This window comes from Solea senegalensis, linkage group LG9 (genome assembly GCF_019176455.1).
Source record: "Solea senegalensis isolate Sse05_10M linkage group LG9, IFAPA_SoseM_1, whole genome shotgun sequence".
NCBI classification, from domain to species: domain Eukaryota; kingdom Metazoa; phylum Chordata; class Actinopteri; order Pleuronectiformes; family Soleidae; genus Solea; species Solea senegalensis.
Window position 1 is genome coordinate 17,703,631 of NC_058029.1, and position 121,896 is coordinate 17,825,526.

Sequence of the window (121,896 nt, forward strand, 5' to 3'; positions counted from 1 at the left end):
AGGACAATTGACAGCAAACATGTATAAAATGCTTAAAATGTGTCTCACTTTGGTGATCAAATCTGCGTCATTGCAAGTGTCTTACATGTAACATGTAACATCAAAAAGCATGGGTCAAAAGTCAATGATCACCTGATACTCAGCCACTGCAAACACCCTCCCCCCCTTAATGCACATGCATCATTTGTACACATTTTGTCCACTAAACACAAGCACAAAAGAATATAGATGAAGACTCACATACAGAAAATAAAGCCCGGCCTGGGGTTTTACTGACACAGCCACACAAACTCCAAAATGTATTCAAGGTGGTGAATCACACAGTTACATTTTCACTGCAGGGTAATAACAAGAAAGGCGATAAATCTGCCACCACACAGGCAAGGGAAACTACAGAACATTATGAACAAGCTGTGGCACATTAGCTTCCTCTCTTTCTGTCCAGACACACACGTAAATAAACAAAAAAAAGTGTAAAAAGCATCACGATAACATCATCTAAAGGCGCACGATCCTGCAGTGATACAGTACATGTCCTGTGCTGTGGTTCACAGAAACATTTCTCTCTCTACACTCTCCTGTCTTTGGGCACTGGTGTGATAAGGCAGTGATGGGTTGTATTACTGCACTTGGGTTCTCCCTTGAGGGAATCCCCTGATGTGTGTGCGTGTGTGTGTATGCGCACATGCATGCGTGTTTGTCCCCACAGAAACGGAAGAATGCCACCATTGAGCACCCTGCCATTGCGCCAGCAATCCTCTCGCCCGCACGCCCTCCCCTTCACATCCTCCTGCACTCTGACGTACAGTTGGAGCAGATTCGGTGACACGATGATAAAAGCCTTCCTCTGTTTCTCTCTTTCTCTTCTTTCCTTTTTTCTCCAGTGTCACCAGAGCGCTGAGTGCTGGTGCTTTGGCCGTACACATAGAGAGCTCATTCAAACTGACACAATCACTTTTCACTTCTGGTTTGTGATAAGACAGAGTTCAGTGTCTTGGTTCATTATGTCCACCATACAGGCAGCAGCTTTGTACAGAAAGCCTACAGATGCTACACCACTGTATACATGACAACAACTGTGAGAGCCAGCAGCCACTGAAACACTTCTTCCATTCTTAAAGGACATAACTTCCTCTGACATGAATCTGACAACGCTGACAGGCCTGCAGAGGTTTAACAGTTCAAGCCAAGCGACAGCAGACATTTAACCTGTCAAAGCATTTCTTTAGAGCTGTATAATTAGTTTTAAACAGAGACCAAAAACAAGCTCAAGAACAAAGAGAAATTATTTGATTTATAGAATTAAAATTGGGTAGCAGAAAGCAGTGATACTATAATTTGCTCCTCAAATTAGCCAAGGCCTTCATGTTGCCCGGCACAAACTGAAACAATAAAATGCTTGCATACAGCTCCTTTACATTATAGGGTGTAACAACAACTATGAAATCAATAGATGTATAATTTCAATCAGTGGTAAAGTCATAGTTTTAGGCATGAATGTGTGTCCAACAAATCATGGATGTTGATGATGTGAAGAGGGGGAGTGGTCAGACATTAGTGCAAAGATGTACTATGAATATCAGCTGGTGATCAGAAACTGGAGAATCATGTAAAAATATATAGAGAAATAACCCAAACAGTATAAAAATAAAGGTTTTGCATTTTTTAATATAAAAAAACATGTCACTTGTGTTTATCCATGTTGGATGAGATTTTAGCTTTAGCTGTCCACAATGAATGGGAGTCAGTTCTGACACCTTTGTGGCGTGTGTGTGTGTCCATGTGTGTGTGTGTGAGTCACCCGACACAACTTTGGGACGCACTTGATTACCCACATGTCCAATTCTATTAAAAGGGCACCCACCGTCATAATCTCTAATCACTTCCATGTCTGGCTGAATAACAGAGTCGGTTAATCTGGATTTACACGTCACCGCGGTGAGGTCACAGTGGAGGTGGCTGATAGCCTGGCTGTCCAGAGCGAGCGGGACACAGACAGGTAAAACACAAATAAGAAGACAAATAACAGGAATGAGTTATACAGATATTTATGTTTCAGGATCATTGACAAAAGGCCAAAAAAAAGGTCTCAGTTTTAAAGATGAATGACACAAATTCACCCTATATAACTGAGGTGAGTTATATCAGAGAACATAAATCATCTAATAGCAGTTGTGCTGATAACCCTGTGATGGACTGGTGATCTGTCCAGGGTGAACCCCGCCTTTCGCCCTATGTCAGCTGGGATTGGCACCACCACCCCCTGTGACTCTCATGTGGAGGACAAAGCATTAGAAGATAAATGAATGAATGAATGAATGAATGAAACACAAATATGAAAGACAACACCCCCATAGAAAAATGATCCTTTGAGACATTACTGCATTACCCCTGATGACCCAGATGTGAGCAAGAATATAAAACTTGTGATCCATGCCTATAGGATGTTTAACCCAGGGGGCGGGGAATTAATAAAAAAAAGGGGGTTGAATTGGGTCAGTGTAATATTATGTATCCTCTTTTTTAGATTTTCTCCAAAGAGGATACATGGACATCATCAAGAAACGCTGCATAGTGGTGAAAGTAAAGTTGACTCCACTACATTTCCTCTAACTATCTTTGTTACTCCTTACAACCAAATAAAAGCAGAAGAAGAAGAGTTTTACTATACTTTAGCACAGTAAATGTCATATACTTTAAGACTTTTACTTAAGTAAGATTATAAAAAGTGACTTGAGGTTGAGGTTGAGGTTACCAGAGTTACCAGAGTTTCTGGTAAGATACTTGTACTTTTACTCAAGTATCCCTTGAATAAGGTACCTAACTAACCTAAACTCAAGTGATGGACCAGAATATGCACCATGACCTGTGCATCTAGGATTACAATTTCACCAGTGCTCACTTCAGATAAAGAACCCGTACGTCTAGCACCTGTTTAAAGAGGAATGAAGCGTGTTAAGATAAATGAAATAAAGTGGAAATGTTAAGTTAATTGTTAATGAACTTATAGGCACAGGGGTGTCCTGAGCCTCTGGCAGACTCTGCTGTCATGTGATCAGAGTGCCCTGCAGCTGATCCTGGCACAGTGAGACCACATGGTCAAAGTCCCCCAGCATTAACGCTTCAGACAAACAAATGTAATACGTAAACAAACGCAACTGGAATGTTGAGTCTGCTGCACGTTTCTCTGTGTTTGTCACCTCAAATGGCACATTAGGGATGTGTGTTCTGGTGGAGCAACAAGGCCTTTCTTTCCTTATACACACACGCTTCATTCATAGTGAGGACACTCACAGACATAATACATTCCCTAACCCCTTACCCTAACCTTAAAACCAGGTGTTAACCCCCTAAAAGTCCTTTAAAGGTGTGAGGGCCAGCGACAATTTCCTCAGTCTGTATGGTGTATATGCTTGTTGGTCCTCACAAAGGGACAAATAGAAGAACACACACACAGGCGCAGATGAGAGGCTTTCCTTATCTGAAGTTGGGTGAGTATCTGTGTCAAGGTGTAACTCAGAGGAGGGATTTCCCCGGGAGGACGTGCAGATGAGTGCGACAAGCGTGCACGCTCAGCTTTCTTAACTTGTCCTGTTTAATGATTAAATACATTGAGCTCAGGTTTGTGGCCTGACCACATTGTTATTTGTTTCTCTTGCGATCGGCTCGGTCGCCCCAGGTCTGTGCGCGCAGCTGGTGAGAGACTCCACAAACCTGTTGCATCATGTGTCTGCCCGAAGAGGCGATGTTTTTGTTTTTTAAACTCCCCCACTTCTCCAGCCTTCTCCACGGACAGAGACGGGGGTGGACGTCCGTGGCAGTGTGACAGTGAGACTGATGCTATTGTGGAACGGGCTCCTGCTGTTACGTTTCTCATCAGCTGACAATAAAAAACTATCCTCTGCTAAAGCAACATGTTGACAGTGAATGTGCTGATTGTGGAGCCGTGGCTGCTTTCACGTGTCCGCGTGTCTCGGGTTGCCTTTACGAATGAAAACGGGGACACGGTTTGCGGCTAAAAATACCTGTCTACGACTATATTTGGCTTGGCTGGCTCACAATCGCAGCGCTAAAATAGTTGGGCCGTCGCAATGAATGGGTTCTCTGCTATCTCACTCTGCCTCCGCCCGCCAGATGCTAAATTTAGTAAAGCTTACGTCAATCACGAGCCTCAGTGCGTCAAGGCTCCCCCCGCCCTCCGGAGCTCGTCATTGGCCACAATTAGGACGTTGAGTGTTAAGTACGCGCCTCGTGATTGGCTGACTTAATGTTCTCGGCGGCTCCACAGGCGTTTTTCAATGTTTTGGTTGCTGTGCACGTTTACCTGTCTTTGACTGCCTGGTTGTGTTGTTCTCAAATGTGCCTGCAGTTATTTACTTACTTAATTGAAGTTAAAACGTCGTTTTTATTCGTTTTCGTGGGGAAGGCACAGGTGTTACTGATCACATAAACGATGTTCACTTCATATAAATATGGAAAGTGTGACACTGAACCGACATGCTCCTCAAAAGCAAGGATGCTAAATGGAACTCAGCCATCATTCATGTGGTTATTTACACCTATGATTTCAACTACTGTGACCTGTTAAAATGCAGCGTTGTAATGTAACAAAGTACAAATACTTTGTTACTGTACTGTAAGTACAAAATTTACCAAAGTTTACTTTTAATCCACTACATTTCCTCTCACTATCTTTGTTACTCGTTACTACTAAATATAATCAGAAAAAGTTGAGTTGGTAATGGTCTGTATTTATATAGAACTTTTCTAGTCTTGATGAGCTGCTTTACATTACAGTCTTGACATTCACCCATCTTTCTTACCCATTCACACACTCCAACATGGGGTTAAGTGTCTTGCTCAAGGACACATATAGACTAGCAGAGCCAGGAATTAAACCAACAACCTTCCAGTAATAAGAGAACTCACACTACCAGTGAGCCACCATGGCTCTATCCTAACTCTTCATTTAGGTACTTTATGGAAGACTGTTAAAATCCATTACAGTGGACATCAACTGATTTAAAACTGCCTTTTGTTGTTAATATTATTCTGACTCTGTTTGGTCTTAATGTAAAATAATATACACAATGAAATGGTCTGTTAAGCAATACTATCAGATCAGACTGAGGGAGTTTTTGAGTGAAAACAGAGGCAGTTTAGCAATTATCCTATCATACTGCCATATGAGCAGGGTTTTTGACATCTGAAACTTTTCATGGGTGCTTTTTTTGTTTTTTCAGTCATAGCACAATGTTACTCTTACCTCGGTCTGTCTTGATATAAAATAAATTACTTCCTGTGTGCAGCGCAGGAATGTCACTGGGGAACACAAGATCTACACAGAGAGAGAGAGTCATGTGGAGCTGATTGGCATCATCAGCATTATGTGAAATCGTGTTAATATTTAGAGGTTTACAGTATTAAAGTAGCTTTATTTTCAGAGGAAAAGAATATGTAACATTCACAGTCAGCTTTAGGAAACTATTGAGTTGAGTTTGCCATTATTAGGCCTGACACATTAAAACCCTGGTCAATCTTGGGTTTTCATTGCTGTGTAGTTAGATGAAGAAAGCTGAGTCAGCTCCTAATACAGTGTATCATCATACCAGACATAATGTGGCCCAAGAACAAGAACATTACAGTTAACACACAAACTGCTTTGAATCCTCTCTCTGTGTCTGTCATGTGGATTGCTGTTTATTTTAGGTACCAATCAAATAGAATTCTGCTTTGGGCCCAAAATGATGATAACATTTTACTGGACTTTCTGGGTTAAAGAAGGTCACAAAATAAGCCTCAGAGAAGCAGCTCATATTATTGTTTCTTTTGTATTTAATGAAACAACTACTCAGCAGTCTGTGTGACAACAAAATAATATGACAAAGTCTTATAGTATATAGTAAAACAAACCTACAAGTTGAATTTTCATTTTTAAATTAATAAAAAGTTAAAATGCAAATATACACAGACACAAATACCCTCTGTTTTGATAAAAGCAGACTTTAAACTATGTGTGTCACATACAGTACAGCGTGAGTTCTGTGTCTGATAAATGGTGAGCGCTCGCCTGCTGGATTCCCCCTCAGCTTCCTCCCATACAACCATCAAACCAACCTCTCGCTCTCTCACTCACTTTCTCGGTACAGTACCGGACACATAAGCCCCGCGCGCTGTGCCAGAGAGCGAGAGAGAGAGAGAGAGGGAAAGGGGGAGGCTCTATTCGAGTGACGTCACCTCTCCCATGGCGTCACATTGACGTAGCGCATACCAGCCTCTCTATGTGGAGGCAGAGCCACATAAATGCACTATTTGACTTTCTCCGCTCAGACGGCGCGCATAAACAAACTCGCGTTACAACTCCACACTTTTACAAAGCACCGTCATCAGCACTGACACACTCAGCTGACGGGGACGGACGCAGACACACTCCTAACACTCGGGAGGTTTTCATTTTTTCTTTTTTAAATGTAATATTTTATGGTTGTTTTTCTACTTTAGTGTATTACTTTAGAAAACGTAAGAGGAAGAAAAAACTTTTTTGTTTTGTTTTTTACAATCCTGTATACGCTACCATTTATCACTAAGAGTTTTTATATGTATATATACATTTATTATATGTAATGTATATCTATATATAAAATTGTCCTCCTCACGTCGACACTGGGTGATTATTCTGGATGGACATAGGATACTTCATACGAGGTTATTACCACATGTAAAGACGGAACCGCTACAGCAAACCAGTAAGTAGTGAATGAATGAATCACTGATCTTCTGTCTTATATAGATCGCACTTGTAATATAGTGAATATTCACTCCGAACAAAGCTGTGTGTGTGCGTGTGTGCTTTAGTTTACAGTACCTGTGCCATGTTAACTGTAATAACACCACCATGTGTCTGCTCTCTTCAACTTTACCCGCGTAACCTGTTGATATGTCAAGCTCGTGTGTCTCTGTGTAAATCACATTTCATTTTTCATTTGAGCTGTGAAGATATCATATCCTGTATGGTTGTCATGGAAATTAGATGCGTCTCGCTCGCACAATGGACGGACTCAGTCTCACTATAATGGTGCGTGTGTGAGTGGAGAAAGGGATAAATTCAGAGCTAAGAAAGACGAACACTTTCTTTTTTATTTCACGCATCGTGTGGGATTTTGGGATTTTATGACACTGTGTGTTGCGTTCGAGTGCGTCTGTGTGTGTGGGACAGTGGTGTTTTGTGTTTATGATTCACATTGACTCTGCTCGAATTAAAGCAACACATGAAAGTGGTGGTTTGATTCATTTTAGTCTGAGCTGTCATCTGACTGGCGGCCAACTGTGAATCTTCGCATTCACACTGTCTTTTGTGAAACAATTTCATCTCATTGATTCACTGGAATAAAAAAAAATATATATATATCATTTTTATAAAGTTATAAAGAATTTGTATTAACTTCTATAATTCGTATTGTGCCAACAGGACATTCGCTGTCATGCCATGTATTATTTTAAAAACACCAGTGCTGAGTCAATGTCCTTCAATAATCTGCTGATTTTGCACTTCTTTCTCTGTCACACTGAAGTTTACGCATACACTCAGGCTCGTCTGACACTTTCCCTCTCAGAGCTGATTTACAGTACTCACATACTTCTTCTGTCTCTTCTTTATGTCCTCTCCTTTCTTTGCCTCTGTTTGCTGGAAGCCTCGCGCTGTCCGGCGTTATTGGAGCAAGGGGGCTACCGGGGGCTACCGGGGGCTACCAGCACTCCGGGGCGCGTGCTTTGCAGCTCTGATGTCGTTCTCTTGGTTACTGGTGCGCGTAGGGCCAGAGCCTCCATGCACCAGCCGACTCAGCCTGAGAGGAAAAACGAGAGGGAAAGCAGTTTGTTCTAATAAAACACAGACTAAATGTCTCACCCTGCACCTATGTCTCTTTTCCGTGTTCATAGCGTAAATATGACACCTACCTCGAACCCTTCACACGCGTAAGAGCACCTTTACGCACTCGTGCGCTCGTGAGGATATTTTCACTTTCAACAAAGAATCATGCCAAACGTTTGTTTGAATTATTTTCGTCATAGCTAAAGTGGCTCCACGCATGCAGAACTAAATAATAGGTTAACGTTTCCAAATCAGCCATAATCAGATAAATGAACACAGCAGTTTTCTGCTCCGGGTTCTTTATTAAATCACGAATTTGCAGCCAATGTTGTTCTGACCAAAGAATTATTGAAACATATACATTTAACACAGATGGGGCTTGTGTATACAGACAGAAATTATATCCCGGATTGACCACATCCTAGAGGGTCCGTGTGTGTGTGTGTGTGTGTGTGTTGCAAAAAAGACACTGTGTGTTTATAAGGGAGTGTGTGACAGGGAGGGGGCGCTCTGGGCCTTGAAATCCAAAGGACGCTGCGCGCCCTGCTTCAGTTGAGTGAGTTGGAGGTGCACGGCGCACAGGAGTCTGCTGGTTTGGTTTCGGGTCCGACTCTCCAAAGTTTCCACGTTTCTCTCTCCCTCTGGATGAACCCTGAGCGCGCGAACACGGCGGTGATCAGTGGGAGGAAAAGCGATGGCCTGCAGGGCGAACTGGCACAGACTGCTTTTATCAAAGTTATCACTTTTGTAGGTCTGTATTTTTTGGAGAAGCTGTGCAGTTCTTCACCTGGGTGAATATGGCTTTTGCAACACAAAATGACAAATAGAATAATAACGGAATAATGCTTTGTATTAAAGAATGAAACCAATCACCCACGTAAGTGCAAGTCTTGAAATGAGCAAAACATCCTCAGTTGTGGTTCTTAATATTCTCTTTGTAGCACGAATTCAAACCTATGTTTGATGTCAGAATTGTTATTTTAAAAGAAATGTGTCTCTTGTGACATGTATGTATTTTACTGCAGTGGTACGGGTTTTCTGTTTTTGCATCTTTACATCCGATGTACTAACTCAACAGATTTTTTTTTTCTCCGAAAAACATTTTTTGAAATTTACTTTGTTGCTTATTTACTTTGAATTGTGACAACGTTTCTCTGGGCCAAGATGGTTTTGAGGGAATTGGTGATCTGTCTTGTAAAGTGCCACCGCAAATAGAATTGTCTCAGTAAAGTCATGTAAAGATGAATTTCAGGAAAAAGAAAAAAAAAATCAGTAAGTTTCATTGGTTTTCACTCAGCCTAGTTGTGATCCAGTCATTTCTGCTCCAGACACAGGTTCGGAAGAGCGCGCCCAGCTCAGCTCTGAGACCCAGCGACAGGTCACTTCTTCTGCGACGCCTGCTGAGTCCTCCCCGCTCCAGCAGCCTTGTCCCGGCCGTAGGCACGCCGACACACAACCCCGGACACCCAGCACCATTCAGCGCGTAGCTCCTTTGCCAGGTACATTATACAGAGAGAGGCATCAGCCCTCTAGTTTCTTTCTTTCTTTCTTTCTTTCTGTCTGTCTTTCTTTCTTTCTTTCTTTCTTTCTTTCTTTCTTTCTGTCTGTCTTTCTTTCTTTTGATGTTAAGAAAAACGGGTCTCTTTTTATTTTTCGGTGTGATGGATGATTTAAAAAATCCCATCATGGTCAATTAAAAAAAATTAAAAAGGAGCTAAACTTAAAGAACTGTCTTTGTTTTACCTCTTTTTAAATATATCTTTTAAACAAACGCTTTTCGAACACACGCTGTGCTGTTCTGTTCTGTTCTGTTATGTTCCCTGTGTGAGTTGACATTTCAAAACTGTCAGAAATAAGAGGCACGCCCAAATATAGACGGTGACAGATCTTTACTCGCAGGTGTACAAGTGTGAAAACCACTGAATTAACTACAGGCTGAAAAGAAAGAAAAAAGAAGAAAAATGCAAAAATGTGTACTTGTATTTATGTCTGCAACTTGATGTTTTTATTTATTAGATCTATGGCATTGTGACAATGAACAAGCGCGCTCAGTTATTGGAACAGCTGCAGTTTGTCCAGTTGAAATGCACACCTCGAGGTTAGAGCCTGTTTCCCTTCGCCTCACTATTGCTGCTGCTGCTGCTGCTGCTGCTGCACCACCTGTGCGTCTGGCTGCTTGGGTTGTTGTCTGTCCTTTTGCTTACACACACACTCTCTCTCTGACACACACACACACACACACACCTGCTCGCATGCAAGTGTAACAAAAGGCAGCCTGGTATATGCGGTGTAGCAGTGGCCATAGCCTTCCATAAGTGGCATAACAATTAAGTTGCTCCACTGACCTTGTCAGGACCAGGAGTACTCATGGAGACCAAAACCTGGTCATAATGAGATAGAACCGCTGATATTTGAACTGGCGTTATAGGTTAAGATTAGGATTTGGCGCTAAATTGTTGTGGTTAAAGTAAGGGATAACACTTTGTTTAGTCTGTCCAAATTAATAGAAGTCTATGCAGTGTCCCGAGAAGACTAGCTACACAAACTTGTGTGTGTGTGACTGAGCGAACGCGCCATCAAGTCACCTCATGTGAAGGATCGAAAAGGATGAAGAGACACTTCAGTGGATTTACAGGTTCTTCTCGGGATAAGGGTGCGTGTTATTGGCAGAAAGAACATATGCTGGTTAGTGTTTACATCATGAAACTGATGTAAGGCGTGTGTGCGTTCTTGCGCTTGATCCAAGGCGTCTTTCCTCACCCATATACACACTCAAATATCATAATCCGGACGGTGCGCGCAAACTGCTGTTTGTAAAGTTGTTCTACAACGTTTGCCTCCCTGTGTCATCGCACACACACACACACACAGACACGCATTCATCACTGCCAGTGATCTGAGGCTCGACCTATAGTGACATGACACATGCAGAGAAATCGTCAGATGAGGTCTGATCAACAGTATATATAAAGACAGACTGTAACCCATAAAGGTCCCGTGACGCCCATAATGCCGCTCGCGTGTGTATGTGTGTGTTTTTCCACGTGGGTTGAAGAGCTGGTCACTTGTGGCAGAAACAAACTTCATGACGTCAAACAGACGTAGGCCTGCAGCTTGACTCACATCCTCGATTAAAAAAAAAAAATCAAAAAAAAAATCTAACAACTCAATATCCCTGCTGCACTTGTACTGAATTATTAGACAAGAGTTTAAAGTTGAACTTGAAATGAACCAGTAGAGTTTTTTGTTTTATTAATTATATAATTATTATTATCATTATTATTATTACTATTATTATTATTATTATTATTATTATTATAATGAGTTATTTTTGCACATACACCAGTTGGTGATAGTGAATTTGACCTCTACATAGTGAACTCACATAGGCCGGGCGCGGGAGCAGTGGGCAGCACTCATGCGCTCATGGAGCAATGTGGTGCCTTGCCCAGGGGCACAACAGCCCGGGATTTGAACCGGCGACCCTCCGGTTACAACCTCAATTAATTTCCTCTTGTCCTCCACTCTTGTCTTTGTAATGTGTCAGCTGGATGCCTCAGACCTGGAGAAACGGGGAATAAATAAAGGGCAGGGACAGTGAATGAGTGAGATTATGAAGGGGTGAAGACGCGTGTCCCACATATAGGACTGTTTTTATTTGATTTAATTACCGCTTTGATTCTTCCTTTTGTGTTTTCATCCCCCCACAGCCAAACAGACACTGCTCCTCAGGAAGCTATGATTAAATTGTGTCAGTGCGTCTCAAATTAATGTGTCACTTCCTGATTTCCGCTGTGGGTGACATGCGTGCACTTTATTGTCCAAGTATGACCACAGAGCAAAACGTGGTGAAATTCTATTCTTATTAGCGTATTAGTATGTGGGGTTTTTAATGAGGTTACAGGCCTTTATTTGGTTCAGTCTCTCTGTGTTTGGATGGAGGTATTTGTGAGTGCTTTAACAGCCTGTATTTGACTAGACAAACATGACGCGCGGGGAAACAGGGGCGATTACGGCAGCGCGCGCGCACATGCTGGGCGTCAATGGCAGCAGCGCAGTGTTGACAGTTCAGGAGCGACGAGCAAACACCAAAACCCTGACTACGCCGATAATCATGACCGATTATAGCCCCACACACTCATCCCACACGCACACACACACACAAAGCATACACACGCACGCGAATGCAGGCGGGGTGAATTACGTAAGAAGTTTGATAAGACAAGACCATATACAGAGATGATGATGATGACGATGTCTAGTCTGTTACTATGACAGAATTAAATCACAAAGGGAAATTGAAGACATGCTGACTGGTGTCTGCTCTCTCTCTCTCTCCCTCTCCCTCCCTCTCTTTCTCTCTCCGTGTGTGTGTGTGTGTGTGTGTATGATGCTGTGAGGAGCATTTTTTATTCAAAGCCATCTTTTTTGACCTTGTGCCGGTCCTCACAAAGTTGTAAGGGTTAGAACAAGTTTAGGTCAGGATTGGGTTAGTTGTGATGTTTAAGGTTAGGGTTAAGGGGGGGCAAAAAGAATGCTGTATAAACAGTGTGTGCCTGTGTGGCATCCAGCCCCCCATGGGGTTTCCATTATTATTTAATGTTATCTCATCTGCTTTGCCATCGCACTAATCAGAGTACACACACACACACACACACACACACACACACACACACACACACTTGGACTGGATCTGTGCTTTGACCGCTCTGCCACAGAATTTGCACTCATGATGAATTACAGCCTCTCTAACTAATCTAAACTAACTGCGGGAGAATCTGCCACATTTTGTGGTTGTGTGTGTTTGACTGCTCCAAAAATTTCAGCTGTTCTCAATTAAGTACAATGATTTTGGCTGTAAAGCAGCAAATGGTGTAAAGGGCAGGAAATGGGTAAAAAGCGTTTTTTTATATATCATTTGAAAGGCGCATTCAGAAATCTTTGACATAATTGTGTCAAGTCAAGTCTCTGACACCTCACGAGCTGAAAAACTGGCTGTTCCAATTGAGCTGTGCTTTGTCATTCACTGTTAAATTGTTGCCCCTGTTTAGCGTTTTTACCTTTATAGTGCATGTGCTACTACTGGAGTTTAAATCGCTTAGATTTACAGTCGGATGTTTCTGAACTGTGCATCTTCTCACTTTCAAATCATTGTTGAATTAATACTTAATTACACTTTCCTCTCTTCCTAATGGTTGTTGCTGTACAGCTATTCTCTACTAACACCAGACCAATGCTTTTTGACAGAATAATGTCTGGGATACATGTTTTCTGATGTGCCACTCTAACCTGTGCGTGTGCTCTGTTTCCCTGATAGACATGCCCTGTGTGCAGGCTCAGTACGGGCCGGCCCCTCCAGGCTCTGCCTACTCTGGCCAGTCCTTCAGTTACCAGGGCGACAGTTACAGCTCTGACCTAATGACCCCTGACTACACCAAGCTGGACCTGGGTGGGAGTGAAATCTCCGCTGCTGCCACCACTTCCCTCCCCAGCTTCAATGTCTTTGTGGAGGGAAGCTACGAGCCCAAGTCTTCTTGTCTCTACCAGATGCCTACACACAGGCCCACCATTAAAAAAGAGGAGGACAGCTACCCGACGGCTCCACCACTGGACGCCCTGTCCTCCTCTACTATGTACTTTAAACAGTCTCCCCCCTCCACTCCCACGACACCATCTCTGCCTCCCCAGCCTGGCTCCTCTTTTCTGTGGGAGGAGCACTCCCTGCCTCCACCGTCACATCCCCACTCACTGGGCTCTAGCCTGGAGACGGGGCCCCTCAAGTCTCCCCGTTTTTCTCACTTCTACCAGCATTCGCCACCACACAGTGGAGGCAGCGTCAGCGGCTATGAAAGTCTGGGAGGAGGCCTGGTGCGAACCTCCTCTTCTTCCTCCTCCTCTTCATCCTCAATCTCTCATCCTCATGGTCCACCTCTGGAGCAGCCCATGTACCAGCTGCACCGTGGGGCCGGGGGCAGCAGCCTGGCCTTCCGCTCCCTGGCTCTCGGGCCCTGTGGCCCCCTACTAGGAGACAACCTGCCCTCTCCCCCTCCACGTGGCCCTCAAGGAGAAGGCACCTGTGCAGTGTGTGGGGACAATGCTGCCTGCCAGCACTACGGTGTACGCACTTGTGAGGGCTGCAAAGGCTTCTTTAAGGTAAAAGCACTTTAAAGTCATATCACAATTTTACTCCTAACAGTCCAAACAGTGCAAACAAATATAAATATTTTATATCACTCAAATTTGTCTTGGTTCTTGTCTTGGAGTATCAAACTTCAATTATTTTGTGGTATCAAACTTCCTTTGTATCACATAATGTTAACAATATGTCATCTGATATTAAATTTTGGTACCTGAGAAGTTTATAATATCAGCTTCAGTGAGCAGCATGAGATCTAACGTGCATGGAATAAATTTGAGAGCAGAAAAGTGCTCCATGTTTGACAGAAAATTTAATTTTTGTGAAAGCAGATTTTTATAAACTTAGTAGAGAAAAAAAAACATTATTCCTGAATCGATATATATGATATGCATCCACATTTTTTTAATCAGCACCCAGTCCTACTCCAACACAATGCTCCTTTTATTTCAAAACTGACTTTCCACCCTAAAAATAGACAAGACAAGCTGTAAATTCCCTGTCGTGTGTTGATTTGAGACAGTTGCATCACTTCCACTCTAGACTCTTAATCTAAATCACCTTTAATGTCAGTACAAAAGCACAACCCAACCACAGCAGTGCATGGGCTCACGCCTGTGACTGCTCGTGTTGTGTGAGAACACACAGGATGATAAACGCGCATGTAGTCTCTCAAACAACCAAGGTTCACCTACTCAGAAATAAAGCATGATGACATTGTCGTGGAAAAGGAATCCGCCTTGAAATCAAAATTTCCTCTCAGCGTCTGTGTAGTGACTCACTGGCCGCAGAGTTGCCCACAGTTCACTGACATAATACTCAGGATGATCTGAGTCAGTTTGAGATCGGGTCAGTCAGATTCAGTCATCTTAGTGTCTCACATCACATTCTACAGCACACGTGTGCAACTCACAGTTTAACATAAACAACTATCTTAGTGAATCTTCTCTGTGTCAGTCGTATAACATGACAACACACTTCTCTGACAAATGCTGCGATGTGTCAGTCGTGTTATACGCTCACCTCCAAAACCACAGTCAAGACATTTTCCTGCATTGCTTTTGAATTATAATGTTTCCCAGCACACTTGTTAAGCCTCCTATTGCTTGCATGAGACAAGGGAGTGAAATTAAGAGACAGCAAGAAGGAGGGTGCAAGCGCAGTGGTAATTGAATAATGCCTCTGGTAGGTGGAAATGAATTATCCTTCTTTTCAATTAGTTTCACAATTTGTTTTTATTTAGTAATTAATGAAAGCAGTGTCTGGTGGCAGTAGGCCGTAGGCTGTCTGCTCGCTGCAGCTCTCCACAGCCACACAAACCTGTCAGACCTCACTATGTTTCCTTTACACACGTGCAGATGCAGCCAAACAATGACATTTTTCTCTCATTTTGGACGACATACTAACCTATGACATTTTTGTCACATTTTGGACGACATACTAAAGTATGACTTTTTGAGCAATATACTGAAGTATGAGTTTTTGACATTATACGATGCTATGATTTTTTTGTCACGTTTTGGACCATATACTAACCAATGAGTGGACTGTCCCAGAAGGGATGTGCACTCACAATCCCTGGCTTAGTAGGACACTGCCTTATCCATTAGGCCACTAGTGACAGCTAACTTGTAACTTGTTGTTTTGAGTTACATTTTGGATGCCTTACAAAACTACGACTTTTTGGACGACGTACTGAAGTATGACTTTTTTATCAGATTTTGGACGACATACCAACCTATGACTTTTTTGTCACATTTTGGTCATATTTTGGATGACATACAAACCTATGATTTTGTTAAAATTTTGGACAACCTAGTAACCTATGACTTTTTTGTACAACATACTAACTTATGACATTTTATTCCATGAATGGACTGTCCCAGAAGGGATTAGAACTCACTATTCCTGGCTTAGTAGGACACGGCTTTATCCATTAGGCCACTAGAGCTGACTGCTAACTTGTAACATGTTGTAATATTTTTGTCCCATTTTGGACAACATACTACAACCCAGCCCAGTTTGTATCCTCACAGCTTAACACAGCTTTTAAAGGGTTATTCCACCAAAATACCACTTTGTCTAACTACTTCAAGTTTTAAAGGTTCAATCCACCCAAATGTTACTCCTTTACCAGCACAAGTCCTGCACCCGAGGACATCTGCAGCAAGAACAGTAGGCACGCTCAAAATTTTGCCGCGGAATTGTCTAGTTATTATTTAATATTTATTTAGCCTGGTGGACCCATTGAAACAAAGATCTCTTTTCTCAGTGAGACCTGCCGAAAAAAGCAATTCTAGAACACAAATAACAAACAGAGAAAATAGAGACATAATATAGGGAACAGATTAGAAAAAAATACAAGATTTATGAAAAATGTCAGATAGTAAAACTTTGAAATCACCAATGGGGATATAACAATAAAGTCTGAGAACAGTTCGGAGCTCATTCCTTAGAGTTTCTGTCAGCACAAACCAACATTCTAAAGGCCACATGGGGGTGTTTGTAATAACTGTTGGATTTGTTTACTCACCTGCTAAATACGAGGCTGAAATTTGACCTGCAATTAAACTAAAATGTACCTCAAACTGCCAGTTTTACAAACTGGTGTAGCTTTTATGAATCCAGCATCTATAAGATCCGAGACAATTTTATTGATTGAGAAACTGGCAGCATCTGTCAGCACAGAATGACTCACATTAACAATGAAAAGTCAATGTGAGAGTGTGTCTGATTTAGTCTGATTTAACTGGGAGAATGAGTGATGAAATGTGAAGCAACTTATGCCTTAACATTATAAGTATGAGCCTATTCACAAGTGGCAAAGTGGTGCTGTGTGACTGCGTGAGTGTGTAGCTAATGTTAATACTAAAGGTAAGTTAACAGTGCTTTCATCATTTTTTTTTGACAGTAGAGTGTAGAGGAGCTTCAAAACAAGCAGACACACAGTGTAAAGCCTTTCTGACTAACATGCTAAAAAACAATGGTCTATACACAGTAGACATGGAGCTTCTGAAAATCATGCCTTTCTATCGATTTCAGGCTAATTTGGTCAGATTACCTGACCAAATTATCCTGTGTGAGGGATTAACAGTATTCACCAGTCATCCCAATTTCAAATCATATTGAAATATATCCTAATTATTAAAAATGTTTGATATTACGAGTAAACTGTGATTGGGTGCGTGAGCAGAACACAGCAATAAGCGATGAGAGCGTGTTGACCAAGAAACAGATGTTGTGTACTTTTGTTTAGAACCACCAAGTTGTTTCCGTCTTGTCAGCCATGACTTCAAAACATCACGGACACACAAGAGCTATTAAGTGACGATGCCGACAGTCTACCTCCAACTCTGTTTATATTCTGAAGTCACTGTTTCTGTGAGATCTCAAATCCCTGGATTCTCCTGCCTGAATTTGTTTGATTAAACACTAAGTGTGTGGTCCTGCGTCTTAACTTGATCTGTGGTCTGTGCTTTCTCAGGATTAAAAAACACTGAAAATCTGTAAAACAAACAAACAAACTAGTAACTCATTTGTAACTAATCAGTCACAAGTTTTGTTGTGTGTCCATGGTCTCCCATGTTTTTGAAATCAAGTCAGATTTGAAAATCTGTGGGGTGGTCTTTATGCAGGGTAAATAATATCTTGGTAGATGAGAGAGGGATATGAGACATAGATTTAAAAAAAAGAGTAACTTCACATTCGATTCATTGCTTTTATTTTTTCTGTTTTATGATTAATTAGAATTTTACAACAGATAATAAATCATAAACTGGCATTAAGTAAAGAAACTCAATATTTCTGGTTTTAATGGCACGGTAAAATTAATTTTTAATTAAGTAGAATTAAGTTCTACATCTTTTCATTTCCATTTTACATAAATGCAAGTGTATGGATCATACTCTTTTAAAACAAGTATTAGCAGTCTTGTTAAATTGCACATGGTGTGACTGTGTTCTCGACCAGCACTTTGTCAAAAATCTTGTACTCCAGTGCGCTCCAGTTGATCACATCACCTTGAGTGAAGTTTAGATTGTAAACATATTTCTGGATCTCACAAGGGGAAAGGACATAGTTCCACATGTGGACATCCATCATCATACCAACCAAAGACTGTCTAGCATCAAATCCTCCACCATAGGAATCCTGCTCCTGTTAAAAGGTTGAAAGAAAGTACAAGTTACATTTTTGTATAGAGATCCATACACGACACACAATAAATCCACATCGACACCGTGTTGCTTAGCATTAATTAACAACCTTACCTGTCCCAAAATAATTATAGGAGTTCCGACGATGTTGGATCCCACATCAAGGAATCTTTTGATAAAAGGCTGTCCATCAAACCAAAGCTGTACAATTCCAGACGCAGAGTCCCATGTTGTACAAATAGAGTGCCACATGTTTGGCTTATAGTCGACCCACTCGTATTGTACATTTAAATCCCTGACATGAGCCTCCATCTCCTTATTTGTATTATCCCAGAAAATCGCAAAGTCATTGGGATGACCACGTGTGGACATGGAGAACAAGCCGTGACTTCTTCTGAGGTCTGTAAAGGACCTGTAGGTATTACAAAAAACAATAAACCATTTATCCTTCATAGTTATTATCATACATAATTATGATTCTGTCTACCGTTATACAGTTACAGTGTGTTATTTCAGTCAGTGATACCTGTGGCAGACGGTTACATCCCTGAACTCCTGCTGTGATGTAATCAGCTTCACATAAGCGGACTTGGATTCCATCGGAAAGATGAACATTTTTCCTGACATATCTGGAAAGACAGACAGATTTTCTCTCTCTCTTTTTTACATAGTTTATTATTTTGCACATGACATGTTATCATTATCTATAACTTCAACATCTCAACACATGAATGAAAACAACTGTCTCTTTATTTGCACTGAGGAAGAATAAAATGTTCCTATAAAAAGACATTCAATGACATGATTATTTGCTTTTTGGTTAGTTAAGTTTGTTTATTGTTTTGTTCAGAATTGTTTTGTTTTTTTGCTAATCAAAAGTAGAATTTCTACTTTAAACAGGATTAATTGGTCATTCAAAACCCGATGGTTATGTATTGTTAACATAGGCATACCTATGTGAAATATTCCCAATTAAAACTCTAATAATGCACTTTGCAATCTTAAATTTGGTGTTTAACTTTTGATATCCCATCTGTTATATTGATAATATCTAATTGTTTACCTTGAGGGTCTGCAGCACATGCTGTCAGCATCACCAGCACCAGCAAAAGGTTCATCTAATAAGACAAGAAATGCCATTGGGAAACATTTTAATACAGTATGATCAGTTCTTTTAGTTGCTACTCAATTATTTGTATACACCTTGTACATACACAATACCGAAAACATACATTATAATACAAATAAATTCAATTCCAAAACAGTTTTGCAGGTTCAGATCTTACCTTGAGATCACTTGAGGATTTTTGGACATTGACTAGAACTGAGATTATAGAATTTATAATCCCAGCACTTCCTCATTTAGTTTTGTGCCTAGTTTCCTTCCTTTATCTACTTCTATAATTCTTGAACTTTTTGCTGTGTCAACAGAATCATCATCATGTTGAAATAGCCATTGTTGTTCATAACAAATATGTAGGTAACTTTGGTTTTTGGATGCTGGGTTATTGCTGTTGAATGTGTCACCAAACTGACTCGAAAGATAGATGTCAAGTTACAGGAATTAAAGATCACAGATGCAGCAAAGTAAAAACTTCAACCAATAAGCAAGTAGCTAGTAGATTTGGACAGAACTGAAAACACACTGGTATGGAGATAAAGACACAAGACAATCAGTTATAATGTAGTTTATTTGAAGAGCGTTTAATGTGGTGACAAACAAATGAAATAAAAGACAATTCACAAAAGAGAGAGAGAGATCATAGAAACAAACACTGCCATGCGCTGTAGTTTAACGCTGTCAAGAAACTCAAAAATCTTACAAAGTTAAACATTTGCTGCTGATGTTAAAGGAGTCTGTCACGGTTGCAGTTTGCAAATCAAGGAATTACAACCACTCTCTCAATCAAACACATTTCTGGTTGTGGGTTTTTAAAATTGTACACACAAACTGCAGATTATGCAGACCATGCATGCAGTTTTACTTGTTGCTTGTAGAAAACAAGTTTGATATGAACCTCTACATTAATATATATAACTCCTGTGTGGTCAAGTTAAATGCTCACTACAGGGAGGCTGTGTGTCAGAATAACCACATTTGTTAGAGAACTCTGGTGTAGAGAGATGCTCTGATCTAAGCTTTAACATTTTGTCCTTGTGGAAGCAAAAATCGAATTCTACAGAGTGTAGGTCTACTAAATAGCACACGGCTTTTTTATTGGCCTTGTTTACCTCTTGGAGGAGGCAAGCCTTCTGCGCTCTTAGGGACTCGACTTCTTCCTCTAGAGCTGCTTTGCTCTGAAATGAAAATTCAGCAGCATCCATTCCAACAGTGATACTTAGGATGCATTCTTAGCGTCAAAACAAACTGTCATTGATGAGAGAGTTTATTTCCTCCTTGCACTCAAATTTAACCTGTTGATGAATTCAACATAACCAGACTTTAGGCTCTGTGCAAAAGAAGAAACACACAGTTCCACACAGGGATTCTCCATTTGTAGGTCTAGAGAAGGAGTTGAAGTAAGTTGTAAAATATAACAAACAAATCAATTAGTTTAACCCGAGGAACACTTTGTAGTATTGCTACCTTGGGCTAACAACAACACGGATGTCTACCGCATGGAAAGGGGCTTTTTTTAAACTTTTTAAACTTTTTAAAAAACTAAAGAAAAACACAAAAGTGCAAACACCATGTGATTATCGTGAAATGATCCTGAGGTACTGAGAATCAGTGTTGGTAACACATTACACTGTATACTGTATTTTTGCATAGCAACAATTTACAAAACACTAAAACTGTTGCAATTTCTAAGCAAAGTTATGCTGAATTACTGCCTTTCATGTGACACTGGATCACAATTTAACAACGGAAGGAATATACAGGAAACAAAGTTTCAATGAAGTGGATTCAGTTCCAAAAGAAATTTGACATCACTTTTTGAATGTGTGTAAAAATATATCATTGTAATATAATGACATTTTTGACTTATAACGTTTGATATCAAGGTCACTCTTTAATAGAGTGATGTGTGCAAAGTAACTTCCTCAACTGCACTTCCTCAATTACAAAGTAATTTTTCTCTGAATAACATACTAATCTGCTGTCTCAGCAGGAATCAAAACAGATGTTTTTGTGAGTATTGCTGCTCCTGGTGGTGGTGCTGGTGTGCAGCCTAATTTACTGTGGAATGTTTATGACACAGTATATATATATATATATTACTTACTTCATGAGCCTTGTACCTCAAACATGGTGTTATTTAATATTATTTAGTCTGGTAGTCTCGTTGACATAATATAAGGAACAGATTAGAAAATAATAAAACATGTCAGATAGTAAAACTTTGAAATCACCAATGGGGATGTAACAATAAAGTCTCAGAACAGTTTGGAGCTCATTCCTTTTATTTGAAGTTTCTGTCAGCAGAAACAGTGATTGGGGGCGTGAGCATTAGAGCTGAAATATTTGCCCAAACCCGACGGGACCCGACAGGCTTAATTTCTATCATTTTACACAGGCTCGGACCAGGCTTGGGCTTGCACTCTGGCCTGCGTTTCGAGTTGTGCTCCGGCTTGTAAATGAGCGGTCAGAGGATGCATTTCGATTTTGAAGTGAGAAAGATTGCGTTAATGATGTGAAAGTGGATGCTGAGGAAAGTGGATGCTGGATGTGTGTGGTCCTGCGTCCTAACCTGATTGGCCTGTGCTTTCTAAGGGTTACAAACCATTGAATATCAGTTAGAAAGTCTGTTGTGCCTGTGGTTTCCCACCTTTTTAAAATCAAGTAACTTTTAAAGGTGACATCGAATGCTTGTATCACACATATATGTTAGTTATGGAGGTCTACTTACATATATTAACTTGTTTTCATGGTTAAAAACCTACTAGTCACTGCAAACGAGCCGATCAAAATATCTCCTCACTGACGCTCTTGTCAGCCGCGCTGTTTCAGACCAAAACCACACAGAACGTGGACTGTGTTGTGATTGCCCAGCCAATGAGAGCTTTCCCACTGTCCTGTGATTGGCCAGGTACCTGGAAGTGACGTAATAGATGGGCCAGCTCTCAGATAGCTACAACGAGAGTAGTTCTTCTTCTTCTGCGGTTGAATATACGCAACCTGGACTAGTGCCCGCACCAGGAGGCGCTACGGTGGTGAGAGGAGTGGTGAGGGATTCTGATGACGACATCAACATAAGGAAGTGCCGATCCGCTTCGCAGAGCCCAGGAAAACAATAAAACCCTGTTTTCTCAGCAGTGGCTGAACTGTTTGTTCTGAAACTTTAGGGTTTCATAAACGAGGTAATGACACAGAAACACACACAAACGCAACGTTAACTGGAGCGTCCGGTCTATGTCGCCTTTAAAAACCCTTTTGTGAGGGGTGGGCTTTATGCAGGGTAAATAAGTATCTTGGTAGATGTGGAGAGGGGTATGAGACATAGATAAAAAACAAAAGTAACTTTCACCTTTCATTCATTGCTTTTATTTTTTCTGTTTTCTGATTATTTTGACGTTGAAGGTGTTTGTAAAACTACAAAATTACAACAGATAATACATTGTAAACTGACATTAAATATGAAACAATATCATCTGCAATATTTGTCTCATTACAACTTTAAATCAGTAGCACAGCCAAGGATAGAAGTCATATGAAGAAAGCTTTCTATAACAAGCATTATACATCTGGGTCAACACATTCTTTTCAATTTCCATTTTACATAAATGCAAGTGTATTTATCATACTCTTTTAAAACAAGTATTAGCAGTCTGGTTAAATTTCAGTGACATGGCGTGACTTTGTTCTCAACCAGCACTTTGTCAAAAATCTGGTACTCCAGTGCGCTCCAGTTGATCACATTCCCTGGACTGAAGTTTAGATCGTCAACATATTTCTGGATCTCACAAGGTGAAAGGACATAGTTCCACATGTGGACATCCATCATCATACCAACCAAAGACTGGTTAGCATCAAATCCTCCACCATGGGAATCCTGCTCCTGTTGAGATTGCCAAGGTTGAAAGAAAGTACAAGTTATATTTTTGTAAAGAGATCCATACACAACACACAATAATTCCCACATTGGCACCGTGTTACTTATCAATAGAACCTTACCTGTCCCAAAATAATTATAGGAGTTCCACTGATGGTTGATCCCAAGTTAAGGAATTTTCTGATTGAAGGCTGTCCATTAAACCAAAGCTGTACAATTCCAGACGCAGAGTCCCATGTTGTACAAATAGAGTGCCACATGTTTAGCTTATAGTCCCGCCCTCCATATTCTGCCTTTTTATCCCTGACATGAGCCTCCATCTCCTTATTTGCATTATCCCAGAAAATCAGGAAGTCATTGACATGAGTAGGCGTGGACATGGAGAACAAGCTGTGGTCTCTTTTCAGGTCTGTAAAGGACCTGTAGATATTACAAAAAACAATAAAAACAATTATCATTCATGCTACTGTTATACAGTTACAGTGGGTTCTTTCAGTCAGTGATACCTGTGGCAGACGGTTAAAGCCCTGAACTCCCGCTGTGATGTAATCAGCTTCACGTAAGCTCTGTTGCTTTGCATTGGGAAGTTGAACATTTTTCCTGACATATCTGAAAAGAGAGAGACTCCTTTTTTATTCACCAATTATTTTGTCATATTATGTCATATTATCATTATCTTTATCTTCAACACCTCAACACATGAATGAACACGAATGAATTCAAGTGACACTTACTTTTTACTTTCACAGTAAACCACTGTCTCTTTATTTGCACAATTAGTGCTGATAATGCTGCTATATCTTTTACAATTTGTGAGAAAACGTTAAATCCACTATGGAGGAAAGTTCCTCTAAAAAGACATTCTATGACATGATTATTTGCTTTTTGGTTGGTTTCATTTGCTTGTTGTTTTGTTCAGAACTGAGTTGCGCAGTTGATGTCAGTGTTTTTTGCTAATCAAAAGTAGAATTCAGGATTCAATCAGGATTAATTGGTCATTCAAATCTGATGATTAGGAATTATTAACATAGGCAAACCCGTGTGAAATATTCTTCCTTTTGATATCCCGTCAGTTGAATTCATAATGTCTAATTTCTTTTACCTTGTGGATCTGCAGCGCATGCTGTCAGCATCACCAGCACCAGCAAAAAGTTCATCTAATAAGACAAGAAATACCATCGGAAAACATTTTGAACATTTTAAAACAGTGTGTTCAGTTCTTTTAGTTGCTACTCAATTATTTTTGTATTCACCTAGTACATAGACTACACAGAAAACATACATTTGATTACAAATACATTCCATTCGATACAGTTTTGCAGGTTCAGATCTTACCTTGAGATCACTGGAGGATTTGTAGACAATGAATAGTATTGACCTTTATAATCTCAGAAGTTCCTCATTTAGCCAAGTGTCTAGTTTCCTTCCTTTATCTACTTCTACAATTTTTGAACAGTCATTTTTGCTGTGTCACCAGAATGATCATCGTGTTGAAATAGCCACTGTCGTTTGTGACAAATGTGTAGTTAACTGATTTTTTTAGTTGCTGGTTTGAGAGTTACATTGCCGTGTTGAATGTGTCACCAAACTGACTAGAAAGATAGATGTCAAGTTACTGCAGCAAAGTAAAAACTTCAACAAATAAGCAAACTACTACTGGTTTACTAGAAGAAAATACATTCGTATGGAAATACAGACACAAGGCAATCGGTTACAAGGAAGTTTATTTGAAGAGCATTTAATGTAGTGACAAACAATTAAAATAAAACACCATTTACAAAAGAGAGAGAGATCATATAAACAAAAGCTGCCATGCACTGCAGTTTAACACTGTTGAGAAACTCAAAAATCTGACAAAGTCAAACACTTGCTGCTGATGTTAAAGGAGTCTGTCACAGTTGCTGTTATGTGACTTTAAGAAGAAAAAGGGCAGCTTCTTAAATTGAACATGGCACATGCCACTGTACACGCTATGATTATAAAATACAATCATTTCAACATGAGTCCATAAAGAGAGGCAGTCTTCTCAGGAGTAAAAAAAGAGATAAGAATTAGTTAGTTTTGTACACACATCAAATATTGAGAGTTAATTTGACCTCTGCATTAAACCCATCCTTATTACACAGCAGTAGTGAACACACACAAAAGTTGGGCGCATTTGTCTGCCATCCTCCGATTTAACCAGTGACCCTCCAGTTACAAGCTCAATTTCTTTCCTCTTAGCCATCTCTCTTATCTGGGTGGCAGATAAGATAGAGATAAGAACAGTTGATGTCCCTGTCGTCACATTCAAAACAATGAGCTGGGATTGGCACTGTCCCTTCAAGAACATGACCAGTCTTTATTTACGCAGCCAGCAATTCAACATGCAATCTTAAAAAGTGATGAAAATGAAAAACCATTATCAGATGTTGCTATATTGCGATGAGTATTGTGGACTATGCAAATTATTATGAGCTTGTCTGAAGCAAATTGGAAACATCATTGGTGAAGCAAATGTCACCAATGCCTGAATGCAAGTTTCTTTAATATCAAACCAGTTTAATTGTATTCAGCATATCTACACAACCAACGTTGGCTTTACAGCACCAATACTAGTTCCCCTGGATTCAGTTAAATTGGGGCGATTCTCATAGCCTTCAAATTGAAGTGTACATCTGCGATCCCCCTCTATCTCATGTATAAGGACGCCCAAAACAGAGGGGTAGGGCTAAGTGGTAGGGGCAAAGAGTGAAATGAGATTGAGTGTAATAAGCCAATTGTAATTTTTGTTATTGCTGAATTTTCATTCCAAGAAAAAAAAATTGGTTTACAATGGAAATGGAAATGAAGCCTCTTCTTCTGCTTCTATTCCTGAAGAATTAGAAAAAATACTGATGTCCAAATAAAATAGTCCATTCTGACTTGATGATTTTTCTTTTTACTGACTGTAATTCTAATAACCTTATGTCAACAACAATCCCGTGCTAGCTTCTTCTGGATCAGTCTTCCTCTCCCAGCCCTGTCGAATGCGGGTAAGGCTGCGGTCCACCCAGGGCAGCAGCAGCAACAGCTTGAGCACCAACACTGCAGAGGGCAACACCAGACAGAGCTGGTAGGCAGAAGGAGTGTACCATTTATAGGAAGAGGGATAAAGGAACCTGTTCCAGCCATACAGGTAGGTGTGAAGCGTGCAGAGGAGCAATGTAAGGTAGCCCAGCTTGGACTGGAGGAAACACAAAAAAGAAAAAGAAAAAATAATGAAGTTACATAACTCAATTGTAATTTCTGCTTTCACAAATTTATAAACTTTATAAACACAGATCTAATTTCAAGCTCCAAAATGTCAAGACCGTGCCCAAGGATAACATCTGACCCCACATTACATTTGATGAATAACTTAACATTTAAAACATTGCTCTAATTTGGGAGGTGTGTGGAATGAGAAAATGATCTTGAAATGACCCAGCTGCATTTATGAATGAGCCTGTTCTCAGAGGTGAGTTCACTTATATATTTGATTGGCCAACATTAAGGTCAAAGTGAAGAAAAAAGGGGGTAAACACTTACAGAACACCTCCGTCTGACAAAGTAAAAACACCCTTGAAGGATGTTTTTTAGCTTACAAAAGGTAGAAATATGAGTAACAGGCACTATTTTACATCTGAGCGGAGTCACTGAGTCATCCTCATCAGTCATGGCTTGAATGTTGGCTAATGGACATGGTGTGAAGATCAGAACAAACTGTTTTTCTACCACTAGCCACATTCCTTAAAGGTCCTGGAGCCTCTGCACTAAATAAACCTCAGCAGCCTAGAGCATAAACGGTTGCAGCGGGGGGAAAGTACACAGGAAATTTCACAACACACTTTGAAGTATCTCCAGAGGACACATTTTAAGTGGATACCAAGTGACCCTGTTTAATATTGAGCGCATGTGTCCTGAAGTTAACTGAATCATCAATCTGGTTGTCATTTGCAGCTTTTCAAGGCCACGGTGAAGAGGTGAGATAATCATCTGTTCCATATTAAATTTCCCAATAAGCTTGTTTGTATTCTTTTCATCAGACACTGGCTCATGAAATATCACAGAAATTGCGTTGAAATGACTGGCAATGTGCTTGTCTACTATTCAGGTTTTTGTTTTTGTTTTGTTTTTTCTGTCCCAAAGACACTAGGCACAAAAGGTTTGAGGCTTTTGGTGTTTTTCATTTTGCTAAGTGGTTGTAGGATTTAAGTGCAAATCTAAATTGAGAATGAACACACGTGTAGCTTCTTAATGTGTGGGTCTAAAAAATGACGTTTGTCATTTGAGGTTTCTTGGAAAACCCTAATGAAATGTAATATCTGTACACATTTAATAATTCCAGTAAAAGCACTCACAAGCACCAACATGTGCGGGAGTGATAAACCTGGGAGACCACACCACTGAAAGCCATTAACACAGAATCCACAGCCTCCTTCCTCCTAGTTTTGACCACCAACATGTCACCATGTTAAAATGAAGCAGAAATTCAGCCACATGCTGATGTACTGCACAGATATCCACACACCTGTATGAAGTTAAACTCCCTCCAGCTGAGAGCATTGCTGACAGAGGGCAGAGACGTTATTCCCAGCAGGAGATACGTAGCAAAGCCCAGAATCCCCACAGAGTAGTAGGAGTCAGTTCTCCATGCTGACGTACTGTCGAACTCGCTCGTCCGGTTCTCCCTGATCTTTAAGTGACAGCAAATAAAGTGGGATATTTATTAAAATGTACTGTTGGATAAGTTGATACATGTTCTTTAATTTTAAGTTTTATTAAAAACAAATGTAGGCATAAAACCACAGTTGTGTGTGTGACTTACATCTGAGATGGTTCTGGCAGCAATCCTGTATCTCACATAATATCTGGGGGGAAAAATAACAAAAAATATTTACACATTTCAGATTCTTGATTTTAATAGCTGTTTCTCTTTTGTTTTTGATTTGTTTTGACAGTTTATATTCAGCACTTGACCTTTTTCTTTTTCAGCTTCTCAAGCAATTGTAACCTTGTCACATTTAGTAATTATATGTAACATTTCTAATAGATGAATTAATAACATTAGTCTTTATCAAATCATTTTGGTGTTTATTCGAGTATAAGAAGGGATAATTATTTTTAAGCCTACATTTTCTGGTCATATACATCCATATGTATATAGTACTGCTGTATAGTAAGATAAAAATATCTTCACTTTGCTAATATGTAAGATCAACTGTCAGTCTCACCGTTCATATCCAAAAGTCAATCATCACAGGATTTGTCAGACATAAAAACAACAATAAGACGTTTGTGTAAGTGTGTAATTGCTGAAGCGAAGAGCTCATTACACAAATGAAGAAGAAAACACTGGTATGTGAAGTTCATTATAGTTTCCTGATTCAGCAGAGGAGTCCTCTGTGTCTTACAGTCTGCTGTCTCACCATAGGATGTCACCATTTCCTACACACTGGACCATTGATGCTGTGGTTGATCAGTGTGTTTTTAATGCTTTTTTGAAGCCTTGAATGAAGAAATTACAACAACAACAGGCGCTTCAAATAAACTCCTTAACTGATTTGCCACAGTATTTTTACTTGCACTTAAGTTAAATATACATTTTAAAAAATGGTGTCCATCAACCTAATATTAGTGAGTGTAGAAGAAGTAAATTAGACAATCTCAGTATAATAGCAACACAAAGTCCAGAGTGTAACGCCTCCTCTTTCAAATAGTTCCAACTAAAAAAGTAAGATTAAAAGCTTCAATCAAGGTAGGTTTTATAAATAGGCTGGTATTAGACAGTATTTGTAACTGTCAGTAGTTTCCTTTGACCTACATTCACAAATACTTCCAAGTTCAAAACTGTCATTTGTTTTGGGTGAAAGTTGAAACAAATATTTCAAGGTGAATTCAGATCAAATAAAAATAGAGGCATGTGTGCACATGTTACAAACTGCACCTGATGGGGATGATGAGAGTGTACATCACGTGAAGAAAAGCAAATCCAAGTGCCAGCAGTCCCAGCTGTTTCCTGCAGAGCATCCAGCGATCCAGCCAGTTGGGAAAACGCCTAGAATAAACAAACTCTTTAGACTTTAACATACAATATACTTGAAAGTGTCCACCTTGTGTTCAGGCAGTAATAGAAATCCATCTTGTTCTGATGTCTAACTTGTATTTGGTTCCTCTGTAGAGCTGAAAGAAGGCAGCTACGACACCAGGTAGGTAACACAGTGCCAGCATAATGAGCGACACAATGGGAAACACCTGAAAGGTCAACAGAAGAGATTACTGTAATGACAGCGTGCATCATACTTAATTAAAAGCCAATAAATATATCAGTCTACCTTGTTTGCCAGAGACACCATGATCCTGAAGGAGATGTCTTTCCCCTGGACAACATATGCATAAATGACATCTCTAAGGACCACATAGAAGAAGAAGAAGGCAGTGAGGCCAACGGCCACACGTAGAGGCAGCCTCCACTCTGGGAAAAGCTGCAGGGGGAAGTCCTCAAGTTCCCTGGCTACAGACAAAGACCCTCTATCCAGAACAGTAAAGCCCAGTTTGGTGGCCATGTCTGCAACGGCCTGCTTTGCTTCTTTACTGTCTCCACACAGGAACACCTGAAGCATGAAAACATACATGTGGATAATGTATTTTTAATATTTATACATTTCTGTTGATGCATGTGTTTTACACAGCGATGCAAGAATGGTTTCATCTTGAGAGGATTTCACATAAATGCATAAAAGAGATGTTGAAATACCAAATTCAGCTGCTCTTTTATTAAGAGATTTTTCTGAATATGAACTATTACCATGAAACCACAGTGTCCCATTATTAATAGGACAAAAAAACCTGTTATATCTTCATTAGCTGCATCTATTGTGTGTCATTGCAAATGGAGCAGCTAAAGCAAACCGATGCAAGAAAAACTTTCCCTTTATCTCTTGAATGAACAAGTAAAAAAAACAACAATGTTCTGTCAACACCTGTGATTTTGCTTAAAATACACCAACATAATACCCACACTACTTAAATGCATATTCCCACCAAATCATACTCAATCCTGTATAGTTGCTGTGTCCTCTGGGATTGTGCAAACAAATCAAATTGAAAAATCAAAAAAAATAAACTCAACACATGTTGAGAGAGTGAAAAGAAGTTTAGCTCTAAGAGAAACCGTGGAGACACATATAATTCAAAAGACACACATGTGAACACAGTGGAAAAAAAACATCTGTCACCAGGAAAATAAGCATTTAGTTCCAAATTTGTTTGATAAGTTCTACATTTTAGTATCAACAACATTTGAAAAAACTTCAGTACCTGTCTGTTGGCATCCGACGGTCCATTCTGCAAAGCCCAGGCAGACAAAGTGTTAAAAGCTTTCACCACTTTAGCTGCAGGGATCAGCCTGGAAAACAAACACATTTTACTTCACCAGTTAGTTTCTCATGAATCAGAAAACTGTTGTGTAATGTGTTGATTGTTTGTTAGTTTTTCTCCGTTTTTTTACCTTTGTAGATACTCAGCATTGGCTTCTGGGTACATATTCTTCTTGATGTTGTTGCTGACGTCCACCAACACCTTCCAGCCATTAGCATGAGCAGAAATGACAAACGGTTAGAAATGAAGCGACTGCTATGTTGCACAAAACACATGACTGTGCAGTAATGTATACCTTCCCCTTGAGTTGAGGTGCAAGTGTCTCCAGGAAATCGTAGTGATCTCTCTGGATGCACATTAAGACCAGAGGGGCAGACTGGGCTGCTGCCACATGGCTCATCACCTGCACAAACACACACAAACCAAATGTGCTATTGTCATGCATTCCCACTACATATGGAAACACACTCAAGACTGTTCAGAGACACTACATGAATACACAATATGTATGATGAAAACACAGTGCTTAACTCACTCAGCCTTAAAAATCAGAGAGAAAATAGTTTGTTTTTCCCCCAGACTTTGACAATACTATCACAGGACACATAATCAAGAGTGAAAATGAAAGCTGAATTCCACTTATTCTGCGGATGGCATGCCAAGTGTTGTACCTGAGCTCCCTGAGGCAATGGGCCACAGCTGTGTGGTCTGCGGCTGCCGTACACCACCCTGTAGCCAGCCTGCAGCAGACGCAGACCCAGAGAGCGTCCTAAGTCCCCCGTCCCAAAGATACACAGCAGCTCTGGCTCTGGGGCAGCAGCTGTGCCCAGAGGACACAACGACAAACTCTCTGGCTTCACCTCTTCTGACATTTTGTCCATTCTTTCACCAGATACGAATGCAAAAGTTAAAAAAAACCAAAAAACTTTGTCAGAGTTACAGAGCGACAATTCCCCAAGGTGGATTTTGGAAATAATAAAAAAAAAAAGTCCTCTGCTGTCCAGATGTCTGCTCTTCGCACTCACTGTTGTGAATGACTTTTCAGACATGAATCTGTTTTTGTATTGGTCCTTCCTCTCCTCTCCCCTCCCCTCCCATTCACTGGGAAATTCCAAGGCAAATTTTGGAATGTGTACTGGCAGAGGTGTAAGTGTGTCATTTGTAGCAATTCTTTATTTGTCTGCGTGTGTGTGTGTGTGTGTGGGTGGGTGTTTGTGTGACTGTGGTAAGAATATCGTGTTCTCGGAAACCATTAAATCATTGTGAGAGTGTTTTTTCTGGTGTTACATAATCACTGTTCTACAAAAAAACAAAACAAAAAAACAACATTACAAAATATAGTAAATTGGTCAGTTGAGTAAAGTCCCTGTCAGCTTGAGCACAAAAAGGAAACATGAGATCACTACAACAGGTTGAGACGTGAAGTAAATGAAACCAAAGAGGAAAAGAAAGTTATATCTTTGTAGTGTCTGAGTCATAAATGTCTGAACATTGAGTTCAGTATAAAACAAGCACATTATCACCAACAATGCCATCATTACAACTGTGGAGCAGCACCACTGAACACTTGACAAGCTCAACATCTGAACCAGGTCTTGGTCATGGTCTGAAACATGCAGTAGAATGCCCCCAACCCCCTCTTCTACCTCACTACAAAGTCTCCATTATATGACCGTAAAATCCACATGCTCCACCAATCGCATAATTACTTTTATGTATAAAGGAGAAAACACACAAAAACAGACACTTTTATTAGCACGTTATCTACTGTGCACACAGTCCCTGATATAGCGGTGCATGCTGATTCATGGCGTTTGCAGGCCAAACCGCCAATTTCAGTCTAATCTGCACTCTTGTGTTGCCCTATGAGTAATTAATATTCTTAGCCTCTTAACTGAAGTCAGCCTCTGAGCACAGCCCCTCTTATTTTCCCAGAGGTCCAGAATAGCTCCAGTGTTCAGGGCTGAGGTGAACCGCAGACCTAGTGACCTGTCCTACACTGTAATTATTCCCTCTGCGCTGCTGCCTCAGTAAGTGGCCAGTGTGTATTAGTGTGTGTCTGCGTGTCACACAAATACATAATGGTATTTTACTGGCACACACATATACTACAAGATAATGCAATGACATTTGTTGCTGATCTGTTTTTCGGGGGAAGTAATTAGCCCAAGACCTTAACAGCAATTAATTTTCTGTTTGAGAAACAATTTACCTTCTCACCCCTAAAGATCGTAAAAGCATAAAAAGAGTGGCACTTTCTTTCTTTTGGTTAGAAATGCTTTCTCTGCTGAGGACGTGTGTACGTTTAGAAACATATTAGGTGGTCACTAACCCAGCGTTCATTGATACCTGAAGGTCAAAGATAAACTCGGTTTAAACAGCTGAAGCAGTAGAGGGCAGAGTTCAACCTCAGTGAGCTACACAAAACAAAGCAGCCTTTAAAACAGGGGCTTGGACTTCTAATGATAAAATAAAATCAGCAGCAATCACATGTCAAGGTAGAAAAGGCACTGTCAGCCAAAGGGTGGTGATTGGACTGTCTAGTATTCCCAGGCTACACCCATTACATGATTGGTTTTGCTCTGCACAATATCTGATTGTCTAAGCAAAATGCAAAGTGCATTAGAGCCACAATTCTGTGCTAATTGAAATGAGGCTCACTGATAAAGTAAACTCACGCTTTCAAGATCATTGGACAATGTTTTGTTTTTTTTGCCAAAATGATTCATTTTAAGTTGCACATCTCAAGGTTTGTTCAGTTCTATTTTTTTTTAAAAATGTCCCGAATGTGCAATTTTGGTCATGGTGGAATTTAGACCACAGAGAGCCGAGGGTAAGAAGAGAACAGTGATTAAGTTATCAGAGCAGACGCTCCTCAGGTAATGGATGATAAGATGCATGAATGACTGTAGCAATTATTCAGTGGAGAGTATGATTGGGGAAGATAAATTATTAAAGACTTGTTACAGAGAGTGATTTGGCATTAAAAAGAAAGAGGAAGATAACATATAGAGAGAGGGGGGTGGGTGGTTGTTTTAGATGATGTTTCAGATGTAGGCCACTGCAGGGGTTCGGCTCTTATCAAACGGGGTGGTTGGATCTGAGGTGTGACCAAATCAAGTTTGCCAAGCTGCTGTGCCACAGGGCAAACAAGAGGAGTGAGCTACATCCTGGTCTGAGGCCAATGTTTGGTTCACTGAGTCTTCTCTCTTCTCTCTTCACCTCCTCTACACCAGACAACACATGTGGCTTCTTATATTTTTTTATTTTTTGGGCACAGAATCCACTCACTTGGCAGAACTTCAACTATTATATTTGTGTCAATATGATCAAACAGCGCTTTTCACGAAGCAAGCAACACTTTATGAATTGGGCAAAACAAAAATGAACCACAAAATCCAAATAGACAAATTGCAAATAAAATATTGATTTAATCATTCGTAAATGTTTTTATTTTTAGACACCGGCTATTGAAGAAGACCTGAAACTAGCGATTTAAAAACATTAACTCCTCAAGAAAATGTTTAGTGACGTTATAACTCAAGTGACAAAGTAGAAACTTATTTTCCCATTGACTTCAATTTAAACTGATTTCTCTGTGCAACCAGCGCCCCCTGATGGCTCTTAAATAGATTTTTTACTTCTGGACTGGCTTCAGGGAGAAAACCAGAAGTCTATGTCCTATTATATTTTATACACAGTCTATGGACCTAACAGCCCAAAAGGTCACATTATAAACTGCTTTCCTTACAACATTAAAAATTGGGTGGAGCAAGTTGAAAAACCTACCCTCGTTTTCTCAGGGAATGGTCAAGCTGTTAAATACCTGACCGTTAAAATAAGAAAATAATGTCCAGCTGCCTGGTTGGTAGAGGATGACATCCTTTATAAAACTTATCATGGCTTTGCACAGAATAAGAAAGTGTTTTAACCTGTGATTCTCTCTCTCTCTCTCAATGGGCTATCGTTTTGATCGTTATAGAGATTTACAGTGAAATCTCCCTACTGACCCCAGCTGCATTGGTGCTCAATGAGTGGGCCTGTAAAGTTAATGGGTCAGATCCAATTTTTCCTTGTAACACAGTTCACTACACACATGCTCTCTCTCTTTCTCTCTCTCTCTCTCCCTTTCCTTACTTTGCAGAGCAGAATCAGGACATGCTCTTAGCTTTTTATGGCTCTTAAAAACTTGACAGTAGTTCTGTGGTAACTTTGACGTATGCCATATTACAGAAGCCCAGAGGAATTAAAACTTAAATTAAAATGATGGTTTTAATAATTTGAACAGTAAACCAACTATATACCCATAGTCCACCCACACTGGCGTTTATACTTGTGTTGCTGTCTAACTAGACTCCTCTCAGTAGTATTTCAATTTCAGAACTCACTGTCTGTGGGCATATGCAAACTCTACAGCAAAATGCATCATTTTAATGGTGTCAAATTGTTCTGATATGTCAAACAGAATATGCCCACAACTTTAACTTGCTGACAGCATCAAAAAATGGCTCACCTAAAAATATCTACACCAGTTTCAGTGTTTTCTGACAGGACGCTGAACCTTATATTACTCTACAAATCAATCTCTCCCTCCCAAACCAGAGTCCGCTGACAATGTTGAGCTCACATGACATGGGAGTTTGCCTGCCTGCTCCTGCCTCCATCTAAAGGTTTGTGGCATAGGTAAGCCTGAACACACACTTCCAAAGACTGTAATAACAAAATGTCACATTTGAACCTACTAATGGAGGCAGCAGAGGATCCACAAGGAAATTGGTGAGTAGTTTATAAAGTGACTTAAGGTTCAGTTTCATGGTCAAAGAGGTTATTGATATACAGCCTGGTAAAAGCAATGTGCATACTCATAAGACAGCATAAACTTACAGATATAATAACGTGTGCATTCACATGTGTAAAATTCAGTTTTGTTATGTAGTGTACTACTCTGTAAATCCATAGAAATACATATTTCTATTCAAGGCAACACCTGTTTAAGTTTGGTCATCTTATAATGACGTTATCCACTTTACATGTCCCTGATATGACTTCTGGAGCAAACCCCCATGAGTCACAGTGGTATATTAGCAATGGTGGTGAAGACAATATTTCCTAAGATTTTGGAGACACCGTTACATACTGTGTATTAAAGCTGGTGCAGATAATGTAACAACATAGTTGTCATTTTGAATAGAAATGTGCATTTCTATGAATTTACAGTGTTAGAAATGGTAATGCTGTTGCTCTACCTTGCCATACAGACACAGCAGCCTCTTCGAACAGGAAACTGAGCCGTGAGTCATTTTATAAACTAGTTACTCCATCAAAGCAGATTGCTTTAACAAAAAGGGAAATCTTGGTCACCTTATAATGACATTATTCACTTGACATGTCCCTGCTATGACAGCTGAGTGATAGATGTTTGTTAGTGATAGATTTTGATTAGCAATGGTGGTGAAGACAGCATTTCCTATGATACTCTCCTATCTCACACTGTCAAGTGATATTGTTTTGGAGAGGCTCTTAGAAGGAGAAATGACATACTGTGCATTTAAGCTGATGCAGATATTATTAGTTGAACCTTTTGTGAAATAGCAGAAATGTCTCTTCTGTCATCCATGGTCACAGCAAAGTTTTGCTGAGCCTGCACTCACCCTCAACTGCTTCTCAGCACAGGCGGCAAAGACACATTGACTATGTATAACTTCCCCATGCTGCCACATTTAAAATATCCTGGACTGTCCCTTTAATGTTACGGTAAAAGATTATGTTAACCCCCCCCTCTTCAGGGAATTTAAAACATACAGTTTAAATAATGTGGTTTTCAATTTCAAAGGCCACATTAGATCCAGAGCCTGACATCAGCTATATTATGTGGGGTCTTCTGTGTGGCAGCGACCATATAACAATTACATTAGACACCTTAAAGGCCCTGAGAGGAAGATCTATCTTGTGAAACCTGTATGCAGTCAGGCACCAGCCACTGATGAAATGCAGGAGTGCAGCAGCAGCAGTAACTGTGACAGCACTAGTTGCAAACGGTGCCATAAAGCAGCTTCTTCACCAAACCACAGTGTAACGGGGGCTTTTGACAGCTTAAATACACCACCTTATTACAAAAGCGATGCTGGATATTGCAGTGAGTAGAGTGGGGGTATAGGGTACAGTCAGTTCAAGGTGTGGCTGAATTAGCGTTGTACAGCTTGCCCCATATATTCAATAAGAGTTTTACTCAACAACAGACATTCTGAATTTTGAGCAATTTACGGTGCTGTATTTCGCAAAGCGCGTGCATTACCAAACACTCACAAGAAGTGAAACTGAATAAACTGGAAACAAAAAGCTCTATTCAGCAATGTGAGAATCAGAGAAAACGTTGAATACATATTGAAAAGTTATTTTTATACATCATTTTCAAAAAAACAAACACCTGCTGGCCACAAATCACCTGACTGGCATACTTATTCAACGTACCTACATTACACACCTCGCTTCACCGTTTCCCAATCTAATCCAATCTGCCCTCCTTTCCCATTTTTAATAACTACATCCACCCTGTCTCTGTGATTCTACTCCATTTTACTCCCAGATCCCACTCCCTCTAAGACGATGCAACATCAAATCCTGACTCTTGACAGAAGTGAATTTATAATTCATTCCCATGACCACACACTGCTGAATATTTCACTCTGGCAGTCATGTATAATTATAGGTGACTCTGTGTCAAGCTGTCACTCTAGATCCCCCTCTGGTAGTTTTTTTTTACACACAGCCCATAAGGCCTGGAAATATTGTTTCCTTGGCAGTGTGGGCTACTTTTCTTTTTTCTTTTTTGTCTCTCGGAGTCACTGGATTGCTCAATTAATGTCAATCGTTCAGTGGCAAACCACCACACACCTGGTCCTGCCTCCAATGAAACACATAATCACTTGCAATTACTGACCAAACAAAAAGCGTGCAGCACTGAGCAGACATCGGGGGGAATGCATAGCATGGTGTTTTAGGAAATGAGATAAAGCAAGTGGTAACGATCCTCATGAGAGTGGTAATGAGACTTAATGGGAGTTAATGGGGTTACACTGATCGGGAGAGCACAGAGACCTCAGGTTAATACAGCTTCTAACAGGACAGAGACAGAGTGAGGCTGGAGATGCATATGTATATACATCTACATGTGTGTGTCTATGCATGTGTGTGTGTGTTTTTACTGACATGCACATGCACATCCACACACACACAAACATGCAGTGCTCGCACTGCAGCCTGAAATCATTAGATTGTTACAACTCCCCTTAGTTTAAGAATTATACATGAGCCTTCTGGAAGCATCTTGACTTTGATTCTCTCATCCTTTGCTAGTGTTAGCGTGATACAATCACTAAGGGTGTGTGTGTGTGTGTGTGTGTGTTCTTTCAAGTCTTCTGCACTTAGCACCAGTTAATGAGATCAGGGTGAGCTTTACCTGTGAGGAGGCCTTTGATGAAATATGTTCAGAAAGAGAGGGGGGTCGCAGAGAATAAGATGGGAGGAGAGAGCCAGGAGAGAAGAAAGTGTCGGGTCTGGGCGCTTGCTGGTGTTGTGTGTGTGTGTGTGTGTGTGTGGTGGGGGTGATATATAGACATGGCTTGAAGAAAATAGAGAGGATTCGGGGGGGGGAAGTGTGGGAGCACGAGTCGAAGCGAGAAAAAGTGACTGAGAGCATAAGGGGCGACATTCATTTTTAATCGAGAGGAAAAGTCTCCTTCACCACAAGGAGAAAGGCAGATTTATGAGGCCTTTTCACTTACAGCCACCTGAGCAGACGCACATAATACAACTCAGACATGCCTTTACATGTTCCCCCTCAGCCCAAATCTAACACACACACATACTGTATCTCGACAGCTTCAGTCAACAACAAATTGTGTTTGGTCTGCTTGGCTTTGTGTATGCATCAATGGACTGCTCACTGAAATTGTACCAAACCCATGAGGGAGTATTTGGATTATAGTTTTCCTTCAAAATAATCAGACTTAAATCCTCCTTTTAAACTCTAATACTTTAATTCTAATTACTCCGCACGGGCTTCAGTGAGCTGAAGACTTTAGGGAAGAAAGAGGGAGACTCTGTGGGGCACAAAGGCAGATAGACAGAAGCAGAAAGAGAGGGGAAAATAAAGAAACAAAGAACATAACTAAGAAAAAGAGTTCTAAAGGGAAACAGTTAAAAAAAAGTTAGGAGGAAGGATAGCAGGCCTGTTTTACTCAACGCTATATCACTGATGACTGGCTTTTAAATACTTCAAGTGCAGACAAGCTTTCAGTAAAGTAAAGGCATTTACACAAGTACACAAGGTACAAAAAGAAGTAATACATTAACACCTCGGTTAAGTCACAGACAGTCACAGTCAAAAGGGGAGAAAGGATGTGTGTGTTGTTTACTCTACTGAGTAATAACATCTATATGTTGTGGTTAAAAGGGTACATTTGCATTTGCTGTATGTGCTGCTGCATGTGTTCCCATTTGGTTTACTTCATTTATTTATTTACTTTTCTTTTGTTTGAATGAACTAAATGTGTCTCAGATAATGAGAAAACATAGCGTATGTTTCTCACCTTTACAGCTGTCTGTCGTGTGTCTTTTAGCAAAAAAGATTTAAGTGGTTCCTCCAAGTATTGCCGACCTTTAACACAGACAGCTGCTCAGCAGGATCTAGTACCACATGTTGACATGACTTGGTTTCTACTTCAAAAACAATTTATGTTTCTCTTTTTAAGGCTCGGGAAATACTTGCTGCCACATTTCTGCCTGTAATGGACTACGGCGATGTCTTATTTATGCATGCACCGGCCCAGGTATTGCATATTGAGTACATACATTCTGTATACAATGCCTCCCTTCACTTCATCACAAACTATAAAGCTCTGACTCATCACTGTGTGGAAACCCGTCAAAGGTCTCATTGGTACAACGTCTGCTTCCCCATTACCTATGTGCATATTTTCACTATAACATTGATGGACACTACTCATTGCACTCCCAGGACCTTTACACACTCTCCGTCTGCAGTGTATGTACAGAATGTGGAAAGAAAGGCATTCCGGTATATTGTGCTCCCTCGGACTGAAGAAACCCAGAGAATCTAGTTTCTCTGGATCATTTTACATTCATTCTAAAGGACTTGGTTTGTCACTGCTTTTATGTTTCTGTCGATAATGTCTGTTATTGTAATTTGGATGAGTTTTCTTTGTTGATGTGTGTGTTTGTTGACGCTGCCTCTTGGCCATCCTTGGAAAAGAGATTTGCAATCTCAAAGGGATTATAAATAAAGGTTAAATGAATAAAAAAAACACTAAACTGACCAACAGTCCAGGGGGATTCCAGTTCAAATCAGATATAAGGATAAAGAAATGCAGTGAAGATGTTCCATGTCCCCACAGGGCTCTCTCTCTCTCTCTCTTGCTCTCCGCCTTGGTCATCCTGCTTCCAATGCTGAGGAGATACACAGCACACAGAACCACAGAAGTTAAAAAAAAGTGCAGAGACAGGGAGTAAAGGAGGAAGCACACACAAATGAGAAATGCACTCTCTTACACACACACACACACACACACACACGTATATACAGACACATTGGGCCCTATTTCAAGATGCTGTCAGCAGGGGGACAGAGGCTAGAGGAAACACAGGATGAATTCTCCTCTGCCTCATTCCATCACACTGCCATGACACCCCTATTTACTTCCCCCATCTATCTCCACACTGACTGTCTCCCACTGTGTGTGTGCAGCCGCTGAAGTGTGTGCGCGAGCATACGGGCGAGTGTGTGCTGCTGCTTGCATGCGCATGTCTGCACATGTGCAAGCTTAAGTGTATCCGTGCATTCACAGTGACGGAGTGAGGTGAGGTGGACAAAGTATATTGTGGTCAACGGTGCTAGACCATGCTGTGCAGCCCCATGAGCGTTTGACAGGGTCACTGCTTTTGTTTAGGTGGTTGAAAAAACAGACACACACTCTCACAGGAGGGACTCTGGAAGATTTTGTCTTGAAAGTTTACAGTGGTGCCAGTCCCGAGGTTTCCCAAGTAATCTCTGCAACTGATTCTCCTCTAACTCGATTTGGGGATTTTTCTTTTTCTTTTCTCTGTCATCTTCAGATACACAATCATTCCTCTCCCCTTGTCGTCACCAGGTGGCTCTGCTTCGCAGGCACATATGTCCTCCTGCAATGATAAGAGAATGGTTTTCATTGAGGGGAACACAAGTATTCTGTCCCATTCCCAAACCTCATTTTGGCTCTGAGAGAAATGGTCCTTTTCTTTTTGTCTCTCACACACACACACACACACACACACGTCCTCGTGCACTCAAATGCACACAAACGGCCCCTAACCTGCTGTCCTTCTACTCCCCAGGGATGTCATGATTCATTTTTCATTTTATGTTATTGCTCGTGTCATGCCCATTAACAAGTTTTCAAATTTGAATAGCACAAAAATGTGAACGACCATATTCTTAAAATATGTCACATCCAAATCACATCTCCTTAATTAACATCGTCAATCAGCGTTTATTGAACACAAGGCTCATACAGTCAATTCCTACTGTCTAATTACTTTTTTCTACATGTCATTTTTAAACTTAGTAATAATTGAATTGAGAATTCATACGTACACGTGAGTGGTATTTGCAAAGTCTATCAGCATGTTCTCTCGCATCAACCTTCATATTCATATTACTCTTTTCTGTTAAACAGAGATTTAATATTAGCAGTGTACGTGTGCCGTAACTCAAATGTGGAAGAATAAATGAAAGGTAAAGAATATATATAGTGCAGCAAAAATCTAGAAAATACTTTGATTTGCTCATAACAGCAATATTCTCACTCCCCTCTGTTCTATATGAGGTTGCCATGAATTATGCATTTTCACTTGAACACACAGCGTTCTTCATCCTAACTTTTCCTTGTCTGTGCACAAGAGCACAAATATTATGCATGAAGACATACAGTACATTTTCTCTTGGCGTTATTGTTTGCATCTATAAACTGAAAGAGTGTATTGTATTGGATAGTGTCATGAATTTTCTATACCGTCTATAGTTAGCCTTACTAATGAATAAAATCAAGCTGCACTAGTGAGATGCCCTCATATGCAGTCATTCATTAAAGCTCCCTGTGACACAAAGAGACACGTCTTCATATTTGTTTAAATCCAGCAGAATAGCTCCAAAACTCTTCATGTAATCATAGTTTATTTGACATCAGCAAACAGTTCATGCAGCATTCACGTTCTTTCTCCTCCTGGTTTACAGCTCTTAGCCTATTGTGTCACACGATTAATGTTATTAGTGTCTGTATTTTTCTTCCTGTGAATACACCGAAATACCCTCTCTAAATGCGAGTGTGTGAAAAATCCTGTCTGCGAAGGCTTCTGTTTTCATCATTAAATATTCATTAACACATGATATTCAGCTACCTCAAGGACATACCGTATGTATGAATTTTGAAAAGTGCTTACTCACTGTAATGTGGCTTCAGCTGTAACTCCTGCTGGGTTTGCAGCAGTTCATTTGATGTATTTTACTCTCTGCTCATCATGACAGCCTGGAGTCAAAATGGTTGCTCTTATGACAAGGCTTACAACACGATGGCACACATGTGTTGTGCATCGTTAGATGTGTGGGCACGCTGTGGGATGTTCAGGAGTGGCCACTGGCAAAAATAACTTGCATATCACTAACTGTGTGATATTCAGAGGTTGATGGCTGTATTTTATTCTCTGTGTGAGGATGTGTGCTTTTGACAGTCTGCTGATGGGCTACACCTTTTTCCAGACAGCCCACCCTCTTGCATCGTCTCGACAGAGCAGTGGAGTCCTCCTCAGCATGGTAAACAATGCACACTGAGACAAAAGCAGAGACGCACATACACAAACACACACAGACAGGGTGAGGGTGGGGGATTATACAGCTATTCTTCTAAGGACTCTGCATTGAGCTCCAGTCATTTGGACTGCCTGACTGTGACATGTTAACCCTTACAACACAGAGCATTTAGGCTGCTTTTTCCCCATTACTATGTTAAAACGTATACTGAGGCTATAAGAATGTGCAGTATAGAGTGTCTTATATCCTTTTTTCAACACAACCTCTCAGCAATCTGATGAAATGATATAATTCCTTTTGAATTTAACCAACTATATAAACACACCTGAGCAAAAATTGTTGACTGTCAGACAAAACCAGAGACCAAGCAGTTTGAAATTGTAGAAAACATAATAATAATGATGATGAAAATAATAATAACTTTCCAGGCGGATTTTTATATCAAGGCATGCCATTCCACAAAAGTCTCTCAAAAGTCAATCTATGCAATGTCTATGAAAAAAATAAATAAAAAATACAAAGGGGCAATTTACCAAGGGTGCGTCATGAGCACTAAGGGTTAATGCCTAACCCAACAACAATGCAAGTCTAGATTGTCGTATTTTTAAAACAGTTACAACATCATTGTCATTGTCAGTTCTTAATCCCAGTGCCAACTCAACGAAGCAAATACAGAGATGATAAAAACAAAGGCATTTCAACAACAGTGGTGAATAAATATAAATGTGTGCAAAAGAGCTGAAGAAGCACTGTGCAGACTAGAGGTATCTAGTGTGGGTGTGTGTGTGGGTGTGTGTGTGTGTACATGTTTGTTGCCTCTTTTAGTACATGGGCCCCAACCACCGGCTGTAATGAGGCAGAAACTCACCTCACACAACAGAGGCCCTGGCTGAAGTTGTCACTCATATGTGAGCTGTGGTTAAGGTTAGGCCTTAGAAGTTTGTTTATGCTTCTGCCATCTGGCAGGCGCTTCAGGAGCATCCAACCTGAGCCAGCAGGTTCAAAGACAGCCATCAATACAATGTTTTTAACACACACACACAACACACACACACTCACACATGTTTGCACTTCATTCATAGTGAGGACCCTCATAGACATAATGCATTCCCTAGCCTACAGGGGTCAAACTCAAGGCCCGCGGACCACATCCAGCCCACCATGCAATTGTATCCGGCCCACAAGATAACATGTTATATCTTTCCAGCTTTTTTTCTACTGACTCACGGATTAGTACCTCACCAGTAAAATAAAGAAACAAATTAAAGGTGGACTTTGAAAACACAGAGTCAGAAACATGGGGGGGTGGCATTATAAGGGGACTGAGCCCCTCATTTGTATTTGGCTTCCTCTCTTTTAGCTTCATACAGCTAGTAAAAATGATCGAGTAAAGCAAAATATTGGCTAAATTACTTGTGACTACAGGACTGTTTGAGCTGTTCTCCTGAAATACAGCGGAGGAAATGTGGCAAGACAGATGGAAATTATTTGTTCAGAGGTTTTTGTTGTTTGACTTCACCTGGCCCTCGACTTGGACACAGTTTTTAATTTTGGCCCCCTCTGTTATTGAGTTTGACACCCCTGCCCTAGCACCTTTCCCTAACCTTAACCATCACAACTAAGTGCCTAACCCTAGCCTTTACCTTAGACCTAACCTAAACACAATTCTAACCCTAACACCCAAAAGGCCCTTTAAAGATGTGAGAACCAGCCAAAATGTCCTCACTCCATATGGTTTATACGAGTTTTGGTCCTCACAATGCCACAAATACAAGAACACACACCGGTTTGCATAGCTTTTCTACCAGCTGATGCCTAACCCTAACCAAATCCTAATCACAATACAGATCTTAGCCCTAAACTTAACCAGTTCCTCAGAAATGAGTTTCTGCCTCATTAGGCCCAGGTTTTGGTCTCCATGAGGACTACTGGTCTTGACAAGATCAGTGTTTATGCCTCAAGAAAAGGTGCAGAAGAGGAAACACACACAATCCATATTTAACAAGGAGCTTTGTTATATGTTAGCCCATAGCAAAAGCTTACATTCCGAAGGCAAGGTCAGAAAATACTACTTAACAATACAAACACAACAGGATAGGATAAGTCAGAGAGGCACCATCCAGAAATAATAAATTAGCTTGCTGCCCACTCCAACCACCACCTCTACTGTCCCACATGCTAAAAAAAAAGCTCAGTCGGGGCCCGTGCACAAAGCTTAAGGGTGGTTAGTTATTTTCAGAAGCAATAATTAGCATCCACAGTGTCTCTCCGGCTCCGCAAATAACATCTTGTATGACAACTATTAAAAAAACATTACAGTGAGTGAGCTTGAATAGCTTATTAGTTAAACCACTTAGACATAGCTATTTAAATTATAATATATGAATTTCAGCACCAGGGATGAAGGAGAGCGGATGAAACGGGCAGCAGATCCCAATGACAACTAGTATACACAGTGACAGGAAAATAGAAATGATATGTGGGAAAAATGTGATGTTTTTTCAATCTTTTAATGTTTGTGTATTTTGTGCAACAAATTGAGACCAGTTGAAATAAAGTTTGTTGTTGTTGTTATTGTTATTATTAATGGCTGTTTCTATATAATTTATTAAAAACAGAATCATTTGTTGAATGATGTCACTGCAACCAGAAATGAATGAGACTATGATTGAAGCGTGCAACAGAGTAGTCTTCCCGACTCAAACTTCATTTGTTAACTTCAGGGGGAAATGACCCAGTTGAATAAACAATATTTCACTGGTGTAAATGTAATCACATTGAGGTCTGCTGAATTCCCTGATTGAGATGATTGACTCTCACCTGCTTTGTTGCATTGGCCTAAAAGTTTACACGTACATTTGAGTTCTTCTATAAGACATTATACCATGATACAGCGCCTGAGAGGGAGACAGCGCTGACACTGTGAAAGAGCTGCTCATTTGTCTTCAGGTTGATGTGTATAGACCTACAGGATGCTGACAGACACTCTTCTTGTTATAACGGCCATACAAACATTACACATCGATCACTGTCAGGATCAAGCAACACTTGTACTGTTACCAACACTGAGCAGCAGACAAATGGTTTAACACAAACATGTATAAATCCATGCTTCCTTAAAAGTGTGTGCTTGTGTTTGCGTGTGTGTGTGTGTGTATGCAAATCAGGATGTGAGGATAATTTAATTAGGAACCAGATAGAGCGGGTTACTGAGGTTAATATCCAGCATGCACTCTGCTCCTCCCTGGACACCATAATTGCTTTAAGCACATTAGGAACTTTATTGACTGTGATGGCCTTTTAAGACATTACATTTCTGCTGCTTAGTGTCAGATGGGAGTCGCCCAGCCCTGCTTTACTGTCTGTGACTCCCTGCATCTCTGTCTTTCCCTCTTTCCTCCTCTCCCAGCTCGGCCCCTGCTCACCCCGTCACTCTCTCCTCTTTGCATTCATCTCCCCGCCTGTATCTGCTTAATGGAAAGCTCCCTAAATATGATGAGATTTGTATAGCACCTCATCCGTAGAGGCGGCTTGATGAGGTTTGATTGGCAGGTGATTAACTCCTCTTAACCCACAGACTCATCTGTTCTCAGAGGAACAGTTGCACTAATGACACCATAAAAGACTTCCCGATGTGTCAAATTCTAGAGTGGTAAGAGAGCTTGCAACAGCTCGGTTAAAACGATGCAGCCCCCTCAATTCTGTTTCTCTAAGCTGATATCAATCCTCCCAAACACCTCCTCGATACATCTCCCCTCACCTCTTAATGAGGATAGAATTGAATGGAGGGAGTTATTAAAAAGACCTCACCTTCCCCCTGGGGCTGCTAAAGAGGAATTATATGCAACTAAGTGCACACACAGCCCTTGTTTGTGTTAGTTCACATTTCTTTTGCCGTAAATCCACATGATATCTGGCTCGGAAAGAACTTGGCGCTCCGTTCTTTTTATGGGGAGGATTTTCATTAAGGACATCAGGTGAGAGGGAAAATTACAGATTGAAGGGATGGCAGCAGGAGATAAGAGACACGAGGACAGGATAGGAGAAGGGAAACGATGTCACAGCTGACAGGGAGTGGAGCCAAGCAATAAGTACAGCAGATATAGCCAATGTGCGGAGATAAATGATGTAATATCTGCATGGATCAATATCTGCTCTGTCCCTCTAAAAGGGACGCTCTCTATAAATCACATTACCATCCCTATGAGTACACGTGCACACGCACGCATGCGAGTACACACATTGGCAGCACACAGACACGCACAGATACACACACAATTAGCATGAATTAAGACGTATGGATGTGAAGTCGCAGTGTCTCTAGATCACTATGTAAATGCCTTCTTCCAGCTGTCTAGTCCCATCACTCTGCAGATGGTAGGAGGAGACAAGGAAGAAATCAATTTGTTGAGATTGCACTTTCCAGCTAATGAGAAATCAAGTAGCTTGACTTTTCACATGAATCCCATCATGTCCACTCACATTATTAAAGCAAGATGTCATTAGTTGCACTCTGTGTGACTGATAGTTCAACCACCACTTTGTTCTGTGTTACTAGTCCCATCTTGTGGCAAAATAAGTCATTACATTTTAAAGGACCAAATAACTGCCCACTATAAGGCTATGAATTCATTTAAAACCCCAGATTTCTTCTTTTATTATCATAGTTTCTAATACTTTTTAAATCACGATTCTTGAATTACCTGTATCTCACACCTCTGTGATCTCACAGCGGTCAAAAGAAGACGCATGGACATATGGCTGTAGTGAACAAAGACAGAGGATGGCACTAATATATGCCTATTTAAAATATACATGAATATTTCATGTCCAGAATGTTCATGTATATATGTATGTAGGTCAATGGGCTGATGATGAAGTGATCACGCCTCAGAATCTATTTATACATTTGGTTGGCCAATAATGGTGACCACAATGTTTGTTACTGAGTAACAATAGAAAATGTTTTCTTTTCTTTTTTTGTTTTCTTTTTCTCTCTTTGATGCACCGTGTTGCCAGGAAAAACGTAGGGACAAGGATTGATCACTTTCACAGAACACGATGCTGCACTGTTTGCCAGGACGGAGCTGCTGACTTGACTTTGTACATAGAAGCAGTTAAGGTATGAAGAGTTGGAAAATTATGGCTATAAAGTTATGGGTTAAGGTCACTAGTGTTTACATTAAATCTCTACATGATGTTAAGATTTCTAAAGTAAGTAAGTATTGTGGCAACATTGTACATCACATCATTTGCAAGATTTGTTTGTTTTCATCTTTGTTTTTGCCTTTTTCATATTTTATTAATCCCCTAGGGAAATTCTGTGTCTGCATTTAACCCATCCTTCCTTGAACTAGGAGCAGTGGGCAGCCACTGAGCAGCGCCTGGGCGCCCGGGAGCAATGGGGCTTGGGTACCTTGCTCAGGGGTACCTGGTGGGGACTCAAACGGGCAACCCTCTGGTTACAAACCAACTTGGCCATGGCTACCCCTTCATCTCATATCATCTAAATTGATTATGGCAAAGTTTGCGTTCCTTATTTCCAAATAAAGATTTGATTTGTATTTATATGTTGATACTTTGTTTAAATATGCTGTAACAATCTGGTTTAAATCAGCATATTGTCATTATTGTTGTTTCAAACACATAAAAGAGGCTCCTCTGCCGGTCATGAGTCGGGTCATGTGATCTGCAGCATATGCAACCAGAGACCTCTCACGGAGTTTGCACCTAAAGTCTGAGTGGCATTGTATTTATAGCACAGAGCTGCATAGACTGTGAAAAAGTCAGTGTTCCAGTCAAAGCTGCTGCCTATATATCCATATATGGTGTGTAGGAATGTGTGTCACAGAGATGATGTCACCAACCACTGTGGGGTTGGAGGGTTGATGGTTGAGGGTTGAAGGCGGGAGCTGCCTTCTCATTTGTAGGGAGTCATGACAGACTGGGTGTGCTGCTCCGTCTGCATGTGGAACATGCAGATAGTAAGAGGGGTGTGGCTACAAGATAGACAGTCAGCTCATATTAAATGTAAGTGAAACAAAGCCCGAGTAAGAGGCTTCTTTCAACACAATTTCTTCACCCAAAAGAAAAAAGAAAAAAAGGTTAAGAGGAACTTTGCACAACAGTTTAAGGTGGAATTGAAGACACTGGAGGAAAAGCCCTGCAGAGGCATGAGCAGCTGTTGCAGAGGGTCAGTCATACATACACAGCACTGAGAGAGGTTGACGTGGAGAGAGGGAGACAAGCAGGAGAGAAAGAGAGGCAGAAACAGAAACCAAGACAGAGGAGAGGCTGCTTTCGTTCAGACTTGTTACTGATCACATCGAAAGGCCTCCTGTGTCAGCACCATGGGGAAGTCAGGTAAGTGGAAACAGCACTCAGAGGACTTTAACCACAGTTTCACCTGAATGGGAACTCTTTCTGATCAGTAAAACTGTGTGTATGTTCTTTTCTAACATTCAAACTGACCTTGTCAGGACCAGTAGTTCTCTGGGGAACACAAACCTGGTCCTGATGAGTCAGAATCTCATTTCATTTCTGAGGAAGTGGTTAAGTTCAGTTAGTCTGATGTTAGAAAGTTCAGTTAAGGTTAGCGATAAACACTTTGTTAAGGTTGTCCAAATGAATAGGAGTTAATTCCGTTGAGAAGAGCTGTGCAAACCTGTGTGTGTCTGTGTGTCCACTTGCTGTCTTTGAACCTGTTGGATCAGATCTGCATGCTCCCAAACTGTCTGCCAGATGGCAGGAGCGCAAACAAACTTAGTAGGCCTAACCTTAACCACAGCTTGCATATATTGGCTTTAACTTTATCATATTAACTACTTTTTAACTTTATCCAGGGCCTCAGAAAATGAGTTTCTGCTTCATTCGGACCAGTGTTCGGTCTCCATGAAGAATTATGGTCCTCACAAAGTCACTTTTTGCGCCCGAAAAGGTCCAAAGTAGCAACCTTTACATCAACTTGTATAAGGGTTGTATTTATGAGCTTTGGGGCTGTTGGGAAGAAAGCACAGAGAAAATACACAGAACAAATCCAACTTGTTTTTTTCTGTTTCAACTATTATACAGTACTTCTTGTTGCAATTGAAGCTGTTTCTAATATTTGTTTCTACTCCAGAATCTTTGTTAAGAGTCGTCCTGTTGCATGCTGAGCATTTGTGTTGTTTCTGTGTTTGCATTTGAATGTGCCTATTGTGAGATTGAATGTCTAATGAAAAGGCCAGTGAGTGATAGGCACCAGGGAGAAGGGGGGGGGGATGGGGATGACGTTTTCGCCTCTGCCTCCATCATCTGTCATGGTGTTAGCGCTCAGTAGCTGAGGCCTGTCAGTCTGTGGGCGTACTCTGCAGTCACATGAGTCCTTATGTTGTACCATCATGTCAGATTTCTGGCTGTGTGACCTCTCTGTCTCTGTCTCTGCCGTCTGTGTCTCTCAGCCTCAAAGCAGTTTGCTCAGGAGGTTCAGCGGTGCCATAATGAATACAGAAGGAAGCACCAGGCTCCTCCACTGAAGCTGAGCAACAAGTTGAGCAGAGAGGCTGCCCGGTGGGTGACTGCACACACAGATTCAATTAGAAACCTAATTAGTAGGAAGTACACATACTAGATATTGTCAAACTGCTCTGGGTAACAGCGACGGCTCCAGTCTTGCCTGTCAACTGCAATGACTATTAAAAAAAACCACAACAATATTGTGAGCCCACGGTTTGTTTTTACTGTGATGATAGTTGACAGTTCCTCCCACAAGTCACTGCTGCTATGTCGCATTGACATTTCACTCAAATGAAGCTTTAATGGAACTTCATTTCCAGACTCTCTGTATCATTAACTCCAAATAAACTCAGAGAGGTTATTGAAATGCTGCACATGTGTAGTCATATTCAGGAGGGTTCGAGATGTACAGTGTTCTGAACTTTCTGTCCACTTCCTCAAACAAGTGGGATCACAACAATAAAGATAAAAGCTTATTAATCTCTAGTTTTATGATACTTGATAGGAAACAGAGCACAATATTGTGGAAAACAAATATTTACGTTTCCGCTGATTTTAATTGATGAAAAAGAAAAGACATTAAGCTCCATGAACATTAGAGGAAAAAAACACATCTGCACCTCTGTTACTATATTGTGCAATATCTGAGTCAGGAAATGATCTACATATCAGAGTGGAGTTAATTTCACTTCATACTGGAGAAAAGCTATGACACCATTTGCTCATTTACAGCTTCATGAGGTGGGAATAATTTTCATATTTCAAATAGATGTATAGAGTAGAAATAGATAATGAGTCTAACACAATAATAAGCAAAACTGATTGGATGTTTCATTCTTAAGAGTTGAACAGGTTTGTGGTTACAAAGTAAGGTCTCAGCCTCGAAGACCTTATTTTGTAATTAAGATAACGTAGGTTGTGATTTGGTGCAGTGCAAATAAAACTGATTTCATAGCTTCAGTAGTAGCTGCTGCTGTGTAGAGAGTTTCCTTGCATTGGAGGACATCAACTTACCACTAGACCAAGATGCTGAGCGCCATTCCTGTCGTACACGCTGTAAAATAGAGAAACACATGTATGGACATTATTTACGCTTTATGCTATAAACATCACACTGTTACTGTTTATCTTTAGGGTGGAGGGCTGAGCATTGCTGTAAGCTTTTAAAAAAAGCCTTCTGGGATGGCACTGGATCAACAGAATGGAGCTGTTATCCATGTGTGCATGTACAGTACATACTCTGTATATTCATTTTGTCTGTTTTCATAGTTATGCTGAAAGTCTAGCCAGCACACGGATCCTGAAACACAGTGTGGAGTCCAGTAGAGGGAGCTGTGGAGAGAACTTGGCATGGGCATCCTATGACCAATCAGGTGCATACATACACTAAATACACTACATGAATGTTTATATGTATATGCTCATGCTTTGACTCTGGTTGGAGCTGAAGAGCTGATCTCTTTGGTTCTCCACAGTAATTCTATGTTCTGTGTTGACTTTCCCACCATACAAGTGAACAGCTGGGATTTATTTCCTGGCTCCTCTGTGTTTGAGATTTCAGACACCATGAGTCACAGCAGAAATATGTCAGTACAACACTGTGTGATTCATAAAACGTCCTCCTGAATGCTGCAGCGGGTGAAGCGTAAACATGTGTCACAGAGGGGATATGGCGTGGTGTCACATGGCAACACATGACTGTCGTGATTCTGACTGTGCTTTTTTCTGCTGTGGTTACTTTGTCCTGTGCTCGTGCAGGGAAGGACGTGGTTGACCGCTGGTATGATGAAGTGAAACAGTACAATTTCAACCGTCCTGGATTCTCCTCTGGTACCGGTAAGATTCAAATAAGAATCTGTCTATCTGTCTCACAAAATGTGGCTCATATTCGGATAAACTTACATGTTAGATATGAAGACATTTAACACTTATTTGATTAGTAAATTTCTGTTACTGTATTAGATATTTACACTTTGAATTAGAAACGTGTCTCTCTCTCTCATTTCTTCTTCTGCCTGTGCTTATCTCAGTGTAATAGTTTGTTTTTCCTCCTTGTGATTTTTAAAAAAAATATGAGGTATAAATTGAGATTCACATATCACACATTATATCTCTTGGAAATGGCTGGTTTAGCTATTTTTAAAACAAGAAATGGCTTTGAATAAGTGATAATTTGCCATCTTATACAAAAAGTTTGGTAAAAAAAACTGGACTAAGTGGAGAAACTCCTGTAAATCTCCTGTATGTTACAATCCCAGTCTTCCCATAATTTGTCAAGATCATTTCAAAACCCTCTGACTGCAATGTGCATGAATGTGTTTAACACGGTCTCATGAAGCAGATCATCCTTTCAGCGATTCACACCGATTAATATAAAGTTAGCTGAAAAGGAAAACACAGGGAGGTTTGAGACTGCAAGATTCAAGATTCCATCATGTATAAATATTTAAAGGAACTTACGTCTGTGAGCACTCATCTCCGACTAACTGTTTCTTTCTGCACTTCCACCACTTTTTTTTCTACAGGCCATTTTACAGCAATGGTGTGGAAGAGCAGTAAAGAGCTGGGTGTTGGTAAGGCCACCGCATCAGATGGTTCGTCCTTTGTTGTAGCAAGATACTCCCCAGCTGGAAATATCACCAACCAGGGACACTTTGAAAACAATGTTCTTCCTGCTAAAACCACTTAAGATGTTTAGACTTGGCTCAAGACCAAATGCATTTATTCCTTTCTTCCAAGAGCGATGTTATCTGCCTGCACTGCTGTGTAAGGAGAATACTCAGGAGAGCATCAGCTCATACCTTGTTGATAACTCTACGACCTGCATTGTCAAATATCAAATGAACTTTGGCATTACATCCTGTATTTGGCATTTGTAAAGGGTAAATGTATTATAATGTGTTTAAAATGTTACTAAAGTGCCTTTATTCAACATAGCTAACAAGTCCAGTGGCCACGTGGATTTTATAGGCTTGATACTACAAGTAATTAAGTCGAAATACACTTAACTAATTTACATGCAGAGTTGTTGCTTGTAATTTGAAGATGAGGACTTTGTGTTTTTGACACTACTTGTCAGAACTGTTTCTTTCCATACATATGTTTTGTATTCTAATAATTTTGTATAGTAAAGTTGATGGATCATCAAGGGCGTATTTGTCATCTGTCCATGCACGCTAGTCTTATCAGTATTACATGTGAGAAATAAGCAGAAGAAATGTGTCTGAACTGAAGTAATGAGCATGTTTTCCCTTTGTGAGAGCAGCATAATTCTCTTGCATTTAAAGACCAGTGCAGTAGTGTTGAAATATTTCTTAAATATCTGCAGATTGTCTCTGCAAAACAAAAGACAAAAGAATTTATGACGTAATCAAGTAATGTGTAATGGTAATCTTAACAGTGCAGTGAATTTGCAATGTTTGAGAGCTTGATCAGCAAGTCATGACAAGCTTCTTGCAATAAATGTCCAAGCTGTCACAGTATAAATTATAGCTACATTACCATTTCACATGTATTTAGTTTTGGCCAAAGATGGAAAGATAAATATGAATCTGTAAAGTCTACGCTGTCCACTGGTGGACAACATAGGTATTGCAGGTGGGCTTCAGGGAGGGATGTAAAAATCTTAATTTTGCCAAATTGATTGGAACGTACATTATTTGTTCTGGGGAAAATAAATATAAACTAAAAGAATAAAAATAAAAAAATGTAACTATCCCAAGTATTTTCATGAATATTAATCTTCTAGTGCAGTCAAAATCCACGTTGGAACAAACTTTATTTAGCAGATAATGAGGATGCAACATACAGTAGCAGCGATACAGAAGAGTCAGTGGCATTTAGGCTGGAAGAAGAGGGAAGAATTGTTCTCCACTCACATGGTCAGCTCCTGTAAGGAAAAAGGAAAGGACATCAATGAGAGGGTGATGAATGATGAATGGAGGAAGAGACAAAAATGTAAACTAAAATCTATAGGCCTAAATGATAGACAAAGTTATGGCTGTGTTTTCTTTATTACACTGGAAAATTAACCAATGCCTTCACTATTGGAAAATGTCTCTCTGTGAGATGTGTTGCTGCCACCTAGTGGACATAAAGAACTACAGAGTTACCAGGGTGAAATTGTCCTCTGCTCATTCTGCACCCCAACCCCTGCCATTGCACTCCCCTCTTGCTGACTGTGACTCATTTTTTCACCAGCTGCACTCCTTCTACATTTGTCCTCTGCTGTTCTGTCCTTCCACCCTCCCCTGTGTCCCCCTCCTCACCATGATAGCATTCACAATGTCATTCTTGTTGTGTTTCAGTGCACGGACAGCTTTGGCTCGAGACACGTTGGCCTGTGCCATCACAAGCTCGATGTCTCTCTGCTCAAGACCTCCCTCATCCACCTGATGTATTAGAGGAAAGAACAAGAGACAGAGAGAAAGAGATTATGGATAGAGTTATTGACAGAGAGAGGCCGAATAAAGTATTTTATTACTGTCCTGAAAAGGAGTGTGATGAGCAACATGTTACAGTACCTCCTCCTCCTCCTCTTCACTCTCCTCCTTGATGGTGAGGCTGGGTGGGACCAGTGGGGCCAAGGGAGAAGAGGACACAGGCATCTTGAATTTCTCTGCAGCTGCTTTGTGAGCCTGCTGAGATAGGTCCTCAATCTGAGAGGAGAGAGGAGGAGACATGAGTCATGAGTCATGAGACATGAGTGAGTGAGAGAGAGAGAGAGAGAGAGAGAGAGAGAGAGAGAAATACTTACTTTTGCCTCTCCGAATACAATATAAATGTCTGATGCGGGGCTTTTGAACACATCAGGTCTGCTGATGACGAACAGGATGCTCTTGGACTTCCTGATAGTAATTCTGGTCACACCATGGACTGGCTTAAGACCCAGTTTAGACATGGCCTGCATACACATACACCAGCAGGGACAGTGAAAAAAAAAAAGACAAAATAGGACAGATTCATTGCTGCTATCATAAAACACTTCTCATACTTGTTCCAGACTGTCACAGGTACTGTAGGTCAACATGCTGCACAGGATGTATGTTACCACTCATAACAGTCACACTGTTAATATATAAAGGGACCGACCCTTTTCAGACGCAGAGGTTGAGAAATGACCAGTAACTTATGTACAAAATTTGGACAAGTTATTGGCATATAATTGCAATAACCCAGGGGGAAATAAAGTGAAGTGAAATGTGTTTATTGAAGGAAGAGTATGTAGTTTCCCTAAAAAAAAGAAGTATAGTAATCTGTGTCAATCATCCATAATGAGACAGAAATGTGTGGTGTAGTATTTATCTTAAGTTTGTTTATATTCTCTAGCCAATAACAGTGAGTTGGACAGGACACTGATGTTTACAGCTGGGTAGGTATATCAGAAACAGTGGTGATGGCAGACACAGCACCTACAGTAAGCAGTGTAGGTTTAGTGAGGCTAAATGCTGAGCCGACAAAAGTGGTTCAAAAAGCAGAACAAATCTGGAGTTGGCCTTCATGCACTGGCGAGCACTGAAGCACGGACAGGCATGAAGGGAGATCCAGAGATGGTAGTAAATGTTGCCTCCTGGAGGACAGAATCTACAGTCACATGCAAAAGTATACTGTGGGCACAGTGCTGTGAGTTCACTGACTGATTGACAGTCATTATTCTGAAACAGCTTGTAGTCTGACCTTGCGAGCTTTCTTCTCACTGCGGCTCTGTTTTGGTCTGTTCAGCCCTTCATCTGCAGAGGAGAGAGACTGATGGGGAAAAAAAATGAAGCTCAGTTACTTTATTATTTTATAGTAATTACTTTTATTGTATCATTCTGAATAGGCATTTTCTAATGAGCTGTTGGCTTATCTTGTTGATATCACCAAAAGATAAAAGTGGGATGAATATTAAATGTACATATATATACATATATATATATATATACATGTATATATACGTGTATATATATACATGTATATGTATAGCTGTTTTGTAGTTGCCAGATAGTTTTATTTTCTATGGCACACAAGAAGAAATGTGTTTTATATACATAGTAGACATATTTAGAATAATCACTATACTCAATTTAAAGAGCAATACCAAAAGGTTCTTAAACTTTATCAAGTAAAAAATTAAATCTTGCCAGTTATTGTTGTGTGAGCAAATAGTTTCATCATAATGGTGAAATTACGGTGTGCAGATTTAAGGTCTGCTATAATGTACAATATGTTAGAGATTTTAAATGTTTTACAAATAATTTCTTCCTGCCAGAGTATTACCGGCAGACTCACCTGATGCTCTGATGGTCTCAGCGGCTCTGGCTCCTCTAGCTCAGGCACTGACCCCTCACTCTCAGACTCATTACAGGAAGCCAAGATGGAGCCTGTACAGGCACACGTTCAGTACGTGTTAGTGAATTATATCATAAACTTAGTACTATCAAAACTAATAAATGTGGTCAAAGAAATTTGCCATTTTCAATAGTCTATCTCATTAGAGCATTAGTGATTAAGAGTATTGATTTTATATATATGTATATATATGTGTATATATATATATATATATATATATACAGTGTGGAAACCCTAAATTCTTGTGTGCGTCCCACTATTTCATATCAGAAAATATCTGCTGTGAAAAGGTTTATTCAAGACACGCTTCAGTCTCACGTACACATGTTGTATGAGTTTACCAGGCATAAAAACAGACTGTTGAAGTGCTCTGTATATGAATTCAAACACATTTATATGTGACACAGTGAGTAAGTGCGGTTTTAAAAACAGAATGCAAAATCATTTTTTGGCGATCCAATTCTCTGTTCCAGATCAGTGAAACGACTCACAATTGTTTTTGAAGGATATGTCGATCTCTTGGGGAATCTTGTGGCTGTGGTTGCTGGTACAACCAGACGGTTTGTCGGCCATCTGTTGGGCAGAGAAAGGCTGTATTTCCCGTTGACTGGATGGACCAGACTCATTTCCTGCAACTCCTCTGGGCTGGGATCTGTGACCACGTCCAGGCAGTCCATCATCATCTTTTCTATCTGTATCCTCCTCAGTTAAACTGGGACCTACAAGAGGACACATTAATTGATCAAATTGTATTAGGAGACAACAGCCCTTGAACCAGCAAACCAGGGAAACATATCGACCATTTGTCTTTTCAATAATGTCCCCATAATGTGACTGTAGCCAGGACGATGGTAAAAAATTATTTTCAATTCCTTAGCTTGTGATGTGCTGTGATATCAATCTTACAAGCCATATTTTTTGGACTCACCTTTGTACTTGTCTTGAGAGCTCCATGTGCAACCTTTCTTGGTTTGTTTATGTGATTGGTTATTGAGATTAGGCAAAGAATGTGAATAGGTTTGAGACTGGAGACAAGATCCAGGGTCTCGAACCCCTGCTGAATCACGAGTCCCTGACCCAGACGAAGACGATTCCTGGGTTGGTTGTGACAAGTTTGATGGCAGAGCTGCAGAGGATGAGTTTGTACAGACACTTGTGTCAGACTTGGCTGATGAAGAGAGGACAACTGGAACCTCTTGGAGATTGATGTTGGCATTGGGGGCTGGTTGTGTTGTTACGGAGGTCGAGCAAAGCGTACTAGCGTGACTCATGGACAGTGAAGACTGTCGCTGGGCTGAAAGGACAGGCTGGGATTCCTGTACAGGTGTGGAAAGATCTTCCTCTGGCTCTGTTGAGCCACAGGGTAGAGGGGAGGAGGAGAAATCTGGAGATGCTGAAGAATGGGATGGACGTAGAGAGCCTGATAAAGTATTCTCAGTAAGGAGGCTGTGGTCAGCAACAGTGTTGTTGTCATTAATGTCTACCGTTAGTCCCCTCTGATTATCCGATAGTGGTCTGTTATCAAGTACTTCTTGTTTCTGTTGTAATTCTTGGTTCAGTGCCACCACAATATTGAGGTTGTCTATGGTAGGTGAAGTTGATTTGCAGTATTCATAGCTTGTTCTTTTGACATCAGGACGTACACTATTACCCCCCTGCATCACTGAACTAGACTCTGCTGTGTCTGTCTTTTGCTGATGGTCCAACGATGAAGTTTTGTCATTTGCCTTTTGATTAGACCCAGCTTTAGGGTTTTCTGTGACCCCCTTTGGCCATCCACCTGCTGTGGTACTTAATGAATCATCATTCTTTGGATCATCAATAGATTCAGAGCTAGAGTCTCCATGGCTGCCTCTCTGGGACACTCTGTGTTTCTTCTGCTTCCCTCTTCTCCCTTTTTTAACAGCAGTGGGTTTATCTGTGCAAGGACCCCCCTTAGGGGTGTGACATGAAAAGTGCTCCAGGTTTTTCTGTACAGGAGATGTTTTTCTTTCCTTTTTCTTTTCCTTATCCTTCTCTTCACCTCTCTCCATCCCTTCTTCTTTCATTTTTTCTTCCTCCCCCGCTGCCCCTGAGCTACAAACAACACACTGCTGCCCTGTGAAGTCATCATTGACAAGATCATCAGTGACATTGTTCTTTTTTTGAAACTCAGTCTGAGGCTTTAAAATCTCTAGTTCTGACAGAGAGCCAGTATTCTCCACTTTGTCTTGACTAGTGCCACTCGGCTTGGATTGATTTGCTTTACATTTAGGAGTAAAGGAGCCAAAGGATCCATGTAGCAAAGAAAAGGCTTGATTGCTCTCTGAAGTGATTGTCTGACACAACTGAGTATGACATGTTGATGAACTTGATGAGCTGAAATGGTTTGTTGCTGCTGGGTTCATGTGAGTTTCAATTGAGACTGAGATGTTACAGGCATCTTTCTTTGGGAATGCTGCCTGTTTTGTGTCTGATGTTTGGTTTATGGAACTGTCTATTGATTTTTGCTCTGGCTCATTCATTTTTTCAGAAACCTGAGGTGGCATCTCTTCAAGTGGAATATTAGAAGCAGACTCTCTAACACTGACACTCACATTCTGGGGTCTCACTTCCTCTGATAGAGCATTCAAACTTCCAGACATGGTTTCTTCCAAGGAATCAAAAGCCGGGTCATTGTTACTGTTCCAAGTGTCTTGTATTTTTGTTTCTGTGTTATCGCCATCATTGTCTGTATTTAGATTACTGACATTGTCTTCTGGAAATCTGGAGCTTCCATCTTCCCCCCCTCCTGCTTCTGAGATCTCCTCAATAGATTTCCAACTGCCGAGGTTGGACTCAAAAGCAACTTCTTCTAATTCTTCTAATTCTTCATCCGTCATCCGGTTCCTCTTTCCACATACAGTGTTGTTATCTTCCACATCAGCAACAGAACCCAGATCATTATCATAGTTTTTATACTCCTCACTGCTTGCATTAGGAGCCACTGTCAACTGTGTGCCTTGGCTGCCTGTGTCACACATGAGGACACTCTTTGCCTCTGTCTCTAACCTCTTCTCCAAAGACTGTCCAGTTCCACTGACTCTGAACTCATCCCCTGAACCTAATCCTAGACCTAACCCTGTCCCCATCATGCCATCACACCACATCCCTGATGCAGGAGCCATCTCCCTCTTGGAGTGTGTTTCTGAGTTTTCCCTTTTGGGTGAAATGGCAATGGGGGTGTGCAGAGAGCCAACAGCTCCCAGAGCCCCCTCATCAGTAGTAAGGGTGTTTTCCCTCAGGTTCTCCTGGGCAGAGTCAACAGGGAAGTGTTCAGGGGTCAGGGCCAGGTTGTCAGCAACTTCTGAGATGACAGAAACAGGTATATTGCTAGGATTGGGGGACGGTTCTTTCGGGCAAGACAGAAGGAGAACACCTTTATTCAAGTCATTGGTGACAGTGGCCATATTAGGAGAGGGAGTAGAATCTGTATTTCTGCACAGTGCACTCACAGACTCAGATGAGGCATTCTGATTCTTCTGTTCTAGCTCGTCAGAATCCATGTGAGCACCAGGCGTGCATATGGCCTCTGCCCCTCTCGATACACCTGCTTTATTGGAGAAGGACTTTGATAACACAAGTCTTGTTGCTCCAACAGTCCTTTGGCTTTCTGGCTGATGATGACGAGGCTTGATGAGCAATTTGAAAGAGTCCCTTTCTGGTTCTCTGGGGGATTTCCCCCTTGAATTATTGTTGCTTTGCTTCAAATCTATATCTTCCATCTGGGGACTTTCCTGAACCAAATTTTCCAAAAGAGCTGAACAGTTAGGATCTGTGTTCTCCTGTGTTGAAGGGGCAGAAAGAGTTGAGATGGGGGATTTCAGAGCAGGGTCAGGAGGCGCATTAATCACAACAGGGGTGGGGGTAAAATCAACATGAGGGCTGTTGTTAGACTCCATGAGAGTGCTGAAAGAATCAGAGATATTCATTACTTCACAATCCCTCTTATCGGAGTTAGAAGATTCTGGTTGGCAAGACATTGCTCCTGAAGTGCAAGATAATTCCTGGTGATCCACCGATTTGCCTGGGCTCACTTTGGTGTGCAACAGTTCTAGAGGTTCTATTTCACTGGCAGCATCTAATTCAGGGTCTGACTGGGCTTCACAATGCTTTGGTTCTTCCAGAGGTTTGGGTGTTATAATGGTGTCCATGGGGAAGACAGCAATGGTTTCAGAAAGACAGGTGACTTTGGAATTAATCATTATTTTTTCTGTGCTTAGTTGAAAATGCAATTGTTCAGTTGGACCTGTTTCAGTGGTAGACCCCTGTTCAGATTCTATCTGAGCATCAGTGGGAGTGAATCCATCCTCTGATGTGGGTTCAAGTGACTGTGCATGCCTCTCAGTGCTGTATAGACGTTCATCTTCCTCCCCATTATAGGAGGCAGAATCTAAGGAGTCGTCTGTATCATCTTGAAAACAGAAGGATTCATCCAAGCCCTCATTGATAGATGTCTCTGAAAGTGAATGAAGGAATGATGCCGAGCTGTCCTCATCTGAAGGATCCTCTACTGCTCTGCTATCACACTCCTCCTCTTCTTTTTCTTCATCCACTTCCTCATCTTCCACCACTTTCACCTCCACTTTAGCTTCCTCACCTGCCTCATCGTGGTCTTCACTACCATCATCTTCATTATTCCCATTATTGCCATCTCCATCAGCAGCACTGTTAACATTGCAATCCCCATCATCATAATCATAATCATCATCCTCTTCTTCATCATCATCGTCATCTTCAACATCCGCCTCCTCCTCTCCTGCTGCATATGCATCAACACCCTGTCCTTCATCTCTGTCATGAACTCTGTCATTAACTTCATCATCGTCCTCTGTGGGGAATAGAGTGATTTCCATTGAATCAGCCTTAAAGATGAGGCTAGTGTGGAGGGGAAAGGAGATGAGGGAGGCTGGGATCATCCTTTCTTCCTCTGGAATATCATCAGGACAAGCTGCCTGGGAGAATATGAAAGAACCGGGGCCCAGCCTATCAAATGCTCCAGGACAGAAAGCTTCAAGTGGGGTGAGAGGTGAGTCAGGGCTAAAACTAGATGAGGCCATGGTTATGTCAGTCAAAGATAGTTGTGGGTGGTCATCCATCTGTCCATAAGGTTCCTCTGATAAACATGCATCTAGTTGCAGTTTCAGTCCGGTCTGCATTGGTCTAGAGTACTCTAATTTCACTGAACCAGCCTCTTCAAGTGGACAAAGTGAACTTTCAGACTCTCCTCCATCCTCCTGGGAGTCACTGCTACGGCTGCTACTGCTCCTTTGAGGGGATGTATTTTCAGTCACCCAGCACGGACGACAACTTTCTCTAGTAATCTTAACTTCTTCACCTTTTACAGCTTCTTCCTCCTCAAGGATCACTGTCCCTGTTATACCTGTCCATGAATTTGTGACACATCTGTCAGGACGGTACAGGCAGAAGTCCCCAGCCCTCTCTTCCTCCCGTTCTGATGCCACTTGTCCCTTTTCTTCTCCAACTTCATCTCCAATTTCTGATAAGGAGCTCACAAAGCAAGCAGGGGCCTCCTGTGCTTCCTCTGTGAGGAGTAGATTGGGAGACGTGGAGGGAGAAGTGGAAGATGTATAAGATGAGGTCCAGCTGCCTCCCTCTGCTGTGATATAAGAGCCAGAGGGAGAGGTCAGAGGGGAACAGAGGTCCTCGCTATCTGACGGAGAGCCAGGTGAGAGTGGGCAGGCTGGTGTGCCAGGATATGAATGATGTTTAAGATGAGAAGAGTGGGGAGCCATCTTGATTGGGGTAGAAGGGGCAGTATAATACAGGTCGGGGTCAAGAGATGATGGCATACCCACTCGTAGAGGGTCAACAGCATAGGCTGGTTCAGAAAAGGACAAAGCAACTGGACAGGCCAGCTCAGAAAAAGAGAGTGAAGGCACTTCATTTTGAGAGAAGGTTTGACCCTCTTCCTGGTTATCTGTCATAGTGGCATCAGTTGTGACAGGCTCTGGGGAGGATGAGGGTATCAGGGGCTTGTGAGAAGGGGAGCATTGTTTGGACGGGGGCAGCTGCACAGGTTCCTTTTGTTGGTCTTGTTGTTTCTGAGGGCTTTGGACTCTGCTTTCTTCTTTGCTTTCCAACTGAGACTCTTTTGATTGTGCCTGAGGATCTGATAAGACTGGGGGAGCTGGCAAAGGGATAGTCTGACCACTTGGTTTCTCTTTCTGTATTTCTGTTGTTTTGAGCAGTGTCTCCTGACCCATCACCACCCTTGCATCAATGGTTTGTGGCTCTTGGTAGTCACTCTCCACCTCAGAACCAGTCAGGACCTGGGAATAGTACAAACAAAATATGTTTAATACATATAGTATCACATCTTTGGTAAATTGCAAATTATTCTCACACATATAACAAACCTTGATTCTCTCCATTTTATAGGAGACATGGCGGCTACATGGTCCATGGCCACCTAACTTTCCAGACAATCTCTGCCTGGTTGTGTTGCGATGGTCAGAGCCTTCAGGTTGAGGTCTTGTAGTACCAGAGGAGCTGGGTACTGCTTGAAATAGTCGTGGACCAAATGGCAAGGTGCATGCTGGGAGTAGCTTCTGAGGAGTACTGGGAGACGGGCTGGAACCACTATCACTAGGTGAAGAGCCACTGTCACTAGGAGTGGAGTCAGTAGATGGATGCCTTGTCATATCTGAAAACAAGAAAATATCTGTAAAATAGAGCTGAAACGATTAATCGATTATTATCGACAATTATTTTGATAATCACTTTTAAGCTTTTTTCATGATTAAAACAAGATTTATGATTGTTTAAGCTTCTTAAATGTGAATATTTTCTTAATATCTTTGTTCTGGATAACAAAGAAATCATTAAAACTCAATCATTTTGGTTTGTGGACAAAACAAGACATTAGTTGCAGCTCTATTGTAAAACAACAGTTGAAATAGCAGGTAAAGGAGCAGTTACAAACATTTTAAATAAGGGTGACAGAAGGGTAGTTTTAATAAGGATTTAACACAATATTAGGTATATTCACTTTGTATATTATACAAAGAGTGATAGAGCAACTGAGGGGATGCTGATATTACCAACATGCACAATTGGCCAGAGGCAACAGTTACTGTTCTTGAATTACAGTGTTCTCTGTCTTCTTGTCTTTCTAGACTATGCCATCATCTTCTTAGCTGTCACCAGGAATCCAAAGTGACAAGCCAAATTAATGCTATTGGGTCAGGGATGCATTGAGGAGGTGGTCAGTATGAGTGATGGGGGGACATCAAACAGATGAAGAAAATGAAAGTTGACTGTATTCTTCATCTGTTTCACTTTCACATTTCTTAAATAATTATGGATGTTGGATAGCCTATAAAACCCTGTATATTTTCTGATATACTGAAATGTCCCTTTAGAGGACATGATGTAACCATGTTTTCTCTGGGGCTATGACAGACTTGGAAGGAACAGAACCTTCATTTTTTCTCTTAACTGGGCCATCGCTACAGTGACCTCAGTCCACATGCTGATTGGCCATTATAACACACAAGTGGCTGAGCTTGGTGCCAGCCACAAATACACACACTCTCTCTCTCACACACACTCTCTCTCTCTCACACACACACACACACACACGCGCACACACACACAATCTGTTCTGCACCCATGATTTAGCCTCATTGCTTCCGGATTTCTCTCTAAATCTTTCCCTTTTAATCCTCTCCTCAGTCTTACGATGTGAAAATGCACACAGCTGGCCCTCCTTGTTTCACTTTTAGCTGTATGTCTGCTTTGCTCACTTGCTTTCATTTTGCTTTGGGGTTTGTTTTTTTTCTCTCTCTCTCTCTCGCTGCAAGAAGTATAACTCCTTTGCTTCTACCTCCCTCGCTGTCCATCTGCCTTGCCTGGGATGATGCTGGATGCAAACATCAGCACTAAGCAGCTCTGCCTGATCACTGCCTCAACAACAAGCGTTAGCTGTGTTTGTACTGTATGTGCTGAGTCATGCCTCTAAGACTAAAACCCATCACTAATCAGAGATGTTCAGTTAAGCACACACATCTCCTTTATATGTACATATACATATATATGTATATATATATATATATATGCTGTATACAGTACAGTCCCATATGATTATGGGTAAATGGTTATTTACAATGTATTTCTCTCTTTTTGGGGGGATGATAAAAAGGTCCCTTCATCGACTGACTGAAAATAATCACATTAAATGGTCTTACTCTTATATACAATGAAAACAAATGTAGTAAGTGCATAATGTTTTTCCTAGGCCTCTAAATTAATAGTAATAATGTGAATTATCATTATATGTTTGTTAGCATACAGTAAATATCAGTCTCTGGGTGACTGGCCCATCCTTAGAGTCTCCTCTGGGGGGAACACAGTGAAACTGAGCACCAGGCTTTCTGTAGCACGAGTAGGCCGCAGTAAGCTGAGCAGACTGGAGCTGCGTCACAGAGGCTGCAGCGCTGTCAGTCCCAACAGGGAGCCTCTATTTCAGCTGCTGCTCAGACTGACTCATTACGAAGAGATACCAAACACTCGCATATGCTTCTTTATCTTTCTCCATCTGTCCTTCCTCTCGTTATTAATGAACACTTCTCTAACCTCTCATTTTGTAACACTGATGATGCCAGAGTACAAGTTGTGGCCACAAATTCTCCCTTGTACTTCCTCTGCCAAGATTCAGGTCAGGAAAGCTTAAAATAATTTCAAGCCTAAGAATGGATCAGGGCAGTGATGAATTTAAAGCAATACTAAACTCAGCTTCCAGCAGAAAGGACACAGGAGCATTCTTAATAACAGGTTAATCCATCATAACTGTCATGGTTGTACAACAACATTCACTCTCCTCATGAAAACTACAATATATAACTATAGTATACAGTGTTAACACAATTATACGTAAATATAATTACAAGTAAATGTAATAAGCCTTCCCAATATCTCATCAGCACTAGTGCAACCTAACCTCCTGACTCCCATTTCCTCCTCTTTTGTTTTGTGCTGAATTACTTGCTTCACAATTTGACAACTTCAGAGAAACAGCAGCAACATGAGCAAAAGCACTGAGCACTGTGAGCACATTTTAAAACACATAAGACTGAAGCATTTGATCCTGTACAATTGTGTTGGTGTGCTCTGCCATGCTGCTGTGTCATGTTCCTGCTGAGGCTGGGGGAAGGGAGGAGCCACTCTGCTGATGGAGGGATGTGGATGTGGATGCAGATGCATATCAGGCAGTAGTGGGGCTAAAGATTAGGCAGGAATATGGGGGAGAAGCCTAGTGTTAGAGGAAAGGGACGGGGTGGGAGGGCTGGTGCTTTAACAACTGAACAAATAATTTGCTGCATTATAAATGGGAGATTTCTTTTGGTAATTGCAGTGCGGTGGGAGTTAACAGCTTTGGGGAGGAGGCATTAGGGAGGCTGCTAATACCAGAAGCTGGAGGTGGACACAACATGTAATTTAAGGATGATTGTGATATGCTGCCAAATTACAGCATTGCATGTTATATTGGAATCATCGGGTTTGAACTGGCACTTTATCCAGAGCAGAATGTGTTAATCTGACAGTTTTTCTTTCACTTCCATTGGCCTAGAAGTTACTACATATGTACAGACCAGCTGTATCAACATACATGTATCCTTCATGCTTACTCCTTTCTCCCATCCTGCCCCAAACAATTCAACACAAGCTATTGCACTTCACAAGTTCATTCTCCTTTCACAGTCATTCCCCAATTTCTGTCTTTAATCACATCAGTCGGCTCAATTCTCCCTTCTCCATGCCCCGTTCTCCCCCAACCGCAGATGTCTTACCTGGTCCAGGGAGCCCCGTCTCCTCAGCTCCCTGCTCCGGATGCTTGTCAGCAGGGACAGATCTGTGAGTGCTTTCCCCCGGCATGCTTCCCGATTGCTCCCTTTGGCTGTGATGCAACAACAAACCAGAAGAGACAAGGTGAACAGGAAGAGGGAGAGTGAGAGAGAAAACAAAAAAGGGGAAGGGGTGGGGGGGAGCCTGAATGCTCAGCGACCTGACATTCAGAGCTTCCCTGCAGCACGTGCCTGTCTATGTGTTTGTATTAGAGGCAGAATGAGACAAGAGATAGAAGAGGAAAGGATGGGAGTGTATGCTAGTCTATCTCTGTGGTGCAGCACAATGATGCTGCTGTTGTGGGCGTGTTTTTACAGCCTCATGATACAGTGTCTCTCGCTCTCTCTCTCTCTCTCTGTGAGTGTGTGTGTGTAAAATGTGAGAGAGAGCTGCAGTATTCTCTCTTGATGCCCAATTTCTGCTTCCTTCCCTCCCTCCCTGTATCTCTCCCTCCCCTCTGTCAGCCCCACCTCCTCCTCTCCCAGCCAAGCAATGACTGGATCTTGGGAAATGATGTCAGCAGTTTTCTAAAGCTCTGGTTAGTGCTGCCCTCAACCTTGGAGGACAAATGAAGGTACTGCAAAAACAAGAGGGAGAAAGAAAAATCAAGAGACTGATACCAGGAAAAAAAAAATTGGAGGGGAATTCTGAAACACAAAGAGCTTAAAAGAACACAAGCCAAACTGAAAGTGTATTCAGCTAAATGTACCTTCTAGTTCCTGTTCTGATTGCATCCCAGAGGAACTGAATCACCACTGAGACATTTCCTTGAGGGCCTGTAGAGCATCTGTTCCTGCTCTCCATCTTTACCACATCAGCACCCCTGCTCACTGTTTTTCTTTACTTAGATAACAATTGAGAGAAAAAATAGCTGGAAATAGAGAGTGATAAAATGGTACTTAGTCAAATCATCAGCAACTGTAGTTTCCATGACAACCCCAAACTTCCCAAGAGTGCCAGCTCAGCAGAAGTTGTTTCCATGTAACTGGAAATGTTCATCCCCTGCACATTTGTTGTCACATTGCTGTTGATAAGCTCACAGCTCATAAACATGTTTGTGATATTATGATTCACATCACTCTGTCACGTCGCAGGTGGCATGTAAGCAGCAGCATTCAGAATAGGAACAAGGTGAATACATTTCATCAACTCTGAATGGTCCATCATTTTTGTTTGTCTGTTTATTCACCCTGCAATTACGGTTATTATTTTGATTAACAACAATTATTTACTGTTACTATACTTAGCCTGACTGCATATGCTCAATCCATTCAGAGGGGAACAGTTCTAAGTCCGTTTTTTGTCAACACTCCCATCAGTTGATCCGTTAATCTCTGAAAATAAGCAAGAATAGAACCGGCACCTTAGAAATTTTATCAGAGTGACAATTTTTGCCTCGGTTGTTCCCCAATACTTAACGATACTTGTTCAGTGTAACCAGCGAATTTTGTCTCCTCTGCACAGGCTTGCTGTCAGTCAGTCTTCTTCTTTCTGCCAGTTAGCATCACCAGATGTCAGCCTGCTGTTGCTGCTGCTGCCCATGATGTTGTGTAAGCAGCTTCAGGTTAGGAAAGGGTTCATCTGCCAATCTTTCCTTGTCACCTCGTGAAGGCTGTTGCTCTTTAACAAAACGATTGGCAAAGCATGACACTAAATATACAACTTTAACAACATTTAAAAATATTCAACTTTCCCAAAACAACGTACTAATTTGCTACATTACTGAAAATGGACAAATTGTTGCTCATTGCTGATCCAATAAATATTTGCTAAAAATAGTAGCACACTAATGCAAACACACTAATATGCCAGAGAGCTGTGTGACCTCGCTGTCAGCTGTGAAATGAAGCGTCCTCAGTCTGAATACCACACCAAATACAATCCAGAGCGCAGTATGTTCCCTGACAAATAGTGCACATGGATCACACAAACTCCCCAAATCTGAATTCTCTAATGACAATAATACATATATGTATATAAAATAGCAACAAAAATGGCAATAAAACAATTTATTTCAGATTATACATCCATAGATACGTTACTCCAATCTATTCACATACAAATTCATCATATGAACCAGGTGTTTGTCCTTGATCATATAATTTCTGCTCAATAATTCAAAGCTGTATTTATTCCCGTCTCTGGCTCCAAAACTCTTGCTCATCATCACTATGGAAACAGGGAAAGCCCCTTATGTTGCCAAGGGAACCAAAGTGAAAATATTTTTTTTTTCAGTGCGAGAGAGCTTTTCTGCAGAGCTGCTCTGGTCTGAGTGTGGGTGTTTGTATGTATGTGTGTTCCATGTGGTCCCATTTGATTCAGCTGAACCTGCACAATTTGAACAACAAGTTGCCTTGTTCACTTGGCCATGTCCTCGGCAACCGCCTTCCCCATTTTATCCTTCAGGTATGACAGTTTTTGCCAGTCTGTCTTCAACTCCAGCCACTCATAATATGGGACCTGAAATAGAGCAAAAGTGATGAACTTGTTAATATTTTTAAGGGCTACAGAGCAATTTCTCCCCATTTTGTCATATATTCATTTCATTGTTTAAATTAAGGAACGACTCTGCTTTTTGGTTGTAATAAATTGTCATATATATCTGTCCAGGTATGTCATCATGAAACACTAGTAGCAACAAGTTGGTTCAGATGTCCTAGATCACGGTGGCAGCGCTTGAACTGGCCTAGATGAAGCAGAGCTGCAGCTCAAACTCTATTTTTACTGCAGACTGCAGCACGACTCTCCTGAGCTCTATCTAAGTATTAAGTCCATTGTTTGCATGGCCTTAGCCAGTCAGATGCTGCAGCAGCAGCAGCAGCAACACTGCTACACTGCCTCTGTTTACTGAAATAACAATCACAGCAAAACACATCAGAAAATGCCTTTTTTTTTTTTTTATTTGGATTTGGTAAGTGTCTCCTTCACAGCATTCCAATTTTAACTCAGACAGGTGTTTTAGAATTCTTAAAAATACCTCCAAGAAATCCTTTTGTACAAAATATGATACATTAGCAGCCCATGGCCAAGTGGAAAGGAAACTTGGCAACAGGAGGGTTGCAGGTTTGAGTCCCCACCAGGTCGGTGAGGGTACGCCTGAGCAACAAGTTTAATTGCCTGTTATTAAAGATCAAGTGCTCAATTTTACCCTCTTTCTTAGTTGCTATAGTATATACATTCAAACACAATTTTCTATATTGTAGACAATAATACTTAAAATGACCATAAAAACTAGGATAAATGTAGTTTACTATATATCCATGAAATAAGTTGATCCTTATTGTTGTATGTAAAAAAAAGGTTAAAGCTGCGTATCTGAGCTCCTGCCTCTCCCTACCTCCACAATGATGTATCCCGCCAACTGAAGATGTCGCTTCCTCATGACAAACCGCCCCAGAAGGTCTTTACTCTTTGCACAAAAGTTGGGAAATTCCAAAGCCAAGAAAGCAACACTACAATAAAAGAGAGAAGAAAATAACTCAGGACAACTAAACAAAACATCAACATCAACAATGTAGGCCCACTCGATTTTCCTCCAAGACTCACCGCCTCACTCCAACAGGTAAAGCCTCGTCTCCTCTTGCACTTGACAGATCAACTGGTTTGTTGTCAGAATCCACTGTGAGCTCACCATCTGACAGAAAGGCATGACAGCATTCATTGCAGTCCTGCAGGAACGGGCGGTGTGACTGACAGTGTATGTGACCTGACAGTACAGTTATGAGCTGCTTTGTTTACTTACCAACAGTCCATCCATACACAGTGTTAACCCCAGTGCGGATGGCATTTGTCCTCTCACCAACCAAACTCTGTAGTGTGTCTCTTAGAATCCTCTGCATGGGGGAGATGTTGGCCTGGACTGGTGGGTCAGGCAGGGAGGATCCAGTGTCTGAATCTGAGCAACCTGGATGCTCTAAGTGGAGAGTGGCAGCTATGTGGAAGAGCTTCAGCAGATAGTTCTCTACTCGAATTGCACTGCCCTCTATAGGGAGAAAAAAAGACCAGATAAAGAAAATTAGTGCTGGCAACCCTATGGGAAGAAGATCAGTGTTTTCAGTGTTTCTGAAATCAGTCCCATTCACAGAGGGCACTTTGTAGCTGTGTTTCAATCCAGGGGCTGGATCGTCCCAACTCAGGAGACAGAAGACATGCGCTGTGAGAAATGAGACAGTCTAGCTCACACAACTCACAGGTTCCCCTTCTTCTTCTCTTAGTAAATTCTGGCAGACTGTACACCGAGAGGTTAAATGCTGCCTCTCCAGTTTGAAAGCTTCCTGCCTCTTGAAGCCTGACTGTTGATTATATAATTAAGCATATATAAATATATCTTAGCTAAGTTTAATTTTCAATATAGTTGGAAATGTTCTTTTGCTTGTTTGTTTAAATAAAGAGAACAGAAAATACACATACAAATATCCATGTGTGGGGTATACAGTATACACATAAAGTACTGAACAAAAGGCTTAGGCCATCTGGAAAGTTCCAATCAGAGGCTTAAAATACTTTCACCAGCATTGGGAGGTGAACACATGATGATATGATATGGTTAACACCCACAGCTGTGTGCCTTACCTGACAGTTTTTTAACATGACTTTCTTGTGTGAGTGGGATGAGGTAGTGGGGCTTGCTCTGCTGTAACACACACAGAGCCCAAACAACATCTGTCTGCAGGAAGGGTTCTAGGCTGGAGAGAGACTCCTCTAGTGCTGAGTGAACCTGGTAAACACACACACATAATGCATTTAAGAGGGGAAGTAGAAACAACCATGTGAAGCCAACAGACAACCTTAAATGTCATTAATACCTTGTTGAAGAACACTTCCTCTTTGCTGGGTTGGAAGTTCAGTCTGGCAAAAGCCATGAGCAAATTACAAAGCTGAAGAATGGTGTACTCTCGACTGTTGGCTGTGTAGTGCTGGTTAAAACAATTCAGAGGTAAAGTTACACAGTGACAAGACAAAATACTCTTTTCAAAATCAACTGATTTAGTTATTGTTAGGTGTGTGTGACTGACCTCAGCAAAAGCCTCAAACAGAGGAATGTTGAGCCATTTGAGGAAAGCCAGTGATTTGGAAAAGCGCATAACATCAGCAGTAATGAGCTCTGGCACTCTGGGCAACAACTCAGAGGCCATTCGCTGAAATACCTGAGTATGATTAAAGTTCAACTTTCCTACAGGGAAGCAAGGACAAAGATGATTGATCAGCATTTTCAGTTTTAGTGATCAGAATTCAGAGATGTGTAATTTGCTCCTCATCATTTTTCAGGTTTAAGAAACAAACTAAATGATAAAAAATAAAAAATTTAATATGTGAAATAAAACTAAAAACCAAAGTTGCAGTTTTACCTATTTTATGCACCCAAAAAAGGAACTACCAGCACTATACAGAAAACTTGAAGATCAACAAGATGACTCCAAGCTGCTCAACTCCGGGGACAGTTCCGTTGATCTGATTCAAGAATCATTCTAAATCACAGTTCTGAAAGACTCCAAACATTAATTGCATAATTTATTGAACTGTGTTCAACAAGAAACACTACCCATTAAAATACAACACTTGGATTATTAAATAGTCTCAGTCATATTGTGCCTGGGCATCATCATGTGTCTGAGTATACAAGAGGGTATTTTGTCACCTTTTTGCATTTGTGCAGAGTTTTGCTACTGTACATACTACATTAAACAGGAAGAATTGTGTTGAATTTACATGTAGTACTGTAAACAATATTTTGGGACAAATAAAACCCCTACACTTCACCAAAACAAAAAAAAGAGAACCACTCTATGCATTTGAATATGTAACATGGCCTCATAAAGCAAAAACATACATGCACAACACTTCTGATGCTAGTACTTGAATATAAAGCTTATTTTTTTGTTTAGTGCTCTGTAAGACAGGAATATAATAGCAGTATGTGTTGCTTCAGTGAAAATAATGAGTTTTGAGTGCTGTATTTCATTCTCCAAGATATTTGTGGAGTTATAAAGTAGTTTGTGTTTAGAGTTTTGTGAAACTGGCCCACAGTTTCTGGAAATGTGTTTAAAAGTGTATGAAAAACAGCAATAAACCCAGAGGTTTCAACTGTTGCCAATAAAAACACTACTGTTTAAAAAATAACTAGCTCTTTTGACTTGAGAATTGAGGTGTTATAAACAAATCCAGTTAAAGTGCCTGACAGAGTCATGTCTCTGTCCATGAGCCTGTTCAAAGGGTATGGTTTGCCACAAGTTAAACAGATGTACGCACATATGAAATTTAAGAGGTCACAACAGTTATAATAGTGAGTGTCATTACCATAAGCAAAAGCCATGTCCATTATAAGCGGAGTGGTGAACTCGTACGGTGGCTTCTGGAGAAGGTGGTAGGATAAAGCTCTGAGTAGTGGGACACTTCTGCGGCTTTGAGTTGCCAAAGAAACACAGACTTTACGGATATCTTGAGCTGAAAAGCCTTCAGCAAGCTCCAAAGCCTGCAGGAGATACAGGTAGAAGTTTATCAATATGGTTTCAGTTTATAGAATAATTGTATACACATACTCTCATAGATTTGCATCAAATTTAACTTTTGAAAAGGCAGTTTGATGTTTTGTGTACAAGAGTAAGGGTTATGTTGGCAAGAGAACTTAATTTTCTTACTCCTTTCACCAGGTTGCCACTCCAGGCATAAGGATTTATACAAACTCTTACATGCACATTTATGACAATGACATTTTCTAAAATGCATGTAATTTACTTATTATAAATTAATTTAAGTTTTTAAAGGCAGTGATACTACTCTCAGAACTCCATGGTCTAATGCATAGAGACATTGACTATGTTCAGTGATGCTGGATGTTGCACATTCTGATACCTTGTCTTCTAATCTGTCCATCAATGAAGATGGCATGCGGGGTCCTCTGGCTATCAGTGCACAGACAGTTTTAGCGTCAGCAATTTCAGTCCAGCGCAGTTCTAGTTGTTTTATCGCAGCATTCACTATTGCTTCATCTTGCTTTCCCTTCCTGTATGCTCCCCAGTCTGCCAGATAACTCAGCTGCTTGTAGGTGAGCCTGCGCACTCGCCATAGCACCTCTGTCTGGACAGAAGTCAGCGTTGAGTCAGTGGCAGGTATACCCATCATCCAGAGAGCTTGCAAGCAGGACACAAGATTGCTGTTCCACACTGAAGACACCTGGAAGGAAGAACACTGACATAAATTAGTAATTAAACTTATTAGGCAATCACAGGAGCAAAGACAACATGTTAATAACCCTACATCATGACAGGGCTGGTGCATCTCTAATTTACCTGCTGAGATACGGTATCCAACAAATCATGTATCCTTGGATCCACACGGAGATCCTTAAGTTTGCCTTTCGTCTTTAATACCAGTAGAGTCCACTTCATCAGGACATAAGCAGCTTGGTTGCTATTTCCTCTATGCTCTACCCAAGCTAGCAGGATGTCCTCGGGCACTGCCGCCTTTTCCACTAACTCCTCTAGCTCGGTGAATGTGGGTATATTTGTAAAGACGTCATCCTTGGTGAATGTCTTTCCCTCACACATTAACCTCGCAGGGATCCTTGGCCAGCCTTGAGCTCTATGCACCGACGGAGGAGCCACAGCTAAAGGCAGGTGGGCTGCCACAGCAGCAGTGGCTGGACCATGAGACGAAGCCCTGCAGACCAGACGGGCATATCGGCTCAAGAGGCGACTGGCCATTGTGTGTAAGGGACAAGACAGAGGTAGAAGGGAAGAAAAGGGGTTTCTCACAATTCAGTAGCCACCATCCCACATTCAACCTAAAAGAAGTGAGTAAAGCATTCATTAGTTTCATTTAAAGTTACTAGGGATGCAGTGATGACACAATGATATCAAATTTAACAATATCATATCAATAAAAGTATCTCAAAATTATCGTGATAGGTTTTTCAGGCAAAAACTGTATTTGGTTTCAGTTGCAGTGGAGTTCAGTGAAAATTACAGAGACCATCGTCATTCATCACATGCAAACCCATCCTCCTGTGTTCTGAGTACTGCAAAAGACCATGGGTGTGGGCAAGAAAGATCATACATTAATGTGTGAAAGTATTTTACTTCCTGTGTGTCAATAATTACAATTAAAAATCTGACTTTGACTTAACTAATACTAATTTGATTTTGTGTTTGCAATTAAATGAATGCCTGACCTACAAGGCTGAAAACTGAAATCAATGTATGTTCATGGGTCAACAGTATATTGTTCAATAGATTCACTGGCCCGTATCATACATACATCTGTTTAACTGCATCTTCACAAATATCTAAAATGTAAAGCATATGATCAGTGTATTGGGACATGGTTAAGACAACCTGCTGAAATTCAACCAGAGCATCAGAATGGGGAAAAGGGATATTTAAGTGAATTCAGACCTGACATAGTTGTTTGTGTGGTCTGGCTATTTCATAGATTGCTGATCTACTGGGATTTCTATGGAGAACCATCTCAATGGATTACAGAGAATGGAAAAAAAGAAGAGAGAAGTGATGTCAGCTCTCTGGGTGAAAATGCATTGTTGATGCCAGAAGTCAGAGATGATAGGAAGCTAACAATAAATTGTTACAACCCAGGTATGCAGAAGACCATCTCTGATCTCACAACATGTCAAATATTGTGCTACAATGGCAGAAGACATAGCCTGCACATCTCTGAGTCTGGTTCTGCAAGACACTTGCAGTTTGTTTTTAAAATCTCCACGGCTGCCAAGTGCTTGCTCATTATGTGAACTGTTGCTCTGCAAAGTGCCAAAGTGTATGTTATGAAATGACACTGTACAAATAGCTTGATGATTTGAACACCACACCAGGTGCCGTTCCTGTCACTTTATTAATAAAGTGGCTGGTTAGTGTAAATTGATCCCCAAAGTCTATATTTATCATTATATATATCAGGTGACATATTGAGGCTGGTTTAAGGTTGTCATAGTTGTGTGGTCCAAACCATCCATTTCTCCGAGCTACACAGTGACAATAATGTATACGTTCAAAACAGCTAAACACAGAGCAGTGGCTGCATTAACTTCCACGTGAATTATAGCTCTGTTGCTGTGAGGCAGGGGTCGGCGGCCACAGACTGAATGTGTGCCGTCAACTGTGAAGCTTCGCAGTCATTCTGGTCACAATGACTGTGTAGAGTAGTTAGCTGTAGGTAACTACACTGGCTTGGATTAAACTGAAGACGTTGCACCATCTTATTCAAGAGGCTTCTCCAGTTGTGTATCATTACATCCTGACCTTGTCGCCAAGGAAGAGGGAAAAGAGAACCGCAAAACAGCGAAAGCGCGCCAGTAAGACTCCACTGACCACACTGGGCATTATGTCGACAACAGCACAATAAAGACTGAAGTTATTTTCACATTAAAACCACGCTTACCTGAGGAAAAAGACAACTTTGGCGAAGACTGCTGTTCACATGGACAGGTATGTAAGAAACAGTCGCACAGAAATGACGTAGTAGGAGCGATGTCACGTGATCGGCGGATACAGCTATAATTGGCTGGACTGCTTTCAACACGTTTACATGATTCAACGTCGTCACACACGGATTAAATGATAAATGTACCTTCTCTTTAGAAGCTTCAGGTCAAAAAGTGATATTTTATGTTAATGTGAGACTGAAGAGAAACTTATGTTTGATATTCCTGTGAAACAGTGTGTTAAATATCTTGGTGTTCACATTTCGAAGGACATGACTCTCAGACAACAGCTACAGTTTCTTCCCAAAATGTAGAAAACTAAGACAATTTTTAATTTATGGCTCTGTTTCTAAATTCTGAATTGCCACTAAAACTCTCAAAGTTTAATCAACAGGCTTTATTGTCTTGGAAACTGTGTTATGTTCACAACCTTTCACCACATAAAACTATTATTTGGAATAACAGTGATATTACTGTTAACAAGAAAAGTCTATATAAGGTGGGCTGGATTGAAAGGGGTATAGCTATGTTTCTGCTTTGTTTGATGATAAAGGTAATCTTCACAGTTATGAACAATTTCTAAGAACAAAATCTTTTCCTATCATTTATAAAGAATTTATTTCTGTAATGCGAGCTATTCCCACAGGCATAATTGAATTAATGAAATGTCACCTTGGCAGTCAAAATATTGATCCTCAAGTGCCTTCTTTACTTATTGGTGGGATTTTTTTTTTTTTGGACAGACGTAGAGAAGTTTATTCAGAACAGGACTGGTCATGTCATAGCAATTGCCCCAATGGATATTGTCACTGAATTTAATTGTAGCAACAAATCTTTACATGGAAAATCTGATTCTTGCAATTGGCAAATTCAATATTCATAAAGCACGATTCTCTAAATCCTTCCCTAACATTAACAGTTTCACAGTCTATGTCAAACAAAAAAAGCGAACACACATTGCTGTATTTCGATGAATTATTCTCAGTAGCCCCTATTTAAGACATTATGGCTTTTCTTTTTGTGTGTTTATTTATTTATTTATTCAAATTGCATTATTTATTTTTATGTTTTTTATTTGTTATATATGTGATTTGTATTCCTTCTTTTGTGCATTTCTGATATGCACTTTGTACAAAAAAAGATAAATGTACCTTCTGCAACAATTTGACAGAAACATTAGAACTATCTTTATAAATATCTTTTTTTTCATTGTGAATATGTGACACTCACATTCAAAAAATGTGCCTATAACTGATACTCAAAAATCCCAATTTTTCCAGCAATGAACAAAATATAATTAACTTGCTTATTATTTTTGGCTAAATTGTATATACATAAAGCAAACATGATTCAAAGACTATATATGTCTTTGAATCATGTTTGCTTTATGTATATAGAACACTAGACATGTACTGTACACCTCAACACAATCTCATATTGAAGAAGCCCTAACAAAAAATCAGACTATTCATTTATTACAATTCTACAACTATATAACTGAATAAAACCCCCATGTGAGACTCCTTTTTATATGGTTGTTATATGTTGTTTGATACCACTCTGTCTGTCCTTTTGTGATGACCAACAGAGCTTTATAATTTAAAGAAAAACACAGATTAATATGGGAAGGTAATATAAAAATGGTATATTTAAATCATTATAGCCCTTTCACTCTCAGCCCCTTTATCTGTTGAAATACCTTTTAAGGGCTTGTGCAAACAGTAGCATACAAAATTCCAGTTCCCAAAAAGTGATTTGAGCTTCTACCTTGTATCTGAGGGGATATTGTGTACTGTAGGAAAGTCTACTGTTTTTTTCTGTATGTATGTACAGTATATACTGTGACACCTGGCTGGTGTCTCCCCTCTCAACCTTCACCTCATAACATGTCATTAGAGCAGATAAAACCAGGCCGATAACATTACTTTGGTGAAACCGTCAGCAGTATACATCTGTACAACACACTATTGACTTTTAAAACAGAACTTATCATGCTGAGCTGTTATTTACCCAGCATGCAACATGCTCTGTGCAGGAACAGTTAAGAGACAGGGTGACCTTGTATCAGTCTTCATTATTCCTCTTACATAAGATTACATTTTATTATACAATTAATTAGAATCATGTATTTTTACAATACTCTGTACAGTTTGAAGTGATGACACATTTCTTTGCCATTATCAAAAATATCAAAAAAACATAAACAAACTGCACTGACATACAAAACAACCAGCAACAATATAATATCCAGAGTTCAGCAAGCATTGTTAAATCATAGAAGGCCAAAAACCCATATCTTAATCATAATTATTCAATTAATCACCCTTAAACTATCTCTCATAAGTGGCCAAAGGACTATTTACATGTTACAGGGCATAGTCTGATTATGACTTGTAGCTACACTCCAATAGGAGGTTATAATACATTAGATGTAAACACAGTATGTTGACATCATAAAATGCTGTATGCTTGGCAGACTATTGTCTTAATCGGGTTCTATCGCTTTATCCTGATGCCAATCCCCAGCTGACATAGGGCGAAAGGCATGGGTTCACCCTGGACAGGTCACCAGTCCATCACAGGGCCACGTGGAGACAAACAGTCACACTTACACACACACAGGGTCAATTTAGAATTTAGAACATGCATGATCAACTACTCATTGATATATGACAGGACTAAAGACGGCTAATATTCCCTGAACAAGTAAAGCCACCTTTTTCTCATTATGCTGGCCACACAATCTATACAATGACTTGATGGCATATACAGAACAGGCTGTAGTTGTGCAGACTGTGGTGTCATTTCCTGCAGTGCAATATCAGGCAGATTTGTAAGAATGACATTGGTCTGTTTTAACCTTCATTGGTCCTTCCTCCAATCACTTTATCAGGAAAAGAAATGATAAGAGATACCACAGAAACTTCACTGAGTTTGTGATATGAGTGGGCTTTTTTTGTTTCTTTTTTTAAATATGTATGTGTGTGTGTGTTGTGTAACCTGTCCAGAGGTGACATTGTTGCTCCTTGAGGGAACATTCTAGATTTGTAGATGGTCATATTTTATCTGCATGTTAAAATTGTGCGTTTGTGCGCATGTGTGCATAAAAAGGGGAGTTTCGGGTATAAAAGGCTTTTTCAGAAAATGTTTCCAACAGTTGTGCATGTGTATGCAGTTTATGTGTGTGTGTGTGTTTGTGTGTGTGTGTATGTGTGAGAGAGAGAGGGAGAAACTGAGTGTATGTTTGGGACCGGACAATAACTCACAGCCAAAATTTCAGGGGCAAAGAAAAAACGAGTTGCCTGGAGCTCCATTGATTTGGGAGAGCAGTCTCCTGTCAAGCCAGCAACCATGAATAAAAAGGTAGGCGACTCAGCAGATTAGACCATGACTATTCCCCCTGTTAAATAATGGTTGTGGGGGACAGAAGCCAAGTTGTATAATCATGTAACGAGTGAACAAACTTTTTATTTATTTGATGTAATCTTGCAAAACACAAGCCTATATCAGACAGACACAGGAAGTTATTACACATTTTTTGATTTTTGTGACAATTTTACCTGAGTTCCTGTTAACACTAATCTCTCACAAAAGGTTTTCCTCATTTCTGCCTGCATTTAGGACACTTACAATATGTTCGAGATGGATGGAGAGATGGACAAGAAGAAGAAAAAGATCAAGAAAAAGGAGAAACTGGAGGGCATGAAGAAAGAAATGGACATTGTGAGTAATGTCTGTTACCTGGCAATATAAAAAGAAGAGTGGGAGGATGGCAGTGGAGGTTTTGTGGACTGTGCCGTAATTTAATCCTTTAAATTCATGGATCGATACTGAATTCTGCTCTGTATAGACAAAGCAGTGATTTACAGGTAGTGCTCAACTTCAGCACATGAGAAAAAGTAAAGAACTCAGCTTCTGTGAAAATATGAGTTACTGTATTAAAACGCTCTGAATAAATCACATTTATGAATCACTGATGTCCTCTGTTCCTCCGTCTGTCTCCGTCGCCTGCAGGACGATCATGAGATCACGATTGATGAGCTGGAGATGAGATATAACACAAGTGTTAGTAAGGTAATGTAATAACTTCCTTTCTGAATGGCTTTCCCACTTGTTTTTCTCAAAAAAACATTTTGTTAAATTGTTTTTGTGTTCTCCGTCCACAGGGCATGACCTCCATCTTTGCCCAGCAGGTCCTGGAGAGGGATGGACCTAATGAGCTGAAGCCTCCTAAAGGTACCCCAGAATATGTGAAGTTTGCCAGGCAACTGGCTGGAGGGCTGCAGTGTCTGATGTGGGTCGCAGCTGTCATCTGCTTCATCGCCTTTGGAATTGAAATGGGGAGAGGGAACCTCACCAGCTTTGACAACGTGAGTAGTACTGCCACTCTGAGTGTGTCTCAGTTTTAATGCACTGTAGGAAAAAAAAAAAGAGTGGATCTAGCAGTGGATGTGGATGCTTGAAATGAAGTGGATGAGCAGGACAAATGAGGGAAATAAGAAAGATCAGTCATTTCTTTTCATGGTCACATTTTTATTCTAATTCCAGTTATACTTGGCCATCACCCTGATTGCTGTTGTTGTGGTAACTGGATGCTTTGGTTACTACCAAGAGTTCAAAAGTACTAACATCATTGCCAGCTTCAAGAATCTGGTGCCACAGGTGTGTTGCACAGTATTTAAAAAATGCATTTATATCTCTTTCTTTTATATGTATATCTAATTTTGGATCTGTTCTCTCTGTTTCTCTCATGTTTTATTCTTTGTGTCCTTTCTTCGTGCAATTTTAATCTCAATTTCCAATAGCAAGCCGTTGTGATCCGTGATGGCAAGAAAAACCAGATCAATGCCAATCAGCTGGTGGTGGGGGATTTGGTGGAGGTCAAAGGCGGAGACAGAGTCCCTGCTGATATTCGCATCATCACTGCTCAGGCCTGCAAGGTAAAAATAAGACAGATTTTAAAAATACTTGTTTTTGTTTAACATTAAAAGTCATTGTTAAAATATTTACATGCAAATACTGAGTCCTCAGAAAGCTGTAGTGAGTTTGGTGCCATATGGATTGGACTGCATATAAGGATCTCTATGTTTCCTTCCAATCCTTTAGCACATAGACATAAAAAAAACACTGTTTACTGTAAATAACTGTAATTGTGTGTGTGTGTGCAGGTGGACAACTCATCCTTGACAGGTGAGTCTGAACCCCAAACCAGGAGTCCAGAATGCACTCATGAGAATCCACTGGAGACCAGAAACATTGCTTTCTTCTCTACCACTTGTCTGGAAGGTACAGTCCATCCTGCACAATCAGCCGTAACATTAAAAAAAAGCATTTAAAGATTATTTTATTGTTATTTTTCATGTATGTACTTCCATACGTAAGAAAACATGTTTTATTTCCCCTAAAACACAGGAAAGAAAAGAGCAAAGTATTACTAAATAGCAGTCAAATTTCTTTTTTTATACTCTTCAGGTGTAGCCACTGGTGTGATCATTAACACAGGTGATCGCACCATCATTGGTCGCATTGCGAGCTTGGCGAGTGGCGTTGGCAATGAGAAGACACCCATCGCCATAGAGATCGAGCATTTTGTGGACATCATTGCTGGTCTTGCAATCTTTTTTGGCTTTACCTTCTTTGTGGTTGCCATGTTTATCGGCTATGCCTTCCTGGAAGCCACGATCTTCTTCATGGCCATTGTGGTGGCTTATGTGCCAGAGGGGCTGCTCGCTACAGTTACTGTGAGTGACTGAACTAATGTGGAATTCCACTCAGTGTCTTATATGGTTTATGCATGAATGTTTCCTTTATTTATCCTGTATGTAGAATAAAGTCTATGTCTCTCTTTGGGGACAGGTGTGTCTCTCTCTGACTGCGAAACGACTTGCCAGGAAGAACTGTGTAGTGAAAAACCTGGAGGCTGTGGAGACATTAGGTTAGACCTTTGAATGATGTGGTAAAATCATACAGGGCTTGTGTGTGTTTAAGTGTGATCCTGATTCAAAGTTAACATTGACATTGCAGTGTATTCCCACAAGGTGCTGCTGTCACCAGGAACCAGCCACCAATGCTCACCATCTTTACTGGTGACTTTAGCTACTCAACTTGGGGCTTACCTAATAAAATCCTCGCCCACTTAAGTCTACATATTTGCTGCTAAAATTTGCTGCTCACTCCCTGCACCAAAGCCGGGGAAAACCTGTCATTTATCCACTGCACTATTTTGAGACTTCAGTTTGACTTTTGTTACCTGAAAAATCCTTTGTTCAGATTCATATAAATGACACAAACAAATAATGGTAGACAAGCTGCAAATGCAGATTTTCTATATGGACTATGTTGCAGGAGATTGAGCAGCAACAAACTTAAGTTTCCAGTCAGAAATCTGTCTAACTCTGAGACTCCACCAAGATATCATAGACATAACCAGGCATAGAGTGGCTTGAATTAGTTTTTCCAGTTGTCCTCACTGGCAGACATGTTTTCAGCGAGTGTGAGCGTCTGTGTCCCAGGCTGGCTCTCAGTTTCAGAACCTTGTAAATTCTGAATTATCACGTTATAAAACCTCGTAACCTCGAACCTGTGCATGTTAAGGGTCCACTTCAGTGATCTGCTCTGATAAGACCGGTACCCTGACCCAGAACAGAATGACTGTAGCTCACCTTTGGTTCGACAACCACATCCACGCTGCTGATACCACTGAAGACCAGTCAGGTAAACACGGAGATGAAAGTCTATTTTTGTGCAAAGCATTTTCTTTTTGAAATAGATCAGTACTGTTCCTGTATGCTGTTTTTTTAAAAGATGAATTAATGTGACTATACTGTGATTGTGTGGTTTTCAGGCCAAAGTTTTGACCAGTCATCAGAGACATGGCGTTCACTGGCGAGAGTGGCTTCTCTGTGCAACAGAGCAACATTCAAACCTGATCAAGAAGGAATACCCATTCCTAAGGTACAAAGTTATTGTGAGATGTTTATAATTGATATCGTTCAGACAGATATTACATCCTTTGATATTATAGTTATGACCGAATTGTTTTCAAATGGATATAAGCATTTGTTCTTACTGTCTGACACAGAGGCTTGTCGTGGGAGATGCTTCAGAGACGGCTCTGCTGAAGTTCACTGAGCTCACTGTCGGGAACATCATGGATTACCGTAATCGCTTCAAGAAAGTGGTGGAAGTGCCCTTTAACTCCACCAACAAGTTCCAAGTGAGTGCAGAAATCTGGGCTGTATCTGTAGAACTTACCGAATACTGTTTGTACTACAGTATCATCACAGTTTCATCCTTCTCTCGCTCTTCAGCTGTCTATTCATGAACTGGAGGATCCACTGGACATACGCTACCTGTTGGTGATGAAGGGAGCACCTGAACGCATCTTAGAGCGTTGTTCCACCATTTTGATGAAAGGCCAGGAGCTGCCTATGGATGAGCAATGGAAAGAAGCTTTTCAGACTGCATACATGGACCTGGGAGGACTGGGCGAGAGAGTGCTGGGTGAGAAAGTGCTTTTGGTAACACTGAAGGCCTGGACATACTCCACAGCAACAGAGAAATGTGTTCTCTCCATCATCTGGGAGTTCTTGCAGCTTGTTCTTGACAAATCATCTAGGCAGAACGTTTTGTTGTTGATGTGTAAACTTCCCAGGAGTTCTGCACTTCACATAGTTCACTCTCGTGAAGTATGAAATGTCCTGGCCAGAACTAGCTTTGTTCTTGTTTCTCTGTTCTTGCAGAGTATGTACAGGCCAAAAACCATGATCACTATCATTTCTGTTTCTAATCTGTTGATATCATTAATTATGGCGATAACAGCTAACTGTCATTGCAATCATTATCGATATCTAATGATATCTTGTGAGAGAAAGATTTCACACATTTAAAACAGTCACTTATGTCCTAGAGTGTTTCCACATGGATAAACATGTTTGTTTTCCATTTACTGAGACATTTGGTAAAACCTGAAACAAATGCTTTTTTTGTTTTTGATTAATTACCCTTGTAGCTAATAATAAGCCTATAATGCAGAATATGAATTTGCTAATATTTGCTATTTTCATCCAAGTCTTTCCTGTTCCTCCCAGGTTTCTGTCATCTCTACCTTAACGACAGAGAGTTTCCCCGTGGATATCGCTTTGATCCTGATGAGATGAATTTCACCACATCAGGACTGTGTTTTGCTGGTCTCATCTCAATGATTGACCCTCCGAGAGCCACTGTCCCTGATGCAGTAATGAAGTGTCGAACTGCTGGAATCAGGGTGTGTACCACATACACATTATCAGTTTTGATTTTGTGGTTTTGTGGATGTTCCTGTGCTTAATTTCTCTTGTTCCTGTTTCTTTCTTTTTTTTTAATATCTGTGAACCTCAGGTCATCATGGTGACTGGAGACCATCCGATTACAGCCAGAGCAATAGCAGCTAACGTTGGGATCATCACAGAAGGCAGTGAAACAGTGGAAGACATTGCCCTGAGGAAGCGCATACCTGTCGAACAAGTCAACAAGAGGTGTTCTATCACGATCACTGACAAACACCAACAGAACGTCACATCATCATCATCATATTATAAAGACTTGCCCTGTCTGTTTAATGCATGTAACTGTGTGCAGGGACGCCCGTGCTTGTGTGATCAGTGGTGGTCAGCTGAAAGACATGAGCAGTGAAGAGTTGGACGAGGCTCTACGGAACCATCCGGAGATGGTGTTTGCGAGAACGTCGCCCCAGCAGAAACTGATTATTGTGGAGAGTTGTCAGCGTCTGGTAAATAGACACAGTGCACATGGATTTATGTTGCTGAGCAAGACGCTGCTCAGCTGCGTGGACACATTTTGACTGATAATTCAATTTAATTCAAGTCAAACTTTTTGGCTGGTCCTCATAAATGTGAAGGGCTTTTTGAGGGTTAAGAATTGGTTTCAGTGATAGGGTTGGAAGGAATTTCTTTGTGATGGTTAAGGTCACACAGTAAGGGGCAAGGTAAATGCATCATGTCTAGGAGTGTCCGCACTAAGGCTATTGTATAAGAATGTGTGTGTGTGTGTCGGGGTGGGGAAGCTGGGTCAAAGACACTGCAGTGTTTTGGTAATTACTCAGGGGGCGATAGAGATTTCACACTGGTGCTTGAAATGAAGATCCCCATCCACATCAAACTACATTTTCAGGCTTGTGAGAGACATTTCATCCTCCATTTCTCCCAGGGTTCCATTGTCGCTGTAACAGGTGATGGTGTGAATGACTCACCAGCTCTTAAGAAGGCTGACATTGGCATTGCCATGGGAATCGCTGGGTCAGATGCTGCAAAGAACGCTGCAGATATGATCCTGTTGGATGACAACTTTGCTTCCATTGTCACTGGAGTGGAGCAAGGTGAGGCTCAGTAAAACACATGAATAATGCAATAATGTCTCAAAATAAAGGTTAGTCCAGTCTTTATTCATGACAGTAGATTTGTTCACTGAACACTGTGTGAACTTTGCGCGCAGGTCGTCTTATCTTTGACAACCTGAAGAAGTCGATTGCCTACACACTCACCAAAAACATTCCTGAGCTGACGCCTTATCTGATCTACATCACCGTCAGTGTGCCTCTGCCTCTGGGCTGCATCACTATTCTCTTCATTGAACTGGCCACTGACATTGTGAGTAAGCTCTTATTTACAGGTGCCATTTATCATTGCGATAGATGAGGACTGTGTCTAATAGTATGGGGGGAAATAAATTGAAACATTGTTATATATATATATGTATATATATATACATATATATATATATATTGATATATATAAACTATCTTAATAATTGTGTTCTTCCTCAGGATCATGATATTTTTCCAAGCATATTCAGTTTAGGTGAATGTCAAACTGACTGCAGTGTGCATTGATTTTGAGAATATGACTGTCTCAAGAAATGTGTCTTTCAATTTTGGTTTTGGGAGAAAATAAAAATCACAATTGTTGTTATGACACCATTTGTGAAATGTAAATAAAACAAATTTAATCAATTGTGACAAAAGATTATTGTATGAGCTCGAGTTTCTAGTATCTACTTGCATTTTATCTCTGACAAATGAATTGTATCCTTTTACAGCAGGGGATTTAGCCTCAGTGATATATGTGGTATCATTTTTGGTTTCTCCTGTAGTTCCCCTCTGTCTCTCTGGCTTACGAGAAAGCCGAGAGTGACATCATGCATCTGAAGCCCAGGAACCCTCGTCGTGATCGCCTGGTTAATGAAGCCCTGGCTGCATATTCATACTTCCAGATAGGTGAGAGAGTGTGTGTGTGTTTGCTCTATAGTCAACAAAACATGAATTCATTTACGAGTTAATTAAAAGACAAACAAACAGACATTGGTAGATGCACGTTTTTCATTGTTATAACTTGTACAATAAAAAAGATAAAACTTCTGCCTCATATAATCTCGAAATAATGCCACACAGCCACTGAGCTCGATTTATATAATTTGAAAGTGCGATTGACCCATTTTTCTTTATTTATTTTAGGAGCCATCGAGTCTTTTGCAGGTTTTACAGATTACTTTACAGCAATGGCCCAGGAGGGCTGGTTCCCACTCATGTGTGTCGGCCTACGTTCTCAGTGGGAGGATGTTCACCTTCAGGACTTGCAGGACAGCTATGGACAAGAATGGGTGAGTGTAGTCTTTGCGATCCTACCTCATTTAAAACTGCAGACACAAAACATGTCGACATTCTTGTCACTCATTATTCTAATTTGCTTTATCAGCATGACCAACTAAAACCTCTCGTATGTCCTCTCCCCTGCTAACAGACATTCAGTCAGAGGTTGTACCAGGAATATACTTGCTACACCGTGTTTTTTGTCAGTATCGAGATTTGTCAGATCTTTGATGTGATTATCAGGAAAACGCGACGTCTGTCCGTGTTCCAGCAAGGTTTCTTCAGGTCAGTACAGACCCGTTCCAAGCATGGTGCATGGGGTCATTTCTTAAACCTGAGGTTAAAGCATTAACATGTGCAGGGTTTCGTTCTGGGTCTGTATTGTTTAAACATTTGGTTGCATGTGAGGAACACTATTATGCTGTATTCCAACTTGTTTGTTCACACATTATTCCAAGATGTTTAACGTCGTTGTTAGCATTATAGTTACATAATTAAAATAATAAATGATGTTAAAATATAATTAATATATTAAATATTTCAAGTTAAGTAAATTAAGTTTCCTTTAAGAAATCAATGTACATGCAAGAATCATTTTGATTTTAGGTACGAATCTCAAAATAGTCTCATGTTTTCACTTTCATGTAGAGACATCTTGTCCATTTTGTGCTTTTGACAGTCCATGTTATATGGAAACCTGAACTAATCTGTATTTAAGTTTGTAAAAAAGCTTGTAGCTGGGTGTCTGTTTGGTTGTTTATGTCTTTATTTATGTGCAGGAACCGTGTCCTGGTTACGGCCATAGTCTTCCAGCTCTGCCTTGGTAATCTGCTGTGTTACTGTCCTGGAATGCCCAATATCTTTAATTTCATGCCAATCAGGTAAAGGACCACGCAGCCTCATTCACACAGACACCATCTCAAATCTCAGACCGGATTAGAAGGAAATACTGGTCTGTGTTTTTGCTTTAGGGTCCAGTGGTGGTTTGTTCCTCTTCCGTATGGTATTTTAATCTTCGTCTACGATGAGATCAGGAAACTGGGAGTCAGAAGATATCCAGGAAGTAAGCTAAACTTTATTAACCCTCACTGAAACCAATTCCATCTAGTCAACACTCCACTGTGCATCCATTCAGTATTATGGTATTGTAGTAATCTATGACTTGTGCTCTTTCAGGTTGGTGGGATCAGGAGTTATACTACTGAGATCAGAGAAGCTCTTCCCATCAACATGCATGAGAACATCACTCCATTCACTATTCATGCATATTAATTTGTGATCTATGCGTTTACAGATTATCCTGGCATTTGATATCAAAACATTAATTGTAATCATTGCTGAATGTGTTCCATCTCTTTGAATGTGACTGCATTGTATTTTTAATAATAAAGACATTTTCAGACTAATGATGACCCAAGATTAGAAACAAATTCTACATGTCATGTGTTTTCATTTGTTAAATCAATTGTGTGCTGAACTTGTGATTCACTCCAGACAATGCTTTTATCAAGTCTTATGGTAAAAGCTGGAAAAGCAGGATATGTTCAATGTTTAAGAATATAGTGCACACAAAGATTTTACTTCTGTTTGGGGGAGACAAGTGCATCTCTGAATTTTTTTTCCACAGCAACTAAACCGATTAAGTCAGCAAAAATAAATCCTTAGCATTGCTTCAAGAATCACAACAAGTTTGCCTCAAATAGTCGCAGCACTATTACTGTACTAGTAAATCAATCACTCGCCTGGAATTGAACGTTTTCATCTGAACCTCATTTTAAAATATACCTCATAAAGCAGCAGCTGGGCTCATACTGTGAAGTGTTGAGAAGATGCTGATCATCAGTCTGAATGTAACATACATGGGCTCATAAACACACAGTATGTGATAATACCTGATAATGTCTTTAATGTTTAATCATTGAATTTATTATCAGTACTAGACAATAAAACATGACAATTACACTGTGGCATTTAAATATGTGACGGCAGCTGACATCTAGATATGTTTTTAAAACAGAACATGCACAGGGCAGAAAGAAATATCTGTATTACATTCAGTATTTTATACGTTTACTTATGTCATTTTTAAGAGCTGTTTTTTGTTTTGTTTTGAGTGTACCAATGAAATTTGGATTTTTTTTTAAAAAAAGATACTCCACCAAGTGAAATACCTTTACTTTATCCTTGTAATAGTCCTATTTTCACTCCACTTTCCAGATGGCGATCTTCCCATCACGGCGTGCAGAGCCACTCAGGACATATCTGTCCTCAGCTGTGCACAGAGTCTGGATACTGTCTGAATGAGCCTGCAGCTCCTTTTCCACAGTGTGGCTCTCAGGGTTCACTACCAACACTTGACTCCTTATCCGGCCGTCATACTCACCTCCGACAGTGCGCCAGCCACGGCAGCCCACCCAGATCTGTGGGGAGGAGACAGGATCAACCAAGGGAAGCAGTTCAGTTCACACTTATTGGCACTCCATTTACAAGTATGTGCACTGTAACAAGAAGTTGAAGTACCAGAAGAAAACCCACACAGGGGTGTGAGGCACCAGGACAAACCACTGCACTATAGTATGACACATGTAACAAAGTGTTTTACAAATGCATACAAACTGATCCAAGAGACACAAGACAGCTTTGTTATAACTCACCTGGTCCTTGACATGAATCATACAGGTGACCCCTGAACTGCCGGGCAGGGAGATTCTTTTGTACGGACATTTGTGGTCAGTAATGTGCCAGAGACACAGCTCTCCTGACTCTGCACATGCCGTCCACAACTGACCTTGCTAAGACAAACAAACACACACAGAACACTGTGAAGTCTGTACACAATCACCAACAAAGTCTGTAAACATAGCAACGATTTGTGCATACAAACATTTGACAGTCACACAACTTAAATAATTGTCTTTTCTGGATATTTCAAAGTGACGAGAAATAACTACATTTATGTTTAATGTTACCCTGGTTTGAAAAAAATCATCCCTGAATTAGGCAACAGATGTGACCTGCTAATTCATTTGTAGCTGCACATACAGGAGCTGCTAGCTTGCATGATGGACTGTCACCTCAGGAATGACAATGAAGCTGCTGAAGCTACCGGGAATGCACCGCAGGTCGTCGGGGAGCGACATCCGTCGCTGAGGTGTCCCACTCTTCTTCAGTTCTATAATGCTGTCACCACAACCTGTGCACACACACACACACAAACACACACACACATATTAATGCTTGTTCAACAAATCATCATCAAGACCCTTCTACAGGTGAACTGTGAGGAGACATTTACACATGAGTGATAAAAGGACACTTGGCATGTACACTTCTGATACTACTGCTACTGCTGATAATATTATAATAACGTGCACATTCATTATCATTCAAAGAGGACGGCAAACATACAGCACCACAGCATGCCATCGTGGATCTGTATGGAGGAGAGATGGTCACAGCTCAGGTGGAACTGTCGCTTCACTTTGAGACTGGCCGAGTCCCAGTGCAGGATGGTCCCATCACAGCTGCAGGAGAACAACTGCTGACTGGGAAAGAGAGAAAGTGATATATTACTACATTTATGACAGTGCTCTTGTTGTTTAATGACTGCTAACTGAAGCAGCATTAATAATGCCTCTCTACCTGTTGTGCGGATCTTTGGTGTCCAGTGTGAGGCCAGTCACTTCATGTCTGTGTTCAGTCAGCTGTTTGTTGCAGGACATGCTGTGAGTGTCAATTATGTAGATCACAGAGTCCTGAGAGCCGATCCAAACCTGCTCCTGGACCAATCCCAGCATGCAGTTCTACACACAAAATGTGACATAGGCGTTATAGTAGTAGTAGTAGTGCTATCCAGCACTCAAAGAAAGTGTTTTTGGAGGGGGGATTATTTATCAATAATTCATATGAACCTGAATAGAATGAGTCTTCTGCACTTCCTGCACACTCCCTTTACAGCCTAACTAATGGCGCTTTTCCACTATACAGTTTGAGCACGGCTCGGCTCTACTCTACTCTAAGAGGTCCAGCCCCTTCCTCTGCTGATACCTAGAACCAACCTTGAGGAGGACTGCATAGCTGAGTTATTGGCCCTTTCCCTGTAGAGTTCAACAATGATATAAGGAAGAAAACACTATAGAGAATTTATAGGTGCTAAGGTTGCACAGAGGCCTTTGTGATTTGTGAGATGCAGCTGGTCTATACTGAGTTGTTAGGTTTGTATTTAGGAATGTGTAAGTTGCTAATTTAAATCTCTTACAGTCCCTGAGCTGAAATACAGCTGCACGGGCTTTCTGCAGTGCTGCCACTATATACAATAGGCTCCTCTGTTAAATATGGAGATTTTAGACATTTCCTTGCTAAATGTTGGAGATCAACGCATGTTTTCGGGATTTTAAAGTCTTTTTCTACAGTTTGGCATTGTTAGGTTTGATTTCTCTCGCGCTCTTGACGCTTCCAGTGATGACACTCTCTGACCACTCAGTGGCCAGTAGTCTGTTGACGTCACATTACAGGTACTACTACTGGTACTACTAGTAAAAAAGTACCAGACACTATCCTCAATGGGAAAGCAAAAAAAAAATTTGTAGAGTCGAGTCAAGCTGAGCAATGCTATAACTAGTAGCTTTGGACCAATCAGATCCCATGAAGATCACATAGATATGGAGTGCTGAATGCATCAACAAATACTTCCTGTTCATGTCAGTGCTCATCTAAAGAGGTGCATTGAGCACAATCCTAAATTGTGACTATTTTAATAACCTACCTAAATAAACACAATATTTGTTCCACAGATCCTGCCTACTGCAGCTGCAAAAAAGGACTTGTAACATCCAACAACCGAGTAAAACACGACTGCTCTCACCAGCTGCAACTCTCCAACCTGGATGCAGTCCTCCAACATGGACCAGCTTGCAGCATCGAACACGACCACTTTTCCACCGCTAAGAGCCACCCACAGCTTTGGGTTCTTCTTACCCTCTGAGAGATCACAAGTCAAATGACCTGGAGTGACAGGGAAAAAGGGAAAGAGAGAGCGGGGTAAAGAAGAGGACTGTATGCTGTCAGTAAAAAATAAGCAACCTATTTGCAGCTCCTTTCAGTGAATATTTTACATTCAGAATTCAGAAATGTTTTTCTGCTTTATTTCTTTCTTTCAACTCAGCCGCCTGGCATGCAGATGCTTTTGCTTTTGTCACAGTGAAAACAAGTGAAACATTTAAAAAGTCTAAGCCTTTGCACAACACAAGACTAATCAGATTATATGGATAGGTTTCCCTGGAGCATCTGTTGCCATAAAAAACACTTTACAAGTCTACAAGTGCATTTACAAGTGCACACACGCTCACAGATGAAGTCACATGTAATTCCCTTCTGTTCACTGCACGCAAACCTAAAAATGCAGTTCAAGTTTTAATCCTATTTTGCCCCATACTCTCAGTTCTGTCCTTACACCGTTATAAACTCATTGAGACGACTTAACACCATTGACAAGTGTCTTGTGACTTTTAACTGTGTGCGGCAGACATATGGTAAATTAAACCGATGTGAGGCACATGATAAAATGACAGTTCAGTTACTGTAGGGAACACTGATTATAGAAAGAAACGGATTATCACTACATCTTTGATGCTCTGAACTGTAAAGCACTGTGACAATTGGTATGATGTATTGTGTGAAATTAGTGCCTATAAGGATGATGAACAGTGTCACTACAATGTACAGGCTCTGCTTTTGGAGGCATTTATTAGTCATGTATGATACATCAGACACACTTTTGTCACAGTCACACAAATGTTATATTTGTGTAGTTATATAGTTATGATGAAAATATTAAAAATAAATATAGTTCTATTTGACTATGAACAGACTGTAGTCTGACATAATTTTTTTATTTTGCTGCCGGCTGGAATTTTTAAGTGGGTTTTTTATGAAGAATTTATTGGTATATATATATAAAGCTAAGATTTCCTTTAATCATCGACTCAGTTTTATTTATTTAGTTTTATGTATTTAATTACTGGTAACATAAGTGACTTTTATCCTTAATAGTTATTGTTATATCTGTTTGACTTTGTTAAACAGGAGTTGTGTGCGATTATGTTTCTTATGCTGTAGATGAAAATTCAATTTAATTAAACTTAAACTAATTACAATGGTGACTACACACACACACACACCCACACCCACACCATATTCATGAGCATAACGGCACTATTTAAATATTCAAAATGTCAAAAACAGTACCTGGTGTGTACAGTAGCACACGGACAGTCTGAGGTTCAGCCAGGTCTTTTGAGGGGTTGATCTTGTGCTTTAGAGTCTCTGAGGTAGCTTTAGGCACCATCATGGGCACTGGGGGGGTGACATCACAAACACAATTAATTAATGTTTAGAAGAGAGGGCGAGTGGGCACATGAAAGAGATGAGAAAATAATAATAAAAGGGCAGTATCCGAATATACAGTATACATATTTGTTTAGAAATGGAGAAAGAAGATTGACAGAGCATAACAGAGGTGAGCCCCAACCTTCATGTTTAATCTTATCAAAGTAAGCCAGCTTTGACGCAGCAGTAATGGACCTCTGGGTCTGCAGACAACCCACCACAGCGTCCATTAGCAGAGCGTTGGTCAGAGCCTGAGTCATGTACTGAGGGTCCTGGAGAGACATAAGTGAAATGCTAAAGAACTCTGGATATACAGGCTGATTTATACATTTTCTTTGAACCAGTTAAATAATTTGAAAATATGACTGGGCTGTACACATGGACAAAATAAAAGTAATGTGAGTATTAGGATTTGCATCACACTTTTATTCTGATTATTTGCATCCATGTAAACATGATTATCTATGGTTTCGAAAATGTGTTAAAACTTTAGGCAGATTTTACCTTGTGTTGATCAGCCATCTTACGTCCGGCCCACATCTCTTTGACCAAGAGGTTCCAGAGATCAGTCTCTGTCTTCAGGTTGGCCTCGAACACCTCAGGCCTGCTGGTGGTCTGGACACGAAGGGAAGGAATACGAACAAGAAGGAAAGGAGCTGAGGCAATCTTTACCTCCTGCAAAGAGATGGGGTAAATATTTATTAAAATAAGGGGTGTGTGTGTGTGTGTCAAAATCATGTTTTTAGAAAAAAAAACGTTACAGATACTTGACCTGTATGTCTCTGAACTTTGTGATTTCCAGGTAGCCTGGTTGTCCCTCGGTGAGCAAGAACAAACGTTTCTGCGTCATCGCAATTTTCCCAACGCCATGAGAGGTTTTGACACAGGACGACAACTTGTAGACACACTCACTATTGTCGAGGTGGTCAATGACCTGAGCGGGCAGGTTGACGTCCTGTGCTTCAGCCTCCGTCTCCTTCCAGAAGTTGTAAAAAAGTCTGAAGAGTTCAGGGTCCAACTGCTTGGATTGTCCTAAGGTGCCCATAGAGATGGAGAGGTAGACAGTGAACAAACAAGTTGAAACAAGACAAAGAGACACAGAGTCAAAGATCTGAAAAATAATCACAACAATCCACATAGTGTTGCTTCAGGACAACAACTGTACTATTTTTTTATTTCATTCAGCCATGTTTGATCAATTAGTACAGCAAATTGAATCCTGATGAAAAGACGGAATGAACCGTGTCAGGGTGTGTGTTTGTGTTTGTGTGGTAACCCCAGAGACATTGTGTCATGTGTCTCAAAGGTCTGTGGAGTTACCACACCATGAACTCGTAACTTTGAGTTCATTTTCAAGACCACTGTCACATGACATTGCTTCTTTGTTTCTCTTGTGTTTACCCCCTTGGTTTAGTAATTACATTTACTGAATTGGAATCTGTGTGAATGTGAATGATGTGACCAAGTGAACACGTTACATTGAATTTAAGAATCACACACTGTATGTATGTAAGTTTCCCACAACTAAAATAACTTGCATCCAATATTGACTTTTTAGCTCTGTGTTTTCAACAGCTACATTTAGTCATTTGGTCCATTGTTCATGTAAAAGTATGTAGCAGAACAGATTGAGCAGCTTTAAAAGATTAACAATTTAATTTGTCTTCAGTTGTTTTTGCAGCTCAATATCATCCTATACTGTATGTAAGCTAACAAATTAGGGTATTATGTTTTAAAAACATAAGCACCACTCTCACTATAACTTATTCTACAGTCTATCCAAAGTAGTGACAAGTTGATTTGTCACCTATAAAAGATTTCCAATGAGAGATTAGTGGGTTGTGTAATGAAAATGACTGCTGGATGAGACATAATTATATTAAACTTTCTATTTAAATCAATACAGGCATCAGTCTCAAAAAAGCTATATTAGACAGGCTGTACATTGGCCTCCTCCTGTTCAAAATACCTTTTTCCAGGTACTCTAACTTGTTGCCCCATGTTTTCATTATTCATTTTTGGTTTATTATTACTTTTTGTATACTCTAAATAGAGCATAGGTGTGAGTGATTGTTTGTCTCCATGTGGCCCAGTGATGGACTGGCAACCTGTCCAAAGTGTACCCCGCCTTTTGCCCTGTGTCAGCTGGGATTGGCACCAATGCCCTCCACATGACGGTCGCGGTAGAAGATGGAAGGATGGATGGATGACTTTTTTGCCAAACACTGATCCAGCAAAGATTGATCTAGTAGTTTATAGTCTGTATACGATTAACATTGCCCTGTATGTGCAGCTCTCCTCTCATTTGGACACAGTTGTAATATTATAAAAAAGAACACACTGTACAGACTGTGCAAAGCGTTAAAGCAGTAAAACAGATCATCTGATATAATCAATTCAAATTTCATGGTGGAGAAAATAATTGCTGTACAACCACTTCTCTGTTAATTACATTAGCACAGAGCTCATCTAATCAATGCACATGGAAAAATGCCAAACTGCATCTTTCAATTTGGATCTGGAACTTGAATAACTACAGTACATACAGTACATATACATACATATATACATATATACATATACATATATATATATATATATATATATATATATATATATATAAAACAATTCCAAGTCAATATTACAAGGTTAATACACATTTTATTAAAACTGGTATGTCATTAACATGCATTTTTCCTTCACTTACCATCAGTAAAAGCATCAAATAAACGATGTATGGTCGCTACGTCCTTAACAATCCCACATTCTTGGATGCAACGAACAAACTCGTCTTGATGCAGGGGTTTCCGAGGAAGCTTGAACTTTTTAACGTGGTCATCGGGCTGCACTGACGGCTTCTCGTTCTCCGTCTTCACCTGGTAGACGAGAGATACATGAGATTGCCAACTTCAGTACGGCACCACGCGTCTGAACGGAAAAGCTGAACAGCCACGAGTGAGCGGACTGACCTTGAGGATGAGTCTCTTGAGTTCAGGTCTTCTATCGGCTTGTTTTCTCTCGTCTAGGTGCAGAGAGTCCACGAGCCATGTAACCAGCTGCGTGGGGAAGATGGCGGTGTCCGTCTTGTAGAGTTTCTGGAAATCACTCAGAGCATCCAGCCGTCGTAAACACAAGGTGTTGATGAAACCACGCAAGTAGTAAAACCTATGATTGGAAAATGTTTTACTTTACTTCAAGATAAGGGAAAAGTAAGGCCTGAAACAAAAGCACGATGAGAGCATGTACCTGGCCAGCAGAGAAGAGTTCTCGTTCTGGACAGAGAAGATGGCCTTCCCAAGGTGCTGGATGAGCTCACTGTAATAACTTTGGACAGAATGGAAGGACAGAGATGCTGGGAAGTCTGGGAGTTTAAACACCTTCACAGGCTTAGGAGGAGTCCTTAAAGCTAGAGTTTAAGGAGACAGAGAATGTGGGGAGGAGGAGAAAACAAAAGAGAATATTGAATCTTCTGCTGAAATAAACACATAAGTATTTCTCTCCAGTTTCACCTGTGTCAGACACGATGATCCCATTCAGCAGAGCATTTCTATGGAAGGCAACAGTTTGGTCGTCTCCCAAGTTAGGAAGGCTCATGCCCAGTCTTTTAATCAGCTTGCTGTCTGTGAGGGAGCTCTTTCTGCGGGCTTGAATCTCCTGCATCGTGGGTCTGCGTGGCACTTCGACCATAGCCTTCAACCTGGAGGCCACATTACAGAAACAGTGCATTGGATAGTACATAAACACTCAAGTTCCACGTGTTGTGTTGATCTGTATTGAGTTCCAACAGGAGATTATAACTTGAATATTACCAAATCAAATTAAATCATACCTCTGCATCTCAGAGCGAGTGCCGAGTTCCATGCGAGCATAATTATCCATTTTCTTATTGAGACGATCTTTGAGAAAGGAGTGGAAAATGTGTGTCTCCAACACCTAGAATAAAGTCACGTCATCATTTACAGATGAACATCTGGCCCAGTGTTCCATTATTAGAAAATGTCACTTCATTACTACTTACCTTCTTGTAAAAAAGTTTTTCTGCCGGCTCTCTGGTTTTCAGGAACTCTTCACTGTTAAACACTCGATGTTCATAGTTGAGATGACAACTAACATCCCTGTAAAATGCAGGTACAAGTACACATTAACAAAACACATGTAACTTAGGAGAACCCTCCCATTGTATCTCAGTGCCGAAATAATACACACAGAACCTGAATATGTTGACAAGCAGCTCCAGCGCAATCCTCTGGATGTCTTGGTTGAGGTTGCGCTGCCACGCTCTTCTCTGGGCTCGCTGTTCGTTGATGTCAGGGCAGCTTGCGCGGTGGCACTGGTTCAGGTCGAAATGTACCTGCAGTGACTGACATCTACAAAACAAAGTGGCTCTGTCTCCAATATTTCTTGCCAAGTATGTGGGAAACTTAATGTAGAGAAACATCTACAAATGGAATATCAAGAAAAGTCAGGACATATTCTCAACGTGCAGAGACCTAAAGAATGCAAAAAAGTCGGGACCTGTGAAGCTGAATAGGGAACACAAGTAATACTGTTATGGAACGTTTCACGATCGTAATTGGTAGTGGCTCACCATCTGTCGAAAAACAATGTTTCTCAGCATAAAATTGCATAGTCTTTCATCACATTATGAAAAGATTCAGGGAATCAGGGGAAGTCTCTGTGCATAAAGGCTAAGGACAGAAACTGAATGTGCATGAACATTGTTTAAGAAACAATGTTGTCAACCAGTCATGCTTCTGTGATGGACATAGCTAAGAGGAATCCTTTGTGCAGAAATGACACAAAGCTCCCTGGACCATCTCATCTTGTCTCATCTGAGACGGACTGAAAGATAGTGGAAACATTTTCTGTGGTCAGGTTGTATTTCGGTGAGACGGAGATTGGAATTATATGTGCCAGATACAAACCCCATAATGGTATTAACGAAAGGCCTGTGTGATGATATGTGAGCGAGTATGGGAGGGTACCACTGATGCAAAGGCTTATATTGGAATTTGGAGGGACAAATGCCTCTGTGAAGACAATGTCTTTTACCAGAAACCCCATCACTATTTCAGCAGGACAATGCCAGGCCTCATTCTGCATGAGTTACCACAGCGTGGCTTCATAGACAGAGTGTGTGCTTGACTGGACTGTCTACAGTACAGATTTGTCCCCTATTGAAAACGTATGAGGCAACATAAAGAGGACAATCAGATGATGACTACGATCCAGGACTCAAGTCGTGTATACAGGAAGAATGGGCAAACATTCCACCAGCAAAGCTGCAACAATTAGCATGCGAAATTCAATTTCTACATTTGTTTTGTTTGACACACAGAATTTACTTTGGAAGCAAAAACACAACCAAGCCTTTTCTTTGTCTCAACTTCTCTAGAAATGGGGTTAATAGATGAAGTGCACTAATGAATAATAATAATAATAACGATAATGATGAGTACCTTTGTGTGAAACAGTCTGCCGCAGCTGGAGGAATGTGTGGAAGGTCAACAGTATCGGAACACGAAGTGGAGACGCCTCCACTATCAATGTTGATTAAGATCAGATCATCGGTTTCCTGGACAAGATTAAAAAATAATGACTCAATTTCACAGTAAAACAAAAACAAAAAAAAACTAAACTAAAATAAAAATAAAATGGTCAAATATTTGGTGAACATAACATTCTCTGCTAGTTCTGGTCAAAGACAGAAAAAGCAAACAACAAAACATTGTCCTCTGATGTCCAGTAGCGCTAATGTTCTACTTTAGAAAGTGATGAACTTACAGCAGCAACCTCTTTAAAATGACTCAGATGGCAGCCCATGAGGAAGGCAGTCGGAGCCATGAGGAAGTCCAGCATTCCTCTGGCCAGGACAGGAACATAAGGCTGCTGCCATGACAGAGGCTGCAGAAAACAATGGGGAAGCATTGACGAACAAACTGAGGCCAACATATTGAAAAGATGTTTTGATTAAAAAATAAATAATATAAAAATAACCCCCTTGAGATGAACCATCTCATTTTTGGGGAAGTCCAACACAAAACACACATAACAAGGCTCTGATTTTGGTGTAAGATGTAAATCGACTACTTTGCCTTTTGCAGAAATAGATTTTTAACAGACCTGTAGGTAAAGCAACAAACTCTCCGCCACCAGTGTGAGCCTGGCCCAGTCAGACGAAAATAACACCACTCGCTGTTCCTGCAGGAGACAAGATAGCACCTGCAGAGACAGGGACAGGAAGATGGACAGACAGACAAAGGGTTGACGTTAATCTGTACTTGCCCTCCAACAAAAACAAGTGGAGTGTGTTTTACCTGCAGCAGTTGTTGTGGCTTAAAGCAGAGGAAAGGCAGATGGAGGTCTAAATCTATAGCGGGGAGATCTTTGTCTTCTCTGGATGGTAAAACAATCGTCAAAGGACGTAAAGTAAACATCTGGAAAAGAGACACAAGACCTATAATTATTACACAGTGTTACATTACAAGTTACTAACTTGTTGCAAAAGATATTATTTATCTCTGTCAAGGACAGAAGGAAACATGATCACACACACACACACACACAGAATAACACACCAAATGCAATTGTCCAGGAGGTGGGATCGGCACAAGTGAAAGTTTGGCTGCAAACTCCTTCACTCTCTCTTCCATGTCTGATAAACGACAAGTTCTCAGCTGGATTAACAGACTAACACAGAAATAGAAAGAGACACAAAAGCGATTGATGCAAACAAATGTCATAACAAAACTTTTCTAATCTGACCTATAGCAGTGTTAAAACTGTAAATACACCGTAAACAGTATATAATACTGCATACAGATGGTACGTTGTATAAGTAAGATTTAAAAAGTTTTAAATTGACAAAGCTGGTTGGAGTAGTGCACCATGTCTCACCATGACAAACAATCTTTAAGGGCAGTGAAGTAAGGATACTTGGATATGACACAGAAGCTGTAAGCAGTGAAAAGTTTAGAAAACTTTGTAGACCCAGCTCCGTTGTGGAAGAGTGACGTCCCTTCCTGTGAAAACACAAAACAGACAAGGCAGCAGTGACCTTTCATTTAATGTTTAAATCCAACCCAATCCATGTCCTGCTAAATATGCTACCGTGTACCAATATTGGTTGGTAACACTGCATAACAACTCCATGGGTCTTGTTGCCAAAGACATCAGTGAAAACCAGGAAGTGAAACTGTTCATCTCTCTGTTCAGTGGTTATTCTGAGCCCATCTGATTAAAGAAGAAGCAAAAATGTCAGTAAATCAAACGCCATCAGATGCTTAAGGGATAACTGTTGTTGTTTTCAGGGATAAACCTGTGACACAAAGTGCACATCAGAAGAGCAAATACCCGGGAAGCAGAGCTGAGGTAAAGCCATGAGGTCGATATCTTTCGGAACACTGACATCTTCACTTCCTTGTCTCCTTTCTGCACCTCCACCTGCAATGTCCAAGCAATAACAAAGTCTCATGCAGCTGGATGAGTGTGGAGGGGGCATTTTAAAGCTCCACTCTGTAACATGTGTCACCAAAACAGACATGAACTGAGCTGCAGTGAGGAATGCCGGTCTTCTCCTGCTGCAGCTTTGTGAGAGGCTGCATGAACAAGTAAGGACTAGGAGGATTGTTATGTTGGATTTTTGTTGGTGCTTTTTGGTGTTTTTAGCCAAAGAGGTCAGGCAGTGACATTAGACTTTCCCCACTCCTTTCATCAGCTTTCTGAAAGGAGAACTTGAGGTCTATATTCCAACCATTCTGCTGCCGTCTCACTGTCACTTTACTAGTGAAACTGCTGTGCTTCTGCCTTCCCTCCCTCACTTGTAACATAAAATCAATCACTCTGTGTGCAGTGCGGGAACGTCACCACAGACACGAAAACAAAACACTGATTTCCATCTCTTGAACCAAGAAATTGGCTTCCGGAATTAACACAAATGTCTTCCTTTCTGACTTACATGCAGTCTATATTTCATTGCTAATGTAGCACATGAAAGAGAAAGAACAAGACTGGGATGATATGACATCTTTCAGTCTCTTCCTGAGGACTTGTTCAGAATAAAGCTGCATGAAAAATCGTTATGTTTGGCCAGTAATGATGGTTTTGTATGTGAGCAGTGGATACACAAGCTGGCACCAAACCTTGGCTTGGTGTTGCAGCCGCTGAAGCAGTTTGGTCCCTCTTCTTCCTGAGAAAGGAGCGCCGTTTCCTTCCATGGGAACTCACCACATCGCTCTCATTTTGAGGTCTGCTCACAAAGGGAGGTGCCAGGACATGCAGGACCTCTGGCTCCAGCAGGAGGTGCTCTGGAGCTCCATTACTATTAACAGACTATGTGGCAGAGAGGAAGAGAAGACAGTTTTGTGGGGAGCCACTATTGTCATTGGTAGGATTTCAAGTAAACTCAATCTCATTCTGCACACAGTGCATTCCTACAGTTCATTTAACGATAAAAAGAAGGAAAACATAATGTTTACACCTTGCACGTCAACATTAATCAAGGCCTTTTAGCATGATTAGTTTTCTCTCTGTTGCTCATTCATTGCATATCATATATTGGAAGGCAAATAAATACCTGGTAGGCTTCCCTGAGTTTGTCCATGGATGCTCCAACCACCACACAGGCCTCCAGCAGAGTGGAAACCAGATGGTCCGCCATAACTGAAACCACGGTCCAACTCCGACCTTCTGGATCACAACCACAGAAAGTAGCTGAGAAGAAACAAAGAGATAAAGCAGAGATAGGACTTAGCAAATGAAAGCAGAAGTGCAATAGTGAATAGATGGAGATGACAGGAGGAAAAAGAAGATTTGTGTTTGAAAATCAGTCAGAACATTGTTCCATTTCTGTCATCTTTGTCTTTCTGTATGAGATTATATATCAGCTAAATCACAACAGTCACAGCACATGACAGAGCAGTTGTTGCAACCTATTATCAACGCTGTTCTCCTCGTCAACATCTCCTGAAACGTTTTTGTCTGACATTTTCTGTTTCAATTTCAAGGCTATGTCAAGATGCAGCAAGTATAAATAGCCAATAATAAATTAACAGCAACATTTAATGTCATTTGGTATAAATTTGAAAACAAACTGAGCCATAATTGAGAATGAATAACCTGAATAAAAACAACTGATACCTACGTCAAAGCAGAGCTCAGTGAGCCAAGACAACAACACGGTGTATTTGAATGTACCTCTGCTGTACTATTAAATACTATATTGTCAATGTGTATACTAAATCTAATGCATATTGGTAACACTATTGCATGAACGCATCTCTTAAAAACTATATTGTTAAAAGGTTATTAGGTTTGTCATTTTAGATTGCAGAAGCAGTGGCACGCACACAATATTTGTCCCAAAAAGTCACATGACTACTTGGGAAAAAGACTTGAATCAGTTAAGCTCCTTTAAAAGCTACAGGGAAAACATTGGCATGAAAAAGAATATTGCTCATTATTTTGTAGTATTATTTCTCCACAGATCCAGACACTAAGATAAAGTCCAAACTCCCTCTGTAACTTCACAGTCAAACACTTCTAATCACATTTCCCTGTTGCTCCAGACGGATGAGTCCCTTGGAAAATTAGGCTCATGTGTGCGGAGAAGGAAATACACATGCACATCGAAACAGAGAGGAACTTATTTGCAACTAGGCCACATTGAACATGCGGTTAAGACCAAATGGTAACATCAAGTCAACAAAAACAGCCTGGCCATGAAAAGACCAACATTTCTTCCTTGGAAACATTCACAGATGATTTGTGGTTTTCTTTTTTTTTACGTTATTATCATGTTTTCCTACAGACCTTTCAATCACATGTTTGATATGAGATGATAAGCAACCATCAGCAGCATGAATGTTCAGCATAACTTCACTAATATCCCAGTAGAAGAGCATGAGACGTGATGATCATCATTACAAAACAATCATATGATGCTTTAAATCAGAACAAGTTCCACAGCAGCGCATATCAACACAATCTCTTTACACACAACCTTTCCACTGGTGTTCTGCTTCTGATAAAGTGATAATAACATATTATGTGACAATGAAGAAAATAAACAACCTGACTTAGACTAAGTTGGACAAGTTTTTGGACAACACCCTTAAAATAAAAGGCAAATTGTCACTTTGATCTACTTTCATCCAAAGAACTGTATTACAAAGAGTAGTTTCCGTGGAAAATGGTAATAATCTGCAGCGTATTATGTCCATCATTGTAGGTTTGAAAAAAGAAACCTGAGACATTTGGAGACACTTTTTCTTAGATAATAAAGTTAAAGAAATCAGATATTCTCAGTATTATAGGAATAAAATGACAAAGAAAATACATATTTGTATTTGTCAAATGCCCAAATCCAAATAGTGCCATTTACAACTAGATTTAGCAATGATTAAATATGCTTATTATCCTTTTATCCTTGTTTTGTGTGTGTGTGTGGGAGAGAGAACAAACCCCACAACAAAACCCACTTTAATTACCTATAGTTGAAGCAGTCGTATCCTTATGTTAGCTCATGATGCACAAAATCCCACTTTATCAGTCAGAGAATTAATAAAAGTCCTGAATAAAGTCATACATGTATTGCTTCTCCTTCTCTACATAGCGTATGTAAACCATGGGCAGAACCAACATGGTTTTGGTTCTGTAAAAGTTACATCCCTACACAATCAAGCTGTTACCTAGATATAAAAAAATAGGTCAATGACAGTTCATTGGCAAAAAAAATAAAAAATCACTGCAAATTCGTTAACCCTTCGATACTCACTGGCAACACAGAATACAGTTTAAACAAACGTTAAAAGTCCGGTTTTGGTGATTTTAGTCTGAAGTTTGACGCAGGTAAAACACTGCAGGTGTAACACGTGATCCTGCGTCACCAGCTGCGCCGTGAAATGATGCTTCTCTTTCTCTCTGCTCCTCAAACACTGTCAAAATAAGGCGAAATGTAACTTCTGTGTAAAGCGTCGAGCTGACCTGTTGCGTTCACAGACTGCCGCGCGGCTCCTCAGTTATCCCACTTTACGCCTCATGACCTCGGCTGAAGAAGCAGGACCTCGCAGCAGGAACCACCGAGACTGACTGAGACTGAGCAGCTCAACTAACTCACTCACTCACTCACGCACGCACTCACTCACTCACGCACTCACTCACTCAGCTGTGTTACTTTGTTTATTAACCTGCTGTCACTCTGCTTCCTGTTTGTCTCGCGCTGTGTGTGTGTGTGTGTTCTTGTGTGTCGCTTTGTGAGGACCTAAATTATAATAACCCATACGGAGTGAGGACATTTTGACAAAGTGAGGACATTTATTAGGGAAGTGAGGATATGTTGGCTGGTCCTCACAGGACGTTTTGAGGGTTAAGACCTGGTGAGAATTGGGTTTAAGTTTAGGTTAGGGTAAAGGTTAGGGTTATGCATTTAGTTGGGATGGTTAAAGTTAAAAAGTAAGGGAATGCATTATGTCTATGATGGTCCTCAATATAAATTAAGCACAAGCGTGTGTGTGTGTTGCTTCCTTTTCACACACATACAGTGATAGAATAAACAAGTTAAATATTGCACCATTATGAGGCTCTACAGTGTTTTTTTAACCTCTAGACTGAAGAAGTGCTTGTATCTAAACTATTTTTTCTATTTTTAATATAAAATATATATAATATAAAAATCTTTTTCTTTCTTTTTTAAACCAAAACATTTTACATATTGGAATTCATCTTATTTCTTATATATTGTATTTATATATCTTATATCTTTTTTACATAATCATATTTTAAGACTCCAATTCTCTTTTACTTCTTCTAACTTTTTATTCTTCTAAGTCCTCAAAAAATGTCTTTCATTGTGTTTTTAACACGCTGTTACAGACTCGTTATTGATTACTTTCAGTTCTATCTTTGTGTAACAAAAGTGCTTTATAAGTAAAACCTAAAACTTGAATTAAAATTTCCTAACTTGAACTAAAGTGTTAATGTTAGTTGTAATGACCCACTTTGACCTGAGGATGGCGGTGTTTGGCTACTTAATTTCTTGAACGTGAAATGGTTGCAATCAATGCTGTTTCTACACTTTTTTATTACTGGTTTACAAAAAATTTATTTTCTCACTGTGCACACAGTACACACCTTCTGTATATTTAGGATTCTATAAGTCTATGTATTTCTATTCTACCAAATGGAAGTATTTTTCATTCTGATTCTGAAATTAAAATACACCCCAGACATGATTTTTCTTATGTCAGTGACAATACAACCAGACATTAAATAAAGATTATGTAATATTTGTATTCATTTTATTTAAAAACATGACATAATGGAGCTATTTCATATATTCATCATTTATATTGTGTAAGAGCAATTGGCACTCTGAGTTTGCAAAGAGGAATGTTTCAGTAATATCTCAAGTTCAGAAGTTCATCTAATGAGAACATCAGGCCTGCTTTGGTTTTTTTTACAAAAATTCAAGGGATGTTTTCAAAAGATTGTTTTTATCTTTATCAGCACTTTTACATTGAAATCAACATTTCTCCTCAAACAGATGTTCTTAGTGAGATGTGAGAACTCTGACATCTCTGACACATTAAAACTATAAACCAAACCAATTTCAGAACTGAAACAGAAATCAAAACCTCTCGTTAAGCTTCTTAAAAAGAGAGAGAAAAAAGTTTGAGTCAGTGGATGTTCTCGAACCTCCTCCGTAGAAAATCATACAGTGAAAAATTATTTCCAACAGTGACAAAACTGGTAACTCTCTTGTCAATGAGTACTTTTAAAAGAAAAAAAACAACAACCCAGATCTCAGTCCTAAAAAACTCTCACAGAATCTCTACATTGAATCTCAGCACTTTCCCTTTTTGTAGATGTAAATATCCACATTTGATAAAGATGCTCCCTTTGGGTCTTTGTGCTTGTAAATCGTTTGAGTAAATCTTGAGGTCCTAATTGACAGTCAACACACCATTAAGTATAGTTTTCAGCCCTGATGGCATCAAAACAATAGCATTTAGCAGGATACAAAGGTCCCAACAAAAACTGATGGCATTGCCCAAATTCTGAGAAATACAGACAAGAGTTCAATAACTACCATAATTATTATTGCTCTCAGTCACGTCAGAGAGCAGAATACGTGTATTATTTTCCCTTTCACCGTTTCCTCCTCTTTGAACAATCATTGAATAGTGGAGAACAGACTGAGAAGGCCCTGTGCTCGCTGATAAGGTCATAACACACGGAAAAGGGAATTTCAAGTTTGCAAACTGAATGTAGATCAGTCATTGGCCTTGCATAGAAGTTGTCCTCTCCACAATATGCAGCATTATTATTACAGACTATGTGACGTTAATCCTCCAAATTGTAACAAATAAAGCTCTCATCACTGAGCCTGAAGTTGCTCTGGGCATTTACACCAACTCTCATACTTAATTGTAGTCTGTAGTGTATTAGGTTTGAGAAAGTGAATATGTGTTTGTGCTAAAAATACAACGCTCCTCAGCAGACTTCTCTTCTCATTTATCCTCCCGGTACAGGAGGAGTTTCAAAGCTGTCAAGTGATCACAAAGGCACACCATGTGAAGTAAGGCTTTCAGTACAAAGCACAAATAAAAAAGTCTAATCCTTATATCAGTGACAGAGCTGTTCTGTTCAGTTATACGACACATGTTCAGTGATCAACATAGGCTCATGATTGAACTCCCCCCCCATTTCTGCTGTAATCAAAACATACAATACATTGCCACCCCTTGTATAAAGCCATCCTGAAATACAGTCTTTCTTAAAAGTCAAATCCACGTTTCAAAGGCCACGATAAGTTTCCAATTACAGTGTAAAATAACTTACTGTAATGCAGAATCTATCACCTGAGGTATCAAAGCTGCTGCTCCGCCTCTTCACTACATTATAAAACAATACTGTTTGTGTATCATGAAAGGTGTTTTAGTGTAATCTCTTTTTTTCAGTGGACAAATTATACAAAAGGCACACAACCTAACTATTTTACTGTTTTGCCTGTCAGCATCAGTGTGACAGTACTGATCAGAAGTCGGACAAAAAGTGCTCTGTGCTAACCAATTGTGTTTTTTGTTTTTAAATAAAGGTTTGTGTTTCTTTAAGAAGTCTGAGTTCTGTCTGACCAAAATAATTGTAAAAACGCTCACGTGAAGCTCACACCTGGTAACACACGTCTGGGGGCGATCCAATCAAAAATGACAACTTGAAGTGGCATCAGAATGTGTCTCCACATTAATCTGGAGTCACCACTTGGATCTCAATGCACCACTCTGCATGTAAATAACGCTGAGCAAAAGAAAAGCAACAGCAAACATTGTGCTATAATTGTCTTCAATATCAATAAAACACAAGTTCATTATATAGCGACTGTGCAAACACACGACACACTTTGAGAATACACTCAACTTAAGAATATTAACGGAGTGAATCCATTTGTCTCACAAGCCAGTAGAGAATATACAGTATATAAATATATAATTATGTATTACTTTTCATAAAAATGTCTTTTAGTCACGACTTCTGTTACTTTTAATTCACTGATTAGCTTTTTTCCACCCATTTTATAGCATCTTTGAATTCTGCTCATTATTTTCGGCTGATTTATTTTAAGGATTTTATTTGTATATTTATTTCATTATTAAATATTTATTTATAGCCCTACCTCTGGTTTTGCCTCATTTGCAGACTTTTGAGGTTAGATTTCCTCAGCTCATTTTTTCCCCACATTCTTAATGTTTAAAGTGTATATTATGAGGCTTGTGAATGTGAAATTAAGAAAAAAAAAAAAGTTAAGCACAATTATCTGTCACTCATAAATCAAACTTTCTTTGTCTGACATTTACTCTGATAATTATCGATATCAGCTGATTTGAAAATTGTGTATCATGATAAGGTTTTAGCCATAAATGCACTAACATCACTTGTGTTTGTCAGTCCGACACATCACTGGTGGGGCTATTATCATATTGAGTAAGTGGGCAAGTGAGAGACAAATCAACCAAAAACTCAGACAAGGGGAATATTTCTATGTTATTATAAACAGAATTTGACCATGAATATAAGGACTTTTCTCACACAATGTATGGGCCAGTCTATTTGACTGATGCCACAAGAGAACAAGTCCAAGGTGTTAACAACCACATGAGAGGTGTAATGGGTGAAACATCATCAATAAGTCCAACAGTAGCTCCTTGGTAAAAGACAGTCTTGTGGTTCTGTGTTTCAATGGTTCACTTATTTACTCATTTGTTTGTATTGGTGTTGAGGTAGTTAGTAACAGCACAGGTTTCTTATGGTCAGTCCTCTTCTCCAAGAAGATCTCCATCCAAATCCCCACAACGCCCAACCATCTGCTCTTGTTTCATCATCTTTCCTCCTTCAGAAACGCTCAGATCATCAAATGCATAAAATAGATGATTTGAAATAATCCTCACACACTGTGGCTTGTGATTTGGTGAGGATAAACCTTTATCCTGGATAAGTTGTTAACAGCGTTTATCCTTTTCAACTTTCATTTCCATGTTCAAGGTTAGTGATTATCCATCTTCTTCAACCCGTCTTTGTCTGTGAGGTCCAGTACAGCCTGGCTCTGATCACCGTTCCTTTCTCCCTTCTGGTCAGATTCTCCGCACAAAGCAACCAAACTCTGAGCCTCCTGCGACTGTGGGTTGCTGGGCTCCACATCGGGATAAATGACAAGAAAACAGGCGGTAAGGAAGCCCAGGAAGGAGCCCCCAGAGGCCACTATAGGAATGACTCGCACACTGCCAACTGCCTCCACCACAGCTCCCAGGGCTGATGCAACCAAAATCTGGCTTACATACACCTGGAAATGGGAGAAAATACTGTGAGAATCCATAATTACGTGAAATACAAAGACACTATTATCACACACTACAACAACAAGGACAGTCAGCATCAAAAGAGAATACTCACCTGGCAGGTTAAGATAGCACAGTCAATACCAAAACCTCTTCGAGTGTTTGCTGGACTGTGGTGAATGTACTGAGGATAAGAAAAAAAGAGGAGAGATTTGAACTTAATCTACAAATGATGGTCTCTTCAGGTCATTGGTTTTAGGTTTTCAGTAAGATAAAAGCATAAATTGACTGCTTTTAGAATGCTCTGGTGCTCGGGGCAAACATTCTGTTTTTATGGGAAAACAAACAAGGACAGTGATTTTTGTAACAACAGTGATATGAGAAAATGTCACAGGAGATGAGACGGAACAAGTGGGACATTATCACATCAATGACGACTGGAATGTGCTAACACTTGGATGATCTTCTTATAAATCATGAAAAGACTGTGTGTAATCAGGAAGAACAAACCTCCTTGATTTCATGGTACTGCCCAAGTAATGCATAGGGACAGTAGGAGATACTCATGGAGATGATGCCCATGCCACTGATCATTACCATGGCAACATAAACATTAGGGAAGATTGCCATACTTGCAGTTCCTAAAATAAAGGAGAGTAAAAGGTGTCATTAATTTTAACTTTAAATGTCACTTCATCTACATATCAATTGAGACTATAATCCCAAATCTACTGTAATAAATTTCACTGCTGGTAAGTGATCATGTCTTGTGCATTAACTGACCTACTGAAAACCCCAGAGTCCCCATGATGTAGATGACCTTAATGCTCAGATCGAAATTATCCAGGTACTTCTGCAGGATAGCTGGGTTCAGAGAAGAACCAGTTACTGAAGGCAGGTTTGGTAAGTTAAATTGTGTCAATCAATAGTTCTTTAAACAGTGTTTTACCAGAACAGAGAGCAGCAGTCGCAGCATAGACCACCAGTCCCCAGCAGCCCATCTGTACTCCTTTTTGGTAATTGTGTAGCTCCGTGGAATTGGCTGGTGCCTAAAGAAAGACAATACGATTGCAGCAGTGGTACCGTGCGTATGACAGAAAGACTGAATACTGATTATATGTGGCATATAGCATGCTGCTGTGTTTATGTTGCTGTGTTGTGTACCTTGGGGTCTCCCTCAAAAATGACTTGCCCCATAAAATCAGTGTAAAACACAGCTTCGGCTATAATGGAGAACCATGTGAAGAGGTGACACACACACAATCTCCACAGCTGCCTTGGCATCTACAAAGGACAAAATACAGGAAATCAAGACTATCTAGTAGAAGAAACAGAAGTTACACAACACAAATCTGCACCAGCAAACAAAAACAAAACAAAACATGATTTTCAAATGTTCTTCACCTTCAACATGGACAACCACAGCAGTCGAACTGTTGTACCCCTGTCTGGTCCTTCATCACTGCTTGAGCCCTCAGATGAAAGACTGCTAGCTGACAGATGGAGCTCTCGTTTGTCTGAGTGTTGCTGTAAGTCACTCAGATCATTCAGACTGCGGGAGGTAGTGATTGGCTGAGGGCTTGAAGGGATTGTCCGTCTCAGTCGATTGCGCTGTGATCCTACACGGCCATAGTATGAGAATGTAAAGGAAGGCTGGAGAAAGGGGGAAAAAAAACAATACATCAGCTTACTTCACATTTGCAAAATGAACCATGGTGGTCAGCAAATAAGAATGACGAGAATAGAAAGCAAGGTTCACACAACAAGTTTTAGGTTTCAAAATGTGTCTTCTTTTAAGGATTAAATTGAAGGATTTCAATCACCATTACCAACCCTGAAAAAGTCATTCAAAAATTAAAATTAAAAATTGCAGTTGTACTTGTCTGTAGAAACTGTGCCGGTGTTGCCGTGATGACCCTGTCGCACTCAAGGGGCGGTTTCCTGGCTTTGAGGAACCATGGCCTTTGGTTGGGCTGCTGTGGTCGGCGGACACGTGAGGGCCGACACCATTGGTAGACTTGATCTGCTGCGACAGGAGAGAGGCATAGAGACCACATGAGGCTACAGTGCATAGCTGGAATACAGGAATACTGGAATACAGTCTATGTCGGAGCTTTCATACATTGCATTTTGTAAAACAAAGGAAAAATAATCACATATCAAATAATTTATTGATATTATCAGGCTATTAATTGCTTGAAATTCTCAAAATAATGTTACACCAAAACAAATGTCTGTAGCTTATATCACCTGTCTCTGGTGTGAGTCCACTGAGCAAGGACGGTTCACTGGATGCTTAAGTACAGGACAAACTGGGTATGTTGGCTCTGAGACCACATCAGTAAGGGTAGGGGTTTTACCAGCAGAGGGTGAGGGCCCAATACAGTGGCCTGAAGGCTTAAAAGCATCTTCTAACTCTCCTTGTGTCTCTGGTAGAAAGGGATGCACCTCTGGCAAGAAATGTTGTGCATCTGGGTCAAGGTCAGGATCCAAGTCGATGGTGGCATCTGGCATGGCTAAGACTGAATCACTTTTACTTCTCACTCGGTCCACAGTAAGGAAATCCATTTCCATTTGCTCTGGATCTGCCTCGTTGTGGTCCTGGGTTGGGCCTTGAGCAGAAGCATCCTCCTCTACAATCACATCAAGCACAGGTGGCATTTGGCCAACGGGCCTTAAAGACAACTGGCTGATAGACTCCCCACTTCCTGTGGCTTTAAGCTGGTTGGATGGCGTAAATGGTTGCTCAGGTATACTGAACATGTGTAGTGTGACAGAGACAATCAAGAGGATGGCCGCAAACAGGAAAAGAACCTGCTCCTGTGATTTAAATGCTTGGCCCAGAGGTGTGCCAGTCCAGTCAAGTCCACCCAGCATGTAGCCCACTGCTCCTCCCAGTCCTGGTGTAATAACATGAAACAGATAACATGAAAATCAACACAAATATGAACAAATATGAGTCAACATGCCTCATATCTGAATGAATATGTGTGTATGTTTGTGTGTGTGTGGGCGTCAATGTGTTACCAGCAGAGAAGGCATGAATATTCAGGGCTATATCTTGCTCCTCAGTGTCAGCAACATCAAGAAGGTAAGCTCTGATTGGTCCTTCAGCAGCGTCAGCACAGAAGTCCAGCACTACTACACCTAATACGGTAAAAATAATGCCAATTGTCTGGTTGTTGGGGGTATCACCGATGGAGAGGCCTGAAGGAACACAATAAAAATGACGCAGATGAGGTTAAAGAGTAATTGGGTAAGCAGTGATTTTTAAAAGCCTCTACTCTTACCTATTAATGATCCATTTAAAAACAGTGTCACCCCCAGCAGTGTACCCACACACAAGGCCAGAACGAATGGTCGTCTTCTGCCCCAACGCAGAGTACATCGGTCACTGGCAGAGCCAATCAATGGTGTGAAGACGAGACCAAGAATTGGACTGAGGAACCAGGTTAAACTGTAATACTGCTCAGGAAGACCTAGAAACAAAATTATATTGAAAGACGTTAGCGGACACTTGCACTGTGACTTGATGTATCAGTTGTTTATAAATTGAAAAAGTCAGGTGCAAATGTGTTGAAAGTTGAAATGCTTCAATCTGAAAGGACAATTCCTTTTATTTAGACACAAAAACATACTGTTGCATCTTGTAATATTTCCCCTTTGTGTTTAATTTACATCTGAGGCCAGAAGTATGGTCTCACACCATTTTTCCTTATAAACCCTATGACTTAGCTGGTGTTATTGATATTTTGTTATGGCTTAGATAATAATTCATACATTTGCCATGCAGGATGTTACCAGACGCTGAAGGACCACAGTTACGTTTAAATTGTCACTACAAGTCTGCTTTGAGATGTCAAGTCAGCATTATCTGCCAATCTGAGATTACCTCCAGTTGACTGAGTCATAAAAGCAAACTCAGATTTATCATGCACTGAATTCAGGAAACACTCACACATTTATACCCAGCCAGTTAAACAGGTGGTAAAACTTGTAGGCAAGTTGTGTAAGTAAGTGAGAAAATACATTTAAGTAACTGCCATAGCTGTCAATACAGTAATATAATGAATTTAGTTTCAACTTGCTGAAACTGGTTCACACAGAAACAACTCATTTGCCCATTATGCCTTGTTCTTATCCTGTTTTCCTTCCCTGTGCCTCTCCTCTACAATGAAGCAGTTTCATGAGTGGGTCCCATGGGTGGGTTTGTTTCATGAAAACACCAACACACATCAAGAAACGCAGCAGCAAAAAAAGGCAGTAAAGAATAGGACTTGTTTTGCATTTGTTTAAACAAGACCTCCAGTGGGCAGCTATCACACACTTAGTAATGGTAAGATCTGTGTTGCAACAAGCTAAACACACATCCTGCTCAAGTTCGGTGTTGCAAAGGTTAAGTGCTTTGTAGCGGCTGAATGTCATGTCTGCTCACTGTTCTGAATGGACAGTCACTTCCATCGGTAGATTTTGCTGTATGCGAACTAAAGTGCAACCATTATCATAAATATTGTGGCCAAAGTTATGCTTATTTTTGTACTCATTTATGGACAAACAAGTTAACTTGGGTCTGATTGCTCTGCTCACGTTTCATGTTTCTCATTCTCCTTTTGCTAATTATCAAGCAAAGGATCCACAAGTCTTCTTACCATCGTTGAAAGACACAGGCATATTCATTTAAAGTTCTGTCTGTCCAAGTCTGTTACATTTTTCCACCAGGTTTGCCTAAATGACAATCTAGTCACATATTACGCTTCACTAAATTCCTCTAGAACTCGACAGAGAAGCGGCATGGAAGTTCAGCAGAGGCCTTACTAAAGTGACAAACAACATTTGAACCCAGGCATTAGTTCCAAACAAGGCCAGCTGCACCTGAAGTACCACATTTTCAACTGCTCCAGCTTGTGGAATTCAGCATGACCAAACGTCTCTATGGTCTGCATGTTCTAAGAGTGCAGAATGAAGCTTTAAACAAAATCTGGGCATTTGGATTTGAATAAGTTGGAGGTCCAAATTTTTGCTATAGCAGTTGCTTTGGAAAACAAAATATTTGGGTTTGTGTATCTTCTATTCTTGCTTTGACATGCTCCCAGATGCCCCAACATGCTTGAAACTGTCAGTTTCCTGAGCTACAATCCCCAACCGGGTCCAAAGTGTTCCCTCTTAAAAATGTTGCACGATGCCCGTTGGCTCCAAGTCTCAGGGGAGCTGATATGATGCCAATTGCTTTGAAGGCTATAAAGCACAGGACTTACTGACTGACGAGTGAGTGGTGCAAACTAACATGGGTGTAATCAATGATAAGTGCAACTGAACCACTAACATTGGTTGTTATTTATGATATGATTTCTGTGGCAATATTGTATTGTCCATTAGCATTGCTGACATATTGTCCACAGTCTGAAAGAGATTCCAGTACTTTATGTTCAAGCTTGAAGTGCTCTAGGAAATTCACCAAAGTGCAGGTTGACATTGTTATTTGGCAAAGCATTTTTACTGAGTGTGTTTACGGTGTTGACCGTAGCCAAGTGAAGGTCATAAAACACAGTGTTAATGTTTCAACTGTTCAAACTAGACCTACTTCATTTAGGTTTTACATGTTAATGTTTTCAAAGGAGATGTTGTCACAAAACAATGAATAGACAAAGCAAGGAAACAAATGTCAAACTTACAATCTGTAAGTTTGACATTTATTTTCTTGCTGTTCCACTTATCTGTGATTGAGCCACCTGTGTGTACCTATCCTTATAGATCCATCTTTAATGAGGAATGTAATATGTTATATTAATACTAGCAGACTGCTTTAGATTAATAATATAATGCTCCAATTGAGTCAACCATTCATCACCCACAATACATGGAGTCATGTACAACATTTTTCAAACCTCTCACTGAGGGTCTCGACTTGACTGCTGGACTCACAGGGCAAGAACCCATTTCACATACAGACACATCATAAAGAATAAATCCATCACAACTTCAATCACATCTATTGCACAGACAGTAGTGGTTCAGGGCTGTCTGTGCAAGTAAAACTGGGCATGTTCAAAAACACCCTGCAGTTGTTGGTTTTAATGGATAATCTTTCTTACAATAATGTGAACAGGAAGGAAAACAGTGAAACTGAAATGTGCTGTGTAGGACGTTCTTGCCATACCTAGAGGCTTTTGTTCCATTTTTGCTATGGTGGCAAACCTGACATCGAACTTCAAAGCCCGGTTGACTGCCAGGCACACAGGTTAGGTTACATGACACAGTGGTGCAACCACAGAGATCAACATATCCGGCCTGGCAATGGCAGTCAAGTTCCCCATCATTGTTATTTGTTGTAACCATTACCTAACTACTGTTGAGGCTGGAAATTATACTGGTAGACATATTATAGATAACTATAGCACACTTTATTACATATCAAACCCATCTATTAAATAAAGAAAGTGCCCAACCAATAACAAGGGGAGCACTGCGACAAAGACTGTTTATTTGACAGGGTAAACAAAATAAGCTACAGCTTTCATAGATTATATGGCTACACTAATCAAAATATTATCACAATGCTGTGTAACAGACCGATATACAGTAGGTTTAAAGTTCAGAGAACACAACACAAGTTGCTCTAATAAAGGTTCTGTTAATGTCTGCATCCCATACACTATTGTCACAAACTGTGCTCGTAAACGTTTAATAAAGTGGAAATCAGAGTGCTTTCAGTGTTGCTGAACTTTCAACTGTAAATACGGAATCTACAACAAAACAAAAACTCTGGCTGAGCGACAGAAAAGCAAGAGTGTGACTGTGTAGGGTCTCCTCACCGATCCGCAGCAGCAATGGCGTCACCAGGGCAGTTTCCATGGCGTAGCAGAACTCACGTCCAAACATCACTGCTCCGTGCATTACCCAACGATGCAAGGGGATCTGCTGCACATCTCTGCCCTCCTCCATCTGCTTTTCATTCTCAAGCTCTTCTGCTTCTTCCACAGGTTTTCTCATCTCTGGGAGGTCAGAGCCTTCCCTATCCTCTGCTTCTCCTTCCATTACAGTCTAGTTTAACTTGGATGGAACTATTTATGCTGCTGGATATATCTATGTGTATCACTTATTTGCACATTTATCCTACTGTAAGTAATTATAATGTTGATTCCAAGATTTCCATCTTTATTTAACAAGAGCCAATGACATCCACAAAGATAAAACAGTGCAGGTCAGTGCATTCTGGATTTAAAGCCAGATAATATGTGATTTTCACTATAATAATAATAAGATTAATGCGTCCAAAAATGTATATGGTAAAAATACATTCCCTCCATTATATCTTGAGACTATTAATGCTGATATCTGACCAGTGTGCACGACTCAGTGGCTCAGATGCACAGCAGTGGTGTTTCTCACTGTGGCTTGTACAAACCAAAATTCAGGAAGAAGAGAGACAGACATTCTGTGTGGCTCCAGAGGTATGCAGAGGGGAGGAGCTGGGAAGAGATGTAAGGTGATATTTGTATTATAATTTCAGCAGCTCTGTTGTGATTCTTTTTGGTTCATAGTACAAGTATTGTATGATACAATTCATGTTGTTTAAACACTACAACACAATACAATTTACATAATTTACAGAACAAATGTTGACATCATTCTGACTGAATACAGGTAATTACAAAAAACTGTGTTAACAGAAGAAACTTTTACTTTAAATGGCTTTTATCTGAAGTGCCTGTGAATGGCTTTTATCTGAGGTGACAGGAGGTTGTGTGCTCTGTTCTGGCTCTAGCTTCATCTGAAATGAGAGTAACGCAAGTAAATAAATGTTTTGGTCTCTGTAAAACAGCAGCATACTGGCCAGTTCAAGTGTAATGTCATCAGTCCGGACACATTTTTAAAGATTTTACTACTTAATAAGCTCAGCTATGGAATAGGTCTGCTACTGTGTTTGCCGTTGCCACGACGTGTCAAGAGGTCTTGTACTTCGGGATAAACACAAGACCAATAAGGTACATTTTTGTAAGTATGTGGTCATTGGCCAAATCCTCAAAGGTTCCCACGTGTAAAAATATCTCAGTGTAGTTCCCCTGATGGGAAACTAAACATTTTTTTGATTGAGGAAAATGCTGCCCTTCTGGGAAGTACTGTACATTGGCAAAATGCCAATATGAAACTTATTCTATAGCACAGAGCTAACATTTTTCACAACTATTTATTGAGGAAATTGACTCATGATATGATTCACGTGACAAGATAAAGGAACAACTGATCAAGCAGTTTTGCTACACCTGAATTATCTCATGAAGCTCTTTATATAAGCATTTTCCTGATTCTAGTAGAGTTACATCATCCATCACCAGGGATGGGACAAGATACAATACTATTACACATCTTAGTGTGCAATGTGTAATTTCTGGAAACAGTGGTTCATCTGTTTCCACTGCATCTTTTACATTTCTTGCCATTTTAAAGTGAATTATGATCTTGATCGGGGTAATTGCAAATGCAACAGCTTCCTATGATAATAACTTTGACCTACAAAACTGCTACTTTATACCTGCATCATATCAAACACAAGCTCATTATGCAACCGGCCCTGTTGCAACACAATGGCAGGGCTGTAAGGGCTTGTTGCACAAGTGCAAAACAGTTAAAACATGAATCACAAGACCACGGAGATGGACACAAACGCAGCATGCTACGGGGATGTGTTGACAGTTTTGATAAATGGGTGAAGTCTCTCGTTTTAATTTTGTGGTGAAAGTTGAGCGTCATCACCACATATAGTGTAAGAGACGTGATGTCAGTCAATGTTCTGAGATTTGAGGTGTGTGCGTAGATTTGAACATCTCTAAACTCTAAACTGTCTCTCACTATAACACACACTCGCTCTCTCTGACACACACACACGCACACACACAATCTCTCTCTGACACACACTCACTCACACAAGAATGTTTGGGGGCGCTGGACCAGTCAGGACACGCTGTAGTGAGAGTTCTGAGCTTCAGCCCCGACAATGAATTACGGGATGTTATCACTGGATATTGTAGTGAATACGGTACGACTGCGCACATGGCGACTGATAAGTTTGTTTACGACCGGTTCAATCAAACCGCCTGACTCTGACTCTGCACGTCAAAACTTAACACTCACTCACTGACTGAGGTTTGACTCGCGGCTAACAGTTTCTTGGCGAAGTGTGCTGGCTAACGTACTTTACAGTTTACGTTCAAAATGGAGAGACAGAAAAGGTGCAACGTACCTGAGAGGTTGTGCGTATTGGGGTGAAGTGGTGCCACTTCCGCATTTTGTATAGTTTCGTCAACGCCGAGGCAAAAAAAATTGTAACTCAATTTGAGTTAGCACCCGGGCTAACCTTTGCGGGCTAACTGAGTGACCATCTGGTTTACTACTCCCATCAGGCTCATTGGTTTCCACAGTAACAAAGCGGGGCGTGGTCAAAACCAACGTGTGTGACATGTGCAAGCTACTCACCTAAAGTGGGCGGAGAATTACAGTAATAATAGTGTGTATGAATCAATAAAACTCGCTGCTGCTACTAGTCCTACGAAAGGTAGTGATTGTAAAAATCCATTATTTTTTTAATTCTGTGATAAAACAAATTATTATTTTACATTTTGATCAATATCAGACAAAGAAAGTCACTAAATCGATGCATACTAAGCACATAACAGCAGCACAGAACATGTTATCCAACTTCGTTTTAATGAAACCAGAGAAAGCACTGAAAGCTCCATCAAGGCTGCTCCGTTTTCTACAGTGTCAATTCACTCCCTTATCTTGCATGATGAACATGCATATAAAAATAATCAAAATGTCTATCTATCTGTGTCCACCAACACATCTAATCATTTATTTATATAGCTCACAAACACACACATGTGGCGTTCTTAGAGATAACAATATGATTCAGAGCATCGAACCCTGCTCTCAAACATTTACAGTTCAGCACAGTTTAACAGACTGATCACATTTTCACTGTTCTCTGTCAGTAATGAGCTCTGAAAAAGGGAGTGCAATGTTGCCCTCTGCTGCACAAATGTTGTCATCCCAAATGTTTTCTGACAGTGGTATGTGGCACTGGTCATTGTATGGTTAATAATACGATCATAATATGGTCTGTATTATGTTGAATTTTGAACAAGAGAAGTTTCTTTGACACTAGGTTTGATGATGAGTTGCAGACTCAAGGTGTCTATTGTCAGTGTTGTAATCTCTTCAAGAAGCAGCTTTGCTGCAGCAGTTCTTATGCCACCTTTTATGTTTAGGTTGGTCCTTAATATGAAATTGCTGTGGACACATGTCATAAATCCGAGTTTTGCCATTTCACGCTCACTATCACTGGCCAGTACGTGCAGAGTCAGACACATAACAGCCACGTGTCCCCAGGTGAGTGTCTATAAATCTCTATTTTTTAGTTTGTGAAAGGGGATTTACATCGTGTGGTTCTTCCCCAGTGTGTCCCTGTAATGGAGTGGGAAACTTGGTCATCATGATCACATTATTAGTGATGGCATTAGCCGTCGCTCCAGAGGCCTTGGAGCTGTGCTGCATGCTGACGATGTCACCGCTAGTATGTTCAGGGTCTGCACGATGGAAAAGATGCCTCATAGTGGCCTAGTTGGGGAAAAAATGGCAGTAAATCATCCAGTGAATCAATACATAAATTAATGAAAAAGTGCATGATGGGTGGCTGCAGGCAAGTATGGGTGGATTCAACTCTTCCATCAGGCGGTAAAGAAAAGTAAATGGAATGAAAGAAGATGAGAGTAAGGAAAAGACCCTCACCTGGAAGTTATTTGTAACAAAGCAGTAGACGACAGGATCCATACAGCTATTCAAACTGCTGAGAGTGACGGTTAAGTGGTACACAATAGCGTGATGAGGCATCTCTGGGTGGAAGTACACCACCACCTACACACAGTAACACACAGACACTACATTTAACAAACAAACTGAGGACTTACACGTTCATATTGGCTGAAATTGAGCATGCTGCCCATTAATATGTTTGTATAAGTTTATAATTGCTATAAAAAAAAATTGTTTGGTTATAGTAGAAGACTTTTAAATGCACTTTAGGAAAGGGCCCTGCTTTCTTTAGGCCGCCACGTTTGCGCTGCCATGTCACAGCTTGTGTCTCACATTTTGAAATGGAAGATTACAAAAAAGAACATCCTTACACAAATCTGACTATAGTTATTTGACACGCTTAGGAAAGAGAGGGGTCCTCAGTGTTTATACAGTCCACCATCATCAGATGAAATCTTTTATAAAGCACCTAAAAGGGATGCTTAAGTAAAAGTACAAGTATCTTACCAGAAAATGACTCTTGTCACTTTTTATAATATTACTTAAAGTATAAGTAAAAGTATATGACATTTATTGTACTTAAGTATCAAAAGTAATTTTCTGACATAAAATGTATTTAAGTTTTAGAAGTAAAAGTATTACAAAAGTGGTGAGTGAAATGATAGAGCCATGGTAGCTCAGAGGTAGAGTTGTCTTTCAATTGGAAGGTTTTGGGTTAAATTCCTGGCTCTGATGGTCTATATGAGAGGAAATGTAGTGGAGTAAAAGTAAAAGTTGCTAGAAATATAAATAACAAGGCAAAGTACAACTATGTGAATTTTGTACTTCAGTGCAGTAATGAAGTATTTGTACTTTACATTACAACACTGTTCAAATGTCACTAACTCTTACACACTGGACCCTTAAAAACATGAGGATTTTGCACTAGACTCACCTGTCTGATGTGGAAGGGTGTGAAACACACAGTGAAGATGATCAGCACTGTGGTCAGCAGCTGGACAGCCCTTCTTCTCCTTTCCCTAAGGAAACAAGGTGATTTTATTTGCACAGCACATTTCACGCAGCGAGGCGATTCCAAAGTGTTTTATAGAAAACTGTTCAAATAGAGCAGGAGGAGTTTAAATTATTATAGGACATTGCATTTTAAAAGTTTCAACCAGTATTAAAACTGTTTAAAAGCAGAAAAGATGAAGCCATAAAAGGACATTGCATTACTCTACAAAAACATTTTGAGACCTGATTCAAAAGACTCCAAGCAGACCTCTGGTTTTCTGGAAGTCTGCTCCCAAGCATGAGGAGCATTAAATTAAAAGGCTGCTTCTTCATGCTTTGTGTTGACTGATGTCGGTCAAAACCAAAGGGTTTGATGGAAAGCATATGCCATTATTTTATCTTTGCCAGTGTAACGGTTTTTCACCTGCTCTGCTGCATCAGACTGCGGTCAGCCAAGGCCCACATGACCCTCAAGGTAAAGAACACAATGACGATGAGTGGCAGGAAAAACTCGGTGATGGTCAGGAAGAGAAGCTTTGACACGCAGCAGCCCGTGTGCTGGAAAGCAGTGGAGAGGAAGGAATAGGTGACCACAATGGCAAACAGCCAGACCGAGACACACACACATTTGGCCACACTGGAGTTTCTCCAGCGACGGGAAGCTTCAACCTGCAAGGACGTCACGTGAGAGAACTGAGTCAGATGAGTTACAAAGAGACACTTAAAAGCATCACAGAGCAGGAACACAGACCCACCTGCACAATAGCAAGGTAGCGGTCGACACAGATGCAGGTCAGAAACCAAATGCTGCAGTACATGTTGACAAAGTAGCTGAAAATGTGCAGGTAGAAGCAGGTGAGACAAGCTCCTCCACTGTAGTAGAGCAGGATGCGAGTCGGCAGCGACAGATTCACCAAGAGGTCCGTCACTGCCAGGTTGATGGTGTAGATGACTGAGGTGGTCTTCTGCTTGGTGTGGAAACAGAAAACATAAAGTGCGACGGTGTTGAGCACCATGCCCACCTGGAAAAGTGAGGGAGATATGAAATGGGTGAAGATGACTAGTTGTTTCGGTACAACGTTGTATAAAAAGTGTCGACACTCAACACCAAAATAAAGATCCTACCAGGAATATGAGAGAGTTTATGACCATCAGTGTAATCCAGAGGCCGTAAAAGTCGTTATAGAGTCCTTCATCCAAATGAGCCAGTCTCTGAAAATATGCTTCCCTTCCACTTCTATTAGTGGAACTGGATATTACAGGCAGGATGGGGAATGAAGTATTGATATAAACCAGGGACCCAGTGTTGTTGGAGTCCATCGTCACGGTGATATGGACGCACATAGGTGATAATGGGAAGGATAACGATGATGATGATTCCGTGCTGGTGCAGAGGCTGTGAGACAAAAATGACACCCTGTTTTAATATAGTAACCTTTATGATCTGCTCATCTTGCAAGATGGTATTCAGTATTCTTGAATGAGTTGGTGGCTGTTCGATCCAGCGTCAGTGCAACAGGGAAACACCAACACGTGTCACAGGCGACACAAAGAGTGATATTAACTGACTTGCATTTATATTGTGGGAAAGGACTGCGGGACTAGTCTAAACTTTACATGAATAAAGAGACAGAGCAGGACTAGGATTCTAACTGTTCTGAGGTTACTAGCTCCTTATTTTAGTGAC

At 40.5% G+C, this 121,896-nt stretch overlaps 11 protein-coding genes across 12 annotated transcripts; 3 read left to right on the top strand and 8 right to left on the bottom strand.

The window, feature by feature from the left end:
• Nucleotides 1–8,367: 8,367 nt before the first annotated feature.
• On the top strand, nucleotides 8,368–14,038 carry LOC122774691 (nuclear receptor subfamily 4 group A member 3-like). The gene is made up of 3 exons (XM_044034166.1): nucleotides 8,368–8,621; nucleotides 9,199–9,369; nucleotides 13,188–14,038. Exons 1-3 carry the CDS (start codon nucleotides 8,516–8,518, stop codon nucleotides 14,036–14,038), a joined length of 1,128 nt encoding a protein of 375 aa, XP_043890101.1. The 5' UTR covers nucleotides 8,368–8,515.
• A 3,672-nt stretch (nucleotides 14,039–17,710) lies between these two features.
• LOC122774955 (serum amyloid P-component-like) lies at nucleotides 17,711–19,505 on the bottom strand. Its single transcript, XM_044034602.1, has 5 exons — nucleotides 19,447–19,505; nucleotides 19,224–19,278; nucleotides 18,687–18,789; nucleotides 18,275–18,572; nucleotides 17,711–18,161 (listed from the first exon to the last, which is right to left on the bottom strand). Exons 2-5 carry the CDS (start codon nucleotides 19,276–19,278, stop codon nucleotides 17,940–17,942), a joined length of 678 nt encoding a protein of 225 aa, XP_043890537.1. The 5' UTR covers nucleotides 19,447–19,505; the 3' UTR covers nucleotides 17,711–17,939.
• Nucleotides 19,506–22,623: 3,118 nt separating this feature from the next.
• On the bottom strand, nucleotides 22,624–24,546 carry LOC122774956 (C-reactive protein-like). Its single transcript, XM_044034603.1, has 5 exons — nucleotides 24,490–24,546; nucleotides 24,257–24,311; nucleotides 23,661–23,763; nucleotides 23,277–23,574; nucleotides 22,624–23,160 (listed from the first exon to the last, which is right to left on the bottom strand). The coding sequence occupies exons 2-5, from the start codon at nucleotides 24,309–24,311 to the stop codon at nucleotides 22,942–22,944; spliced, it is 675 nt and encodes a 224-aa protein (XP_043890538.1). The 5' UTR covers nucleotides 24,490–24,546; the 3' UTR covers nucleotides 22,624–22,941.
• Nucleotides 24,547–24,861: 315 nt separating this feature from the next.
• steap4 (STEAP family member 4) lies at nucleotides 24,862–31,577 on the bottom strand. The gene is made up of 10 exons (XM_044034601.1): nucleotides 31,206–31,577; nucleotides 30,830–30,937; nucleotides 30,665–30,735; nucleotides 30,475–30,562; nucleotides 29,490–29,768; nucleotides 29,315–29,409; nucleotides 29,102–29,212; nucleotides 27,983–28,025; nucleotides 27,686–27,850; nucleotides 24,862–26,359 (listed from the first exon to the last, which is right to left on the bottom strand). Exons 1-10 carry the CDS (start codon nucleotides 31,413–31,415, stop codon nucleotides 26,099–26,101), a joined length of 1,431 nt encoding a protein of 476 aa, XP_043890536.1. The 5' UTR covers nucleotides 31,416–31,577; the 3' UTR covers nucleotides 24,862–26,098.
• A 16,775-nt stretch (nucleotides 31,578–48,352) lies between these two features.
• Nucleotides 48,353–53,039, top strand: glipr2l (GLI pathogenesis-related 2, like). Its single transcript, XM_044033820.1, has 5 exons — nucleotides 48,353–48,760; nucleotides 49,837–49,945; nucleotides 51,161–51,264; nucleotides 51,650–51,727; nucleotides 52,417–53,039. The coding sequence occupies exons 1-5, from the start codon at nucleotides 48,748–48,750 to the stop codon at nucleotides 52,578–52,580; spliced, it is 468 nt and encodes a 155-aa protein (XP_043889755.1). The 5' UTR covers nucleotides 48,353–48,747; the 3' UTR covers nucleotides 52,581–53,039.
• A 611-nt stretch (nucleotides 53,040–53,650) lies between these two features.
• Nucleotides 53,651–66,397, bottom strand: nacad (NAC alpha domain containing). The gene is made up of 10 exons (XM_044033819.1): nucleotides 66,052–66,397; nucleotides 62,620–62,906; nucleotides 57,150–62,532; nucleotides 56,713–56,940; nucleotides 56,162–56,253; nucleotides 55,568–55,636; nucleotides 54,648–54,794; nucleotides 54,415–54,549; nucleotides 54,160–54,282; nucleotides 53,651–53,780 (listed from the first exon to the last, which is right to left on the bottom strand). The coding sequence occupies exons 1-10, from the start codon at nucleotides 66,134–66,136 to the stop codon at nucleotides 53,766–53,768; spliced, it is 6,564 nt and encodes a 2,187-aa protein (XP_043889754.1). The 5' UTR covers nucleotides 66,137–66,397; the 3' UTR covers nucleotides 53,651–53,765.
• Nucleotides 66,398–68,100: 1,703 nt separating this feature from the next.
• tbrg4 (transforming growth factor beta regulator 4) lies at nucleotides 68,101–75,570 on the bottom strand. Its single transcript, XM_044033100.1, has 11 exons — nucleotides 75,500–75,570; nucleotides 73,396–73,889; nucleotides 72,959–73,279; nucleotides 72,404–72,578; nucleotides 71,122–71,279; nucleotides 70,912–71,022; nucleotides 70,679–70,823; nucleotides 69,849–70,088; nucleotides 69,653–69,740; nucleotides 69,444–69,558; nucleotides 68,101–68,566 (listed from the first exon to the last, which is right to left on the bottom strand). The coding sequence occupies exons 2-11, from the start codon at nucleotides 73,807–73,809 to the stop codon at nucleotides 68,465–68,467; spliced, it is 1,869 nt and encodes a 622-aa protein (XP_043889035.1). The 5' UTR covers nucleotides 73,810–73,889; nucleotides 75,500–75,570; the 3' UTR covers nucleotides 68,101–68,464.
• A 3,279-nt stretch (nucleotides 75,571–78,849) lies between these two features.
• On the top strand, nucleotides 78,850–87,617 carry LOC122774091 (potassium-transporting ATPase alpha chain 1-like). Its single transcript, XM_044033097.1, has 24 exons — nucleotides 78,850–78,905; nucleotides 79,164–79,265; nucleotides 79,557–79,616; nucleotides 79,709–79,912; nucleotides 80,091–80,204; nucleotides 80,348–80,482; nucleotides 80,711–80,828; nucleotides 81,015–81,283; nucleotides 81,399–81,477; nucleotides 82,137–82,256; nucleotides 82,387–82,496; nucleotides 82,624–82,758; nucleotides 82,853–83,045; nucleotides 83,633–83,808; nucleotides 83,922–84,058; nucleotides 84,162–84,312; nucleotides 84,750–84,918; nucleotides 85,035–85,189; nucleotides 85,692–85,815; nucleotides 86,053–86,198; nucleotides 86,339–86,472; nucleotides 86,967–87,068; nucleotides 87,159–87,250; nucleotides 87,364–87,617. The coding sequence occupies exons 1-24, from the start codon at nucleotides 78,894–78,896 to the stop codon at nucleotides 87,390–87,392; spliced, it is 3,066 nt and encodes a 1,021-aa protein (XP_043889032.1). The 5' UTR covers nucleotides 78,850–78,893; the 3' UTR covers nucleotides 87,393–87,617.
• Nucleotides 87,618–88,068: 451 nt separating this feature from the next.
• LOC122774090 (DENN domain-containing protein 3-like) lies at nucleotides 88,069–103,677 on the bottom strand. The gene is made up of 28 exons (XM_044033096.1): nucleotides 103,558–103,677; nucleotides 101,150–101,286; nucleotides 100,716–100,905; nucleotides 99,928–100,017; nucleotides 99,692–99,807; nucleotides 99,472–99,596; nucleotides 99,153–99,264; nucleotides 98,892–99,011; nucleotides 98,698–98,796; nucleotides 98,359–98,478; nucleotides 98,034–98,149; nucleotides 96,786–96,941; nucleotides 96,593–96,689; nucleotides 96,404–96,507; nucleotides 96,084–96,271; nucleotides 95,821–95,980; nucleotides 95,544–95,739; nucleotides 95,282–95,450; nucleotides 93,347–93,606; nucleotides 93,079–93,249; nucleotides 92,717–92,846; nucleotides 92,434–92,541; nucleotides 91,052–91,191; nucleotides 89,830–89,990; nucleotides 89,596–89,732; nucleotides 89,262–89,380; nucleotides 88,842–88,979; nucleotides 88,069–88,607 (listed from the first exon to the last, which is right to left on the bottom strand). Exons 2-28 carry the CDS (start codon nucleotides 101,231–101,233, stop codon nucleotides 88,389–88,391), a joined length of 3,825 nt encoding a protein of 1,274 aa, XP_043889031.1. The 5' UTR covers nucleotides 101,234–101,286; nucleotides 103,558–103,677; the 3' UTR covers nucleotides 88,069–88,388.
• Nucleotides 103,678–105,048: 1,371 nt separating this feature from the next.
• Nucleotides 105,049–117,800, bottom strand: slc45a4b (solute carrier family 45 member 4b). 2 transcript variants are annotated; one of them, XM_044033099.1, is made up of 13 exons: nucleotides 117,646–117,800; nucleotides 115,217–115,873; nucleotides 111,695–111,883; nucleotides 111,432–111,611; nucleotides 110,655–111,304; nucleotides 110,284–110,427; nucleotides 109,809–110,057; nucleotides 109,569–109,688; nucleotides 109,354–109,453; nucleotides 109,188–109,268; nucleotides 108,915–109,045; nucleotides 108,520–108,588; nucleotides 105,049–108,409 (listed from the first exon to the last, which is right to left on the bottom strand). In XM_044033099.1, the coding sequence occupies exons 2-13, from the start codon at nucleotides 115,437–115,439 to the stop codon at nucleotides 108,113–108,115; spliced, it is 2,433 nt and encodes an 810-aa protein (XP_043889034.1). In that variant the 5' UTR covers nucleotides 115,440–115,873; nucleotides 117,646–117,800; the 3' UTR covers nucleotides 105,049–108,112. The 2 variants fall into 2 exon arrangements, with proteins under 2 accessions (XP_043889034.1, XP_043889033.1); XM_044033098.1 differs by having other exon boundaries at nucleotides 110,284–110,430.
• Nucleotides 117,801–118,360: 560 nt separating this feature from the next.
• On the bottom strand, nucleotides 118,361–121,587 carry gpr20 (G protein-coupled receptor 20). Its single transcript, XM_044034831.1, has 6 exons — nucleotides 121,335–121,587; nucleotides 120,965–121,231; nucleotides 120,634–120,878; nucleotides 120,151–120,235; nucleotides 119,193–119,318; nucleotides 118,361–119,021 (listed from the first exon to the last, which is right to left on the bottom strand). Exons 1-6 carry the CDS (start codon nucleotides 121,551–121,553, stop codon nucleotides 118,812–118,814), a joined length of 1,152 nt encoding a protein of 383 aa, XP_043890766.1. The 5' UTR covers nucleotides 121,554–121,587; the 3' UTR covers nucleotides 118,361–118,811.
• Nucleotides 121,588–121,896: the final 309 nt, after the last annotated feature.

Bases quoted from the DNA above. Each gene is read 5' to 3' on its own strand.
- slc45a4b (XM_044033098.1), bottom strand. From the start codon at position 115,439: ATGGAAGGAGAAGCAGAGGATAGGGAAGGCTCTGACCTCCCAGAGATG. The intron at 111,884-115,216 runs GTGAGGAGACCC...TTTTGTTTCTAG, and splicing joins GCCATTGCTGCTGCGGATCG to GTCTTCCTGAGCAGTATTAC. The intron at 109,454-109,568 runs GTACACAACACA...GTCTTTCTTTAG, and splicing joins TTTTTGAGGGAGACCCCAAG to GCACCAGCCAATTCCACGGA.
- nacad (XM_044033819.1), bottom strand. From the start codon at position 66,136: ATGCCGGGGGAAAGCACTCACAGATCTGTCCCTGCTGACAAGCATCCG. The intron at 55,637-56,161 runs GTGAGTCTGCCG...TTTCCCCATCAG, and splicing joins TGAGACCATCAGAGCATCAG to TCTCTCTCCTCTGCAGATGA. The intron at 54,283-54,414 runs GTACTGTAACAT...CTAATACATCAG, and splicing joins GTGAAGAGGAGGAGGAGGAG to GTGGATGAGGGAGGTCTTGA.
- LOC122774090 (XM_044033096.1), bottom strand. From the start codon at position 101,233: ATGGCGGACCATCTGGTTTCCACTCTGCTGGAGGCCTGTGTGGTGGTT. The intron at 99,808-99,927 runs GTATTTGCTCTT...TTCTTTAATCAG, and splicing joins ACCTCAGCTCTGCTTCCCGG to ATGGGCTCAGAATAACCACT. The intron at 95,740-95,820 runs GTACATGCTCTC...TTCCAATCATAG, and splicing joins AACTCTTCTCTGCTGGCCAG to GTTTTACTACTTGCGTGGTT.
- gpr20 (XM_044034831.1), bottom strand. From the start codon at position 121,553: ATGTGCGTCCATATCACCGTGACGATGGACTCCAACAACACTGGGTCC. The intron at 121,232-121,334 runs GTAGGATCTTTA...TCACTTTTCCAG, and splicing joins TAAACTCTCTCATATTCCTG to GTGGGCATGGTGCTCAACAC. The intron at 120,879-120,964 runs GTGGGTCTGTGT...ACGTCCTTGCAG, and splicing joins GCTACCTTGCTATTGTGCAG to GTTGAAGCTTCCCGTCGCTG.
- tbrg4 (XM_044033100.1), bottom strand. From the start codon at position 73,809: ATGGCCAGTCGCCTCTTGAGCCGATATGCCCGTCTGGTCTGCAGGGCT. The intron at 71,280-72,403 runs GTAATGACACTC...GCTTCCCTGTAG, and splicing joins GGACATGGCTTTTGCTTATG to GAAAGTTGAACTTTAATCAT. The intron at 71,023-71,121 runs GTCAGTCACACA...TGTTTTAACCAG, and splicing joins TGTTTGAGGCTTTTGCTGAG to CACTACACAGCCAACAGTCG.
- LOC122774955 (XM_044034602.1), bottom strand. From the start codon at position 19,278: ATGAACCTTTTGCTGGTGCTGGTGATGCTGACAGCATGTGCTGCAGAC. The intron at 18,790-19,223 runs GTAAACAATTAG...CTGTCTTTCCAG, and splicing joins ATGTGCTGCAGACCCTCAAG to ATATGTCAGGAAAAATGTTC. The intron at 18,162-18,274 runs GTAAGGTTGTTA...ACCTTTTAACAG, and splicing joins CTATAATTATTTTGGGACAG to GAGCAGGATTCCTATGGTGG.
- LOC122774691 (XM_044034166.1), top strand. From the start codon at position 8,516: ATGAACCCTGAGCGCGCGAACACGGCGGTGATCAGTGGGAGGAAAAGC. The intron at 8,622-9,198 runs GTCTGTATTTTT...TTTCTGCTCCAG, and splicing joins CAAAGTTATCACTTTTGTAG to ACACAGGTTCGGAAGAGCGC. The intron at 9,370-13,187 runs GTACATTATACA...TTTCCCTGATAG, and splicing joins GCGCGTAGCTCCTTTGCCAG to ACATGCCCTGTGTGCAGGCT.
- glipr2l (XM_044033820.1), top strand. The intron at 51,265-51,649 runs GTGCATACATAC...GTGCTCGTGCAG, and splicing joins GGCATCCTATGACCAATCAG to GGAAGGACGTGGTTGACCGC. The intron at 51,728-52,416 runs GTAAGATTCAAA...TTTTTTCTACAG, and splicing joins TGGATTCTCCTCTGGTACCG to GCCATTTTACAGCAATGGTG.
- steap4 (XM_044034601.1), bottom strand. From the start codon at position 31,415: ATGGACAAAATGTCAGAAGAGGTGAAGCCAGAGAGTTTGTCGTTGTGT. The intron at 30,938-31,205 runs GTACAACACTTG...GTGTTTGTGCAG, and splicing joins CATTGCCTCAGGGAGCTCAG to GTGATGAGCCATGTGGCAGC. The intron at 29,769-30,474 runs GTACTGAAGTTT...TTCATGCTTCAG, and splicing joins CGTCGGATGCCAACAGACAG to GTGTTCCTGTGTGGAGACAG.
- LOC122774091 (XM_044033097.1), top strand. The intron at 82,759-82,852 runs GTGAGTGCAGAA...CTCGCTCTTCAG, and splicing joins ACTCCACCAACAAGTTCCAA to CTGTCTATTCATGAACTGGA. The intron at 86,473-86,966 runs GTCAGTACAGAC...ATTTATGTGCAG, and splicing joins TTCCAGCAAGGTTTCTTCAG to GAACCGTGTCCTGGTTACGG.
- LOC122774956 (XM_044034603.1), bottom strand. From the start codon at position 24,311: ATGAACTTTTTGCTGGTGCTGGTGATGCTGACAGCATGCGCTGCAGAT. The intron at 23,764-24,256 runs GTAAAAGAAATT...CTCTCTTTTCAG, and splicing joins ATGCGCTGCAGATCCACAAG to ATATGTCAGGAAAAATGTTC. The intron at 23,161-23,276 runs GTAAGGTTCTAT...CAATCTCAACAG, and splicing joins CTATAATTATTTTGGGACAG to GAGCAGGATTCCCATGGTGG.